The sequence below is a fragment of the Lepisma saccharinum genome, chromosome 3 (genome assembly GCF_977018435.1).
Source record: "Lepisma saccharinum chromosome 3, izLepSacc3.1, whole genome shotgun sequence".
NCBI classification, from domain to species: Eukaryota; Metazoa; Arthropoda; class Insecta; order Zygentoma; family Lepismatidae; genus Lepisma; species Lepisma saccharinum.
In genome coordinates this window covers 54,249,819-54,393,997 of record NC_139231.1, presented here as the reverse complement: position 1 = coordinate 54,393,997, position 144,179 = coordinate 54,249,819, and the positions used below count along the sequence as shown (strand labels likewise).

At 38.1% G+C, this 144,179-nt stretch overlaps 2 protein-coding genes and 2 long non-coding RNA genes across 11 annotated transcripts in view; 2 read left to right on the top strand and 2 right to left on the bottom strand.

Moving 5' to 3' along the window:
• The window catches only part of LOC145985048 (protein mono-ADP-ribosyltransferase PARP12-like), a 29,746-nt gene extending 8,052 nt beyond the window's left edge, over nt 1-21,694 (bottom strand). Inside the window, exons 1-2 of one of the 2 annotated variants that reach the window (XM_083118567.1) lie at nt 21,548-21,693; nt 12,167-12,261 (exon numbers count right to left, since the gene is read on the bottom strand). The gene's annotated coding sequence lies outside the window, so the exon portion shown is untranslated. Of the gene's footprint in view, nt 1-12,166; nt 12,262-21,547 lie in introns of both variants that reach the window. The other variant, XM_083118566.1, reaches the window with a different exon arrangement.
• Nucleotides 21,695-23,595: 1,901 nt separating this feature from the next.
• On the top strand, nt 23,596-42,583 carry LOC145985046 (uncharacterized). Of its 3 annotated transcripts, none has more exons than XR_014441389.1 (3): nt 23,596-23,874; nt 41,490-41,657; nt 42,453-42,583. It is a non-coding gene; the product is annotated as an uncharacterized LOC145985046 (long non-coding RNA). The 3 variants fall into 3 exon arrangements; XR_014441388.1 differs by lacking the exon at nt 23,596-23,874 and adding an exon at nt 24,249-24,544; XR_014441387.1 differs by lacking the exon at nt 23,596-23,874 and having other exon boundaries at nt 41,311-41,657.
• A 2,031-nt stretch (nt 42,584-44,614) lies between these two features.
• LOC145985047 (uncharacterized) lies at nt 44,615-51,521 on the top strand. Its single transcript, XR_014441390.1, has 2 exons — nt 44,615-49,726; nt 50,553-51,521. It is a non-coding gene; the product is annotated as an uncharacterized LOC145985047 (long non-coding RNA).
• Nucleotides 51,522-61,811: 10,290 nt separating this feature from the next.
• LOC145985045 (polyadenylate-binding protein 4-like) lies at nt 61,812-122,711 on the bottom strand. Of its 5 annotated transcripts, none has more exons than XM_083118562.1 (12): nt 122,657-122,711; nt 118,612-118,764; nt 104,756-104,869; nt 103,828-103,998; nt 96,366-96,479; nt 94,561-94,749; nt 90,877-90,990; nt 89,836-90,030; nt 88,407-88,625; nt 83,459-83,606; nt 77,371-77,481; nt 61,812-63,652 (listed from the first exon to the last, which is right to left on the bottom strand). In XM_083118562.1, exons 2-12 carry the CDS (start codon nt 118,720-118,722, stop codon nt 63,129-63,131), a joined length of 2,010 nt encoding a protein of 669 aa, XP_082974688.1. In that variant the 5' UTR covers nt 118,723-118,764; nt 122,657-122,711; the 3' UTR covers nt 61,812-63,128. The 5 variants fall into 5 exon arrangements, with proteins under 5 accessions (XP_082974688.1, XP_082974687.1, XP_082974690.1 ...); XM_083118561.1 differs by lacking the exon at nt 122,657-122,711 and adding an exon at nt 122,503-122,636; XM_083118564.1 differs by lacking the exon at nt 122,657-122,711 and adding an exon at nt 122,068-122,400.
• Between the last annotated feature and the right edge of the window lie 21,468 nt (nt 122,712-144,179).

Genomic DNA, 144,179 nt, shown 5'->3' with positions numbered 1-144,179 from the left:
AACTAGACAACGTTGGAACACGATTGAAACATACTCCTCAGAAATCTCTCCGACGCCTTGCACAAGAAACAGACACATTTCTAACGTCATCATGGCAAGCTAGAGTCCAACACAGATATTTCTGCCGTGCGATGCGCGACACAACTCAAGAAGCAGTGTTGCTAATGGAGCAGATAGAAAAATCGCTGCAGTGCACCGATGCACAGCTGTTACGTACAAGAAGAAAATTAGAGAATTCAGATCTATCTAACGTTGAGTTTTAAACGTCATGCATTATACCAGGACTAGGATTAATATGTATTAACAAGTGGCTTTGTATGTAGATACATACATATGGACTAAAAATTTGCAAAATATGAACTAACACATACGTAAAATTACCAAAAATGCTGCAAAGAAGACTTCTTCATACGATTCCTTATTTGAGTGATTTCAAACAAAAAAAATAAATTATTTTTCATTGCATTAATGCACTCGTGGCATTCTAACTGTTCACTCACAAAACCCGTATACACTGGTTGGTTGATTTGGTGTTTTAAGTCCACTTTATGCACAGTAAGGCTAATTGGGACTGGACCTACAGTTTAAAGTGGAATCCGAACCACTATGTGCCTCCACCGGGTATCGAACCCGGGACCCCTTGATTACAAGGCGACGATGCTACCACTGCACCATTGGGGAGGCCCCATATACACTGGTACGGAACTGCAACGGCAGATAATAGCATGCCAACATTATAAACCGCGACAATTGGACCACAACACTCCTCCTCAAGCAGTATTATTATTTCCTCTCTGTGATCGGCGATAGTCGGTTGCCTTTGTTGTACATTTACAAACGATGCCGGCTTCCACAACAAAAACAAGTACATATACTGCAGTGGCGTATGCTGGTTTTAACTAGTGGGTAATCTCCGACACTTGATTCATCCACCCACTACTGAAGTCTCCCTCCAAATTTACCTCAACATCCATACAGGATTTATGAATGTATGTGTTAAAAATGTTACCTTATTGTTGAGACCACTGTCGAATAATTGTTGTAATTGCACTTGCAGTTAATCTACGTTTAGAATTTCAAATAATAAAACAAGAAAATATAATAAATCTATAAGAAAAAAAACCTGTAACAAAGAATATGAAAGGAATGCGGTAGTGAAATAAAAACCCTCAATATTAATTGAAGTATAAAATTCAAGTTACCCCAGTACCCAGTTATTCGTGCATTCCCGATTTTTGTTTTTATACACGGAAATTTAAGTTCAAGACCTGTGGTACAAGAGATGCTACTGGCCTAACTACATTAACTATTTCCAATTTCTCCGGAAAAGATCCCGTTCCAAATATTTTCACACGCAAATATTGTATTATATCCATTGCCTTTAACTTCAGTAAACACAGCACTAGCACGAATACTAAACCACTAACAGCTAAACAAATATTAAATTCTCGAATTGCTACAACACGCATTCAATTCCCTGCGCCAATCTTCCATTGCGGTTCCTTCCTGCTTGACACAGAATTAAATTCCCTATGGATGCTGAAAAATTCCCTTTCCCAACTTTATATTTCCTGCGATGCGCGAGGTTCTATAAGTTGGAATCATTGCGTTTTTTGTTTATCTCGTATTTTACATTCAAACATCTTTTATCATTATGATCATTATTAATCTAAAGAGGGGGGAAAAGCAACTTAAATTACCTAATATAAGTGTACGTATATATATATAATTTATTTGATAGCTTTCCCTTTTAAAATTATTCATTTCTGTGAAAGAAGTACTCTCACTGGTTTTGTAGGCTACAAAGAAAGTAACCACGCATTTTAAAATACAAATATGAAAAAAAAATAAGCATATAAATAGTTTATTTTACTTCATTAATCGATTGATTAAATTGTTATTTGACGTCGCTTTTGACTAATCACTACGAATGATGATATGACATTGATGAAGAGACATTTACAAAGAACACCCATGCCCTGACCGGTATTCGAACCCTGGAGCTCTGGCGTCGATGGGAGCTGTGCTAACACTCCGAAACGGAGGTCGGTGTAATTTCTTGAATTTGTAGTTCAAATTTTAATTTATTTAATTACTTTCATATTCAATATTAAAGGTTTTTTTCTTTGACAATATCTGTTGAAATAGCAGAGATCAGGAAGACAGAAGCAAATGTAAAATTGGTAAAATTGGTTCGCAAATGTTGTGCAGATTTCCTGTTTCTCGCGCATTTTCAGATGTATTTTCTCTACTTTCCTTTTCAGTACGTAATTTGTGAACCCAGAATTCTGTTTCCTGTGAAATTTCCCTGTCGTAAACAACACAGCTTCTACGATACAAAGGCCATCGGGGAAGAATGGCAGAAGACAAGGGCAGAAGAGGGTGCCAGCCAAGGGAACGGCAGAGGCTCTGGGGTAGAGTGTGCGACCGATGGACTCTCTCGAGAAGGAGGTTACCCTTGCCACGGAATCACCGCGCCTGAGAAGCAGTGTTTCCTGCCCCTCCCTCCCGTCAAGGGATTTTAAATGGAGCCGGTGGAATCTCAACCTGACGTCACCAGATTCCACCAGCTGGAGAAAAAGCCTCACGGATATTCCGCGGTAAACGGTTGGTTGAACACATTCGCGGGCTGGAAGCAAAGAAATATGTGAATCAAAGATTGGTTCGGAAGAATATTGCGAAGAAATAAAAACAACTTTTTAAAAAATTATAGCCGGGTCATCTCCGATTACCTAGGTGACCCAGAGTATACGCCGCTGATATACTGCCACTAGACGATAAGCTGCGCAGCTTTTTCTTTTGCTATGAACCAGGGCCGGCGCAAGTCATTTTTCCTCCCTCCCTGGTCAGTGGCGGCAATTGCCGCTCCATTTCGAACCCCCCCCTCCCCCGGTCATTACGCAGCAACGGGAAATTGAAAATCAATATATTCCTAAGTAAAACATCAAAATATAAAATAAATAATGAGACTTCTTATGCTATTTCATTACTATTAAGCGCAAAAGAATATCTAGCTCGACCACAGTTTTCAATAGGCTTATTTTTTTCTTCTCTTCAAATTTTGCCGCCCTGAAAATTTGCCCCTCTGGGCGGTGGCACGGTTCACCCTCCCCTTCCGCCGGTCCTGCTATGAACTTGGTCACCCATCAAAGCATGGCAATTTTAACACAGAAAACAATATGCATCGCATTAAGCAGCAAAAATGACAGCTTCCTCTATGCAATTTCTACAAGAACACGTGCCGGAGCCAAGAGTTGAAATGCTGTTGGAGCCACATAATTTATTTATTTTGAACAATTCCAAAATTATGAAATATGAACAATTTGTGAATTAAACCTGTTGAAATATGTAAAATTAAGTATATTTTCCTTAAATATGTAAAAGTAAGTATTTATTAAAGTTAGAAATATGGAAAAATATTGACAATAAAATGTACCTTAAATCACTACAAACATTACTATTCGCAAAGATATCACAAAATTTCAGCGATATTTCGTCAAACTTAAAGTATGTATTTACCTATAAATCCTAGCCCTGATTATAAGCAGTAGATAACATTGAACACAGCTATGGGTTCGGTAAATTGTCTACAGTTCAGAAGCACTCGCACACAACGTCAAACCGGTCAAATACCTAGTATAAAATAAAAATATGGTGCTTCCAATCCAACAAAACTCACAGTCACTTTACCTAACTTTCCCCTTCCATGACAGAAATAGTGTTTCATTATTACAGTTGGAAACACTAGTTACTAGCTAGCCAATGAACATGCACTGCATAAAAGAAGCAACCACCACGCCATGCTATATTGCCACATTACCGTCCCTGCCGAACGGTGTGAACCGCGAGCTGGAGAGCTATTCAATTGTTTTCAATGATGTTTGCGCGAGTGTGTCCAGGAATGGAATGACAATGAGCAGCGTAGAACACGTGATGCTAAGAGAGAGGGAGACGAAACGAAAATTGGTATCTACGCAACGGCAAAGACATGTGTGTTGTACTCTACCAAGCTTTTATACCGGAAGCCATATATCAGAAGAATTGAAAGAAAATATGAAGAAATAAATTGAAAGAGGAACTGATACGTGTTAGTGAAAATTTCTTATAAATATGTGGATGCAGGAGGACATCATTTCAGAAACAAGTTTTAGATCCGCCTATGTGTATGGCGACAACCTGTATATTTATGTCTAACACAAACTACTAGCAAAAAATTACAGCTAAATTATTCTCCTTATTTTCTTAAGTTCATATAAGGCTGCGTATTTTAAAAAATAAAACACGTTGTTTGTTAAAAACCCTTCATGCACAATCTACATTTGTGACAAAAATTCTAGAAACCCTTCTGGTGTGACTGGCAGAATTGATATCAGTTACAGATAAACCCTGATGTTTGTGAGAGACGATGTTTTGAAGGCTTCTGTCCAGTGGCTGTCACAAGGCGTCTGCTGTGTGGAGGTGGGCGGGGGGAGGTAAAGCAAAGGGGCCCTCAGTCGGTTTGTACCATAGTCATAAAGGAACATTTCTTCCACATCCACAATATAACGAGCATACAACTATCCCGTCTATGAAGTTAAAAGCAGCTTGCTAGAAAGCAGAAGGAAACATGACACTTCGCATTGTTTACGATTCCATTGTTTGAGCTTTGGGGCAAGAATCAGGTGCTAATAATAATATTGTTTTGATGTCAGAAGGTGCCCGTGCAGCCCGAAGAAATTATCGAATCAATGAAAATACCGCTCTTGCACAACAACCATGGTAAAAAAAAAGGTAAAGTGTTCCCCTGTGCATAGCACCACGCCATGAAGGCGTATAGGGGGTGTGGGGGTAACGCCCCACACTTTCTTGATCCGGTCGTGAGTGAGTGTGATGTGATCAGCATCACGCCCCTGACCGCCTTTACCCCCCAGGGTTTCCCCCAGGTACCCATTTTATTCGACGCTGGGTAGGCGCCAGGGCCGCTTCCACCGTTAGAAAAGTTCCCGGATTTGAACCGGCCGGGGATCGAACCCGGGACCTTTAACCATGGCTGATAAGAAATCTAAAAAACAAGATTGACCAATGTAGGCATGTTTGGTCGAAACAAAGAAGAGCTGTAGCTTCATGGTGCTATTATCATAACACTAAATCCTATTCATGAAGCGAATCAAGATATAAATTTCACCTGGGCGAGTTGAAGTTTTAGCGCCGCTCTACTTTCCACCCTCTTACTCACCCCCATTTTTTACTCTGCTCCTCCTACTTTCTGCCTTCCTCCAATAATAATAAAACATGACTGCATTATAAAATAACAGTTTTAATGACAAAAAAATAGCGATGTTTTTGGTGTCGATGTTTTTGCCATCGATGTTTTTAGCATCGATGATTTTGCCTTCGATGTTTTTGGTGTCGATGTTTTTGCCGTCAATTCTTTTGCTGTCGATTTTTTTGGTGTCGATGTTTTTGCCGTCGATGTTTTTGCCGTCGATGCTTTTGCCATCGATGTTTTTGGTGTCGATGTTTTTGCTGTCGATGTTTTTACCGTCGATGTTCTTGCCATCGATGTTTTTGATGTCGATGTTTTTGCCATCGATGTTTTTGGTGTCGATGTTTTTGCTGTCGATGTTTTTGCTGTTGATGTTTTTGGTGTCGGTGTTTTTGCCCTCGATGTTTTTGGTGTCGATGTTTTTGCCGTCTATGTTTTTGTCATCGATGTTTTTACCATCGATGTTTTTGTTGTCGATGTTTTGTACTGTCGATGTTTTGTGCTGTCGATGTTTTGTGTTGTCGATGAAATGTAGGCGATGTTTTTGTTGTCGATGTTTTTGCGTCGATGTTTTGAGTATAACCGACTGAGGCTAATGTGGTCTCGTTATATAAATGTGGCGAGGCAAGGATGCTGCTGCTTCTTACAGACCCATTTCCCTTTATCACCACTCTCTCGTTTGTAAGAAGATAATAAATTGCTGACTTTACAATTTACCTCTCTCATACATAAATGCAGTTCAGCATGTCTTCTTACCAGGCATCCCATGTTTAACTAACTTCAGCATTTTATTATCTGATGCCATAAATTCTTATACAGCGTAAGTCAAAATGATATTCCTGATTTCAGTGTCTATTTATTTCATTGTAATGATACATAAGTGACTAACATTACACACACAGATTAAAAAACTAACTAAATAGAAAAACATAAACAATGGACAGAGTACATGAGATCCTGTACAAAGAATGCCAGCAGAACAGCTGTTTATTCGTGACAAGGTTTCTAAATGGTTACTGGTTCACTACCATTGTCAGACCATGCCACCCGTCACATGTAACGACAGTGTACTGAACGTCCGGGTGAGAGGTTTGCGGTTTTGCATTAGTACATGCCTCTGTGAGTGTACAACATGCAGTGAGTAGAACTTCAGGTCCATTGTGTACGAGTAGGAATAAAGCATAAGCCCATGTGTTGGGTAGGCTGCAGTACACAACACAGCATGCTGGGCCAGTCGACAAATTACAAAGTATGCCAATTGCCGGTGCGTCCAGTCCCACTGCCCGGTTCAACAAACGCAATTTACATTTTTCACGGTTTTCACGTTTGCGAAAAATCAAGGTCCCTACTAATGGACATTTCCACTCAATTTTTTTTACAACAATTTTAAAAACTACACCCTGGAAAATGACCCCTGCAAGTTCTCGCATTTCTGTCCGTCCAGTTTAAGGCAGAAACGAGACTTCCAAAGTTGCGAGTCTAACGTTGCGCTGAAAACACGCTGCCGCCATGTTACTACGTCACTCCTTAGGGAGAGCTCGTTTGTCGTCTGCTTCGAGCGTCCATTTCCAGATGGATAGCCCATGGTGAGCGAACACGTGCAGCAGTTTTACAAATCTGTACCGATTTAAATAATGGAAGAAGGAGCGATAGGAGAAAGGAAAGCTATGCTTTGTAATGATCATTCTTCTATGAAATATCTGTGCTGCTCACGTGCAAGATAAATGAAAGGGTTCAGCTGTGTGTGTGTTCTCAGGCCATGCGAAAAATATTGCTTACAAAATTGGTTGCTGACCAGACACTCAAAAATATTTTTTAAACTTATATTTACCGTAACCTATGTAGTGTAAAATAGGAATTTTCACATTCTTCACTTTATTTATAAAGCCTATTTAACTTTCTTTTCCATAAAGCAATTTCAGTTTGTGTTCCATTTCTGTTGCGCAAATTATGATCAAATATTTTTGTGCAGATAAGAGAAAATACTGAGAAGATTACATTAGGTGCACAGTACATATCTATACTTAGTTTATGTATAATTATTACAAGGAAATAATGTGTATAACCATGGGCGTATTTAAGGGGGATTCAACGGGTCCGACCCCCTATTTTTTTTGGTTCACTACAATTACCAGTTTCCTTGTTCTATCTGCTTGTTCATAAAAAATTCCTTCGGACTTATTTCATTCTCTTAAATTAGAGACGTATAGGACGGGATACGGATGGGAAGGAAATTTCGTAATTCCACACACCAGATGGGACTGCAGACCAATATCTGCAATTTCCTGATAGTTTCGAAATTTCTGCGATAAGAAACTGCATTGAGAGTCAAATCAGTTATTTTTTCCCCCTCGAATCATATTAAAGAAATTTGGTTCTTAACACATTGGGGTCTCACGATGGGCGTAGCCCGCAGTGCACTTAAAGTCAATGTGAACGAACAACGAGCATAGCCTGTCCTGCGGTATGCAATCGCTTTGCCGATTGAACGACGGGCTATGCTCGTACTTTGTCTCATGCGTGTGTTCATTCAAGCTCCTCTGCTGAAATTCCGACCGCTAGGTGGCTCATGTGCTGTTTTTATCTCGCACCTGTGACTGTTTGTTGTCGGGTTGATGTACTGTGCATTGTTTAGAATGGCATCGTTAGATCCAGACTGCATAGAGGATTCCGCCTCAGAATTTGAAGTTAGCAATGAATTTGATGATGCAGATGAATTTGAAGATTTGGAAGGTAGGTTATATTCATAATAATTATTGTCGACAATATAAACAGTGTTGCAAACTCTAGTATTTTATGAATGAAGTGAGAAGAGGTAATTTTTTTGGGTCTATTCATCTTGCCTCTTGCTTGATTCTCCTACATGCACTGATGTATTTTTAGTTTTTCCATTTATTATTTTATATAGTTTATGTAAAATGAAAATTTATTTTATTTATTTAGTTTATTTATTTATTTGTTTAATTTTTACAGATGACGCAGAACCAACTGATATATAGTCTGATCCTGTCCTGCAGCCACTTTTTCATACAAAAGATAATTACTTGTAATTTGTAATTATTTTTTGTTATGTGCACATAAGAAGTATTCTTATGCAAGATTCAAAAGATGTATTGATAGTTTATGTAGTTAATTATTGAAATTTCCAGATTACGAACTTAAAATATCTCTATATTAACATTTGTTACAATGTTGTACTTTTTTTCTTCTTCACAAAACATTGCTGAAAAAAATATTAAACAATGTCTGAAAATGAAAAGAAAATTTAACAAATTTTTGTTCATTGAAAAGAGGAAGTTTTGTAGATTTAAGAAATATGTGGCAAATAAAAACAAATTAAAAATATTTTTTCTATGATTTTTTGAAAAACAACCAAAAACCGCAGACCAGAGGTAAAAATGCTGTATTATGAGGCTAGACCCGAATGTGTTAAAAACGTAGTGATACAAGATGTAGTCAATACTTCGTGACTACAAACACACAACTTTGTCGGGTCCAACACCCCCTGCTCCCCAACAAGCTTCCGACCAGCAGTGTCCTGGATTTTCACTTACGAAATAAAGCAACCCTAATCATACCAAAAGTTGATCCATCCCTCCCCCCCTTATGCCCATGTGTATAACAATATCCCATACTGAAATGGTACGATATGATTATTTTGAATTTTGTACTGCGAAAAAAGCTGCCTCATCTCGTTACCCCGAACGCATTAATTGGTTGGTTCACAACTTCACCACTAAGGATCCTATCAAGACGAGACATGGCAGCCTTGGTCTCTTTCTCGTTGAGAGTTGTAAATGTCTGTCTCGTGTTTATTTGTAAATGTCTCATTGACAGTCTCGTCTCAATTTATAAACATCCGTCTCGGTTTGGGAGGGCAATTCTCGTTCTCGTCTCAAGTCTAGAAAAATATAGAATTAACAACGTATGCAAAGGCTTATCATTATAAATACAAAAAAAAAACTTTCTTAATATATTTATTTATTTATTTATTTTTTACACTCCTCGTTTCGACGGTAGAGCCCTTGAAAACTAAATATTATCCTGCTTATATAATGCAAACCAAACTGCAGATTCAGAATTACCAGGAATGAACTGGCGTTGTAATTATTATACACAAAATTCATGATTTATCTGAGGAAGTTGCATGTTCCAGGTTTGACTCGACCTGGGCATGACTGTTTCCTTGTGAGTGACATTTCATTGAACTGGAAATTGTTACATGGGAGTATGTTTGCTCGAGACTTTGGGGACAGCTAGGGGGATGCTTCTATTGTTAATGTTAGTATTGCTCACGAGACAAGGCATGTTCCGTCTCGTCTCAAAAGGAGATGGGACACGTGATGATTTCGAAATGAGATGGGACAGAAGAAAAAGTTCATCTCTTATCATGGCAGGTTGGGTGATACTTAGATTGTGCAGTTGGTGGTAGTGTGTGTGGGGGAGGGGGGGGGGTACTCCTGTGGCGATGTGGCAAAAGTGGGAAGAAATGTGATGTTAGAGATGATACATAATAAATTAATCATGCGTTCTCATCGTTGCGGTTAAACAAAGTGAATGGAAAAGCGACGTAAAATTAGGACAAATACAAAAATTTGCAATATATATATTAACTGAAGAAAACTGTCATTTACTGCAGGAAATTTTAAAAACTCCCCGTACCTTTTTATACCGTATCACCTCTTATATTGCAGAAATTGGCGTGTAAACCAGTGTGTTCTAAAAGTATTATCTTAAAATGTGTGAAGAAAATATTATGACAAAAATAATTGTAATTCCAGAAAAGGCATTCCTATAACATTAAGTTCTTGCCAGTCAGAACTAACCTATGTATTCGCAATGATAAAGGCTGCTCACGTGTTCAGCCATTGACTGTTACAAGGTTTGCTTTGTCACCCTAATGGGAAAACCCTCTACCAAGTAGCTGAATTATAGTAAATACTACTATACTGCTAGTGCATAATTCATCTCCAAGAAATGGAGCACAGATTTTTGCACTGGAAGTTGTAAGATACTTGTTTTACACAGTAACAAGTGAATTTTCTGTCGCTTCCGCAGCTCATGCTAAGTTGACGGGACGAGCAGAAGCCCCACCTGCATGCATTTCTAAGTGATGACGTCAGAGAACCTCCTGTCTGTGGAGAGGACGTTTTCAAATCCGTGACGTAGTAGGTGAATTTCAGCGGTGTTTGAAAGCATGTTTCTTGAGAACCGAAACAAATATCGCCGAGATATTTTGCACATCTCATGTTTGTGTCATTATCTGTAAAATGAATGGATTTAAAGCGTTTTTCATGTCAAAGTGGAAATGTCCATTGGAAATTACTTTCTGGGCACACCTCGTATAAATCAGTAAATGGAAAGTGAAAATTTAGCAGGGCTACCAGAGAAAAGTCAAATATTTACGTATTTATTATTAGTATTTTATTTCATAATGATGGACATTAACTCAACTCAGTGAAAGATTCATGACCATCTCTCACGAGTTTAAAACTCTTGTTTATGCATGTGATTTTTGTTGGATGTTGCAGTCCGAAAACATCCAACAAAAATCAATTCCATAAGAGTGCCATGCATGTAATTTCTGTTGCATGTTGTAGTGAGATACTTTGTTGGGTGGCGATATTCGACAAAAATCGTATGTATCAAATGGAGCCTATTTGTTTCCATGTTCCTTCAGTTTGTTCAACAAAATTACTTACTACGGCGTAGACCAACTATCGCATGGCGCCACCTGCTCCCATCCCCTACATCTGTTGACAGTTCTGTCTCCTTACTACTTCCATACGGACAAGAAAAAAGGACTTTGGTGACTGGTGACTATATTCTTGTCCATCTAGCCTTTGTCTATACATTAGTCTCTTACAACGAACCAAGAACTTTATTTAGTTAATTCTCATTGTTCACCATTTTTGTCCTTGAATACAATTTTAATAGACTGAAAAGCTCCAAAAATATGAAATATTTTATTATGCATCCTGCCCTCCAAAACAAAGCCATGTGCTATCCACATTTACTATTCCAGCCCCTCCTGAAAAAAGAATCCTGCATACACCAGTGTATTGAACATTGTTGCAACTGAGATACAAAACATTTTTTTCTCCTTTAAATCATAGTTACCCTCATATTTTCAAGGACACGTGTTTATTTTCAAGGCATTACTCTGAAAGACACGCGTGTTTGGAATGCTGTGCTTTTCTCCATGCTGCATGGAAATAATAATTCAAATTATTATTATTATTATTATTCAAATTATTATTATTATTAGTAGTAGTAGTAGTAGTAGTAGAAGTAGTAATAGTATTGTCCCAGATCTTTGACTGTGATAAATTGGCCATTTAATTTTTTTTCCACAACATTTTTCATAATATTTTCACAAGCTCAAGGGGGCAGGGGTTAAACCCTTAACTTTTCGATTAAAAAGTAAATGTGTTGTTAAAGAGTTTACAGCTTGGCTATACTAAATATTTTTGTGTCTTGTTCAAATGGACAACATGGACTACATTAAGAATGACCAAAGCATTAATTACATACGCCTGAACAGAAAGAGATTGTACACCCCTCACTAGTCAACTCATATATGGTTCTTCTTCCTCCACTTCATATCAAGTTAGAGCATTTCAAAAACTTCGTTAAGACGATAGACAAAAAATGGTGCTGGGCTTCATTATTTGAAGAAAAATTATCCTCGTATAAGGATGGTGAAATCAAGGAAAGAATTTTTGTGTGCTCTCCAACTAGATCGTTGATAAAAAATTTGAAGGTCTTCTAAGCCAAGTTTGGAAGATCAGCATGGGGTTAATTTAAAAGCGCTGTGTATAAACGTTTAAGGAAATCGTAAAGCTCGAAACTAAAATCTGTAAAACTCCGATTGTGGTTGAACTTTTACAGTCATGCTAAGATATGGTGTGTAATATATACCTCAAAATAAATTTCTTGGACACTCTCATGGATTTCTTCCCCTACAATCTTGGTGTCGCCAGTGACAAACACGGGGAACGCTTCCACCGAGAAATCTGTCATGGAAAAGAGCTACATGTTAAAAAAGCTTGCTGATTACCCTTGGATGCTGAAGAATGTAAATTCCAGATGCAAAGTACAGAAAGAAATCAACAACTCTCACATTTTAGCAGTGATCAGAACGCTACATTTTAAAAGTAGCTTCGCTACAACTACAGCTACTCTCCCAAAATGTAGCTTCGCTACAGCTACAGCTACATTTACGAAAAAGTAGCTCGCTACGCTACTCGCTACTTCGCTACTTTTTGCGCTACTTCTGCATAAAAAAACTTAAAAACAACGATATGGGTATTAAAAAAATCCCCTACTCCTGGTAAATAGATTGTGTTATTCATTATAATGATTCCAGTCATTTGATAATTTTGATAGCAATGTTACTTCAGTTACTTATTTTTACTATAGTTTTTGAGAATACCATACCTATGCAAGTGGCATATCAATTCAAATTTGATATATGAATATTGCAATTAGGGTGTTACCCAAATTACATAATTATTACAATTATACACAAATAACATTTGGTAGAATTAAGTATTTATGTTCACATCAACATATTTTTCTTGAGAATAAATATTTCATTATCATTCTTCCTCGTTCTCACAATTAGCCGAAAGTGGTAGAAAGCAACTATAGATAAGAGAATAATTAAATAAACCATTTATCCTCATTGTTATGATTGAGAGAAGTGGAAGAATAGATGAGGAGGTAAACAAAGGAGGACAAATGAATGGTGGTGGACTATATCAAAGCGTTCGAAGATTAATATGGAATAGGGATGTACCTATGAAATGCAAAAAGGTAATATGTAACACGTACTATGTGCCAATAATTACGTATGGAGCAGAGACTTGGACAATGACATAGAGAGACAAAGAAAAGATGCAGGCAGTGGAGATTAATTTTTTAAGGAGTCTTGTGAGGAAGACTAGAAGGTATAGAATGAGAAATGAGGAGATTTGACAGACAGTGGGTGTAGTGAAGCTTCAGGACAGAATAGATCAGGCACAGATAAGGTGGTTCGGACACATGAAGAGGATGGATGCAGAAAGACTACCAGTAAGAGCTTACAATGCACAAGGAGTGGGAATAAAACCAAGGGGGAGATTGATGTCGGTGGAAAGAGAAGATAGTGGAGAGTGTTAGGAGACAAGATTGGAACACCTTGGAAAGAGAAGAGTTGTGAAAGACCTGGGAAAAATGGAGAGGCTTGACTTCTATGCCGACCCAGCCAGAGGCAGGAAACAGCGAAGGATGATGATGATGTCATGATTAGCAAAAGTTACAGAAAAGTGACGCAAATGTCGGAGAAATACATAAATTTGAAAACTATGTATATTAACTAAAGAAAATTGTCGTTTCTGCAGGAAAGTCAATAACTTGTACATACTTTTTGCAATGTGATAAAATTATTGAGGAAACTGTCGTGTAAACCTGAGTGTTCTAAACGTATTGTAATTTTAAAATTTGTGAACAAATACTATCTCGAAAATAACTCTAATTCCAGAAACTCAATCATTCTTGTAACAATAATTTCTTGCTGGTGAGATCTTATATACTGACGATGATCAATGCTGTTAACGTACTTAGCCATTTATTGCTGGCACTATTCCCTTGTCAGTGCAGTGGAAATTCCATCGCTCGTTTTTGCACTGCAAGTTGTGTCTTACACAGCAATTAATGACATTTTGGTGTCTCTTACACCATGAATATCCATGGGATTTGTTCCGGGGGTGACGCAAACGAGGCACTTTTTTCCAGTGGTGCAGCAAACGAGGCATGTTTCTCCCCAAAATAGCGATGCAGCTAAAAAAACGTAGCTGTTAGCAGGAATATAATCATATATGTCACTTAGTTATCTGGATATCTGAATTCTTCAGATACTAATTAAATAAATTACGCAGATATCTATAATCTACAATCTAGATAATCTGTATCTCCATGTAATAGACTGTCTTTATGAACCTCCTGCAACATTAAGGGTTATTGTCGATTTTTTCTGACACTGTTGCCACATTCAAAATTCACCTCAAAATGCCAAGAAAAAATGTAGCTGTAGCGAAATTTTCGCTACAACTACAGGAATTTTGTAGCTTCGCTACCGCTACAACTACAATTTTCAAAATGTAGCATCGCTACAGCTACAGCTACAAATTTTGTAGCTAGCTACAGTAGCGACGCTACAAGTAGCTCGCTACTTCTGACCACTGCATTTTAGTTATAGTGTCATGCATGTAAAGACACGCAGCAATATTTCACACTTAACCCACACAAAAAAACATAAAAAAACTGTGGGTGATGGAGAAAAACTACTTACATATTTGAATTCAGTGCAAAAAGAGTATAATTACAGAATACCGGGAGTATCTCCGATTGCTGTCAAATTTGGTATAATCAATCATTTTGACCTCAAAATCACGAATCTGCAGTTAAAAATTTGTGGTCACGTCTAGAAAATGTGAAATATCGTGCATACATTACCGCTATGATTGTCGATACAATGGTCGCCATGTTTGATGATGTGAACAAGTGAAGTTCTCTATCTGTTCCATGGAGCATTGCTCAATGTGACAATATGGCATCTCCAGTAAATGTGGAAAACATTTTTGCCCCATGAACCATTGACGTTAAGGGTAGGTTAGGTTAGGCAAGCATAGTTAAAATTCAGGGTATTCATGAATATAGTTTTTGAACGCTAATCATTGCAAAAAATTGTTGTTTCCTTCATAAATCACCGGTGTTTACTTCGTTCACAGACCCCCTTATTTCTACTTATTTCGCATTTTCTAGACGTGACAGCCAATTTTTAACTGCAGATTCGTGATTAGGATGCCAAAATTAGTGAGTATGCAGAATTTGAAAGCAATCGGAGATACTCCAGGTATTCTGTAATTGCTCCTCAAAAGTTCTATTAGGATCAGCTTTTTTCTTTCGTGTGCCATAAAAAAGTTCAATTTTGTTCTCCAGTGTGGTCTTTCTGCTAGGAGAATTTGAAAAAATTATAAAACAATCTGAACCGTTGCCAACTTCCTTACTTCATTCATCATTCGGAACTGTTACCAAAAAGGATGCAAGAAATTATCATTTTCCCTTTTTTGCACGAGGAGTACTTTTGTCCATTGGACTCACTGTACTCACAGGAGGTTATACACATAGTGCGAGAAAAAAAACATTGAATACAACACAATTCCATGCCTGCTTCCAAACTGTGAGATAATAAGAAAAAATAGCTATATATGTAGAAAAATAAAATCATGAAGGTGTGTAGAACGAAATTATACTTATGGAAGGATGTTCAGTTAAGGCACAAAATGGGTAACAGTATGGAAGCTCGTGGAAGTGTTTTCCACAAGTAAATCATGTATTTTTCGACATTAATGTATCTCCGATACACGATAGCTGTTGCCACCATTATTGTTGACTACGTGAATCAAATGTTCCATGCGTTCGATTATGTAACCCCCCCGTTAGTGTAGCAACCACGCAGTAGTTTTACAAGATGACGTGTGAGCTGGTTTTTTTTTGTTTTTTTTTTCAATTTCATTTTCTATGTTTGCCTAACCTTCTGTGAATGGTTTGTGGATCAATTTTCACTTAAAAACCTTCTGTGAATAGTTTGTGCGGCATTTTTCGGTTAATAAATGCTAGTGTAGGAACCACGCGGCAATTTTACAATATGACGAGTGAGCGTTTTTTTTTCCAATCTCATTTTCTGTTTGACTAACCTAACTGAACCTAACCTAACCTTCCGTGAATGGTTTGTGGATCAATTTTCACTTAAAAACCGTCTGTGAATAGTTTGTGTGGCATTTTTCGGTTAATAAATTTGGAAACACTGCATATCAGATGATGATAGAGAACGTGAGTCAAGATTTGCCTGCCATATTGTGTGTAACGAAAGCCAATTGAGCAACGAACAATAAATACTTGTAATGTGAAAAATTACGCTTTTTAAGTGAAAAAAACATAATCCCACGTTTAGAAATGTTTTGCTATGCATAACAGTTAAGTACAAATGTAAATAATTAGGAAATAAACGAGTGAAATGTGTTTTCACTATACCATACTGTTACCACAACATGTATTAATTCGTGTAATAATTAACACTTAGCTTCTGTATTTTTGGAACGACTGAAGATGACCAGACCCCTCTCAGATTTTCTTCATATTTGGCATACTCACTAATTGAGGCCTCCTAATCATGAATCTGCAGTTAAAAGTTGTCGGAATCGTCTAGAAATTGCAAAATTACCCGAAACTAAGGTGTTAGTTTTCGGAATGGAAACCGTCGATTTTTGCGAGACTTTTTGTTTCACAAGCAAATACAGTGATGGACAAAAGTAATCATACAGTGGAACTAAAAGGAAGAAAGGACGAATTGCAGCAGCTACAAGACAATAAGGAAGTCAAAACTGTTAATGCTGTACCATGTATGCACCAAACGATATATTGACAACAAAAATAAATATCAGATGCTGCTTGTAGAAAAATAAAATACAATACATTTTCAATACCCGCTTCTTTGGCTGGACAAAAGTATTCATACACAAACATAAAAGTTCACTTTGAAGAAAAGAAAGAAACAAATACCATGTCGTCAGAATTTAGTATGCATTCCTCTGTCATGGAGAACAGCTGTCAGTCTCTTTTGCATAAAATGAACAAGAGGCGTGGTTATTTCAGATGTAATATTGTGCTACTCATGCAAAATGACCTCTTTCAGTCTATTCTTGCTTGTTATTTTATGTTTGCGGAGTCTGTTTTCCAAATGGCTCCAAAGATGTTCAATGGGGTTAAGGTCGGGGGACTGAGGTGGAGTTTTGAGTGTGTGGGGAGTATTATATAACAACCAGAGGCGGACAATCTCAGCTGTATGTTTAGGGTCGTTGTCCTGCTGGAAGTAAAAATTATTCCCAAGACCCAAATGATCGATACTGTGCTGCAAATTGTTATTCAGAATATCCAAATAGACAAATCTGTCCATAGTTCCTTCGATAAAGACGAGTTCTCCAATACCTGAGGCTGACATACAGCCCCAAATTATAACGCCACCATCTCCATGTTTAACTGTAGCCAAGAAATTTCGAGGCTCAAGCTCAGTATTGGGCTTTCTCCACACCAAAATTCTACCATCACTATGGATAATATTAAATTTACTCTCGTCCGTAAAGAACACTTTATCCCAGAAGTCCAAACTTTTACTCACATACTATTTGGAAATGTTAATCTGGCCTTCTTGTTCCTCTTACTGATGTATGGCTTCCTTGTAGGTACCCTAGCTCTGTACCCTGCTCGGTTGAAAAGTCTTCTAATATTTCGTGAGGACACTTGTTTTCCCAGGTGTTTGTGAACATGTGCCGACACTGCTGACAATGTTAATTTTGGGTTTTCCTTGATCATTCTCAACAGTCCTTGTTTCTCTCTCGAAGTAAGTTTCTGAGGACAACCTTCCTCTATTTATCACCACTTATGTGTCTTTATATCGTTTGAGGACACTTTGCACAGTCGCACGACTTCTCCCAACTATGTCTGCGATATCAGAATATGATTTCTTATTGTGGTATAATGATATCATAATTCTCCTCTCTTCCATCGTGGTTTCCTTCCCTTTGTGGCCCATTTGACTTCCTGCAGCACGCCAACACCAAACCAACCACTTCCTTACACAGGTGCAAGTGCAGTAAACAAATATCTGGTACTGAATGCTGGAAACTGTTGTTTGATGACCTTTTTTTGAGTTTATAACCTGGAGTATGAATACTTATGACCATCCAGAAAGCAGTTTATCTAAGGATTACCCACATTTCTCATTACAATTTCAATTGTATGCACACAATTGCTTTGCGTTTCTATTCTTGCCATTCCAATGGAGCATATGGGCTACAGACTTGACTTGCCTATACGGTCTTCTTTGTATAATAACATGTTTCATTCAGACAATGCCTTTGTATGAATACTTATGTCCATGACTGTATATATATTCCTGATACTACCACGACACCAAATTTGGTAAATATGCAATATCGCCCGAACGGATTTCTTCAAATTTACAGGAGAAACTACGAACTGAAATCAGTTTCTATAGCATTGTGGAAGTTCTTCAAGGTGTCTTCTTTCGCAGAAACTGAAAACTTTATCATAGAATGCTGTGGAACAAGAAATGATCACTTTTTATGTAAGGAACTTGCATTTTCTGTAAAGCGAGATTATGCCGTTGTTTCCCTTATGTACCCTGCAGATGGCGCGAGTCACGCAGTCTCGCCAGTGTTTCCAAATGTGTCTTTTTTTATCAGATTTTTTTTTTTTTTGACTATGCTTACCTAACCTAACCTTGCTGGAAATGGTCCGTGCAGTTATCGTGAATGGTTTTTGGGTCTATCATGAATAATTTTTGGGGCTATCCGTCAATGGATTGTGGGACTATCGTGAATGTTTTTTGTGGGCTATCCATCAATGGTTTGTGATGACATAATGAACACGAAAGTAGGTATTTTTCGGTGAAGAAGCTTGAAGCACTGCGGGGCCTCCCCCATGGCGCAGTGGTAGCGTCATTGCCTTGTAATCAAGGGGACCCGGGTTCGATACCCGGTGGAGGCACAAGTGGTTCGGATCCCACTTTAAAACTGTAGGTCCAGTCCCGATTAGCCTTACTGTGCATAAAGTGGACTTAAAACACCAACTCAAACTCAAGCTTGAAGCACTGCATACCCACTCCAAATCGACAAAACACAAGCCTGACGCTCGATGATCCATGACGAGTGCACACCATATTGTCTGTTAGCCAAGCGAAACAAGGAAGACAAATAATGACTCGTAATATGAAAAGTTGACACTATATTATGGAAAGACATAACTTTACCTTAAAGAATCTTCCGTGGTAATTATGTGATATACCCCAACACCTCTCTCGTTTATTTCGTTCATTTTAGCATTGATACTTACATATTCTGCATTGCGGAAGATTCTTTGAGGTGAAGTTATGTCTTTTTCCATAAAATAGTGTCAACTTTTCGTAAAATTTCAGTAACCACCAAACGTCTCTAATTCCCTTATTTTTCACAATGATACTTACGTATTCTGCATTCCTAAGGATTCTTCTATTTCGCGTTTCGTTTTTTGCACGCAAATAATCTCAATTTTAGACATATCGACATTATTTTCACTCCGATGCACAAAAGCTGTTCCCTTGCTGTCCGTCTACTACGTGAACCAAATATTTGCGAGCGTTTCATGACGTCACAACCGGTCAGTGTTTCCAAATACGCGGTTTTGTAACTGTGTAACAGTTGTAGGTAGTAGAACGTAAATAAAAGTGTGTTACTGTTCATCATTTGTCATTACGAAATTGCGACATGACGTGCACAGGATGCGTGGTGAAATTGCACGGCGTTGAAGATCCTGTACAATTTGTAATTCACCATGGAATTTTGAAGGAATTAGAATGGTTTGTGGGGCTATTTATGAATGGTTCGTGGGGCTATCCGTGAATGGTTCGTGGGGCTATCCATGAATGGTTCGTGGGGCTATCCGTGAATGGTTTGTGGGGCTATTTATGAATGGTTCATGGGGCTATCCGTGGATGGTTCGTGGGGCTATTTATGAATGGTTCGTGGGGCTATTTATGAATGGTTCGTGGGGCAATCCGTGGATGGTTCGTGGGGCTATTTATGAATGGTTCGTGGGGCTATTTATGAATGGTTCGTGGGGTTTTCGAACCCAAAAAAATATTTTCCTAATTTTAAAAACAAATTTAACTATTGTAACCTACGTGACACTACCTAACCTAACCTTGCCACGCATGGTTCATGAGGCTATCCGTGAATGGTTCGTGGGGCTATTTATGAATGGTTCGTGGGGTTTTCGAACCCGAAAAAAATATTTCTCTACTTTTAAAAACAAATTTAACTATTGTAACCTACGTGACCCTACCTAACCTAATCTTGCCGTGCATGGTTCGTGGGGCTATTTATCAATCGTTCGTGGGGTTATCCGTGCATGGTTCCTGCGTTTTTCGAATCTGGAAAGAAATACAAAATCAGTAACACCAAAGTAGGTATTTTTCTATGAAGAAGGTTGGAACACTGCATAACCACGGATCATGGACAACGCTAGTCAAGATTTCTCCGCCATATCGCATGTAACGCAAGCGAGAGCGAACAATATAAAAATACTCTATATTTCTAAATTTGACAATATTTGCGTCGAAAAAACGAAACGCGAAATAGAAGAATCCTTAGGAATGCAGAATACGTAAGTATTAATGTGAAAAATACGAGAATACGGGAATTTGAGACGTTTGGTGGTTACTGAAATTTTAATCAACTTTTCATATTACGAGTCATTATTTGTCTTCCTTGTTCCGCTTGGGTAACAGACAATATGGCATGCACTCGTCATGGATCATCGCACGTCGTGCTTGTGGTTTGTCGATTTGGAGTGGGTATGCAGTGTTTCAACCTTCTTCACCGAAAAATACCTACTTTCGTGTTCATTATGTCATCACAAACCATTCACGATAGCCCCACAAACCATTCACGGATAGCCCCAAAAACCATTTCTGGCAAGGTTAGGTTAGGTTGGGTTAGGTAAGCAGTTAAAAAAATTCTCGTAAAAAAAAGGCACGTTTGGAAACACTGATCAAAGACTGTGTGACTTACGACGCTCGCGCCATCTGCAGGCACATAATGGAAACAACGGCAAAATGTTGTCGCTTTACAAAAAATGCAAATTCCTTACATAAAAAGTGATTATTTCTTGTTCTGCAGCATTCTATGGTGAAGTTTTCAGTTTCCGCGAAAGAAAATACCTCGAAGAACTTCGACAATGCTACAGAAACTAATTTCTGTAAGTAGTTTCTCCTGTAAATTTGAAGAACTCTGTTCGGGCTATATCGCACATTTACCACCGCATAATTACATTTCGCAATTTCTAGATCCTGATACTACCACGACACGAAATTTTAACTATGTTTGCCTAACCTAACCGAAACTAACCTATCCACACGTCAATGGTTCGCAATTATTTTGCCATTTCTAAACGTTTCCGACAAATTTTAACTTCAGATTCGTCATTAACAGGCCTCAATTAGTAAGTACGTCAAATATGAAGAAAATCGGACAGGGGTTTGGTCATATTCAGACATACCGTATTTTTGTTTACGTTGATGATATGGGAAAAACTTTCATTGCAATATTTCGATTCACGAAAATAATAATATTAACGTAAATAATAACTAAAAGAATAGAAACTAAACAATTTTCGCAAAGAAAATTCATTAAACCATACCTGGTATGTACTCAAAGTTTTCCTTCTTCTCATTTAACCCAACTTCAACGTTATGAATGCAATATATCCTCACTTCTATGTTTACTGTGAACACCAAAAAATACTACAAAAGATCTCAGTAATTTATTCTACTGCGTCACGCGAAACGGGAAAGTCCATTCTGCAACGTTGCCAGGTTCCGAGTTTTGGTAAGACTGCAGAATATGGGCTGCTTAGGAGGAACGCGGTTCATAATTTTTTGGTAACGTTTTGTAGTTAGTAATTGGGAAAAGTAAGTTTTAAAGTGCGGAATTTTTTTTTCTTATTAACATTTCGGTAACCACCAAACGTCTCTAATTCCCTTATTTTCTTATTTTTCACATTGAAACTTACATATTCTGCATTCGTAAGGGTTCTTCTATTTCGCGTTTCGTTTTTTGCAGGCAAATAATCTCAATTTTCGAAATATGGAGTATTTTTATTTTCTTCGCTTTTGCTTGCGTTACACGCGATATGGCGGAGAAATCTTGACTAGCGTAGTCCATGATCAGTGGTTATGCAGTGTTGCGACCTTCTTCATAGCAAAATATCTAGGTACTAGTATGGAGAATACGTAAGTATGAATGTGGAAAATACGAAAATAAGGGAATTAGAGACGTTTGGTGGTTACTGAAATTTTAATGATATGGATAACAACATAGGCCTTTAGCCTAAAAATAAACTTCAGTCTGCTGACGTCAGAACGCAAGGTAGCAAGAGTGTTGTGCGATAAGTGATTGAAATAAAACAAAGCAACTGAAACCATTGGCGCGTGGATAGGTTAGTAGGGCCACGCAAAGGTTTCAATAGTGAAAAAGATAGCCCCACGAACCATTGGCGCGTGGATAGGTTAGTAGGGCCACGCAAAGGTTTCAATAGTGAAAAAGATAGCCCCACGAACCATTGGCGCTAGTCCCACGAACCATTGGCGCGTGGATAGGTTAGTAGGGCCACGCAAAGGTTTCAATAGTTAAAAATATAGTCCCACGAACCATTGGCGCGTGGATAGGTTAGTAGGGCCACGCAAAGGTTTCAATAGTGAAAAAGATAGCCCCACGAATCATTGGCGCTAGTCCCACGAACCATTGGCGCGTGGATAGGTTAGTAGGGCCACGCAAAGGTTTCAATAGTTAAAAATATAGCCCCACGAACCATTGGCGCGTGGATAGGTTAGTAGGGCCACGCAAAGGTTTCAATAGTTAAAAATATAGCCCCACGAACGATTGGCGCGTGGATAGGTTAGTAGGGCCACGCAAAGGTTTCAATAGTGAAAAAGATAGCCGCACGAACCATTCGCGCTAGCCCCACGAACCATTGGCGTTAGCCCCACGAACGATTGGCGCGTGGATAGGTTAGTAGGGCCACGCAAAGGTTTCAATAGTGAAAAAGATAGCCGCACGAACCATTCGCGCTAGCCCCACGAACCATTGGCGCTAGCCCCACGAACGATTGGCGCGTGGATAGGTTAGTAGGGCCACGCAAAGGTTTCAATAGTTAAAAATATAGCCCCACGAACCATTGGCGCGTGGATAGGTTAGTAGGGCCACGCAAAGGTTTCAATAGTGAAAAAGATAGCCGCACGAACCATTGGCGCTAGCCCCACGAACCATTGGCGCGTGGATAGGTTAGTAGGGCCACGCAAAGGTTTCAATAGTTAAAAATATAGCCCCACGAACCATTGGCGCTAGCCCCACGAACCATTGGCGCGTGGATAGGTTAGTAGGGCTACGCAAAGGTTTCAATAGTGAAAAAGATAGCCGCACGAACCATTGGCGCTAGCCCCACGAACGATTGGCGCGTGGATAGGTTAGTAGGGCCACGCAAAGGTTTCAATAGTGAAAAAGAGCCCCATGAACCATTCACAGATAGCCCCACGAACCATTCACGGATAGCCCCACGAACCATACATAAATAGCCCACGAACCATTCATAAATAGCCTTAGAGATACTGGGCGAAAGGGGGGGGGTTATCACCCCCATCAACCTCACATTGAGCACGCCACTGATCCTGTGCACGTTATGTTGTCGCAAGTTCGTAATCAGAAATGATGAACAGTAACTCGCGTTTATTTACGTTCTAGAACTGTTACACAGTTACAAAACCGCGCGTTTGGAAACACTGACCGGTTGTTACGTCATGAGACGCTCGCAAATATTTGGTTCACGTAGTAGACGGACATCAAGGGAACAGCTTTCATGCATCGGAGCGACATTAATGTCGAAAATTACATGATTTATCGGCAAAAAAAATTCAACGAGTTGAAAGCAAACTTCCAAGACCTTCCTAAAGTATAAATAAACGCATTTCGGTAAGTAATTTCTCCTGTAAAATTGAAAAAAGACGTTTTGGGGAAACGTAAATTTTACCTTTTTCTTTAAAAAAAACAACAGAAAAACGTGTCCAGGTTGGGCGGTATTGAAATCGTAGCAGCGAAGGAAAAGGCATATTCCTGCACAAATCTAGTGAAAGAAAAAAATGCCTGTGTTGTTAGGTACCTAGGTTTAGTTCACTTAGCCTAAATAATAATTAGTCATTGTATTTATGCTAATGAAATCTAACCTAACAGGCCTAACCTAACGTTGTAGGCATTCCTCGAAGAAATAATGAAAGGAACTGTGCGTGAACAATATGGACACGAACGAATGGAGAAATGCATTGCTTTTAGTAGCAGGAAAAACATTTTTCATTGTATTTATGCTATTGGAACCCAACCTAACAGGCCTAACCTAACCTTGTAAGCATTCCTCGTCTGAAATAATGAAAGAAACTGTGCGTCTGTGGGTGGAATCCGGAGCGACAAATCAACTCGAATTCCGCGAAATAAAGGGTCTCACTTATCGCACAACACTTGAGTGCGTAAACAATATGGATGCGAACAAATGGAGAAATGCATTGCTTTTAGTAGCAGGAAAAACATTTTTTACGGGCAATAATATAATAGTAATCGTAAAAGGAACACCAGAAAATGGAAGTAGAAGGTACGTACTTTCAGGGGATATAAATTTCGTTCGTCTATTTAGAGGGAAAAAGCAGCCCATGTTCTGCAGTGAGACCAAAAAGAATTGTAGGATCCCTCCCCCCATTTTGCTCATTTTGATGCTGCGAATCATCGAGAAACAATGTATACAACCACGTGACACGGATTCACAGTTGCCATTGGCATTTGTAATTTCTGTAGATAAGCGACAAAATTTGTAGTACAAGTGATGAACTATCAGTGGCGGTGATTGGGTTCCAAAACTGGGAAGGGGGGGCTGGACAAGGACACTTTACTTTGCCTTGGTAGATAAGATTTAGCATAGTGCGGAGGCAAAAGTGGCAAAAAGTGGGGTGGGGGGCAACTGCATCCCCTAATCGCCTTCACTGTGAACTATGCATCCCCTGGGGTGTAAATATCTCTTTCATAGGGTACAAATTCTTTCCTTTATGCAAACACATCAAATACAATAAACCAATGTATGTGCGACGATATATGCTTTATCTGAAGGAAATGGGTAAGATAAATCACTTCATCCTGACAACTCCTTTGCTGGCATGATTTTATTTACATACGATCGCTTCTAGAATCTTATCTAAAAGTAAAAAAAAAATGATCATACAAGCAACTATGAAGCTATCCATTGGATTGCATCCATTCAGGATAGAAAATTCCATTTTTTGTTTGCTCGTAGCACTAGTGTATGCAGATTTTTTTCTCTCCCCGGGGGAACTGTTACTGCAAAGGTGGTGGTACATAACTGCGTTCTAGGGAAGGGGAGATAGCCTACATTATAAAATATTTCGTAATTACTACTTACCATTTTATTAACCCTTGATTTAAAAAAATGGTTGTTCAACGGCAAAAATGGTAAGTTGGGGTCATTTTAAGTAGAGTTTGCATTTACAAACTTAGGTTCTTCCCGAGTTCATTATTTTGATTTTCTCAAAATTTCTGGATGAGGTCCCTCTGCGTTCGCCAGTGCCATCGAAGCGAGGCCTTGACGAACTTAAAGCAAGGAACGTTGGTCTCTTTCATTGACGTGCGGTGACGTCGACACTTGGGGTAGCAATCAGTGGCGTGATCAAGGGGGGGTTGGTGTGGGTCATACCCCCTCCCCTTTAGGCCCAGTATTCCTAAAAATAGAACGTCAATAACAGGAAAAGATTGCAAAATGATGAATGAGTACTAAAAAAAAGTACACGTAACCCCCACCCCCATTCGAAAATAAAAAAGATTTGATTTGACTACTAAGCCAGAGATCCTGGGTTCGAATCTTGGCTTGGCCATGGGTATTCTTTGAGTGTGTCCCTTCATAATTTATATTGTATCATCTTCGCGATTAGCCAGAAGTGGCGGAAAAGCGAAGTAAAATAAACCAAATCAAGCAATCAATCAATGATTTGACTTGAATTTTGTTACTTAGCATCGCTTTTTAGTCACATTTGGTTAATTGCGAAGATGATACGATAAATTAATGAAGGGACAAACACAAAGAACACCCATGCCCAGGTCGGGGTTTGAACCCGGAACTACTGGTGTCGTAGCGTGTTGTGATAACCATTCCCCAACGGTTGGTTGATTTGGTATTTTAAGTCCACTTTATGCACAGAAACAAAACAGGTAACAAAACACACCTTTTGTAGTTTCTTCAATAATATTCATTTGGCTTTTCGAGTTCTGAGATACATTTTTCATTTCAAATTATTTCATTATTCACTGCAGAGTACAACACAGGAACAAGAATGCACGCTCATCACGGGTTCGAATCCTGGCCACGATTGTTTGAGGTCCCTTCACCAGTTTCATCACATCATCACATATCCTCATTTTCGCGATAACCAAATGTGGCAGAAAAGCGAAGTAAAATAAACGAAACCAACAACAATATGAACGTGCGTTCTCTTGCCCAAATAAATACATCTGTTGGAGGCCAAGAGATTAGTATATTTAAATAAAACACTACTAAAACGAGAGTGAGAGAGAGCCTGAGCACATATTTGTAATGTAATCATTATATATCCCATATTTGAAAATAAAAAAATAAATAAAGATAGCATAACATTATTTATTGTCTGCACATAACACGTTCCCATTTCATAAATAAGAAAACTACATCCCATATTATACATAATGTGTAAAAGATTCTGTAAATACAGAGAACATAAGTAAGTACTGCAGAAAATTTTCCTTGAGTTCTTTAGAGGATTTACAAAGAAATCGAAGGGAAACCAATCCCCTATCTGTCCTATAGGAGATAGACTGGGGGACCTGAAAGCGTGGGCTTTCAACCATTGTAGCGGGGGGCGAGGGGGCAAGGGAGGTAGAGGTAGAAATATTCCTTATCCTCCGGCCGGCCGTCTCTACCTGGAAACTGGTCAGGCTGAAGAAGAGCGAGCTAGGGTATCCAGCCAGCTTGCTTTGCCCGCGGATCACACCGATGGACGAGAAGCGCGTGGAAAAGAAAGTGTTGCATATGAACTGTGGCTTTAACAAGACAATAAATATTGGGATTTGAAAATAATTAGAGATGTGAGATTGATTAATCTATCTCTGCTAGACTAGCTACTCCTCAGTGCACGTCACTGGTCTCTTTTATGCAGAACTCGAAATGGAAAGAGAAAGTGAAATCAAGGCCGCCCATAGCATTTTCTCTCGGGGGGGCAGCAGTGCTCGAAGCGGGACAAACTTGGAGTGATTTCTCATAATACAGTGGCGGCGATTGGAGTCCAAAACTGAGGGGGGTAGGTCAACGACAGTTTACTATCCCTTTGTAGATAAGGTTTAGAATATTGCAGAGGCAAAAAGTGGAAGCGGGCGGGGGGGGCAACTTCCCCTTCTAATCGCCGTCACTGTTGATATAGCATAATTTATCCTATAGGATAATTTGCATAGGCACTTAATCTGTTGCCTTTCATGGCACACCTTGACCATGTTTTAAGCTACAATTTCACCATTCAAATTATACGAAGTCTTTCCAGATACCTCAGGGGCATAGGCGTAGCTAGAACTTTTTATTTGGGTGAGCACAAAGAAACATAAAAGGGTTCTTGTACCTTTTTAATAGCATATTTTGCAACACAATCACTTGGCTCTTTAACTACACTGATGTTTGTAAAGGAATATGAATTCACTAAATGAGTGTTGAAAATTTCTGAATGTATGTAGTAGAAAAAAATCGAATTGCATAGAAATTACACACACACAAAATGTTCATAAATGTTACAAACAAATACATCAAAATACACGTTATCTATAACAAGAGACGTCTGTTAAAAGGTACAATGTTCTTAAACTTCATTTACATCAATAGACTAAGCCTTTTCCTGTTCCACAAATAGCAAGAGCAGGGCTTCCAATCTATCCTGCTTCTGAGTTGCTCTTAATTTAGTTTTAACTTGGGTAAGCTTGGAGAAAGTTCTCTCACGTGCAGCTTGTGACAGGTATAAAAGAAAAGCGCTGCAGTACAGAGTAGAATGCAGTAAATATCTTATTTCTCCAATGACATCGAAAAATCGAAAATCTATAGACACCCGTTTCATCAGCGATAATGCACACGTTTGTACCAAGTAATGACATTTTCAACTTCATACAAACTGCCGCTTATTTTCTCTCTTATTGAAATATCTGTCTTTAATTCTCTTTGATAAAGCAGCCCATTAGGGTGTGCCTATGCTCAGGGGCAGTGGCGTGCCCAAGGAGTTGGGTTGAAATTAGTTCAGCTAATTTGACTTTTTTTTAAATATAGCCATTTTCAAATTGTTCTTTATGCAGAAATTCAGATCAGAGTGACGAGGAATTTGAATAAAGGGACTATATTGATGACATAATTTTTCCCAAATGATTACAACCACTCTTAATCTTGATAACAGGTGAGATGATTAATTTTCAAAAGACAATGCAGAAGTCAGGGCCGGTTGCACCATCTCCACTTAACGTCTTATCCCCCACTTAACACCGTTTTGCGGTTGTTCAATGTCCGCCTAACGTTACCTAGCACTTAAAGTCCCGTGTAACGTAAGTGGCGGTCGGGGCTCCGCCTAACGCGTTAAGTGCCAGGTAAACATGGAAAAGCAGTACACTGTGCAGCCAACAGATGCATGCAGCACCTAGTATAATCTGTGTTTACACTTTTATAGTTGATAAAATGGCAAAGTCTCGATCAGCTGTTGCAAATTGCGAAAGTTTGCTGCATGTTTTGCATTACCAAATAACAGCAAAAAAAGGCGGATTTGTTAATTATCCCAGGAACGGCAATAAATAAAGCAACGTTTGTAAATATATGTGTAGAAATGAATATTAGATGGTCATTTTCGTGTGTGTTCCGAAAATGTTGTATATTGATATTAGCATTAGCAGTTTCACTGTAATTTCGTATGTAGGATTTGAGTGCATGAGGGTACAGAAAATAAAACCAGGTTAAAGTAATGCGTTTGATGCTTGCAAAATTGTATTAAAATGCCGTTCCAAATAAATGAATGTGTGTTTGCTGTAACCAATTTTTTTCAACCAAACGCAATACACGAAATGTACACCATGCATCAGTTGCTTTTTCGCAATCCTGGTAATTTGTAATCTTTAAGATTGAAACACGTGTAATATTATTAGAGTCACTTCCGTCGCCATTGGTGTGAACGTAACATTGCAAATAAACAAGTAATGTGTTGTTTCCGAATAACAACTGGCAAAGAATGCACGTATAATATTTAGCAGTAGCTACTCTTACCGTCCAGTTCATACATATGTACGTACAAGGAACAATTTCCGAATGGTGGTGTGTTTTTTACGAACACACACATTTACAATAATAACCTTGCAAGAAACTACATACCTAGTAGTACATAAGACGTAATACCAATGTTTTAAGAAACGTATACATTGTATATGTGGGATTTTGTATGTTAACTTCCAAAATTGGCAAAGAAAAAAGTTTACTGTTAACAAGCATCCTTGCGATGTTGACATGCATGTACAAGGAACAATTTCCTACTGGTTTTGTACCTAACCTAACCAACCCCTCCCGTAATATTCATGGGAGAGCATAAGACGTAAATGCCAAAGTTTTTTTCGGTATTTACTACTTAGAGGAAACGTTTTATGCGAAGTAACATATTTTTCATTACATTGTGCGAGATTTTGTACTTTAACTTTAAAACTGGCAATAATAGAGACAGGTACAGCAGTATCTTTACGGCGTTGATACGTATATACAAGGAACAATTTCCGAATGGTGTTACGTTTCGTAGATACAAAGAAAATGCACCATTGTAATAAACCTTGCACGAATCTACATGCCTGAAGATGCATAAAACGTGCACTCAAGTTTTTTTTTTTTAACATTCATATGCAATACACATGATCTTGTATTTGATTTTTCAAAATAACTGGCCTAAAAAGACGAGCGGCCAGGGGCATCATTAGCACCTTGGGAAATACATGCTAACAACGCCAAACCTGGCCTGCCTAACCTATCCACGTAGGCATATAATAGCATAAATAAGCATGTAAATAGGTTTGGCAAATTATAATTTGTTTATTTAAGCTATTATATACATACGTGGATAGGTTAGGCAGGCCATGTTTGGTGTTGTTAGCATGTATTACCCAAGGTGCTAATACTGTCCCTATCCGCTCGTCTAAAAAGGACCACAGCTTGTACGTATGTATAGTGTATATTTTCCTGGTGAATATTACTGTTTTTTGTAAAGAAATATATACGTTCTTGCATTGCACTAGCATATAACGTTGCACGAAACTACCTATCTGAAAGTATATACAGCCTGGAGTTTCTTCTTTTTTCTTAATAAGAATAAAACATGCGTACATACAGTACTACGGTACTTTACATTACTATTTGATTCTTCCTTTTGTGCTAAGATGATAGTAATTCCAAAAATGTACCTTGTACATGGAACCGTTGATGAACGATTTTTTTTTGTGCTATTCGAATTTGTTTTGAATACAAAAATTTAATTTTCATCTGCATCGTTAACCAACTTTCACAAATGCTGCATTATAAATAAAGAAGAAATCTATAAGTTAGTCAACGTTGATAATACTAATACTCGCTATTCGCTAAAGAAGGGGTTACGGATTGATAAATTATTAACAGAAACGAATGATAAATTAGTAAGAGCAGAATAGAAGATTGCTCTTCTCATTCCGTATATTTACCAAACTCAGATATGTCAGCCTTGCACTAAAAATTGAATAAATGTAACTTGCATTTGTTACGACTTCGTAAAATTTTGGTCACTGTTTAGTAGTGTTTAATATTTTTAAAAAGTTGACCGTATGTCTTACTGAAAGATAAGACGAGGAATATTCTTTTTTGCATTATGTTAATTGGAGTACGTGAAAAATAAATTGAAAATTTTGTAAGCATCCCACTACTTCGAAAGATTACGGGTTATATTGTATCATATAACATACATTTGATATTATATGAGAGTAAGACACATGCATTACCTACTTCTATCAGCTGTTTCATTTTATTGCAATAAATATTTAGTTTTTTTAAACATATTTCAGTTGAAAAAGCATGCATTTGGAATGACAAGCAGATATTAGCACGTAATAAACAAACAAAACACAATCGAAAACACAACTTTCTCCAGTTTCTGTTGCCAGGTCGTACGACAAGCAGGAGAAAGTTCCACCTTACAAGGCCGAGGATAAAAATGCTTGGTGCAACCCACCGCCGCCTAAATCTCCCGCCTGTCGTTATCCAGCACTTTGTAAAGTGGCAGATTAAGTGGCGATGGTGCAACCGGCCCTAAATGTTATTACTAATTTACTATAGTAGTTATAATAATAGTAATGATAATGATAATAATAATGATGAATATTTCACTTGTTATTTATTAACAGAAATGCCTATGGAAAAATCTGATAAACGAACTCTAAATCAGGATATGGACAGTATTTTATGTGCAGAACATCCATGGATTTCGGATGTCATGTATAGTCTCTGACACATTTTCCAGCAAAACACCTGTATAGACTGGGACAATTTTCGAATATTCTGACTGTAGGAAGCATTTTTGAGGAAAAGTGGGCAAACAACATTTTCTGAATGTATTTGATGTGCTGATTACGAATATTTTGTTTGCCACTCTCGATTTTGGTGTTATATGCTTCAAATCGCTAAAAAAACAAAATGGCGGCCATACGAAATGAGGTCCTAATAACTTTTCAAGGAGCAGAAAGAAAATAGTGATCTTGGTGTCAAACATTATGTTTTTGGGTATGCTGAATCCAAATATTATGTTTTCTAATCTGAAATTTTAAGCTGTTTGTTCCAAATCGCTAAAAAAACAAAATGGCAGCTACGTGCCAATGATGAATATTTCACTTGTTATTTATTAACAGAAATGCCTATGGAAAAATCTGATAAACGAACTCTAAATCAGGATATGGACAGTATTTTATGTGCAGAACATCCATGGATTTCGGATGTCATGTATAGTCTCTGACACATTTTCCAGCAAAACACCTGTATAGACTGGGACAATTTTCGAATATTCTGACTGTAGGAAGCATTTTTGAGGAAAAGTGGGCAAACAACATTTTCTGAATGTATTTGATGTGCTGATTACGAATATTTTGTTTGCCACTCTCGATTTTGGTGTTATATGCTTCAAATCGCTAAAAAAACAAAATGGCGGCCATACGAAATGAGGTCCTAATAACTTTTCAAGGAGCAGAAAGAAAATAGTGATCTTGGTGTCAAACATTATGTTTTTGGGTATGCTGAATCCAAATATTATGTTTTCTAATCTGAAATTTTAAGCTGTTTGTTCCAAATCGCTAAAAAAACAAAATGGCAGCTACGTGCATCCATGCAATGTTTCGTAGCCATACTTTTGAACCTGGAATAAAACAGTGTAACAGTAGGTTTTTAATACAGAAAAAAGTATAGAACATTTCTGAAGTAAAGATGCAAAATAATAATATTATTCAAAGCATAAGACCATATTGAATTGTTAACATTACCAGGGTATGATAAATCCGCACGTTAACCTTATTCAACCTTATTTTGCCTACAAAAATAGTATAACATTTTTCTAGTCACGGATGTTCATGCACTCCTTAGTGTCAGTATCTGCACATTTGCAAGCTGCAGTACATACAAGCTGACCTTTCCTGTAGGAACATGTAGCGGATATACAACCACCCAAACATCCACAGGTGACAATGTCGTAGCAGGGTTGTGGAATTGGTGGCAGTGATTGAAGTTTTAGAACGAGCTGTCCATCAACAATTTTTCATCCCAAGATAGTAGGTGGTGGTAACACAGGTTTTGGTATGACTGACTGCCTCCACACCATGGCTTGATAGTGGACCCGTTATACATGTAAGCGTAGAGCATCGGTAGTTGAGGGAGGGGGGGCAGTGCTTGTAGTGTTTTTACTTTGCTGAACAGCTTTACTCTGGCTTCATCACAGCTGCTTGCATCCGGTACACCATACAACTTGCATATGAACTTCTTTGCCTTGTGTGCTGTTTCTTCTTTCAATTCGTCAACACAAAGATTTAGTAGATCATTATTATTAGTGTTAAATATTTTCCATGCTGTCTTCTTACTGATCCCAGCAATGTAGGATACTGTGTCGCATCCTGTTATGGCGTGGAATGGGATGAGAGTTTCGAAGACAGAATCCGTAAATGAAAGCTTCTGACTGACTTCATGTACTGGATGATTTTTTTTTTGTTTCTGCTCGCAATCACAATTTTGTACATCTATTCTTGTGAAATTACGCTACCAATTGCACTAATACATCTGCATCACGTGCTGAGACAGCAATGTTGTCAGCACCAGAATTAAGACAGTGAACTACAATGTGCGTGTCCGCCTATTCGTGGTTTGCCTGCAATCCTTCAATAGACAAATCACGATTGTTTGTTCGTACGCCATGCTCCTTGTGAAATCCACCGGAAACCACAAATATTTTGTCTTCAGGAGCATTGTTGATCAAATTATTAGAGAGAAAACAGGCCAAATCATTTTTATTCTCCAAGTTAGCAAGAAAGTCACTGAATTTGTTGGGGATTGATTGGCACGGATCCATTTTCTATTAGGGTCAAGTGCCCATATTTCGGATAGGTTCCTAATTTCGGATACCAAGAAATTTCCACCTTAGAACAGCAGCGCCGAAGTGCAGATAGTGCCAACTAACACGCTACTTTGTCCCAAAGTTTCACCATTGTGCGTGACCTTGAGCAATGTTTCTTTAGTGTATGGCTGATATTTCTGACTTTTCCGGAGTTTTGGTGTAATATTTCACCATCCAAACTTAAGGCCTACAACTGGAAGGTTAGTATTTACTCACTTCTGTCTAAATTTTATATAATCTTGAGAGATTCAGCAAACATTATTACGTAGTTTCAGTCACATTATTTTAGAGGGGGAACGCACAGAATCGCCATATTGAATATGCGACTGGGTTTCCTAATTTCGGATGCTACACGGGTACCTAATTTCGACTATCCGAAATTGTGCACCCTTTCCAAATACTCATTAGTAACCCTATCCGAAATTAGGAAATACCCTATCCGACATTAGGCAACCTTTTTATCAGACTAAAAATATGCATACAATTCTTTGTTTCATAAAATATACCAAGTATTTCTTATACATGTTAATATAACTTTCAGAAACATTAATAAATATATGTTCAATGTTTATCAACACATTTATGGCTTATTTTGTTTACATTTAGGTACTGAAAATCTAATTTGAAATTAAGTATCCGAAATATGGGCACTTGACCCTACTCTCCTTACTAAATGAGCGTGTTTCAAGCGCCTATCCCTTGTTCCAGCCTTGATTGAAGTTGCGTTATACCGATCACAAGTGACATCAATCCTCTTAAAGCTTCTTCCCATATAAAGAACAAAGTTAAGAAATACATCTGCCAGTTGACTCAAGTTTAAAACCTCCTGCAGGCTTTCCAAGTGCAACAACTAATGCTTGACCATCTTATGTATTATAACGCATGACGCAGACGGAATTGATATATCAGGTGGACAAATTACAACCTTGGTCATCACATCAGCTAGAATGGCTTTGTTTCCTGTTCTCAGACTTCCGTTTGTGTTGGCAAGGGAGATTGCAATTGGCATTAGTTCATGACAACATGCGATTTAGATCCACATTACGACCTGCATCATAGGCAGTTACGAGACGCTGGAGAATATTCCTGTCAGTTTTCAAAATTGTTTCCTTGCCACTTACTACCAATTTAATTTCATAGAGGGACTTAAAGGTCTTTGCATTTGATTTATGTAGAGGATCACTTAACTTGACTTGTGTGTGACTTTTACCAGGGGCCATCATCATTTCCTTCACGAAGGTGTCTAGCTTTACCTGGCCCAGTGTTTCAGCTTTGAGGAGAGTATCTTGAATATCTGAAGTAGCTAAATCCTTTGTTCGTGGCAATGTTCTGGAGGAACTGATAATAAACATCTTCAGATGATGGCTCACAGGTGCAGGTCTTTTCAAATTTATAAGTGGATCAATCCTTCTATGTTTCTATCATTCTGAAATAAAGTAAAAAAATTAAAAAAATGTATCATAGGTTTAGTCATTTTTGTGGTTCTTTTGTTTAAAAAAGAGGAAAGAAACTAGAACAATTTTCAAACATGTCAGATTAGAAAACATAATATTCGGATTCAGCATACCCAAAAGCATAATGTTTGACAAGAAGATCACTATTTTCTTTCTGCTCCTTCAAAAGTTATTTGGAGCTCATTTCGTATTGCCGCCATTTTGTTTTTTAGCGATTTGGAGCACATAGCTTAAAATTTCAGATTAGAAAACATAATATTTGGATTCAGGATGCCCAAAAAGATAATGTTTGACACCAAGATCACTATTTTTTCTGCTCCTTCAAAAGTTATTAGGACCTCATTTCGTATTGCCGCCATTTGGTTTTTTAGCGATTTGGAGCAAATAGCTTCAACTTTCAGATTACAAAACATAATATTCGGATTCAGCTTACCCAAAAACATAATGTTTGATACGAAGATCACTATTTTGTGGCGCAGGAACGTTTTTCATTTGGGGGGTACAAAATTCAGCCTCCCATATACAGGGTGTTTCTAAAGGTCGTTTACAACGCTTGGGAGGTGATTCCTCACACGAAAACAAGCAAGAAGTCTAAGTTCTATTTTTACGACTGATGGCCGCGTGCACCAACGCCGATTATTTCGAAGTTCAGATGAACGAGCTCAATTTTAATCCGCTCTAAATGAACTTGGTTTAAAGATTTGCATTGCACCAACGAAAAACGACGTTCACGAGATTCCGTTCAAATGATCCGAGATTAATTTGTAAGGCTATACCTGATTGGTTGGCTAAAACAAATGACAATCAAGAACCCCACAGAGTAGTGTGATGTGTTAAAGTATCAACGTGTCGGAGAAGAAAGTAATTCGGGCCGCAAACTTATCTGAATTTGAGAAATGTACTGATCAACCTTGTGGACGAGTACAAGGATGTAGTAGGGTGTAAATAAATAATAATCTTAAAAAAGAACTGACGGCGCAAGACAAAAGGATAAGGAGAAAGCATGGAACCTTCTTCTACGGGACTTCAATGCCTTACGAAATGCATTCGCGAGAGAACAGCGTACGCTCACATGGTATGGTACGCTCGCCCGCTCAATAAAGATATTTTATTATTATTATTACTGTATTGTGGTAAGTATTTGAATTTTTCATTTCTTAATTCTTATATATTTATATTGTCGTGTCGTGTAAATAGCCAGTAACATGTATTTTCGTAAATTTATACAATCATATTTCCTCTGTTGTAATTTACCTTGCACATGCATATGTTTTGTGTTCTGGGATAGAAAGTACAGTATTTAGAAACATTTCGACTTTGTGCCACAGAACCACAAATTATTATTATTATTTTGGCAGTTTTTAGTTTACTTTACACATTTCTCGAATTATCGGTATTGTACATCCAACATCTCTAGCGTTTGCACGCCCTCGATATCACTTTCCGCTCTTTTCATATTAAAAAACAACTGCCTGCAGTCGAAGCGTCAGTATCGTGAACCAGGATCAGACACCAAAACGGTGGCGAATGGCCGATCAGAAGATAAACTCGTTTTGATGTTCCTAGATCGCGATCAAGTGTTGAACCGTCTTGGTGCAATGGAATTTTCCAGTGATCCTTTCCCGATCCGAGTTTAAAATTTGATCTTCGTTCGTGCACACGGCCATGAGGCTTCGTTTCCGAGATAGGAGCCTCGCAAAAGGTGAAAAAGTGAAATTCACACCTGACTGGGACGAATACTATAACAGATAGAGAGGCGGTTCCAAGGGAATCATAAAGGAATCGTATGTGCTCAGTCTGGAAGTCACTATGAAAAGTTCACTGCACGCATGCGCAATGGAGTCCTCAAAGGAATTGGGGATTTCCAGCAACAACAATGCATGGAAAAGGTATGTAACGCAGCAAGAAGGACCGTGACAATGAGAAATGCGTTAAAGACAACACATCCCGACCTTAAACATCAAAACATGAGCACCGAACACAAAATCCGAAAAGTTGAGCACGGTTGCATACCCCAGTTACACGCGAGGAATGAACGAATCATGTCATGTGGCATACGAGAGACACATTACTCCACCAGGAGGAGGGAAAGGAAAACACAATATCAGATGATTGCGACAACGTGTATTTTTACACGCGACAACTACGTAATATCCCCCCCCACACACACACACAACAAACAACAAATGCTACAATATCTTACGCACAGACAGTCCGTGTCACTGTACACCAACTGAAGATGTCACTTTCACCACAAAAAGGGGGTGGGGAGCAATACCAAAAGTGTTCGCACGCGATCATTGTGACGTAAAAGAGACCAGTTTTGGAAGCGCTGCACAGGCAAGTCTGGCTCTCGTAGTCTACGTTTGACCTTCATGACTGCTGTTCCCGCGAGAGGAGCTCGAAGGGTTGGTTCTCTCCGGCAGTCGTTCCAGTCGTGTTGCAGGTGCTGGGATATGATCAGCAGTTCGCTCGAGGTTGTCATACGCATTGAAGAGTACTAGTATGTTGTATTGAAAGAAGTTGACGTGGTGGAGTGGGCAAGTCAAGTATCGCAACAATTGGTCTGTGGTGTTCGTACGATGATACGGCCAATTTGTGCAGTGTGCCAGTGTTAAACAAAAACAATACTTTGCAGTTCCAGCTCCCTATTACACAGATGGCTGCGTATACGACCCAGCAGCTAGCAGACATGCATCTCATGTATGGGGAGGCACGTGGTAATAGCCGTGAGGCAAGGCGTCTTTATGGAGAACGCTTTCCACATAGACGTTTACCGTCTCACACCTTCTTTCAGGTAGTGGACAGTCGACTGCGTGAAACAGGGTCAGTGTTACCACCGCGGCAAGAAGTTGGAAGACCCCGAAGTGTACGCACATATCAGTTTGCAGAAGATGTGTTGACAGCGGTAGCAGAACATCCTGGCACCAGTACGCGAGTGCTCGCTCGGGCACGAAACACGTCTCATGTGAATGTTTGGCGAGTGTTGTCAGAGGAAGAAATGCACCCTTTTAAACTGCAGAAAGTACAAGAACTGTTACCTCGTGACTTTCGCCCTCGTATGGAGTTTTGCCAATGGTTGTTGCATCAGCTGGACACAAACCCTCACTTCGGGGCAAACGTATTGTGGACAGATGAAGCCATTTTCACCAGGATGGATGTCTTCAATAGTAGAAACAGTCATGTATGGGACTTTGACAACCCACAAGCACTTTTTGTGGCCCATCACCAACACAGGTTTTCAGTGAATGTGTGGTGCGGGATAGTACATGATCATTTAATTGGACCATACATTCTCCCTGTTCGCCTGAATGGTCGCACGTATCATGCATGTCTTAGTGAGGTTCTGCCTGAACTGTTGGAGACCGTATCTTTGGCACTGCGGCAAGGAATGTGGTACCAACACGATGGTTCACCAGCTCATTTCGATTGTAATGTACGACATTTCCTGCATGACGTGTTTCGCAATAGGTTCATTGGTAGGGATGAGCCTGTGCCTTGGCCACCGAGGTCGCCAGATCTCAACCCTCTCGATTTTTTCTTCTGGGTAGAAATGAAAACCCTCGTATACGACACACCTGTCACATCAGCTGAGGACCTCGTTGCTCGCATCAACGTCGCCGCCGCGACGGTAGCAGATACACCTGGCTTGTTTGCTCGTACTCGACAATCCTTGATTCGTCGCTGTCATCTCTGCGTAGAAGTAAACGGCAGACATTTTGAAAACCGTCTGTGATTATTGCCCTCGGCAAATACCAGTGAGAACACTCTTGGTATTGCTCCCCACCCCCTTTGTGTGGTGAAAGTGACATCTTCAGTTGGTGTACAGTGACACGGACTGTCTGTGCGTAAGATATTGTAGCATTTGTTGTTTGTTGTGTGTGTGTGTGGGGGGGGGGATATTACGCAGTTGTCGCGTGTAAAAATACACGTTGTCGCAATCATCTGATATTGTGTTTTCCTTTCCCTCCTCCTGGTGGAGTAATGTGTCTCTCGTATGCCACATGACATGATTCGTTCATTCCTCGCGTGTAACTGGGGTATGCAACCGTGCTCAACTTTTCGGATTTTGTGTTCGGTGGTCATGTTTTGATGTTTGAGGTCGGGATGTGTTGTCTTGAACGCATTTCTCATTGTCACGGTCCTTCTTGCTGCGTTACATACCTTTTCCATGCATTGTTGTTGCTGGAAATCCCCAATTCCTTTGAGGACTCCATTGCGCATGCGTGCAGTGAACTTTTCATAGTGACTTCCGGACTGAGCACATACGATTCCTTTATGATTCCCTTGGAACCGCCTCTCTATCTGTGATAGTATTCGTCCCAGTTAGGTGTGACGTTCACTTTGTCACCTTTTGCGAGGCTCCTATCTCGGAAACGAAGCCTCAGTCGTAAAAATGGAACTTAGACTTTTTGCTTGTTTTCGTGTGAGGAATCACCTCCCAATCGTTGTAAACGACCTTTAGAAACACCCTGTATATATATACAGGGTGTCATTTTAATGGCGCCCACGGACCACAGATTCGTATAGAGGACATCAAAACAAACAACTTTTCTCAGTAACATTTTTCTCATTGGTGCGTCTATTCGACGCTACAGCCGTTCAAAAAAGACCGTTTTGCCGCCTGGATGCTGGCAACCCAACACAACATTTGATCGTATCTGTGACGTAATTTTCTGAGGCGAAACGGCGCACGGCAGGGTTGCAAGGAACACACAAATTTTGTGAAAATGACAAACTACCAACCATATCCTTAGCTGAAAACCGAAGCGAGAAACGCGTCCAGTAGACCGAACATCATAGCGTACCAGCTAGATGATGAGCAGGCATCTCACGGGAAGGGGGAAGTGAACCAACGATATGAGAAATGGTAAAAAAGTATTCAAAATGAAGTGTCAATATCGGATTTTGTCTCAGCCTACATGTCAAATATCAACAACAATAAATTTTATTGGCCTTGCAGCTTACATGTGGCTGTTTACGCCCAAATACATGTCAAATATTTGCAAATTTGATATCTACAGATTTGTGTCCAGATGCCTTGTGGTACTTTTGTGCTGATAACGGAAGTATCCGAGGTTCACGTTGTTACATTACGGCTAAAACACGTACAACCACAGAAGCTACGTAATGATGAATCAGTAACGAATATACTGCCTTGTTCGCAGTTGCAAACTAATTATTGCATGTGTATCCGGTGCATAGATAAACACAGTTGTCGGAGAGCTTTTATTACTACTACTTATATCCCTGTCTTTTCAACCAATTTTGCCACTTGCGTCAAAATGCCCTGAATATAAATTATATTACGTGTTGCTTACCTTTGGAATTTTGAGTTCTTTCATTTCTATTTTGTCATCTGTTCAGTGTGTCACAGACAACTAGTATCAGAAGGACGAAGTGGATAGACTAAATTGTAGATGCCAACTTGGTAACTAGATTTGCAAATATTTGACATGTAAGCTGAGACAAAATTCGATTTGACCACTTCCACTTGAATTCTATTTTCTTTATAACATTTTTCGTATCGTTTGTCTACTTTCTGTTAGGTTACAGAACGTGTTCTCTCATTTTGTTTTACGGTACATAATGTGGCTGATTGTAGCTATGTCATTTTTCATAGAATATGTGTGTTCCTGGTAACCCTGTAACGCATCGCTTCACGACGGGATATGACGTCACAAATGCAATCAAATGTTGTGTGTGGTTGCCAGCATTCAGGCGGCAAAACTAGCTTTTTTGAACGACTGTAGCGCCGAAACTACGCACCAACGAGAGAAATGTTACTGAGAAAAGTTGTTTGTTTTGATGTCCTCTATACGAATCTGTGGTCCGTGGGCGCCATTAAAATGACACCCTGTATAGGGGAAAGTGGGGCAAAGCGAAATAAGGGGCAAAGTGAAATGATCGAATTGCCAAGCACACACGCAGCGCCATCTTTTGGTTTGCCGATGTATTGTCACCATCACGTACAGGTGCATCTCCCTCATAGGTGGCAGCACGCGACAACTTTTCCTCCGGCTTCAGTAACAAAGAAAGTGTTTGGAGCACATGGTCTTGTAACATTGGCGCCCTGCTTCGTTGCACACTGAGAGGTATGTATTTTGTTAACATTATTCTCTTGATATTTTTATCATTACTTATAAAGTCATGCATCATGTGGCAATGGCAAAATGTGTAAAGACGAAATAAATTAAATGCAAATAATTTATAAACCTGTACTGTGTGCCAGGGGCAAAATGAAAGGGGCAAAGAGAAATGTTATTCCACTTTGCCCCGGGCTACAGTTTCTCGAAGTATCTAAATAGTAATGGTTAGATTTTAATACAATTCCAATAAAATTGTGTATTATTTATGTTACATCTTCTTGTTTCAGGCAAGATGGTACGTAATTACAAACACACAACTAATCAGCAATCCTGGACAGAGGAGTCTATGGCTCTAGCTGTAACAGCTGTAAAAGATAATATTATGAGTTTCCAGAAGGCTGCTGACTCATTCGCCGTTCCTGTTGCCACGCTGTACCGTCGAGTAAAACGAGATGGTAAGAGTTTCAATTTGTATTATTTAATACATTTTATTTTTGTAGAACTGCAGCTTATGGATATAGCCTAGTGCATTTTAGTGTGTAGGCTAATAAGTTTCTCATTGTTTAATTTAAATCAAATCTTATTGTGAATGAGCAGAAGGCCTAAGTAGGCTTAAGCAATTATGAAGACATTTATCCTCACTGTGATACCAACTTGAAAACATTAAAGATGTGACCTAATTTGAAACAGTATTGGATTGAAAAAAGAAATAATGAATATATTAACTTTATTTTTATTACTTTATCTGCTATTAATTAACATTATTAAACAAATTATTGATAAAAGGCCTACATGTGATGAATAATGTAGCTAATAAAACTTATATTTCCCCCCCATTTTTGACATCAGAAACCCACCGTGGGGACCGCACCCAAGACTGTCGGATTTATAGACTAGTTTCCTAACCACTGTGCCATGAAGCCTGCTGTCCAGCTCATAAATACCAGTTGATTGGACTGTTAGTTTTTGATTAAAAATTAGCTCTTAACATTGTATAAATTGATTCATGAATGGTCAGTAGGCTATAAACATTCCATCCGTATTTGAAAGGACCTAGACGTGTGGACCTACACTGTAACACAGGATAATGTTTGGAAACTTTTCAGTTTTGTTGTGAAAATTGAATTGTTATGAGTATAAAGAGAACTAAAGTAAACCAAAATAGACATATTTGAAGGTTTGAGTGACAAACGTAATTACCTACAATAGGCTGATACTAATTGTATTAACACTTTTTTTCTTTATTGCAGTGGACGTTGACCAGTCATGTGAGGAAGATTCAGGACGATTTTCACAGAATCTCAGGAGGCAGAATTAGAGGAACATGTCATTCTTATGGAATCACGACTATTCGGACTCACGACGAAGGATCTTCGCTGCCTGGCGTTTCAGTATGCTGAGTGTAATAATATTACACATCCATTCTCTAAGCAGTCTGGAATGGCTGGTGTAGACTGGCTGTATGGATTTTTGAAACGTCATCCTGCTTTAACACTTCGAACTCCAGAGTCTACTTCTCAAGCTAGAGCCTCATCTTTCAACAAGGTAACTGTAGCTAAATTTTTCGATCTCCTTACAGCACTGATGGACAGCCACAAGTTTTCTCCTAGTCGCATTTATAATGTCGACGAGACAGGTATGAGTACTGTTCCCAATAAAACTTCCAAGGTTATCAGTTTAAAGGGTAGGAGACAAGTTGGGCAAATTTCATCAGCAGAAAGAGGAACAACAACAACTGCTGTGATCTGCTTTAGTGCAGCAGGATACTACATTCCACCTCTTCTTATTTTTCCACGTGTTAGAAATAATCCAGCCTTTTCCCATGGAACACCTCCAGATACGATTGTTCATTGCCACCCTTCAGGCTGGATGCAGACAGATATTTTTACAAAGTGGTTTGATCATTTTATCCATTGTACCAAACCTTCCGTTCATGATCCTGCACTCCTTATTCTCGATGGCCACGCGACCCACACAAAGAACCTTCAATTGGTCCTAAAGGCACGCGACAACCACGTGCATATCCTGTGTATCCCTCCTCACACGAGTCATAAACTCCAACCTCTAGATGTTGCCTTCATGGGCCCATTAAGCACATTTTATTCTCAGGAATGTGCTACGTGGCTACGTAATCACCCAGGAAAGGTAGTCTCTATAACTGAAGTTGGTGAACTTTTTGGGAAAGCGTACATGAAGGCAGCCACCACAGTGACCGCAGTAAATGGATTCAGGTCAACTGGAATCTGTCCTTGTGACCCCAACATCTTTCCGGAAGAGGCTTTTGTAGCTGCAGAAACGACGAACAGACCACCTCCAGGTGAGGACGATGTAATTCCAAACCAATCGGCAGTTCCAGGAGAGGCATCAGCTGGTTCATCAGGAGTAGGAGTACAAATAGTTCGCGATGAGCCAAAAGTTCGTCCATTTGACGTCCTATCGGTACAGCCACAACCTAGCACTTCATCAAAAGTGTGTAAACAGGTGAGCCCTAAGGACATCTTGCCTTTGCCTGCAATGATAAGAGACAACAGTATCCGAAAAACATCGAGAAAGACAGGAGTGACAGCAGTTTTGACTTCTAGTCCTTACTTGACAGAGCTGAAGGTTCATAACTCTTCAGCTACAGGAAACAGCAAAGATTCATCATGTAAGAACAGGCCAGCGCGTAAACAATTGTTTGGGAGTCGAGCTCTAAGCAAGGGTAAGAACAAAAAACCAAAACTACCAGTAGGCCTAGATGATGAATCTTCTGATGAGAGTGACGAAGAAGAGTGCATGTTTTGTAGTGAGCCCTTTTCAAGATCGAAGCCAGGTGAGGGATGGATCACGTGCTCCAAGTGCAAGAAATGGGCTCATGAGGAATGCACAACATTTGATAATGAGATTGATGATGAAAACCATTACATTTGTGACAATTGTAACACATAATTAATTGTAATGTTTCATAATTGGTGTATTTCACTTTGCCCCAATTACTTTTTCACTTTGCCCCATATATGGGGCAAAGTGAAATTTTTGCAGTGTTTATAAATATTGTATGTCTTTCCTAAAGTAAAGATGGCTACATCTCATTGTTTTTATTATATGTAGCCAACATATGTAGGTATTACACTGTGTATTTAGATTTGTTATTTCTGTAATTACATGCGTTTCAAATATTATTATTTGTTAGCTATTTAACTTTGCCCCACCTTCCCCTATATATATAGGATATATATATATATATATATATATATATATATATATATATATGTGTGTGTGTGTGTGTGTGTCCAATCAAGTGTCGTAATAATAATAATTAGGATAATTATATTTAATTAAATTAATATATTAATTAATTAAATATGTACATTAATTAATATTGTATTGTTATTATTTCATGAATAGGTAAAAAATAGTAAAAGAATAGAAATATAGCAGCAAGTATTCATTATCTAGCGTACGTGTAGTTAAGATCGCCAAGATTTGCACAAAAAACAACTGCCCTGGCAACGAATTTAATGTCGGATAGAAAAAGAATTGAATATTTATTGAATAACAAAAAAAGGAGTTAGATCCAATTAACGAAAAGTAAAGTTCCTGATTAATATTTTATGGATATTATCATTAGTAGTGCATAAAACTTTGGAATCCTTCAAAGCCGTATGAGCCAAATTCCTTGCCTTCCAATAAGTTCAGCGGAGAAAACCATCGAGTATACAAATAACTCCCGGATTCCATTCGTGAATAACAAAGCAACGATAGATGTTATGCAAAATTTTATTTCACAGTTGGAAAGAACAAGGATTACCATTTTGTTTCCCATATGTACCGAGACAACTCCAAGAACGCCCCTACTTTTTTGAGGAAGACGGCACGCAGTTAATGTAACGTCTGACCGTTATGTATGGATGTTACGCAACTTCCTGCAACCGAAATCGAACGAACGTGGCAAATTGGCTGTGTGGTTCCAACAGGATGGTGCCACAGCACGCATATCGATGAACGTGCTACGTGAAATGTTTCCAGGGCGTCTGATCTCACTTCGAAGTCACCTTCCATGGCCAACTCGTTCCCCCGAGCTCGCACCCTGCGACTTCTTTCTGTGGGAGTACCTGCAGGCTAAAGTTTACCAAGGAAGGCCGAGGACAGCCAATGATCTGAAAGATGGTATCAGACAGGAAAGAGCGGCAATACCGACCAGACATGACTAGGAGGGTAATGCAGAACTTCAGGGCGAGACTTCAGAAATGCGTACACTGTGCAGATTGGCATTTGGACGATATCATTTTAAAACAAAGTCAACTATGTCACACAAAATGGTGACTTGTGGCAATTTTGACAAAAAATAATTGGAACATTTTGTTATTTGTAAATATGCAATAAAATGGTAAACCTTGTTCTTTCCAACTGTGCAATAAAGTTTTGCATAACATCTATCGTTGCTTTGTTATTCACAAATGAAATCCGGGAGATATTTCTGCCGCACCCTAACTTTTAATTGTTACGCTGTTCAAGCATGGTATTGGCATTGATGGAAATTGAGTATAACAAATGCTAAACAATTATATTTTGATAAATTACTTTTACTACTTGGTAAGTCTTTCGGGGGGAAGGGGTCTGGACCCCCTGGACCCCCACAAAAACGTCCTTGATACCTAGGTATAATGTGAAGCCATGAGAAATATTCTCTTTTAGAACAGCACACACGAATGTCCTGTTATTTAATGCAAAATATGCATAAATATTTTTCATTGTTTTTGCTTGAATTTAAGTTTTCAAAAAAAAAAACAAAAAAAAAAACAACAGATTTTAAAATCAGATAACAATTCTGAAACATATAAGGCTAAGCTCTGGACCTCATTCTGGGCTTAGCCGAACCCTGTGGCCGAGTGGTTAGCACATCGCGCTGCGACGCCAAGGGCCCCGGGTTCGAATCTCGCTGGGGCTTGGTTGTTTGTGAATGTCCATTCACCAATTTCATCATTTCATCACTCATCCCCATCTTCGCAAATTAGCCAAGAGGCACCAAACGCGAAGTAAAATAAACTAAATCAATCAATCAATCATTCTGGGCTTATTTGGATTTCACGGAACGGAAAATCAGGGGGGATCTTGAGCCACACCAACCAGGAATAATCATCTCCGACCCACTGGATATAGAAACTACAGTATATAGAGTTCCACTTCAGTTCCGTTCATTCTAATTTTAAAAGTCCCATACCTACGCATAAAAATATCTTTAAACAATTTATGACAGATGTGTACCACATCCAATGCCTTTTAGAAGCCATGCATTTGGTATTTTCTCAGACATCTATAGGGTGTTGTATTAAGAAAGAAAAAAAAATGAGTTCAGATGGTTCCCAATCAACTCGTAAGAAGTCTAACTTTGAAATATTTGTGAAAAATTTGACAAATCATTTATTTGTAATATAATTAGCTGTACCTAATGCCGCTCTTCAAGTACTGAAAGTAATATCATTCGGTACATTTACAAAACCGAAATCCTTCAGCTCTCAGAAGTAGCAAGGAAAACAATACGCTCAAAAGTTTATTCTTTCTTTTCAATTTTTGGTGGACAATGTGAAGAGCCGGCCAAGGTTTATTTTCGTATGTAGTGGTATTAAATGCAGATACATGCGTGTGTTTTAGGATGACATGTCAATTTCTCGTTTATGTGAAAAGGTAAACTTTAATGTAAGCAGAAGCATGTGAGCGTCACAGTTAAAGATTTTCGCATCTACAAAGAAAATCCAAAACACATTCCCACCTCGCCGGACTCCGTGGCGGAGGGGTTAGCATAGCGCGCTATGACGCCTGAGGTTCGAATCCTGGCCTGCCCATGGGTGTTATTTTTGAGTGTCCATCAATTTCATCATATCATCATCACTCATCCTCATCTTCGCGATTAGCCAAAATTGGCAGAAATGCGAAGTAAAATAAACCAAATCAATCAATCAAATATTCCCATCTCATTCAAAGACCTTGTAAATCCAATCCAAAATCTACCAATAGAACCTGCAGTGAGTCTCATTTATCTCGTGCATTCATCTGACTAATGTAATTTTCTTACATATTGACTTTAGAGTTTAACATAAAATGGCGTTGTGTTTGTGTTGCATTCGATATCACAATTAAATTTTAAGCAATTAATGTCCAAATATAAGTATACCTTATACATAGGTAAAAAATAGTCCCCCTCTGATAAAATCGCAAATTGCAAATTGCACCCTGTTTAAATGTCTAGGAAAGATTTCATTTCACCTAGGAATGATATCGCGATGCGATGAGTCGAGAATTGTCACAGCCTCATCTCGTCTCCTGTGTGGTGAGGTCCTTCTCGTTCTTGTTTGTGCTTATTTTTCTTTCGGTTTCCACTCTGAAGTTATGAAAACTTATTCCAAATTCACCTCATTCTCAGATAGGCTAATCGGCACTCTATTTTTTAAAAAATATATATCTTAATATATAGGTTTAAGTATAGTTTTCTCAACACCCTCTCACAAATTTATGAAAAATATGGGTGAGGTACAGGAGTGCATTGTAACCCCCCCCCCCCCCAAAGTTGGTCTGTCGTGTCTCGTCTCGTTCGTGTAAGTGTTCCGTTTCGGAAAATTCCATTATAAATATTCAAAAGAAAATGGGGTCAGTCATATACTCTTCTGATGAAGATTTGTATCTTATCTTCGAATCGACGCGACCACTGCTTTAGAAATGTGTACCCCCCCTTGCGCAAAGCAGCAATCGTCTGCAGCGTAATTGTCTGAGAGTCAATCTGATTCCATCGTTCCACACACATTTTAAACAATCTTCATCTCCTTAAAGAGGTTTCCAAGAACTTAGGTCAATGAACTAACTAGTAGCAAGCACAATGTAGTATAATAAGTTTACAATTAAATGTTTTGAATTTCTGTGGTAAGGACTATAATGCTTAAAATTTATAAACAATAATACATTTTTTTTTTTACGAATTGATAATAGGTAAATTTAACAGTAGCACCTTCCATCTGCTGTCAAATTACCAAAGGGGGGTACGGGGGGTACAACTCGATTTACGGATTTAGGGGGTACAGTACCCCCTTCAAAAATTTGCGGGGGTACAATGTACCCCTGTAAACCCCCGTTCCTGCACCACTGTTAAGGAGATATGGTCGTTTTTGTTTGTTAATGTCTGTAGAGGCAGCCATCTTGGATGTATGACGTCACACAGACCATACGCCACAATAGTTGGCATGAACAAAATATCACAGACAGTAATTTTTACCCTTTATATGCCAGAATGTCAAGTAAAGTGTAAAATAAAGCTTAGAATCCTTGCAGAAAAGGGCACGAAATAATTTGACTGCATATATCTCCATAACATTGCAAGTCATAAAAAGAACTGTAAGAATCAATTTTGTTCCTATTTCAATTCTGAACAAAAAATGTCTCTATAAACAATTATCAAAATCCACACTTAAAGGAGTTCTGATCAATTTTCTTTGTTAGTGCATGAAGCGTCAGCCATCTTAGAGTTATGACGTCACACAGGCCATATGCCACAATTGCAGGCAAAAACACTTGGTAGTACATAATTGTGTACCACACTAGCAACGCATCCCTGGTAGTCATACATATTCGCTTCAATCAAAAACCCATGGGGTTACAAATGCACCTGGACTATTATGGATGTTGAGGTGATTCAGATTTAAGCACATTCTTGAAACTTAGGACGTGACAGGAAATTCGGAGGACAATCGCTGTAGAAAGGAAGGAATAACTGCTAAAATTATCCATGCCCTCCTTGAGCTGAAAACAATGGAAGCATTTAAATGTCTCACACCTTGCTCTGTGGCAGTTAGAGGTGATTTATTGCAAACATATTAAAATTGGGAGTGCAAGGTCAAGAGAAAGGAGAAAAGACAAGACAAAGTGATTTTTATTCAAGAAAATAATAAACGGATAAAAATGTGCAAGCAAGTTATTGTCGATTTTTGTGTAAATGTTTCATATGAGAAATACGACAATAATTTTTACTTGTTTCCGGGCCCCCTTAGGCTTAGGGCCGCCAGCCTGTAGGTTACACCTCTAATTTGATGTATTCATTCAAATTATAAAGTTAAACTAGAATTTAAAGCCAGATAAAAACAAAATGTTTCATTTTTATTGTTCATAAAAATTAGCCATTTCTATCTATTTCTCTCATATTGTATTTATTACATTTTTCGTGGACACGAGGCTCCTTCAAACGCGAGGTCCTGGACAGTCGTCCACTTTGCCCACCCCTTGCTGTGCCACTGCCCATAGACCCAGACCACCAGCAGCCTCTGATTGGAGGTACATGAAGAGGAAAATAAGCAGCTCATGCAGAAGCAGCAGCAGAAGATACAAGCAGAGCTGAAGAAGCAATTAGGTCTCATTGTAGACGAGCCAAGAAACGGGCGGAAGCAGGGTGTCCAACAACAGAAATACCATGAGTTGGCTCTTCCAGAATCCCAAGAAAGTGGTGAATGTAATGGAAATCAACCAAGACTTCCTGCTGTGCCATGCTATGATCCTACAGGTACTACCTTGAGATTGGACTTACATGTCCAGAATTTGAGATGTGCTGGGGGAGAGAGAGTGTATGACATATCAAAAGAGAGACAGGGAATAGAAGAAAGAAACAAATAGTTATGAGATATACTGAGAGACTGAGAAAGGCAGACTCAAAGAAAAGGGAAAAGATGGAACCTAAAGAAAATAAAGGGATAAAGGTCGAGGAGAGAGAAATAAAGAGGAACAGCAAAAAAGGGGATAGATTGGGATAAAAGAGAGTAGGAGAAATAGGAGAACATAACAAGAGACAGGAAAAAGAATAGGGAGATAGAGAAAGAGAACGTCTGGTAAATCTAGCTCTTATTTACATTAAGATTATTTTAAATCACTTTCTCTTCTCTAGATTAATTAAGATAAAGATAAATGATGAATCTATGTAATAAATGATGGGACAAACATCCCTCCATACTTTACTGAGGATTGTAATGTAGACCCCTGCTGTGACATGCTAACTACTCAATCATAGAAGTTGGCGAATTGCAGATTGTAACTACATTTTGTGTCATCTCTTTGCATATCTGCAATAGACAGAAACATACACATAATTGTGTTCCTATTTGGATTTCCCTTTACAAAGTTCATTAATTTCACTGGACAACAATGGATGTGGTTCCTAAATGAATGTAACGTCTTTTACCTAAATTCGGTATGCTGATTTTAAAATTACCAATAAAAATCTCTCATTGGTTCTGGTTTCTGAGATACCACGTTCGGTTAGGTTAGTTCATCTTATACCTAAAACTAACTAGGAAAATTTTTATATTGAGAACTAACTTCGAATTTTGTTTCAGGTTAAGCTCCTATCACACGGAACTGGATTTCTAGTAGGAGTGCCCTAGTTGGCACTGAACTAACTTTCTAGGTAGCAATCAAGGCCACCTGGCTGACTGCTTGACTGGTTTGGAGGAATAGGACATGTTCTAATTGCTACTTGCTTTCCTCGACTGGATTCTGTGGAACAGCCAATCAGAGCAAAGTTTGGGCCATGTGAAGATAATCTGTGAGTTTGCAAAGGAGCGTTTTTTTCTGTGGTTTCCGAGTGTTACTCCAGCAATGTATAACATATACAGCATGAAAGGCACGTTGAGTTTACATCATCTATGCTGAGTGCATGGTGTTTACATTTGAAACAACTAAAATATTCTTCCATTTGTGTACAGTAAACGTTGTAAAGTATGCATTTAAGCAGCGCCATTGTTTTGTACTTTATATTTACAGCATTTACACATTTTTGAAATTTTAAATCTGGGAACGCCGGGCGTACAGGCGTACTATAACGCTACGCCACTGGCAGTAGCGAAGCGTAGTCTTACGAAGGAGGCAAGCAATGTTTCAGTACAACAAAACATGTAGTACAACGACATGCCGAGGGGAAAGATTCAAGGTTTATAGCCTCATTTACCCAGTCGCTGGATTTGTCAAAATATCGTAATAAAGTGACTGTACTAAAAATAAACCATATGATCCGCAAACGTCACATTTACTTTTTTAAAAAAATCCAGGTAACGTTATTCATATGATATTAAACGTTTTGCATATGCGAACTTTCCGCATACAACTAAAGGGAGACGGAATTTCTTACTTACTTATTAGTACCTTTATTTGTTCATTATTATTTAATATGGTCAAACGGTGACCAAACCGATTTAGATAAAAAAAAATGGGAATCATTTGTTTATTTTACGCTGCATGATGTAATTTAGTATTTTTGGGCATCCTAAAAACCGCATTGGAGTAACTTAAACACTAAATAAAAAGTTAAACACAAACAATAAAAAATTCATTTCAAAGCAAAGAAACACATGCATAGACGATGTACTCACCACAATAAATTTCAAACTCTTGGTCCATTGGATGCCACCCTTAGTGACGATATTCATACTCCATTCTTCTTTTCTTCTCTAGAAAACGTTTAAGCACACAATCGTATAATTTAATTTCATCCATTTTGAGTTCCTTTAATAGTTCCTTCTCAATGGACAAATGAGCAAGGGCTGACAACCTTTCCTGACCCATGCTGTTCCTGGCGAATGTCTTGATACGTTTCAGCGTTGAAAACGATCTTTCAACTGACGCTGTTGTGGCTGGTATAGTCAGTACTAGCAGACACAGTTTGTGGAGTTCGGGCATCACTTGTTGTAATTCGTTGTTTACAATGTACTTCAAGATGTCCTTTACACTCTTATTGCGGAAACAATTCCGAGAATAGGCAATACTGAGCTCGGTGTGCAACAAGGTTTTGTCAAAATGCTGGATGTACAGTTGCATAAGCGATGAGAAGGCAGTTTCTGGAAATGTAGCAGCATACATGCGAAATTTCCCGCTATCGAGCAATTCAACAAATCGTAGGGCCTCAAGGTTTTCAAAACGTGAAGACAGTTGGCTTATGATGTTGTCTATAACTTCACAATATATACGTTGGTACTGAGATTTTGTGTCGCCTACATTGTTCCTCTTCCTTCTCGGCTGTGGTACTCCTGCAATATCTATTGTCCTTGTATAAATTATGTCAAATTGTTCTCGTTTCTTGGTAATGTCACTTTTGACACTTTCAATTTCTTTGAGGCAAAATCCAATATCCATAGTTTTTGTTTGCAGCACATTAAATAAATATCCCGTCAAGGAAAATATTTCCCCAAACAAGAGAAGAAAAAAGTTGGTTTCGAAACTATCCAGGAATGCCAAGAAACCACCCGCAGAAGAAATTGTTTCACTGTCCCAGTCTTGTGCATTGCCAATAATGTCCTCAAACATTTCAATTATCTTCACTCTATTTTCGGACGTTTTTTGTACAAGCCGTTCACTGTAGTTCCACCTGGTCTGAACCACTTCAGGTAACCTTGCTTTAACTATATCGTCGAGAGCAGCATTTCTTTTTGTCGAATGCGAAAAGAAAGAAGCAAGGCCACTTAGCGTCGAGAAAAACACTTTGCATTCACTAATGTTGCTCACTGTTTGAGAAAGTACTAAATTTAGGCAATGTGCAAAACAGTGAACAAATATTGCACTAGGGAAAATCTGTCTGACTCGTGCTTGTGTCCCCGAGAGATCCCCTGCCATTACGGCTGCCCCGTCGTATGTTTGACACACCAATTTTGATTCCCAGCCTAGTTTTCGAATTGTTTCAACAACGTGGGCAGCAATTACAGCTGCAGTTCGGTTCCTGCTGATATCCTCAAACCCCCAGAAACGCTCAACAATTTTTCCTGACTTCGTCACGTAACGAAACATCGTCGAAAGTTGCGATTTCCGTGATACGTCTGAGGATTCATCGATCATACATAATAGCTACGAACTTGGTTTCACTTACCTCGGCCTTAATTGCGTCCGTTATGACACCACTCGTGCTTTTAATAAGGTCATTCTGAATCTCACTTGACCAGCCAGTAAATGTTGTAGAATTCTCAAATGACTTGCCAGCAAAGTATCAAATTCTGCCAACATATTTACAAGTTCTACATAATTTCCACGGTTCAATGATGCCTCACTTTCATTGTGTCCCCGGAATGATAATTCTTGACTACCAAGAAAGGTTGTTACACTTGCAAGACGCTTTAAAATATCGCGATTTTGACGAACAACTTTGTTATGGCGCTTGATTGTTACTAGTCTGTGGTGATCCAGAGCAAAATCCACACGAGATTTTACGAATTCCTTCAGAGTTAAAAATGCCCTTATGTGAGATTCTGCTTTTTCATGTCTCTGTAATGCATTGTGCACGTTATTCAGATCATAGTATCCCTCACTTGACCACACGGAGTTCGTCTTGTGCACGGCGAACAATACGCATGGCCAACAGTACAACCTACTGCGTGCTTCACAACCTGCTAGCCAAATAAACTTGTGATACAAATTGCTTTGGAAATGTCGCACAAAGCCCCTTGGGCTAACTTGTTTTAAGTCCGGTAAATGCGGTGTTGGTCGACCCCCTTTCACGATTTTCATTTTAACACTTATCTCTCTCGAGCTAAACAAAGCAATTTTCAATTGCTCAATAATACACCCCCACTTCACATCAACCGTTCCTAAATACGCGTTCATTCCGATAAATTCACAGCACAAAACACGAAGCAACAAACACTCACACTATCCCACGCGCTTTCCACAACTGCAAATGCAAGCATCCACACAAGATCACTTTGAAAATCTCTGAAACAACAGAAAGTGATACCAACCTATTTCCTTAATTTTATCCGTCACAAAGGAAAGATATATCAGTTTGGAGATAAAAATTACATGGAGGAATCAGAATCATTTCAGCAGAATGAGTATGTACATTAATATTTAAGTAATAAAGTGTCATTCAATGGCATGCCCGGGGCGAAGGGGGGGGGGTGGATGGTAGACATAACCCCCTTTTGGCCCAGTATATCTAAGAAAAAACGTCAATGGAAGGAAAGATGACAAAATGGGGACCGTAAAAAGACCCTGGGAACACCACTTGCGTCATAATAATAGAACTTAAAACATATTCGGGCCTCCCCGATGGCGCAGTGGTAGTGTCGTCGCCTTGTAATCAAGGGGTTCCGGGTTCGATACCCGGTGGAGGCACAAGTGTTTCAGATCCCATTTTAAACTGTAGGTCCAGTCCCGATTAGCCTTACTGTGCATAAAGTGGACTTAAAACAACAAATCAATCAATCAATCATTAAAACATATTCTTGTGCTCATAATATGCAGAATGTATATGATTTACTTCTATGCCATGTACAAATATCAGTAGATAGTTCTTTCTCAGATAGCTTTATTTTCACCCCAAGTTTTATTCAAAAGCAGTCAATTTATTGATTGTAAAATTTGTGAAAGAGCTCACTTGAATTACTGCGTAAATAATTTGGCAGTTGCAAACACTGGTAGCGGTCAACACTTCTGGCGTAATTTGAGCTGGACCGACCAGGAAGCAGGGTGCAGGACCAAGGTCCGTCCAATCTTCCCTCCCTCCCTGAGAAAACTCTTCGCGGGGGTGCAGAAATTCCACTGCCCCAACTCCCAATGTCAACTTTTTTTACGCGTTTTACATTTCGCGAAATCTAAAATAATTTGTAATATAATATGATATATATGGAATTTAGAACAGTGATAATAACTTCTTTTAGTTATTTTATGACTAACAATTATTATTATATTTGCGATCTTGTTTACGTGTTCATGAAGACAAATATTCGTTACTAGTTTTTGCTGGCAACGTACCCATAGATGAATCCTTCTGCTTTCGGTTGAACTTGGCTATTTTCGGGAATCACGCAAGCTCGGAAAGCACAGCTTTTTGTAGAAGCTTTGTGGACGGGTTCCACCAGAATTTCACGCTTCGCCATGTGACTCCTTCGGAGGCCTTATTTTCCCGCAGAACGGCTGCAAGCATTGAGGCTGGTGCTTGCTACAGAGCTGCTGGGGGAGTTTGCGGCTGCATTTTTTCGCGAAATCGAGTGCGATGGAAACTAAATACGGTTAGAACATTAAGTACATTAAATGATATTTGAATTATACAAGTAGTGCTTGCATAAACCAAATCAATTAGTAGTTGGATCATCCACAACAATGACTTCTTTTACTGTTGTTCAGAGGTGCTTGTGATTCAGGTAGGTTTTCTAATGACTTGCATCATACCGAAAAGTATAAAACACCAGAGTTCGAAACATTTGTGGCATAGTGAGGCATCTCATTTTCTACCTAAAACATGCATAGATGATGTTTTATTGAAAACCCAGCTGACTTCAGGCAAGTAAACAATACCTGTGGCGACTAATTCCATAAGTAAATTATTAAACAAAAAAGGGCCGACCCTTCCTTCAGACTTGGCATTCCCACCCGAAATGCCCATGCTACGCCACTGGTCATTTCCTGTGAGCCATTGAGAAGTTTTGCAATAAAATGCCACACTCATGTGTGAACAAAAGTGACAACTTCTGCTACATTTGTGGTGAGTTTGTATTTACTGCATAGAAAAGGAAGCTCACACCTGTTGTCTGCAAGCCTTATGACCTGTACTTTGGTTGTAAGTTGGGTGACCAGGACAAAGCATGGTCTCCTCATATCTGCTGCAATACCTTAGCTGTGCATCTGAGAGAGTGGCTGAATGGGAAGGGAGCATTTATGTGATTTGCAGTGCGTATGGTTTGGCGAGAACCAAAGAACCATACTGAGAACTCTTACTTTTGTGCTACACAAATGTAAAAGCATGACGATGGCAAAGAAAAGGAGTATTGTGTATCCATCTGCACTTCGTCCTGTTCCCCACAGCCCAGAGTTGCCTGTACCTGAGCCCCCTGCACATTGGACAGTTGACGAAGAAGATGCATAATCTCCTGCTGAACCAGAGGTACAAGATGAGATTTTACAGTTTCCAACTCAGACGTCCATCATCCTACACATGAAGAACTTCACGACCTTGTTCACAATCTTGAACGTAGCAAGGCCAAAGCAGAACTTTTGGGCTCCGGCCTGAAAGAGTGGAATGTAATTCCTACTGATGTCAGTATCTCTTATCGTCAGCGACACAAGGCATTCGTAGACTTTTTTTCAATGGATGGAACCATTTGTTTCTGCAATTACATTGATGGGAATTGAACACGACTCACAGGAATGGAGGCTTTTCATAGATGCCTCAGAGGTGAGTCTGGAACGTGTGCTTCTCCACAATGGGAATGTTAAAAGCTCCATTCCTCTAGAGACATACAACACACTGAAGCATATTCTAAAATATCTAAAATACCCTACTTATAAGTGGAAAAAAATCTGTGCCGATCTAAAGGTTGTATCGCTCCTCCTAGGCATGCATTTAGGCTACACCAAGTTCTCATGTTTCATTTGCGAGTGGGACAGCCGTGCAAGCGACAAACATTACATTGTGAACAACTGGCCAAAGTGAAGCAACCTAGAACCAGGGAAGAAGAATGTACTGTATGATCCCCTGTCGATAGGGAACAGATCCTGCTGCCTCCACTCCATATTAAACTCGGTCTTATGAAGATTTTCGTAAAGGCCCTGGATAGGGAGGGTGTGAATAGCTTCAAGAAATGATTCCCCACATGACAGATGCGAAGCTCAAGGAAGGTGTATTGTTCAGTGCACTACTGGATGAAATGGAAAAAGCAGCATGATTATATTTTAAAGATGTGACTGTCAATTTCCTTGGAAACAAGAAAGCGGTGAATTATGTGGGAATAGTGGAGAACATGATGGCAGACTCACCTCTGAGGCATCTATGAAAAGCCTCCATTCCTGTGAGTCGTGTTCAATTCCCATCAATGTAATTGCAGAAACAAATGGTTCCATCCATTGAAAAAAAGTCTACGAATGCCTTGTGTCGCTGACGATAAGAGATACTGACATCAGTAGGAATTACATTCCACTTACACTCTCACTTGGACTTCTTCCCAGAGTCTCTCGGTGCTGTTAGTGATGAACATGGGGAGAGGTTCCATTAGCAGATAGCTACGACTCACACCGAAACTTGTGCTGCTGTGGCGGAATCAATTGAACAATTGCCGATGAAGTCAACCCATAAGCGGTCTGCAGAATTAGGCATCCCACGATTGACTATGCGAGACCACATGCGGAAAGACTTGAACGTTTCATGTTTTAGGCCATCCCCAGTGAATGAGTTGAGTAATCGTGACTTGGAGCAACATGTGCATGCATGTGAAATGCTGCTCGCACACTTCCTGCATGTACAAGGGTCGTTCAAGGTTGACCGGGACTTTAATTTCTGCAGAGGAAATAGGTAGCAGAAGAAACACCAAACTATGTCAGTTTTTCAAAGTATTCTCCGTGCGCGCCGAGGCACCATTGCCATCGTTCTGGCAGCTCCCGAATTCCTTTGGCGTAGAAAGAACTTGGTTGTTGTCGTAGCCACTGGAGGACATCGCTCCGCAGTGCTTCGTCTGTCGTGAATTTCTTCCCTCCCAGATGGTCTTTAAGGGGTGCAAACAAATGATAATCACTGGGGGCTAAATCCAGACTGTAGGGGGGATGGGGCAGAACTTCCCAGCGCATGTCGGCCAGAGTTGTTGTTGTCACATTGGCCGTGTGAGGGCGGGCATTGTCATGGAGAAGAATGACATTTCCAGACAACATCCCAGGTCTTTTCTTGCGAATGGACTTTCGTACAGCACCACTCAACAATGTGGAGTAATACGGGGCATTAATCGTGCTCCCTTTGTCCAGAAAATCCACATGGATAACGCCCTTCATGTCCCAGAAGACACTTGCCATGATCTTTCCAGCGGACGGCTACGTTTTGCTTTTCTTGGGGGGCGGGGAACCTTTATGACTGCACTCCATGCTGCGTCTTTTGGTCTCTGGGGTCGAATTGTGCAACCATGTTTCATCACACGTGATGATGGATTGCAACAATTCATCACCTTCTGCTCGAAAAGAATTCAGAAGCTGTTCACAGACCGTCCTGCGTGTCCACTTCTGATCGAATGTCAGCTGGCGGGGAACCCACCTTGCACAGATTTTGCGGAAGCGTAAGTGGTCGTGAATGATTGTCTCAACACTCCCGACACTGATATTCACCTCGGCAGCAATATCCCGCACTGTTACTCGCCGGTTCTCAAGAATCATTTGCTCAACACGTGCGATATTCACTGGTGTGACTGCAGTCGGGCGAATGTGTCCATGCGCTTCATTAGTCACCAGCTCCCGTCTTTCACGAAACTGCTCACACCATTCGTACACTCTTGTCCGCGACATTGTTTGTTCACCATACTGTGCTTGCAATCGTCTGAAAATCTCAGCTGCTTTCACTTTCTCCTTCACGAGAAATTTGATTACACACCGCTGCTCCACAGCCACAGACACACTGCTTGCCGCCATGTTCGCTGCAACTGCTGCGCATGCGCGAAATACGTCATGCCGGGTGCTAGTTACTCGCGTAGGAATACATTACATCACCCGCACGTTTCATCATGATCCGGCTATTCATCGATTTTTTACGTACGAAAATCCCGGTCAACCTTGAACGACCCTTGTAATTGATCAAAAAAAACGTTATGTTCTCTGACGAGTGTGCGATTTATCGTAGCTCACGAAATCGTAACGTCTTTTTTTGGGTAAAAGACAATCCGCACTTTTATGAGGAAATTGAGTGCAATCCACCGCATGTTATGATTTGGGCAGGGATAACGGCAGACCATCTGCTTGAACCATATTTCTTTGATGGTCCTGTGAACCAGCACAGCTATCTTCACATGATTAACACGTGGTTGGTTCCAGAATTAACAGCAAGAGGGATAGCCGACATCGTTACACTTCAACAAGACTGCGCTCCACCACATTTTGCTGTGAGTGTCCGCAAACGGCTAAATGAACTGTTTCCAGCACCGTTGCCATGGCCTCCATGAAGCCCAGTCCTCACCACACCGGACAATGAACTGTGGGTCATAATAAAAGAAGACATTCGTAATGAAGATCAACTGAAAGACTGAGTTTGCATGGCATTTGAAAGGATCACCCCTGATATGCTGCAGCAGATGCACACAAGAACATGGCGATGCATCAACCTTTGCATCGAACATGGAGGAGTGCACACTGACGTTGTTGAACAATGAACCTTGAACCTTTGTAACAATGTTAATATGTTATTCACAATAAATGTTAATGTTAACCAGACATTGTTTATTCAAAATAAATGTTGAAATTTAAAAATATATACTGTTTTGTATTCATAACAATGTTTATCTACATGTCTAACTGTACTATGCTATTAACATGTAAAGGGACTTTTTGCCCATCCTGTATTGTAAGAGGTGTGATTGGAAAGTTTTAAGACTGGGCTTTTAATTTCAAAACAGGAAATTGGATATATCACAAAAACAGGAACCAATCAAAATGTTGTATTGTTATTTCCGTAATTAGTAAAGCACAATGCATCGAATGCAGTTTGTTTCAATCAGGAACCTGACAAAAAGTATTATTTGTTGCCCAGTGATTATTAATAATTTTCATTACAGTTAGTTCAACCATTAGAGAACTGTATAGAACCAATTTCACTCGCTCATACTTGATCGAGTGCTACACACACTCGAACATTTACAATGGAAGATCATTTTAATGTGAAATAATCATAAACAGATATGTGTAAAATATCCATCCTGGCAGTTTCATTTTCGTATATATATGACTATATCGGTAAGAGAGACTACATTTTAACATATGAACTATTTGGTGCTCGAGCGAAATACTCTCGCTGCAGCACTCTAGTAACCATACCAAGAAGTTTTTACATGTGGTTGAACGTAGCTTTCATAACTAAAGTGGCATGTCCTTGCTTCATATCAGATCCTTCATATTTTTATTGAAGTTTGTAATCTTCACTTTGCTTATTTGTGCTCAATATGTAATTTGTATAGTACAATTAAACACTTTCTCATAATTGGTTCCAGGGGTGTGGCATGCATTAAACAATCATAAGCAATGCTTACAAATAAAAAATAATATTATATCCCACGCATACAGTCCCAATAATTCAAGGTAGACGAGACCAAGACTGCCTCGGATTACAAAATGATTGGACCAAGTATGTGTAATAACCTAGGGAAAATCAAATGTGAGAAAAAAGTATGTGAAAATGAGATATACAGTATTGTTTTGTATATTATACTCACATTCTTCAGTACAGTAGTAATGACGATGTTAGGAAAGAAAGAGTAGAATTTATACTTAAAAGAAATGGTCAAGCATCTTCTACTGCAGGACATTACATTGTTTCCAAGCAGTAACATTACACCATCTGAATACACGATTGTCAGTAGGTGTTACCCCTGGCTGTTGTTCTATGTAACACATTGCCACCTCCAATGAGGCAAAGTTTTGTATGTTTGTTTTGCCTCAGATTATATGGAACATCGGTTATTAAGACCCTACAGGGCTAAATTAAATGTATTCAAGACATGTAAGCAACACACTTGATGCTCCAGCCAGATATAATAGCAGCCATATACATTACTTTTTTCTTAGCTGTATATTTATAGAATGTTATACTGAGATAGTTATTTTATATCAAACTAGGTTCCGAGAAATTTGTTCTAAGTTGTGGAGAGCCACAAAATATTTAAACTAGAATTCAAAACTAACTAACTCGCTAGCCTTCTTAAACCGGAAGATTTATGAATGCAGCAACACAGGCTTTCCATCTGTCCCCATCCTAAGCAAGGTCTATCCACTCTTTTCCATGCCTACCGATATCCTTTAGGTCCATCTCAACATAATCTCTCCATCTTTGTCTTGGCCTTCCTACAGGCCCTTTCCCAACAAGAATTCTGTAAACTCTTCTTGTTCTCACATTCATGCCACATGGTCTGTCCACCTGTCTTCTTGATTTAATCATTCTAATATCTGAACATGAATATAAATTATGTAACCTTCTCCACTCACCTGTCTCTTTGTCCCTTTTAGGATTTTATTTTCAAATGCTTTTAATTTATGTCCCTCTTTCAATGTAAGGGACCAAGTTTCGCATCCATATAATACTACAGGCATATTTAAACTTTTAGTTTCTTAGATATTATACAAGAAGATAAAGGTTTATGAAGAGGAAAGTAACATTCATCTCCTGAATTAAGTCTGCTTTAATTTCCTCTTTAATATATGTTTCATTTGTTAGTATTAGTCCTAAGTACTTGATTTTGGAAACTTGTTCAAATGAGTTATCAATAATTATATTTTGATTATTACCTAACACTTGGTTTCGGCCTGTAAGCATGTATTTAGTTTTCTCCTTGCTAACTTCCAAACCTATATCTTTAGCTGCTTTGAAAAATACTTTAGCATTATTCTTAATTATATTCCTCATATTGCTGGTTCTCGACATATCTTCTTTACAGTGCAGAGTTGTCAGCTCTACGCCTAACCCCCAATATGAATGGAGGGCCGCACCTGAGTTCAAAAGAAAGACAATAATTTTTATAAATTAAATATTTTAAATATCTCCCTAAAAAAAATCAGAAATGAAACTTTGCATATCGTTGGGGACATATAATATTATGAAAATTATTGTGTCTATTTAAAAAAAAAACATTGAACACAATATAGCATTTTATTAAGAATTTAAGTGTAAATACATATATATTTAAAAAGATATAGTATACTTCTTTCATATTATTTGAATACAACATTGATTAACAATTGATTTAAAACATAAACATAATAGCCAGCCTTAATATTCAATTAAAAAATTCAACATATTAATAATAAAAAAAATATTTGAAATACAAATAAATCTGTTTTAAACATTTGAAATTAAGCAATTCATAAAGTAAAGAACATAGTTACCTGCATGTTACTTTCATTAATGCTATTTCACTTTTCTGCTTAAATGCACTTTCAAAGAAAGTGTAATATGTAATGCCACTTATATCACAGATATTAAGGAAGTCAGTATAGTTGGCATATCAGCTTTTACCACATACTTAGGACCCTAAAATTTTTAATGTTATATTTTCGTTTTTCATAAAGTATATATTCAGTTTAGAACAAGTCTATGCTGAAAAGTTATGTTTCCGTGCGTGCTTCAAACATTTTCTACTGATTACATAATATCCATAATGACTTCATATATTCTTTACAACGATAACAAAGTATGAACCTATCATCATCCCTTGACAAAGAGCAAACTCTCTGTACAATAATTATAGTAATATTTTTGGTAACATAAAGGTTACCAAATATAAATTGCTGAGAATCATAAAAAAAATATTAAAATGATCAATGTAAAAGTCTCTAGATAAGGAGTGCATCTAGGGAAAACAATATATTTAAAAAGGATATATTATTCTAGATCCACACATGAATTATATATATAAACTGAAATTCACAAATCGTACATAGTGCTATGCTTTCTATCACCAAAATACATATAAAATCAATATTGGCCTTGTAAAACGAAAATTAACACAGTTACTGTATTTTGAAACTTGATGGTGACAAAATAAATGTAATGGCTGTTCAAACTTGCACAAATATGCAATTTTCATTGCATTTTTGCTTGAAGTGCAAAATGTCTTGAAATTTACACAAATGTCTATTTTTTAAAGATGACCACCATTTTCAAATTCTAATGTATACCTTTGAGGATATTAGTTTAAAATATGTTATGTTTTATGGCAAATTTGCATTATGTATAAAAATGCAATTACGGTGCATCTCTTTTGGATATAATACTGTGCAAATATAAAATCTCTTTGGCAACAATTGTGCTAAAATAATTAACATTTCTCACATTATAATATTTGCAAAAATTCAACAGTCTTAATCATACCGAAGCCATCCTTTGGAAGGTCAAACTCATTTTTACTGAATAGTATATACTCATGTGAATAATTAATTTTCAACATAAGCAAGATTACATGAATGATTAGTAGCACCTACCAATAGACATCTTCGACTCGGTCTATTCTCATTCTACACAGGGGACACAGGCCAGTAGAACCTCTCACTTCCCGTGAGCAATCTCTACAGCACACAAAATGCTTGCAGGGAACAAATAAATGGCGTCGCTCCTCCTCCATGCATATAACACATATTACTCTTTCATTGACAATTTTTTCCTGTTCAAGAATATCATTTTCAGACTTTTCTAGCATCTCCTCTAACACCTGCATACATTCTTCTTTCACAGCCTGCGCCTCTGCTCTAGATTCAGACAGAACTTCATCTAGGATAGTGCCACAGTCATCTATCAGAGAGAGTAACTTCACGATCATTTCATCTTGGTTCTTTTGCACTTCCAGTGAAGCTTCACCATTTCCTTCAGAATTTCCCTCTGTTTGGGTCATGCTATTTTTTAGACTTCTTTCTTCTGAGCTCCTCTGTTGTCCAACAACTCTACCAGCATCATTGGTTGTACCAGTGGCTGTTGCTGGATTTCTATAAACGTATGGGCTCTTATCTACAAAAGAGATACATTTGGTTCAGTGCGTATGTACAACACATTTACATGTAAAATTTAGAACATGCAGAAGATATGTAAGGCCATTTGTACACAGGCAGGCAGTTGGCAGATGGTATGTACCAATCAAAGCTATAAATCCTTAATTATAATGGTCTGTCTGTACAGACAAGAGCAACTGTCACAGCAGCTTTCTTCTTTCCTCGGGTCAGGAAAAGCCACAAACAACAGCTTGCTTTGTTAGAAAGCAGAGATCATGTGATTTATGTACAGTGCCATGTGAGAGCATGGGTGAGATCCCTGTCAGATAACAAAACTCCAGTGTTGCAGATGTCTACAACTTATTATTTTTACAGCCCTGCGGTCGGGGCTGTAGCGAGAATGAAACAGTCTCAAGAGATTTCCAAGGAATTTCCATTTGGAAACATTGACCTTTGCATCAAGAGATAGTTAGTTGTCAGCTAATTTACTATCTCCTATGTGTACATGGTCTAAAGACCACGTTACAATGTGTAACTCATTTAATAGTCTATGGGCCAGTCAAGATGTTGGTATAATTTGGGGGTACTAATTTTCCTTTATACCGCAGTTACATGGTTTTCAATGGATGCCAAAAAAACCATGATTGCCATCTCAAAGTGGTAGCTAATAGAAATGGCTGCCAATCCAAGATGGCAGATGTTGACATTCGAAAGAATGACTATATCTCTGAAACCAACAGCCTGATCTCAACGAACTTTCTATTTCAATGAAAGCTTAATACAGAGTAAGTCAAAATGATGGACCCGATTTCAGACATTTATTCTGTGAAATATAATAAACAAATGTTATTGTGAGACATGTGCTAAGAAAGGTAAACTGTCAAAGTTTTTTTCAAACAAATCACAAGTGTTCTATGTGAGCACCTCGCGTAACACGGCACACATCAAGCTGATAATCTCCTGCCAAACCTTGTGTAGCATGTTGCAGTCAATATCAGCAATGGCTGCTGTGATGCGGGCATGCAGGTCATCCAGTGTTGTTGGAAGTGGTGGTACGTAAACATGATCCTTGACAAAACCCCACATGAAGAAATCACATGGGGTCAAGTCGGGGGAACGAGGTGGCCAATGAAGGAAAGGTCGATCCTCCGGAGATGCACGGCCCATCCAACGTTGTTCCAATGCAACATTGAGATGGCCCCGAACGCTGCCATGGTAATGCGCAGGGGCACCATCCAATTGGAGAATGAAATCTGTTCTATCCTCTGCAAGCTGTGGAAGGAGCCATAGTTGCAGCATATCAAGTAAACAAGTTCTGTCACAGTACGTTCATGGAAGAAAAAGGGCCCATAAATCTTTTCATGGGAAATGGCACAAAAGGCATTCACTTTGGAAGAATCGCGTTGGTGTTCCACAAATTCATGGGGGTTAGCAGTTCCCAAAATCCTTACGTTGTGTCTATTCACTTTCCCTGAACGTTGAAAAGTTCCTTCATCACTGTAAATTAACCTCTCAGAGAACCCATCCATTTCCATCAATGCGAGGAAATCAGCACAGAAGGACACGCGCAAAGCATAATCAGCGTCTTTTAAGGCTTGAACTAGTTGCAAGCGGCAGGGTTTCATTTGTAAACGTTTCCGCAGAACCCGCCAGACAGCTTTCTGTGGAAGTTGAAGTTCTCTCAATGCCCGGTAGGTAAACTTCTGTGGACTCCACACAAAACATGTGCGCACTCGTTCCACTGTCTCTTCCCCAGTCGACTGACGGCCATTTTACAGATTTTCGTTTATAGATGTAGGCTGATTCTCTGAAATGTTCATACCACTTACGAATGGCCTTCCCCATAGGTGGTTCTCTCCGATATTTGGTACGGAAATGCGTTGCACACTAATCACAGACTTGTTCACATAATAATCCAGCACACAGAAAGATCTCTGTTCTCCAGTCAATGCCATTTTCCTGCTCGCTGCTGACTCCTAGCGGTAGGAAATGGAAACACTGCGTGGAAACTAAACTTTGAAAGTTAACCTTTCGAAGCGCATGTCTTACAATAACATATGTTTATTAGATTTCACAGAATAAATTTCTGTAATCAGGTCCATCATTTTGACTTACCCTGTATATGTTCTATTTTTAATGTTATTTTTAGTTTTTCGATAGGAGCAACCGTTAAGTAGTTATTCACGGATTAGTAAAAAAGAATCATATTTCTTACTATTAATATCATATTTATCATTAATTTATTAATAATCTAGGCATTTGAGAAGAAAATGTTCCAAACAAACATTGTAGCATAAACGCTTACCTTTAATTTGACATTATTATACTTGTTCGTTTTCACCTTAGAATTCATATTAAACAAATGAATTATGTAGTGTGTGCATCGAATTCTTCTAGCAGCATGTGCCCTTTGTCCTATTTAATTAAACGTATTGTAACTGGTGGCCAGTCGGTAACGTGTCTGACTACCATGCTAAAGGTCCCGGGTTCGATCCCCGGCCGGAAACATTAAGTGAGGCTGGCACTTCCTATTGTGTCAATATAATTATTGCCAAATAATGTTGTCTACTTGCCACAAAGGTCTACTAGTACTACAGTTTTCCGGAGAAAGCAATATAGTATTGCAATTACAGTTTCGTGTATGCAAGATTACATACTTTGAAAAATTGTGGGCAAATTGTTCTATACACAATGCTGTATCTATTTCTGAAACTTTAGTATAGTTACATTTCTAGCTTAGGTAATTTAAAATTGCAACTATCTAAAAGGTTCCAGGCAATCTTGCTTGGAAGTATGACTACGTAATTCATGTAAAGCTCGTGAGATGATGATGGGTTTTTCTACACCTTTCGCATCTTGTTTAGCAGCTCCATGATGTGCTCTTCGCATCAGTGCTCAAAGTTAGGGGGGATGCTTGGGAATAGTATCCCCAAAGCTAGCAAAATTTTTGCAAATCATCTCTCCAGTTACCTCATTCTATAGAAGAATCCCCTCAGCTAACTCCAAGTCTCGAACACCCCCTCAGCTAACATTTTTCCATTTCAAGAGCTGCTTCTAATATGATTTACATCCTCAGATAGTTTACAAGTGGCAAATACTAAGTCACATTAGCTATCGTACCGTCAATGCTGGAATACATTAGTAGGAACCAAATTCTTGGTACAAGATATAACGGAAACTTTTCTCGGCAGACTCTTATATTTGATCATCATCCTTAATATTTTTGAAAGGAAGTAACTTTGAGGTTCAACCGTCAAATTTCTCAGATAAAATATATACCATAACTTTTTACATGCCGATTTTCTTGCTTAACTACTTTCACCAATATTTCCAGGTTTATCTGATCTGAATTTGGTGTAGGTAAAATAATAAGATTTATGATAACATTCTTCTGCAGCTAAGATCTCCCTTAATTTGATTGCGATGATTTTTTCACTAAATTGCAGTCACACACAATATCTTATCAATTCCCAGCTCAGGATCCTGAGTAAGTGTTTCCCTTGATCTTCACATTCTCTTGTATTTCCTTTCTTTGTCACACGAAACACAATTCTTGATATATACGATGTGTTCACATGTTAGTGTCCATTTCAACCATTTCTCGGCATGCTTTGATGAGCATGGACGACTCTCAGAAAATAAATGGGAAGGTGAAGCATCTTCTTCTAGTCTTGATATTAGTCAAATTGGCTCGACACATGCGATGAAATGTTTCAGCCGATAAATCATGCATCTTTATTCTCAATCAAAATTTCTGCTTATGGCAGCACTGTACAGAACTGTCTATGTCTTATGGTGAATGCATTTCCCCCACATATAATATAACTTCTCTGGTCCGTCTTCTGTTTTTACAGATTTTTACTTTCTTGAAAGCAGACATTACGGCTTTAATAACTAATAACGAGTATACACGTATGTTATGATGTTCTTCTGAACATTCCCAAATATTAACCTCATTTCCACGTACATCACCTCAGCAACTGTAGTCTTGGAGGCCAACGAGGCTCTGGTGTCTGAACTTACGGCCAGCTCAATCCTTTGTAATGTTCTTTGATTTGAGATTTTCTTTTTAAATACACTTTATGCACAGATAGGAAAATCCGGAGTGGACCTACAGTTTAAAGTGGGATCCGAACCACTTTGTGCCTCCACAGGGTATCAAACCTAGGCCTCCTTGATCACAAGGCGACGACGTTACACTAAGCCATCGCGGAGGCTACCTTTGTATGGTTGTATGTATGGTCTCCTGTGTATTGCTCATAGGAATATATGTGCAGAGTGCTCCAGTACCGCCTCAGTTTTTACCCTGGGTATACATTGTGAAACAATTTATACACGGGTGAAAATAGCCTGACGCATACAAAATTTTAATTTCAATCATTCAATAACATTCTTCCATGAAGATCGGTAACAATTAAACACAATTAATGGTTAGTTAATACTACAACAGCAAAAACAACTATTTTTATTATTAATAATAATAATAATAACAATACTAATATCAATTGTTATGATTGTTATTAAATGTGATTGTATGTATATAACAATAATATACTATTCAATAGTCAATGCCAGTTACAATACGTTTAATTAAATAGGACAAAGGACACATGCTGCTAGAAGAATTCGATGCACACACTACATAATTCATTTGTTTAATATGAATTTTAAGGTAAAAACGAACAAGTATAATATGTCAAATTAAAGATAAGCGTTTATGCTACAATGTTTGTTTGTAACATTTTCTTCTCAGATGCCTAGATTATTAATAAATTAATGATAAATATAAAATTAATAGTAAGAACTACGATTCCTTTTTACTAATATGTGATAAACTACTTATCGGTTGCTCCTATCGAAAACTAAAGATAACATTAAATATAGAACATATATTAAGCTTTCATTCAAATAGAAAGTTCATTGAGATCGGGCTGTTGGTTTCAGAGATATAGTCAATTTTTTTCGAATGTCAACATCTGCCATCTTGGATTGGCAGCCATTTCTATTGGCTACCACTTTGAGATGGCAATCATGGATTTTTGGCATCCATTCATAACCATGTAACTGTGGTATAAAGGAAAATTAGTACCCCCAAATTATACCGCATTCCTGATTTTGGTCACTTGGCCCATAGACTATAGCCCTTGCCACACGTTTCCAGCAGCATCTGGCATTACTGTCAATAGATAAAAGGAAGACAAAGTAAGTGAAAAGCACAAAATAACGAAAAAAATATTGAAAACTAGGACAGATACGCAGAAACTGCTAGGTTTGCATACAAGATTTGACCTTAAAGGCAATGGGTAGGGGGGTATAACTTCATATTTTAGTAGTTCGTGACATACTTTCCCAAATACAGCTTCTTGTTATGTTAACCACTACACCATGGATGGTGGATAAATACCTTTTAACTAGTATAAAAGTTCTGCATACTATACTTTAATCTTGCATTCATTCTCCCAGACATGATCTCTTTGTGATCTCAAATTTATGTCCTAGTGGGTTTTTAAAATCAATCTGAATGCCTAGACTGAATGTCTTGCACTGATTGCAAGAAGCAACTTATCCTTACAATTCCTTCAATTCAGGACCAGAATGATAATACATTAATTGTTCACTATTAAATAGTATGAGAAGGGAAGAATATTATTCATGACCAGGATGCATGTGGACTAACCACCAAGAAAAAATTTGCAAAGAGTTTTGATTTAAATGATGATATGATAAAATTGATGAATGGACACTCACAAACATCTATACCTATACCGCGTTTGCTACAACCTGTCCCGGTTCCCGCACTAGCTGATCGCTGGCTTTTCTCCGTGATGGGGAAAGTCAAAGCCAGGCAGCCAATTAAAATACGCAACGTCGCAACAGCGTCTACGTAAGCGCCTCTTTTCTGGCTTCCATTCGCTCCTCGCTGCCCAGCAGACGATTTTTTCCTCTTTTCTCATTGGCACCGAAACTGTCGAGCGATCGCTTGCGCGGGAAAGGGGACAGGTTCTAACAAATGCGGTATAGGCTGGGATTCAAACCCGGGACACCTGGTGTCGTACCATGATGTGCTAACCATGGGGCCGGCAGGAAAATTTGAAGCAGGGTCACTGCATGCATTTTGCAATGGTGGACGATTGATGCGGTAGCAGATGATTTTTGCCTCTAGGCTGCAGTCTTGCTCAAGATAGAGATGTTAAGGGAGGAGCAGTATGCAGCTTTGAAATTGTTGTTTTCATTGGAAGAAAGCAATTATGGTAGCTTACAAAGTGTTGCAGCACACTTACAGGAAAGATGCTGTCACAAGCAACCACATTTCACTGGTTCAAAGACTTTAAGAAAGGTTGTGAAGGTGGTCAGGATGCCCAGGCCAGGAATGCAAGAGGTAATGATCAACACAGCTGCTGGCACTGGGTAACTGTTGATGACCTGGCAGACACGTTCCACATCCTTTATTCATGACCACTTGCACATGGCATGTGTCTGTGCAAGATAGGTACAGAGTTTGCTTAGACCTGAGCAAAAGCAGGTGAATGGACATGTGTAAAGAACTTAAGCATATAGGTGAGGAGAATGTTGATCATAGGTTGAGGATCGATAGGCTCTGAAACTCTCAATAGGCAATCAAAAAGGCACCTAAAACAGGCACTACAATTGATGGATATCAGCAGTTTATTATTTTCTCATATTAGGCACTCAAAAAGTGATCACCTTTAAAATAGGCACTTATGAGTGATATAGGCAAAAACAGACACTGTAAAACTTCTGCATTTCCTTCAGAAATGGATATTAAACTCAATAGACTAAATTTTCTGGTGATCAAAAAAGGTATTTTAGGGCACACAGTGGGATCTCTTCACTACATACCCTTATAGCCAGAAACAATGCATTCTTCGCACACAATGTCTCTAACGAATTAGGGGTTAGTAGTTGCTCTTTCTTTCAGTGGATATGTAGACCAATGTGATGCAATCTGATTAGTTGTTGCAGATGCATTTTCCCTCAACTACAGTGCACTCTTATTGGCTATTAGCAACAGGTGCCCATTTTATGCACCATGAGTTACCACAAAATGATAAAATTGATGGACATGGTCAAAATAAAGAAATGGAACTCAAAATCCAACCTAAATATACAGATACTCAACTGATTTTTCATCTCCTTTTAGGCACTCAAGAAGGTAGTTTTTGAAATAGGCACTTATGACTAAAATAAGCAAAAACAGGCAGCGTAAAACTCACGTATTCCTCTCAGGAATGGCCTGAAACAGTCTTAAAACTTAAGAACCCGCATTTTCTGGCCAAGGAACAATAAAGGCATTTTAGGGCAAATCCTCAGCCTAGTAATGGTACACTTCTCGGTTGTAACAATTCTATTGAAAGTCAACGTATTCATTACAACCCAGAAGTGTCAATGACTGTACATCACCAAAGAAACCCTACCTACTACATCACCTCTTTCGCTGCAGGATTTTGGCATGCTGATATAGCTTTCACTGCGTAGAAATTTGAAGAAATATTCAGAATTGCATATTTGTAAAGAAAAGAAAAAGTATTCTAAAGTACTGATATGAATTCTTCCCCTATTCTTTGAAAACGGGCCATTGCTGGGAGTTACCCTTGGTGTTAGATTTTAATTGTTATTCAAGTGGATACAGTGGCGTGCCAAGGGAGAGGGGTTGGTAGGGCTCATAACCATTACTTTTGGTCCATCATTAAAAAAAATATAATGTTAAAAGCAGGAAAGATAGCAAAACGAGGGCTGACTACTAAAAAAAAGTATATGTATCCTTACCCCCTTTCAAAAATCTTGGGCATGCCACTGAGCAAATAAATTATCCTTGTTGCCATTGTTGTTTACATACACACGGCGGTACAAGTTTTTAATTTGTTCAGAACCAAAGGGACTTTTTTCATTTGAAAATAGTTCAAATGACAGAGACTAGATGGCAGCATGTTCTGGTAATCCTTCGCTCGACACCAGCAGCAGCAAGAATATTCAAAATCAACTGCAGTTGCTTTCTGTAAGTTACACATATTGAAGCAAATTGACTGAAGTCGCTTGCCCCAGTGGAACAGTTAAGCTGTAATTTGATCAGCAGGAAAAGCATAGACAATTTTGTCCTTTGACTGCAAAGAAATAGTTTATCAGCATGAAGTGCTACTAAATACCATGGTTACTGGGAAGTATTCAGTGACTGTTTTGAAGAGCCTGACCACCAATATCTACTGAAAATGTTCAGATCTGTACCCATGTGGTTGGAATCTCCATCATGACAATGCCAGAACACAATGTTGCCAATGTTGTTTCCCAATATTTGGCCATGAAAATTAATGAATGTGTGCCCCACACTCTTACATAGACAGGGTTGCTACAAGTTTTTGATTATGAAATTCCCTGACATTTCCAGGTTTTCCAGCACAAAAATGAAATTTTCACAGACATGTTTATCATCATGTTTTTTGCTTTTGAACCTTGTGTTTTTCAATTAAATACATAATTCGTTAGTTATTATGAATATTCACTTTCAGAACTTTTTTTTTTAGCAAATTTCATTCTACACACACAAGAACACGTGAAAATTTGAAGAGTAAATTGTAAAATTACAATCGGCATCAACTGTATTGGGTGCTACAATCATGTGCATCTAGCCTTCAGGATAAGGTAACACAGGTACATTATTTCACAATGACAGATCTCCACAATATAAAAACAAAAGAAAAAGTTCATAAACCATACACAATTTTTCGTTTTCTGGTGGATTTATGGTGCTTGTTTGCTTACATTTATAAGTACACAGCATCTGGAGAATTCTTTGTTGCATATAGGAATTCTATAGGAAATGCCAACAAGACTAAGATATATAAAATAATAGACGATAGAAAACCTCATCTTCTCCAACCTTTCCGATAATCAGCGGCGGCTCTAAGGGGAGAGCCGCCGTGCCATGGCTCTACCCTCAGAAAAAGAAAAAGCACTTGCTTTGCCAAAATATAGTTAAATTAATACATTTATGAACGAGGAGATTCAAATCTCATAAGTGTTCCAGCTTACGGCCGCCTCAATTCCTTCGCCGTATCCCCAGCTGTTCTCTCACTTGTTCTGGGCCAGCATAGTCTGGCCGGTGTGCAGAGGCATGAAAAAGTCTCCGCAGTCAACGAGCGAGGAGGTGGAGTGGTAGCCCAGTGGCAGCCATGAGACAATCAACCGAGCCAGGTCGCGTCGTGGCATGATGCGAGAGCTTTCACATTGTGTTGACATAGTTGCAAACTTCACAGAGAACTGACTAATCCTGACCGATTTGTAATACTCGTTGGAGAAGTAATTCGCGAGAAAGATACTTTCCTGCATACTTGGCAAGAATGAACGTAATATCTTCCCCAAATTTATATAACCATTTAGATAGATGCGTCTAAAGAGCCATCCAGACTTTTTTGTTATCGATTTCTTCCTTAAGAAAAGATATATCCCTTGCTCTCACGCACACAGACACTCATGTGTTGCAACTGACGTTGACAACATTGAAGACATTTACCGTAAGAGAATTGCCTAAATATCAAAGGGAATTCGCATCACCAGGGGATTTTTTACTTTAATATTCGTAAAAAATCACACGGAAAATCTATCAGTATAAGAATTTTACTTGGAGATATAATTCAATTTCTTGCATCGATTCTAAAAATTGTAGATCTACAGTTCATTTAGCAGAAAATCATATTTCAGTTGTTAGTAACACCGATCGTTGATGTACCGTCTGCTGTGCTGGGGTTGCAAATTATAAACAAAGCAAGGCGAGAATACCGTGATCGACTCGGTGTGTCTAATTGTTCAGTGTTTTTCTTTTTAGTGAAGTGAAAGTGTCCGATGGTGTGTGAAAGGAAGGGTAGTTAGTAAAGATGAGTCAGATTAGAGCACTATTACATACACTGTTTTCCAAGGAAGTATACAATATTAAATTAAAAGTTAAACAACTTGGCTGTCGCACGCCACATTTAAACATCAATTCTATTTAAAAATATCAAAAAAATGGTAAAGGTGACAGGCGTCAAAATAGTCGCATTTATTGCTTAGAAACTCTGGGCGACCTCCGTACAGCATGCTTCGACACCAGGGATTGCAGGTTCGAATCTCGGCCTGGGCATCGGTGTTTTTTGTGAGTGTTCACTCATCCTTATCTTCGTGATTAGCCAAAAGTAGTACAAATGTGAAGTAAAATAAACCAATTTTAGGAACTCTGAATTTTTGTCAACAATTTTAGTAAACAAAGTTCCATTAAAATTACCTCTTTCATTAGATTTCTATGACATATGCTAGCGAAAATTTTTCGATCACATTGGCACTATTCATCATACTAGCTGCCAGCCGCCACTGCCGATAATTATGATCATATTGTCAATGTACTTTAGTTAACAATCAGATATCTGGACTGCTAGTTTTACTTTGATATTCTTTATAATATCTAGTACTATAAAAGTGAAAATTTATTACCGAAAATCAAAGAAACCATAATTTTGCACAAGACTGAGAATCATAAGAACGAAAGAAACAAGTTTCTAAACTGAATCTTTTTTGGGAGTGGAACCACAAGAACAGAATCCAGAAGTGGAAGTCAACTACTTGCTCATTTTGCAACTTTTTCTCTTGCGGACTCCAAAATGCATGTAAATTCCAGACGATCTGCAAAATTGCCCGACATTTCCCTGACAAGTCAAATTCCCTGACATTTCTGTTTTCCAGGTTTTCCAGATGCATAGCAACCCTGATAGATCTGACCTCGTTACATGTGACCCTTTTTTTCACTTTTTTGTGTTGATACTTGTAAATTACAATATTCAAAGTAATTATATATATAAATTTCATTGGAACTATACCAAAGCAATCTACCAGAAATTTGCTTTAAAATATTCATAATTTCATGTAACATACAATTTATTTAATGACAAAATCCATTTCTCTCTGTAATGCTGCAAAAATAATGCAAACTATGCATTTTGAATATTTTCCAGGATATTTCAATTCCACAAGTGTTGTGTGGTATTTTTGCAGACTCTGCTATACACTTAAGACTCTTGAAAATGATTAGCTGGGATTAGTGATTTAATTTCAACTGCTACCAGTGATTCTGGTTTCTACTGATGCATTAGTATCTGTCCTGGCTCAGCGTTAATCATCAGTCAACAAAACTTGTTATATAAATGCAATGAATGTTAGTTATATTTACAAACAAACAAACAAACAAACAAACAAAAAAAAAAATGATTGCATGTGACCCAGTGGAATATTTAGAAAGAGGGTTATTGTAGTTTCATGTGTCCTCTTTTTTGCTTTTCAATATATGGTAACCCTGATGTTAAGTGTCAAATATCGTTATGCTTTTGTTTGAAATATGAAGGTATTCATTATTATAGCTGTAAGTTAAGCTGTTTGACAGTAAAATTACTATTACATGTTAATTACTGGTCTGTTCATGATTCAAGTTAAGGTATGGGTAAATTGCATGCATATTAGCCTGCGTGGATACATGACACCTGCATTATTACAATATGTAATATCAGACACAGCACAAAGCAATATCAATAAGAAAATAAGTTGTTCTGTTTCTGATACACAACTATTAAGTCAAGTTTCCAAGACTTTCTTCAAAATCAATTGTAATAATTTTTAACATTTTCTTATCATGAAACAGTTTTCTGGGTATGATGTAAATATTACGAGGGTTGCTCAGAAAGTAATGCCCCACAATTTTTTTCTCATCCCAGGATGAGGAGAGCAGTGTTTAAATGGCAGGGTAGCAACATGGAAATTTAGTGCCCACATGCGTTTAAGTCCGTGGTCGTCCGACAGCGCTGCAGTAATGGTCCGAGAAAATGGTATCTGTGAGTGACACACATTACAAACAACGATCTGTAATTGAATTCTCAGTGGTGTCTGCTTCATGCACAGTAAGGCTAATCCAGACTGGACCTACAGTTTAAAGTCGGATCCAAACCAACATGTACCTCCACCGGGTATCGAACCCGGGATCCCTTGATTACAAGGCAACGATGCAACCACTGCGCCATCGGGGAGGCTCCGAAAGTGTAGGAAACATTCACAAACGGTTGTATATGGAAGTTCTGCGGTCAATAGGAGCACCGTTGGATCCTGAGTGGAGAGAATTAAGGCTTCAGGAAGTGGACAAATGGAGTTGCATGATCAACCACAGTTTAGGCATCCTGCACAATCACCAGCTCAGACATATGTCAGAACACCAATGCCATTATTTGCGTGGATCGGTGCATCACAAGTCGGCAATTGGCCGAACAGCTTTCAGTCAGTAATGGTAGTACAATGGCAACTATTGATGCTTTGGGATATTCAAAGATATGCACAAGATGATATCCTTGAAGTCTCACAACTGATCATAAGCCTCTGAACCCAGGAGGCAATCACCAAATTTGGTTCGCACTGGAGTAGTTGATGGAGATTATGTTGAAAAATAACATGTGTAAAGAAAAAGATCATTCAGTGATACTGTGAGTGATTTTCATAGTTTCTGAGAAAAAGATTGTGGGGCATTAATTTCTGAGCAACCCTCGTATGTTCTCTCTTCAGTAAATTGCAGTAATTATGTCAATACTGTTTAGTGGCTAAAAATTCCTAGATATGATACGTTTGAGCTGATGACGACTCCTCAGCAACCTTTCTTGTTTTCTCTACCATCTCTACCACAACACACCCATCAAATCTATTCAAATAATTGATGGACTGTCCATCAGATTACAGCCTCATGCAGCATGATGATTTACCTCAGAAACAGCTCATATCAGAAAAATGGTGGTGTCAAGTTGTAAGCATACTTGCAATGTAGATGCAGAAAGTGAAATTGCAAAATAAACTATTATTTTGTAATTTAAATATATTTTTTTAAATTTAAAATTTTCAATGGAAAGAATTATACTGGGAGTTTCATAAATAATTAATGGGTTACAAAAATTTATTGCGAGTAAACAACTTACGTCAAGAACGAACGAGAAACTCAAAAGATTTTTTTTTTTTACACCTACAAATGTTCAATGTGTGCATCACAGGTGACATGGCACAAATCGACACGATAGCCTAGTTCTTGCCACACTCGTATCAACATAGGCCTGTCGATAGCGTCTATCGCTGCGATGATACACTCCCTTAGGGCAGCGATATCACGTGGCATCGGAGACGAATACCCTGGCTTCGATGAAACCCCACAATAAGAAGCCACATGGTTAAAGGTCCGGTGATCTTGGAGACCAAAACATTTGCACAAAACACTGTGAGCGATGTGGGTGATTTCAGTGTTGCCTAGCGGCTGGGATATCAACTTTCAGCTTAACAAAACATACACGCACAAACTGTTTCCGTTCGTCAATTGTTCTGGACTGGTTTCATTAACGCAAGTTCAAAAGTTTACTTGCAATAAATTTTTGTAACCCCTCAATTATTTACAAAACACCCGGTATACTGCAATAGCAAACTTTGTCTGGTGCTGTAGGAATTCCATGAACAATATCCGGGGGAGGTCACATTTGCTGGCTCAAAAATACTTGGTGTACAGGTTCAATTTATGTTGATGTTCAAAGCAACATGTGTTCTTTGTAGACATTCAAGAAATAAAAGTTATACATAAAGTAAAAACATATGCAACCAAAACACAATTTCCATTCTCATGCTGGTGACTATAAAGGAATAGTATTAAAACACACTGTATAATATGAGGGAACTTACGAAGTGATTGTCCAGTTAAAGGCACAGCTGGAACTACAATCTGCTTTGATCCTGGTTGATAAATGGCAGGTTGCTGATGTGTCATGTATGGCCATTGAGGTCCAGGGCAAACTACAAAATAAAAAACATTATAAATCCCTTCCCTAAATACAGGATTGATTGATTGATTTGATGTTTTAAGTCCACTTTATGCACAGTAAGGCTAATCGGGACTGAACCTACAGTTTAAAGTAGGATCCGAACCACTATGTGCCTCCACCGGGTCCTAAATACAGGAATACAATAAAACATCAGCTTGAATGCATCTCTAATACACCAAATCATAGGACGATTGCACTACTGGAACATGTGAATAAAAGTAAGCATCTACTTATTCTTAGCCTTTTGGAGCATACACTTTATTTTGTAGAAATGAAAAAAGGCTAAGAACTTGCTCACAAAATGAGTGCCTACTCCCTCAGGTGTACTCACATGGCCAACTTTCATAATAATATAATGACAACATAATGTGGTACAGGGTCTAGACTCTGTGATGGTTTCCCTCTTGAACCACTTGGCTACCCTCTGTCTCGTCAGCATTCTTGAACAAAACAAATTTTGAAAACTGTAATCACAGCTATCATATATTTAATAGCGAAGAAAAAGTGTCCATCTTCATCCTTCAATTTTAATCAATTAATCCTCAGCTACTCAGGTGGCTAAATGAGACTCTTGAGCCCTCTCAGGCTCAAGCAAAAGAAGAGAAATACATGTAAATTGATGCACCAACTATTCTGAAACTCTATAATCATTACATGTTGCAAGAAACGAATAATACCTGTTTCTGAAGAAAGGCTTGCATCTTCATTAGCTCCTTTAATGGCTTAATTTTCCCTGAAGATGGTTTATTCAAAGGTCTTTTAGAATTTACATAGATTCTTACATATTCTGAAAAATACTTGACTATTTCTATATGTCTGACCCCGTGGCTGTGCAGTCTAAGGCATCATGCTTTGGGCTCTGGCTACGGGACATATTGGTTCCATCTCCTGGGGGAAGCGTAACAAGTTTTCTCCTGAGCTTTCAGCCGGTGTACGAGACTGGTGGCCACCCACCATCGCGAGGTAATCGAGAAGCTACAAATCAGTAGCGTAATCAGGTCACGGAAAACTACAACAACGATGGGGGGTTTGTGGTGCTGACCACACATCACCTTATAACTGACTGGATGACCTGCCACTTCTACTGAGACATGTGGGAGTGAGGCCGGCAGTTGGTAGGCAGGCTTTGGCCCTCGCCGGCTGTTGCACCACGGGTTATTGTTATTTCTCAAATATATCTAAATTAACCATTCAATGCTGAGACTGGAATTCCTGTGTACCAACACGGAGCATGATTTCAGCAAGCAATTTAAAATTCTGCAAGATTATAAATAAAATGTTATATCTCGGAAACTACGAATGCTAAGAGTTATAAATTTTACCTCATTTTGTTCAGTACAGATGAGGCCATTGTCAAAAAAAAAATATTCATTTATCAAATAGAAAACAAGATGAAAGAAAGGAAATTTTTTTTTTACGAAATTGAACCCCCTCCCCCTCCAATATAGCCAGAATCAAATTAAACTTTACTAATTACTAATGAGATAGATACCTCAAGGGTCATGAAGCACTCAAAATACGTATCTCCAAACGTTACTTGTGTTATGGTTTGTTCCAAAAGTTGAAAATGATCTCTGTGCAGGGTGCCTACTATAGCACCACGATAAAATTCAAGTACAATTCCCGGTTTTCAAGGCAAATTTTCAAAAAATTCAAGGCCTCAAGCTGATGTTTTCTCTATTTCAACCTTGCTTAATACCACCTCTCAACAGTCACACACATGCACCACAGGCACAACCACGAACTTTTGTCTGGGAGGGGGCAAGTACCAGGATAAATGTACCAATAATAATAATGACATTAATGACTATTATTATTATTAGTAGTTGTAGTGGTAGTGTAAAAGACGTTATAATCCTCGTAAATTACACAAAAAGGGGGTACAAGTCGGTGTTAAAGCATTTGTGTTGGAACAAACCCTTTTAAACAAAAATGTTCAATTTCACATTAATTAATAATGGAAAACAAGTACACAAACTGTATTTTTGAATGGTAGAAAATGCATGATAAATGCATTCCGAATATTATTCTTTTTATACATATAAAATGTATAACTTTTATGTACAACATATGTTTTACACATATTTAAAATGGAGTGATGTAAAATAAGAAAATTCATGCCAACACTAAATTGTGTACGTATTCAAAGTTTCTTTAATACATATACGTATATATATAAAATTTTCGCTAGCTTAGTAGCATCATTGGTGTAAGACGAAAGAGACTGAACCGGAAATTGGGGCCCTGCAGAGTTGCCAGGTCACCATCGAAGAAGAAGCGATGCGTAGAACAAAACAAAAAACAGTTTCATCACCAGGCTCGTCAAAAACTGTGAGTGGGTGGGATGGGTTGGTTTGGGAGGGAAGGTGGGAGAAATGGGATGGGATGGCTTGGGAGGGAGGGTGGGGTGAGGTGGGGACGTTACTGGGTGGCCTTGTTCAGGCCAGGTGCAGTGGCTGCACTCATGGCCCATATATAGGCCCTATCCTATCTGCGAACAGAGATGTTGGCTGGTTGGGGTAGGAGATGGATGATCGCTACCTGGAAGCAGTCGTTGAAATGGATGTTGTGGTGGTTGGTGTGGACGGCGACAGTGAAGTCCAGGTTGTGGGTGGAGGAGCGGTGGATATTGATGTGGAGGTTGAGGGCCGTTGATGTTTCCCCCAGGTAAAAATCACCACAGATGTTGCAGGTGAGGATGTAGATCAGGTTTGAGGCATGGCAGGTCCCTTTGGGATGGAGGGTAAATTTACCAGTGGCCGTGTGCACCTGGAGGGTGTGAGAGGTAATGAGGATGGAGCAGGTTTTCCACCATTTTGATATTGGGTGATGAGTGCAGGTGGGCTGGTGGCAGCAGGTTTCTTGATGGTAGTGGTGTGTGAGGCAGCTCGCGATATTTGTTTCGTGACCAGGATGGAGGGATATCCATGGTTGACCAGGGCAGGGCTTGGTGTAGGCGAAGGTTATAATTCTGGCGGGAGGTGGGTGAAGTGTTCAGGCGTTGTTCCTTGAGGGCCAGAGAGAATGGGATGGCTTTTTTGGTGTGGAATGGGTGGGAGCTGGAGAAGTGTAGGTATTGCATGTGGTTGGTGGGTTTTATGTGGATAGAGGTAGTCAGGTGTCCTCCCTCGATGTGCACATCCATATTCAGGAAGGGGATCTGGTTGGGGGAGTGCGTCCAGATGAATTTTATGGAACGGAAGTGATTAAGTTGGTCCAGGAAAGCTGATAAGGAACAACCATAGCATCAAAACCCTCCCAGCTGACAAGGGGGGCCTACCGACTAAGCCATCGTGGCTCCAGAAAACATTTAGATGTAGAAATTTCTCGTCCTCTTGGCACCATTGAAAGTTACAGAGAAAGATAAATATTTTAAATAATAAATGTATTTTAACACTTTCTGTGTTTTATTTATGTTCACAGATACTACAAAAAAAAATTGGTCACAAAAGAATTGAGTTTCTTGAGTACTTTTTAAGTCCACTTTATGCACAGAAAGGCTTCTGAATCTACAGTATAATGTGGGAGCTATGAACCACTATGTGCTATCACTGGGTACCAAACCCTGGACCCCTTGATTACAAGGCAATGATATTACCAATGCGCCATTTTATTAACAAAACACAACCTAGAAAAATGTTGCAGGAGGGAAAATACATCACTTCAGTGTTTGAAACTGAATAAGTAAATCTATTACATTTTGTATTATTAAGATACAAAATTTTTTTTTTGTCACCACCATCTCCATCAAATCAGACCTTTCGTTAAATTAAATAATTCAGAAAACACTCCTTTGTGCACATTGCACTGGACCATGAAGCCTGCCAAACATTCTCAATCTCAACCATTTTTGGGAGTTATGTGGTCAGCACGAGCAGCCTTTGCATGGACAAGGTTGGAAAAATTCCAACCTTACATCACCCACCCTGGGAACCGAACCCAGGTCTCCCACGTGGCAGTCATATGGCCTACCGGCCAAGCCAAAGTGGCTCCAGAAAACATTTAGATGTAGAAATTTCTCATCCTCTTGGCCGGCATTGCTAGCATATATACAGGGTGGGTGAAAAGTCCCTTTACATGTTAATAGCATAGTACAGTTAGACATGTAGATAAACATTGTTAAGAATACAAAAACAGTATATTTTTTACTGTTGTTGAGCAGATTGACTCTTTATTATTATTTACTATTAACATTATTGTTGTTCTGTTACAGATTGTCGAGATAAGAATTTCCCGCCATAAGCTGAGTCCTGCGCATGTCACGTTCACTTTGGTTAGTGTGGGAAGGACGTGGCAGAAGAACGTGGTCCACTGCATTCAGTCGAGAGAGTGAAACCATGGCGGATACAAGTGCTTTCACTGTTGAGGAGCGTTTGGTGGCTTTTGTGTGGGTTCACGAATGTCAGAACACAAAGACAATGAAAGACATTTTGAGGGACTTCGCTGTGCAGTTTGGAAAACCGCCGCCATCACAACCAACGTTATTCGCATGGGAGAAGAAAATCTTTGCAACGGGAAGTGCTCTCAATGCATCACGTAGCGGAAGGCCAACGACTTGCACCGAAACTTGTGCTGCCATGGTGGAATCAATTGAACGATCGCCAATGAAGTCAACCCGTAAGCAGTCTGCAGAATTAGGTATCCCACGATGGACTATGCGAGACCACATGCGGAAAGACTTGAACGTTTCATGTTTTTGGCCATCCTCAGTGAATGAGTTGAGTGATCGTGACTTGGAGCAACGTGTGCATGCCTGTGAAATGCTGCTTGCACACTCACGCATGCAAATGATCAAAAAAACATTATGTTCTCTGACGAGTGTGCATTTCATCGTAGCTCACGAAATCATAACGTCTTTTTTTGGGTAAAAGACAATGAGGAAATCGAGTGAAATTTTCCGCATGTTATGATTTGGGCAGGGATAATGGCAGACCATCTGCTTGGACCATATTTCTTTGCTCCTGTGAACCAGCACAGCTATCTTCACATGATTAACACGTGGTTGCTTCCAGAATTAACGGCAAGAGGAATAGCTGACATCGTTACACTTCAACAAGACGGCGCTCCACCACATTTTGCTGTGAGTGTCCGCAAACAGCTAAATGAACTGTTTACAAACTGCTGGATTGGACGTGGATCACGAGACCTTCCAGCACCGTTGCCATGGACTCCATGAAGCACAGACCTCACTACACCGGACAATGCACTATGGGGCATAATAAAAGAAGACGTTCGTAAACGACGATCAACTGAAAGACGGAGCTCGCATGGCATTTGAAAGGATCACCCCTGATATGCTGCAGCGGATGCAAACAAGAAAATGGCGATGCATCAACCTTTGCATGGAACAAGGAGGAGTGCACACTGTCGTTGTTGATCAATGAACCTTGAACCTTTGTAACAATGTTAATATGTTATTCACAATAAATGTCAATGTTAACCAGACATTGTTTATTCAAAATAAATGCTGAAATTTAAAAATAATATACTGTTTTGTATTCATAACAATGTTTATCTACATGTCTAACTGTACTATGCTATTAACATGTAAAGGGACTTTTCGCCCACCCTGTAGGTGAACTTTCATTTTCTCCAAGGTGTAGCATGTAGTGCACAGTGGAGTGTTTCTGTGCACTGGAAGAATGTTGTTGTTCACAAGAAACAGTTTGAGTATTTCATAAGGCACTAATTGCAATTCCCCAGGTTTGAAAAGCATATCTTAATTAAAATATATTCCTTCTTAAGATTAAAAACCTTCCTCTTATAAAACGGTTAATTGTTATTTCCGAGGAAACTTGATATTATGTTTTTCAGAGGACCCAGCTGAATAAACTTAAAATGCAGGAAAATGTACAACCCAAGAAAATTCTATACATCTTCATTAGGACCATGAAAATTTATTATAGTGCAAGAAAATGTATAAACTCCTGGAACAGACTTCAAATTACCTGCTACTGCTGCTGTCCGACCATACAGAACTCCTTGTAGCTGACTTGGAGATTGGGGACTTCTCAGTTGTGGCACATGCATTGGACCAGAAAACCTTTGTGCGAATGATACTGGTACTGCTGGTGAAGGATAACTTAACACACCAGACTGAAATGCCAAAAACAAGTTAAAGTATAGAATATAGTCCAGTTCATTTCCTTAATATGTTTTTCAGTATATGATAAACAACAGTGTTTAACCTTTAGTGAATGGTAGCCTCACATGGCTGTAAGTAGGTTTTTAAGCACACACTAAAAAAAATTATGCAAGAAAAATAACTTATGGTAGACAGTTGGGGTTGGTTTTGCTCCACCCAAAACAAACTTACTCTTGTGGGAAGGCAAATTTTGGTATCCTATTCTCAACAACACAGAGAAACAAGAAGAAGTGAATAAAAAATCCTAAAGTATAAAGAATTGCTATTAGAGTCCTAAAACAGTGCAAAGTTGTGCTGAGAGTTGTATAGTTTGTTGAAATAAAATTTTATTGAATTATGCAATACTAAAAAGAAAAAGCATGATAGGTGCCAATAACAAGGTGGCCACTCTAGGACCATGATAAAATTCAAGTATAATTCCCGATTATCAAGACAAAATTTACAAAAATTCAAGGGTAGAAGCACATGTTTTCTCTATTTCAACATTACGTATTACCGCCTCTCACCCCCGTCCCCATGCACACACACAAAAATATAATAACAATATAAAGGATCTGTGCAAATCCAATGTAAACAAAAATTCTAATTCAATTCAATTGAATCGTATATATATTTAATTTAAGGTGCAGAGTTTACATTTGCCATTTTGCATACTCAGACTAGGAATACATCTACAAACTCAAGTCGCAAATGTTACGGGATTTAGTAATCTACGAAAAATTGTTAATTTTATAAGAATTTCAAATTTACCTAATCAACTTCAAGATATCTTATCTTGCAATAATGTTTCATATGTCAGATAGATTGTTCTGCAAAGGACACTAACAAAGCAAACAGATTGAGATAATTATGCTTTATTTTCCATGCAGCTTTCTTTTCTTTTCCTCCCTCGATAAAAATGAAAACTAAACTGTGAAAAACTTGCCTCAGGGCATTAATAAATATGTAATAAATTAAATGAGATTTAGATTAATAAAAGTTGCAATTTTTCACATCCATGGGGAAAAATTCTAAGCAGAATTCAAGGAATTCCCGGTGAGTAGCCACCCTGAATAAGTATTAGTCTAGCAGTAAGCTGCTGGGTAAATATTGTTTAATAGTAGGAACCATATGTAGATATGTCCTACTGTTGCACACAATTTTTCTCACTATACCCGACGTAGAGTTCAAACAGAGGTGTGGGGTGGGGGTGGACAAAAGTTTTAAAAAATACAAGGGAAAGCCATTATACAGGGTGACTGGTAATTAGATGTATTCTCTGAAAGGGGTTAAAGTAGAGGCATTCGTAACGGAGGTGTCCACTTTGAGCAAGACATATAATGTTCTTTAATTGTATTGTTCATTGATTCCATTCACATGAAGATGAAGGAAGTATTATTTCTTGTACACAAATGTGAATGTTAGCAAAATTTGTACCTTGTTGGATAGCAGATGATTCAAGGAAGTAATTAAAGTAATTTGTACGCTTCCTGTCATACCATTTTTGTTATTAATACGTTGCCAAGTAAACTAAGAGTGCAATTTTTTATCATCACTTGTAAGTTTAGACCCACCCGTTACTTACATGTGATTCTTATTTGGGAAAAACTTTTTTTTCAACGAACCACTTATTTGTTAGCTATCAGAAAACACTGAAATAAGTTCCATACAATGAGCGTTTTTCTCAATTCATCTTTTTAAGTGGAAAATTGTCATTTTTAAAAAAAAAAACAATTGAAATTCGATTATCTCGAAAACTACTAATTTTCGGACGGGGTATGATATGGTCAAATTTATTGCAAATTTTCTCTACTTTAACCCCTTTCAGGGAATACATCTAATTACCAGTCACCCTGTATAAGTTGCAAATTCACAGTGTGAAAAACCATTTGAAATTCATGGTGCATATTTTGTTGGTACATGGCAGCATCACGGAGTGTGAAAGCAGGATGAATGAGAGATTGCTGCTTGCCAAGGTTAGTGGAGCCAGTTGAATATGGCGGTTGTGTTATGTGAGTGTACACGAAAAGAACAGTGCACTGTTTCTGTAGGCAACCTAGGCCAAAGGATTGGCTACAGAAGAAGTGCATGAATACCGCATTTACTCATGTATAATGTGCACTCTTTTCCAAAATTTTTCCTCCCATAAACTGTGGTGCGTATTATGCACAGAATATTTCAGACAGCCAACATGAAACCATACATGTTTTCACTATGTCACTGCATATAATACATATATATCAACAGGCACAAATACACATTACAAGGTTGGATGTCTTCAGTAATAATATTTAAAAAAAAAAAAAAACACTATAAAAGTGAAATGGCTATTTCCCATGATTTTTAACTTGGCAAGATAACATTTTGCAACACCAAGAAAAATGGCACCATTCTTGCAGAATACAAGCATGCACCTCCTGTTACATGGAATGTGAATCAGCAGTATTTGTTGTGCGAGAAATAATAGAAAATAGCTTCCTGAGCACTGCAAATCCATAACATAATCTTTATTTGCTTTCATCTACTACAGAATAAACAAGGTGGTTACAGAAGTGAAAGTTTTGGGATGCTAAACACAGTGGATGGAGAGGGGGGACGTGGCATGGGTTGGTGACTCATTGTATTCACAAGACAATCTTCTCCTCTTGGTGACTCATTGAACAGATATGATGTCATTCACTCTTGATCGGCATAGTAACCTACAAGAAACCATTTCTTGAACCTGAATTGTACTGTGCATTATACACGAGATATACCGGTAATTGTTACTCACTTTTCCCCATCAAAAACCACGGCGTGCATTATACATGCATAAATACGGTAAATGCATGCAGTGTATGGTGATAAGTGTCTGACATGAAAAGTCATGTACCAGTGGATCCAGCACTTCAACAATGAACAAATGAGCATCGTTAACAAGGAGCATCCAGATCATCATGCGGAGATTGCAACTGAGGTCACAGTTCAGTGTGTGGAGGAGATAGTGAAATGCTAAACAACAGACCAAGTTTCAATAGAAGATTTAGCCAATGCAGTGAGTTGATTCCATGGAACCATCTACATCATGCAGGAATGACTATGCTTCCATGATGTGTGCACATAACGGGCCCCACATAAGTTGTCTGATGACAACAAATGCAACAGAAGGGGCTTATCCCTGAAGAACCTTGTGCAGTATCATGGACAGGGAAAGGACTTCATCAAATTAATTGTTATGGGGGACAAATCATGGGTCCACCACATTCAACCAAAAAGTTCCCACGATAGAAATGATACAGGATAGTTACTTTATGACCCAGATAAAGTTCAACTATAGTTTCAGGAATTTGTTTTTCACTAAGCATTTACAATTAGTTGTTCCTTATACATCTTACTAAGTATGTGAATAATATATGCAACACCAAGATATAGAAAACAAACACTTAATGTTACAGAAAATGACAATCGTTGACTTCCTACCTGGGACATCTAAAAAGATATCTCCTTTACCTAAAAAAGGTAAAGTGTTCCCCTGTGCATAGCACCACGCCATGAAGGCGTATAGGGGGTGTGGGGGTAACGCCCCACACTTTCTTGATCCGGTCGTGAGTGGGGGTGATGTGATCAGCATCACGCCCCTGACCGCCTTTACCCCCCAGGGTTTCCCCCAGGTACCCATGTTATTCGACGCTGGGTAGGCGCCAGGGCCGCTTCCACCGTTAGAAAAGTTCCCGGATTTGCCTACAAAGTATCTAATTTTAACCTCACCTGGGTCATCTAAAACTAACAATGGCCAATTACTGTATGTATTAATGTCAAATGTTGGTTTTAAAGTTTTAAAAGTCAACCTCAAATTAATGATTAACCTTGGGAATCCAAGAAATAATAAATAATCATTAAAGGAAGAGTAAACAGCAATTGCACCCCAATCCCTCACACATATTTTGTTTTCTATTTCCCAAAGTAACAATAGAAACCTTCATTGAAGCTAAAGGATGACAGCTAAAAAAAGTGCATTCTGAATTAAATGCGGCCACTTTTCACGTCTATAAAGAAAAGTGATGCAGAATTTATGGTACCAAGAACTCAAGGAATTCACAGTCATTTGACACCTTGTGATCTTCAGGAGTAACGAAAAATACAATGGTATGTGTAACTTTTAATGTTTCTTTACAATATTGAGAATGACTGGCTATTATAATTTTAATATTTTTTAATTGATTCAACTGCACATGGAATTTACCCCTACAGAGTATCAAATGCAATATCAGATCAGTCCATAGTTTATAACCTTTAACCCAAAATGTTGAATGTATGGCAGTTAGAGTGCACATAATTGAGGAAAAAACAGGTATAAAGTCTGCCTTAGAAAAACAAATTGATCAACAGTACTCAAAATGCAAATCTGAACTGGTGCTTCAAGGTATCCAGTTGATGGATAAAAATTCAGCTCTAAATTTACAGTAGGTGACTTGCTTTTCCTCTCAACTATATTTTTATATATATTTTATTTTAAAATTGTCACTCAAGTGACCTAAATATCAAAATTATATACCTTGTTAATGAGAACATTTTGAACAGCATGTATTCATGTTCTACACCTTGAGAATGGTACATATCATATGTTCTTTGGGTCAAATTTCCTATTTTTCTTTGGAAAGTATATAATGCACTAAAGCATTAACAGGGTAAAGCATACAATTGGATACCTGAGTTCCCAGATTATGTATTTCATGTACAAAACCTACAAATATTTTCAACACAGAGCGTGTTTCTGATTATAAACTACATACCAGCTGCTGCCTATAGGTATTGGCCAACTGACGCATTGCAACCATTTTCTGAAGGCACTTAATGGAGTTTCTTTCATCTTTACTCTGTGAAAGAGACACATACAACTCCTTATTTTCAAGTGTTTTTCCATTCATTTTACAGAGGGCCCTTGCTGCTTCGGCTGGAGATGAGAAACAAACAAAGCCAAATCCTTTGCTTCGACCACCTTCAAGCATAACCTGAGAAAACAATAGTAGAAGCATAAATGTTAAGTTATTACGTACGCTAAAGTGTGTATAAATAATTTATTCAGTAATAAAATGATCGCTACATATATAACTTTAATTTTTGGAATTACATAGCACGTTAAATAATAAAATCTGTTTTCACACCCAGAAGGGCAGTAACAAATTAGTAAACCATTCTCGGAAATATTGAATGTGATCAATACAGGCATGCATATTTCGTTTTTGGAGAAAACACGAAATGTGAAATAACACATAAACTAACTAACTCTCTCGCCTTCTTAAACCCGAAGGTTTATGGCTGCAGAAATACAGGCCTTCCATCTGTCTCTATCTTGAGCAAGATCTATATACTCTTTTCCATCCCTACTGATTTCTTTTAGGTCCATCTCAACGTTATCCCTCCATCTTCGTCTTGGCCTTCCTACAGGTCTCTTACCATCAGGTTTCCCAACAAGAATCCTGTAAACTCTTCTTTCTTCTCCCATTCGTGCCACATGGCCCGCCCACCTAAGTCTTCTTGATTTACAAATAATAAATAACACATTGTAATCTTAATTTTTCATGTTTTTGAAAGGTGTGAGGTGAATTTTCCTACCCTGTTTTGTCACGAAATGAACTGCAAAATGCGAAATAGACTCTTAAACACGAAATTTAGAGTTTATTTACCGACACGACACTTTCTGAAATCAGAATTATCCTGTGAGTTATGCAATTCACGGAAAATTGATTAATTCTGCTGTAAATATTTGAGAAGCAAAAGTGGACTCCTTTATACAGGAATAAACTTAATATTCTGGTAATTATTTAATGTGCTATTAGAAGAGATATGTTTATTTCGTGTAATAGTGCAGTCACTACTGTAATTATTTCACACGAAAACCAATAATTTCATGACATATATTCCAATTTAATTCCTTTATTTTTATCAGTTCAATTCATAGATCTTATTTATTCTCAATCTTTAGAGTATCAAAAAAAAGCCTTTCTCTAAAGCTAAACAAAGGAGAATATGGTTAAAAAGCTGGAAACTAAAATAAACAAGACTATGCAAGAATAAGAATCATAACTCAAATATCTCATGCTTAAAAATATTTAGCTCCACTAGTATCAATGCTGCTACTATGTAATAAATGACAATTCAAATGATGTATTTACTTCACAAAGAAAGAGTAATATATTAAGCTCAAATGCATGGACTTACCTTAGCACTTGTTATAGTACCAAATGACGAGAACTCTTTCTTTAGTCTCTCGTCATCAATTTTCTCACTCAGATTTCCAATGTACAGGTTCTTTCCCAAGTGCCCACTAATATGCTTATTTTCCAACTCCTTAAACCTGTGTTTCAACTCCTGCTGTCGTTCAGCTTTTTTCTGGGCCCTTCCCACATACAGAACCTGAAAGAGAAGAAACACTTTGCACCCTTCTGAAACGAAATTTGAAAAAAGGAAAGTTATTTAATCAAAATTACGGCTGAAATGATAGCATTATTAACCAATGGCAACTCTGAAGCTCTTAAAAATTCCTCTCCGAGGAGGATGATATCAATACTTAATTATTTTAATTACTTAAACAACAATGGGTTTGCATGATTGCTTTATTATATATCCACTTGAATGCTATGGGGTTTTCTTGAAAGTAATTCCAATTTGATATTAAAAGAATGCTGAGGGCACCATCGCCTGATATGAAAGCTATATCACAATAAGAATTACAACACAGCTATCCTCTCCAGAAACAGTACTAATGAAACAATGTAACAGGAAAAGGCAATTTAAATATCGTATTTCATTTGTTTGTTACTTTACACCACTTTTGACTATTGCAATGATCAGGATGGGTGATAATTAGATGAAATAGATGAACGAACACTCATAAATAACACCCATTCCCAGGTTGGGACTTGAACCATGGAACTTTGGTATCTTTGATTTGATTTAGTTTATTTTACTTCGCGTTTTGTGCCTCTTGGCTAATTTGCGAAGATGGGGATGAGTGATGAAATTATGAAATTGATGAATAGACATTCACAAACAACCAAGCCCGACCAGGATTCGAACCTGGGACCCTTGGCGTCGCAGCGCGATGTGCTAACCACTCGGTCACAGGGTCGGGCAGGAACTTTGGTATCAGTAAGAGTATCTTTTTAATGTGGTCTTGGGCCGTTCAGTCTGAATCCACAGTTGTTGCTACCACACTGATTACTATTCCCAACACTTACTGGTTAATTTTCAAATACTAACCTTGCCACACAGTTCTTTGCTGTTCATTTCTTGTATAGCCTTTTCAGCACATTTTGGATCCTTGTAAGCCACAAAACCAAACCCTTTGGATTTTCCATCATCTGTCAACATAACCTGTACGAAATAAGTGTGTGATAGAGTAAAACACACAACTAAAGTATATTGTTCATATTTTTGAGAAACTGTAAATGCAATGAAGTATTGATACATGTGTAACATACAAGGTGGGGCAGAATTAAGTAAACAGTCTTTGGATGCCATAAGTTTTTAATAAATGATCTAAAAGACATACCGTTTATTTAGTAATGAACAATAACTAAAAAAAAAAATTGTTAGTCCACTTTAGTCCCAAGCTGCTCAACAGTTTGAGTAAAGTATGTGCTCGAAATATGGACTTCTCCTTTCCATACACTTCCCAATATGCACTATGGCATTTAGTGCTGAGAAAACATCGACAAGTATATTGTTCATGATGTCGGTTATCTGGGCATTCGGTTCCAGGACACTCTGCAGCTGTCTTCTAAGAATATCTTCCTTACTGAAACCCCATAAGAAGAAGTCAAGTGGAGTAAGGTCAGGGAACCTTGGAAGCCATTTGATGTCTTCTTTAAGGGGAGATTAGCTTCCCTGGAAATGTATTGGCAGTTCCGTGGTTATGGAAGCTGTGTGGACAGTGGTCATGTCCTGCTGGAACCAGATCGTGCATATATCCATGTTCTGCTGGATTGTTGGGATGACAGTCTTGCAGTATGGTCAGATATCGCTGTGATGCGACAGTGACACAAGTCTCTATCTTCGTTCTTAGAGAAGTAAGGACCAACAAGCATGTCAGTGCAAAATCGACACCAAGAGCCTTTGATCATTGGAATGAGATCTCAAAATGGCCATCTGGCCTCTCCCCCCCACCCCCGTCCCCAAAAATACTCCAAATAATTTTCCACAATGATCACATGACACTCCCTTTTGAACTTGGTTGCCATCTTGAATTGACATCTTGCCAACACGTGTTTATGAGGTTACCTTATAGAAAACAAAACTTTTTGAGTTATTGTTAATTATTGTTAATTACTTATCAAACAATATGTCTTTAAGATCATTTATCAAAAACTTATAGCATCCCATGGTTTTCCCTAATTCTGCCCGAGCCTGTATACGTACACTATCTGTGAATCTGTTTTTTCCATCAATCTTGGTGCTTACTGCAACAAAAACATAAGACATTTACTGCTTGGCAAGCTTCTGGTTTGAAGATTTGTAAATAATGTATGCATGTATGTATTATAGATACATGAATAAAATATGCTGCATGTAACAATGCATCTTAGGAAAGCTTACAAATGAATGAAGATTAAACTATGAAACATATAAAGCATAAAATAGTTCTTGAAGATGTCCTAGTGGCAAATGATGAAGAGATTCTCCAGAGATACCAGCTAGGTTAATTCAGGATAGACTTTTGAGAGCCTATGTCACTCTCATCTTCAGGGATTGGAGATTATACATATTTAATGGAAATAATGTAATACACTATTTCTTTATTTTAGATTAGGGAAATTATGCTAAATGAAAATAAAAGGCATATGACAAAGGCATGGGAGGGATTTTGAGTTATAATTTTTATAAATGTATGTGTGGGTGTGTAAAATAGTAATAATATTGTTATTCTATTAGCATAGACTATTCCCAACATATAATTGTATAGGGTTATTCCATGCCAAATCATCACAGCTTCCAACCCGATCATCCCACATTTTAATGATATTTGGGAAGATAATAGATGACGTGAAGTAACTTTCATGCGTAAAATTTTAGCCCTCAATGATAAAAAGGGTTGCCAAATTTATTTAAACGGTCAAATTTATGCTTACAAGGTGAACAAAAAAAATCATAAACTTTCTTCTTCCGGGTTCGATATCGGTGGATACACAAGTGGTTCGGATCCCACTTTAAACTGTAGGTCCAGTCTCGATTAGCCTTACTGTGCATAGAGTGGACTTAAAACAACAAATCAATCGATCAATCAAATCAAAACTTTCTTCTTGGGCTTGTCTTGAAGCTAATGGGCACAGCTTTCACAAAAAATAGTCTTACATGAAAATATTGGAATTTTAATTTCAAGGTCACATAATGAGAGGGTTAAACTTGAATACCTAAAAAAATATATCTTCAATTTTGGTGTAAGGTATGCTATACAGTTAAATGTAATCTTTGTTTGAGTTTGGTTTGGGAACAGAAATAAAAGAAAAATCTGACAGTAGTATATGCTACATTGAGTGAAACACCTTATAGTCTAGTAAAGTAATGTCGTCTGGGGAACTAATTGCAACAGAAATGAAACTAACTGTCTGCAAAGTAAAAAAATGTGACTAATACAATTTTGAAGAGTTTACCAGTCTCTGACCTGTAGGTTTGTCGCCATTTTGAAAAAATGGTGCCAAAAATCACATTGTAAATTTAAAAAAATAGTATCTAAAAAATGGTGAATTGTACACTAAAAGTGAAGATGACCAAAATGAAAAAGCAGAAAATTTGATAAATTATGGTTTCTGTTTGATGAAGCTACCTTAAATCTTAATTGAATTAGAAAGCTCCAATTATTTACTTTAATTTTGGAATTAGCGTAAAAGTTGGTTTCTGACACAAATAACAGCAAACATGTAACAAACTACAAGGCTCATTCAATATATAACTGAAAATATGTTGTAACACGTTATTACAAGCACCAAAAGAACCACAGTACTATGTTTCAACATAGTTTCCCATAGTTCAATGCACCTACGCCAGCGCTTGAAAAGGACACTGAATCCACAGGAAAAAAAAAATATTTTGGACACGTGTGTAACCACTCATACACCGCTGACTGGACATTGTCATCATTCTGTAACCTCGATCAACTTAATCCAGCTTTCAGTGGGCCAAAGGTGTGGAAATCGGAAGGTGCAAGATCGGGTGAATATGGAGGGTGGGGTAAGCACTCAAACTCTAGGTCCTCGATGGTAGACAATGTAACACTGGCAGTGTGTGGTCTCGCATTGTCATGGAGCAAAGCTCACCAGTGGACACCAGACCACGTCGTTTCTGCAGAATGGCTGGTTTCAGTTTTTCGTGCAAATGGTTGGAGTAGGTTGTACTGTTTACATTTTGCTTCCATCTGGGTAGGAATTTCACTGACAGTAATATGCCGGTTCTCCCGTTTCAAGTCCTCCACTTGAGCAATGTTGCTTTCCGTGACAGCAGTGACAGAACAACCTGGACGCGGAAAATCTTCAACACTGGTTATGCCTTGTTTGAACTTCTCAGCCCACTTGTACACTTGTGATTGACTCATACAATTGTCACCATACTGAACTGTCATGCGGCGATGAATTTCTATTGGTTTCATGCCTTCACTCAACAAAATTTCACCACACTTCGATGCTCCAACTTGGAGCATTCCTGTAAGAGTGCCGCCATCTTGTGTAACTGTTTCCCAGCATCCCGTGCACGAGGCAGGCATGCCAGCCCCAGCTATGAATAGCTTATAGATGCCTTCACAAAATAACAAACATTTAATAATCACGATCGTATATTAGATTTTTTATACTCCTTTTTCGGTTATTTATTGAATGCACCTTGTATATGTAATTTACATCCTAAAGACACTGAACCAAATTCACAGCTCATGATTTCCTCTACCACACATACCTTTGCACTGGTTATTTCTCCGAATGGTGAGAATTCTTCATGCAAGCGATCATCATCGATGGCTTCATCCAGATTCTGAACAATCAAGTTGGAACCTAGGCCTCTACTTCCATTAGTTAACTGCTCAAATCTCCTTTTCAATTCCTGTTCCCTTTCAGCCCTCCTCTGTGCTTTCCCCACAAACAAATTCTAAAAACAAAAAAATCATGAAAATTTCCTCATACAGTACAACCAACATAGATGCTTATTTCATTTTACTCCTAGGTGGTGTGGAGATAGGATCACATGCAATTTTCATCTCGGCCATAGTGGAAGTGATGCAATTAGCACATGCTCAAACTGCCTTTACCAACCAGGGCTGCCCACAGGTACCCATTGATTGAAGACTGGGTGATGCACAGAGATGCTTTATGCATGGTTATTGCCCACAAAATTTCCAACTGAGATCACTCCATCCTAAATTCTGCCACATGACAATCAGACCCTTCCCAACTGGACCACTGAGGTTCCAAAAGAGAAAAGATATCTTCAAACTTGTATGACGAGAATAAATTATAGCTTACCAAAAACTTATGGCTAAAATGGGGATTTAAACTGTGACATATGCCTCCATTCATGTAGGCCTCTTAGCTCTACAATGCCCAACATTGTTGTCAAAGTTCAACAGCTCATTCATGAGGATTGATGGTGAACCATCCTCACATTGCTAATGAGGTAGGGATTGGTTATGGGACAGCAGATTCTGCTTAATTGGACATGCATTGTGTCTGAGCGAAATTTGTTCCAAGGATCCTGACAGCTGATCAGAAGCAGCACCATGTTAATGTCCGTATGGTTCATTGACAGGTTGACTCGGAAGATGCTATCTTCTTGTTCAGGGTTATTGCTGGTACTGAGGGCTGTTTTACGGTTACAAAGCAACCATCCTCATGATGTAAAAGTCCAAACTCATGAAGACCCAAAAAAAAAAACAAGATGGGTGACAAGAAAGTCGAGGATCCTCATCACTTTCTGTGACATCAGGAGTATTGTGCACAAAGAATTTGTTCCAGCAGGCCAAATACTCAATTCCACCTACTACTGTGACATTTTGCAGTGGCTGCATGAAAATGTGCAGACGAACTTTGGTGACAAAAGAACTGACTTTTGCATCACAATGCACTTCCTTCTTCACCATGGATTTTTTGATGAAAAATAACATTACTGTCACCCCCCCACCATGCTATTTGCCTACCTTGGGTCCATGTGACTTTTTCTGTTCCTTGCCTGAATACGAAGTTGAAAGGCTGTCAGTTTGACATAACCCAGATGATCCAAGCAGAAATGCAGGCAGTGCTGGACACCCTTACAAACCACAACCTTCTAAGATGCATTTTAAAAATGGCAGAATGGCTGAGACTAGTATGTACAATGTTAGAGGGACTACCGCATTGCCTCCATGTTGATCCACACAAGCATCCCCTTCCTATCCCTAAACTGAATCAAGCACCCCCCCCCCCCCCTGGATTTTCATTTTGAGCACTGGATGTCTTTGACTCATGAATGTAAACAAAGAGCTGAAAGTTTTGCTTTTATTCTTGTGTAATTTTTTTACATTTGTTGTCTATTTTTGCCTCGAATTTATATTGACTTAAAAATTAGATAACATTGGACCTCATTTTATTTTATAAAATTTGAATGTAAAATTATGAGGGTACAAAATATTTGAGCATTTGCAATAATGGTTACTTGGAGGAAAACATCACCAACCATAATGATACAAAATGCTTAAACACAGTTTGTCTAACAAGATTGAAAAACCTTACCTTCCCAAATATTTCCTTTCCGTTCATTTCCTTGATGGCATTCTCAGCAGACTGTAGATTCTCATAAGCTACAAAACCAAACCCTTTAGATTTTCCATTACTTTCGGTCATAACCTGCAAGAAATAACATGTTATAGTGCTAAATAATAAGATCTGATTTTAACTTGATCTGACAACAAAAGTTAATTCCAGAATACACAAGGGATTGACAAGATGTGGCAGCAGAGAAAAATGGGATCCACACAAACTGTTTGTTTGGGACCCTCTTCACTCATCTTGCACCAAATGTAATCTCTACTTGGGGGAGAGGGTAGCGAGGGGTTTAAAAGTACAAACTACAATATTTAAAAAAAAAAATCCACATTGTAAAAATTAATCTCATTTTTAAACTTTGCATACCATTCCATAAATAAAGGAGAATGGTTGTCCATTTGATGCACATAAATGTAAAATTTTAAGGATTGTTTGTATGAGAATAAAATAGATATTTAGTAGGTGACTATGCTTTTGGAATGTACCACTTCAGTGTGTGTTGTGCTTTGTTAATGTTACTTCTAAATGCAGTAGTTTTTTCTCCAATAAACATAAATATCAAATCTGAAATACCAACAACTTTTTCAGAAAATGTTTACCTTGCCCTGTTTCATTAACACTCCACTTGAAATTAACTTACCTTTCAGTACATATCATAACATCACTACCAATACTCTAAAACTAGCACATTTCTTTCCTCTTTGCTAGTACTGAGACAATACCAATGCCACTTTTGCAGAGTCTAAATGTCTGGAAATTATGCAAAATTCGAAGTTATACTAGCCACTCTCCCACAGAGGGTAGCAGGTTAATCTTGCTACAACCCAGCAATGTCATCATGAAGATGGAAATTTATCTGATTATGCAATATACAGTGTGCGTAAGGTATTTGAGAATATGTGATTATGCGCCTGCATTTTTGTGTGAACACATTGTGGTACTTTTATTTTTCTGAGCAACAATGACGCACTATCAGTTAACGCAAGAGATGAAGAAGTATGCTGTGATTGTTGCGATATAAACACAGCACAGCGGTGTTCAGTTTGCACTGTCTTTTGAAAAATTTCAAAGTTGCCAGGATATATTTGCACAAAGTTTGGAATGAGTTGGAAGCTTCCGGCAGGAATGCATTGCTATATCCATGCCCAAAAAGCATTCACAGCATTTGGACAGTATGCAAACACCACAGTTCATACAGCAGGTGTAGGACGTCATCGTTGCGAACCCCAGAACATAGATGAGTGTCACTGGCAGATATCTCCAGGTGTCCAAGGGCACAATACTGCACTGTGGTGCATTAGGACATGTGATGGGAAGAGGGCAATTCATGTCAGTCCACGACATGAATTATTTATAAAATAATTAACATTAATGCACATTGTAAATTATTGTATGTCTTAATAGTCATTGTTATTGTACAGTTAAGAGCTATTATTTTGAAATTCAAAGGGAAATAGTTGTATTTTCTTATTGGCTTCATGTTTTTATATGTTGAAGTAGGTCATGAGAAATGAATATTGTGCAATTTTGAGACCTTGAAAAATGTTTTCCTACCCTGTAGAAAATGTCAAAGTTCAAGATCAGACTGCCCATTTTTCATGAAAAGTGAAACGGGTAAGTTTGGAGTGCTGTATCTTTGGATATCAACATCCCAAACTTTTGTTCTGATATACTGTTAATATAAGACAAAGTAGGAGAAAGGCCTGTTCCACTTTCTGATAGGGGAGGTACATTGACATTTCCTAATATTTTAAAAATTATTTTCTTGAAAATGGGACGAGGCCCCAAAGTTTTTCATTTCCTGGTGTAAGTACATATATTCACCTACAAGTTGGCATACTTAGTGTATTTTTACCTTGATGCTGTTTTGAGATAGGCCTAATTCTAGTGATGCGGACTTCGCAAATTTTGAGTATTCAAAGGGTTATCTGCTAACAGCATCAATATCCCAGTAATGTGCTATATCAGGTAGCTTGTTATAGTGAGCTTCAATGCCCAGTAAACAAATCTTGGCATACTGTTGCTTAACTCTTTCGCTGCGGAATTCTCTGGCACACAATATCCCTTGGCTGCGTAATTAAATTTGAAAATATATTTTTTTTATAAAAAAAATAGTTTTCACAATTACATTGCATTATATATGAGAGAGAACTTACAAAAGTCATTCCTTGAACTGGAAAACCATTCTGTACTCCCTGGTGGTATGATATTTTGAAAAATTTTGAAATTTTGAAAGAAAAAAAAATTTTTTTAGAAACAATAATTTTACAAACATTTTTTTAGAAACAATAATTTTACACAATTAAATTGCAAAATATGTTATAGAGAACTTACAAAAGTCAATCCTTGCACTGGAAAACCATTCTGTAGTCCCTGGTGGTAAGATATTTTGAAAAATTTTGAAATTTTGAAAAAAAAAAAATATTTTTTTTTTTTATAAAGTATAATTTTACAAAATTACATTGCAAAATATGTTATAGAGAACTTGCAAAAGTCATTCATTGCACTGGCAAACCATTCTGTAGTCCCTGGTGGTATGATATTTTGAAAAATTTTGAAATTCCCGCACATTGATCAATGCTGTTTTGCACTCTGCTCCATGATGTTACGGACGGCGGCACAAATTCTTCATCAGGCACTACACAATCACTGTCACCACTTGAAGTCTCATAAAAACTGTCGCTATTATCATCACAACTTAATTCACCTTCTGATTCTGAGTCAGCAAATAACAGTTGAGTAACATCATTATCAGACAAGTGTTGACGACTTGACGAAGCCATGTTATTTACATTCGAACATGCATTTGAAACTGACAAGTCAGAGCACTCTACGCTCGTATGTCAAAGAATTCTAAACGGAGGCGTAATTAGTGACATCATACGGATAACAACAAAACTACAAGTTCAAATAGTTCAAAATACTATCAACAGATGTCAGAAGGCTACTAAAAGCGACGTACTTCGGAAATGCGACACCCACAGCGAGTGGAAGTATGAACTCGCAATAATGCGACTTCCGTGGAGAAAGGCACCTGGCGTGCTGTGCATAAAAGCGACGACCGCAGCGAAAGAGTTAACCAAGATATTAAGGGCCAAAAACAGGTAAAAACTGCATTTTGGACCCTCTTTGTTGCTGCATAACAATGGAAAGCAATAATGTCCCATTAAAACAATTGAATGTATACAAGAAACCAGTCTTATATTAACAGTATATCAACACAAAAGTTTGGGATGTTGTTGATTTCCAAACATACAGCACTCCGAACTTACCCATGTTTCACTTTTCATGACCTTGAACTTTGACATTTTCTACAGGGGAGGAAACATTTCTTCAAGGTCTCAAAATTGCACAATACAGTGAAATCTCAGTTATACGTTTCATGGGGAACAGAAGGGTAAAAATGTATAACTGAGAAAAACGTATTATTGAAATATAATTAGAATGGTAAAATTAGGTACACTAAAAAAAGAAAAAAGAAAGGAATACTACATATACACCAAAGTTTGCTGTATTGCACTAATCTGTTCTAAATAGTTATTGTAAATTCACAAATTCACGAGAAAGAGACATTGAAGGTGCCGGGGGTGAAAGGGGTACAAGCAAGGTTTATCCGCTTGATCCATTCAGCCAATTCCCTGCAAAAAACTATGCTGAACATTAGGACGTTTATCTCGATCTTATGTTTACTGTAACTCTCGTTTCCCCACTTTATACGTTTTCCAAACCCCGCCGATGACAGAATTTGCCAGAATCCTGTCACGTATGCCGGTAGATTTCTCCCTCCCCTCTTCCTTGCTTTTGTAGCAACCTATTCATTCACCATGCGACCTTGAACTCCTGCCTTACGATCGGGGAACAAGCGAATTATTGCCAAAACGACAGTCATCAAATGCTGCTTTCTCTAGCATTTTAACACACTCTAAAAGCATGACTCGGGTGTCTTTGTTGTGCCTCCCCTCAAAAAAAAAAAAGTGTACACATGGAGAACATGGCTCAATCACTATTCCCATTTCTTTATAATCGTTCCTAGTAGGAGGAGGAAGGAGAGAGGGAGTGTGGGGGTAGGAGGGAACTTGCTTGGAAAACTTACCTTTCTTGTTTGCCGGGAGAAAAGTAAGAATAACTTGCCAATCCCAGTTATCCCGATATTGGTTTAGGAACTAGTGAAAAAGTTGCTAATCTCCTCTCACAAGAGATAATTAATCTGCAACTGAATGCCCAGAATTTTTGAAAGGTAGGGGTTTAAGTATACTTTTTTTTTTTAGTAGTTAGCCCTAATTTTGCCATCTTTTCCTGCCTACAACGTTCTTTATTTTAGGAAAACTGGGCCAAGGGGTAGAGGGGTATGATCTCCACCAACCCCTCCCCCCTCCCTTTGGGCACACCACTGTGCAGGGGTATTCACGAAGCAGCCTTTTGTTTAATGCAGCTATCTGCATACAAAATATTGCTCTTGCTTGTGTGTCCCTTACAATACAATAATCCTTCCCCCTATCTGTAACTTGATTCAAGAATAAGCAAGCTGCTGACTAACAAAAAAACATGGCTTTTCTTCATCTTCAACAAGTGCTTTATCTTTAAAATGCACAGAACATTCTATTCCGCCACCTGTGCGTTGGTGCTAGTCTGTCTGGAGGGAGGCTGCTACCGGCGTCAGTGTTATGTCTAGCTCTTCCAAAGCAGTCCCTTTCCAATATCGCTTCTGACAGCAATGACTCATCCAACATAAAGGATGCAATTTTTCCTTCTTTTTGTCTTGCCTTCTGATAAACAAAACCGTAACTCTTATCTGGCAGATAACACAAGATTAATCCTTTTCAACACTAGTCAGTGACGTGCCCAGGATTTTCGAGGGGGGTACCTATACATTTCCTTTTTGCCTCCCCGTTGGCGTCGTGGTAACATCATCATTTTGTAATCAAGGGGTTCTGGGTTAGATACAGGGTGGAGGCACTTTAAACTGTAGGTTCAGTCCCAAGTAGCTTAATGTGCATAAAGTGGACTTAAAATGTTTAGCGGACAGAGCCTTGCGTGCCTGTATACCGGCACCTTTGTAAGTGTGTGCTTTTCAAACTTGCCGCTAGTACAAAAAAAGTGTAGCTCGAGAACTAATTGTCGTAGAGAAAAGGAAATTGGTTTTGTTTTCTTCTTAAACATTTGGATTTTAGCGGAGGTAAAATTTACATATTGTGCCTCCCAATAATTTGGGTTAACCAAATTTTGAGGGAAGCACGATAAAAGACCACTCTATGAGGATATGTAAAGCTTGTGCCGCAACTTTGAAAATAAATAACAAAACTGAAATTACGGCATTCGGAAATTTTGCATAATTACGGAATTGTGCTTCTAGCGTCGGCCCTATGGACACTGGATGGACCAAATTTTGAGGGAAGCTCAACAAATGACCACTCTATGAGCATATAATGATCCCGCCTCAAATTTGAAAAAAAAAATATGGAAATTATGGCGTTCAAAAATTTTGTGTAATTATGGAAAATTTGAATTTTGGGATTTTACCCCCACTTCCCCCTGGACTCTTAATTGTCGGAAGTTACTTAAAATGTTGATTTTTGTTCATTCTTACATTTAGAATTTATTTTTTTAAAAAAATATGCAGTGGTTGAGCAGTTATAGCTTTTTATCTTCAATTTATCCCATAATAACAAAAGGGAAATAGTGCTAATTTCAAATGGCGCTTGCAGAAAGAAAAAGGCACACAGTGTATGATCGCTGCTTTACTTCAAAAACATTCACACGTTAAAAATAAGTCATAGTGTTCAATAATTCGTATATCTGAGATTTCGTTTTACATAATAAAAAGTACTGTAACGTCTCTTTCTTCAACAACCGTATTATCTTTTAATATGACTGTAATAAAACCCAGATGAACTGCTTCCCCCCACCTGTGCAGGCCTCTGTTGACTCCCCCTCCCTTTCTTCAGCTTGTTTGTAATGTTTATGACAGGCTGGGAAGTGTTGCACGAGTGACTTGTCTGACAACTTGAAAGATATCAATCTCCGATCTGCTTCAGGCAAATACGACTTGCGGAAGGCAAAGCAAAGAACTAAAGCAGGATTACTTAGCACAGGCCAATCTTGTTCAAGGGTGCAATAGCCCCACCCCTTCTCTCCGATGCAAGGGAAAAAAATAGAATTCCAAGTCGAGAGTCTGGTCCCATGGTTGCAGCTGATAAGAAAATGTATATGAGAATGGGTGGAAGATGTTATCATCACGGAAATCTTGAACTCCCAAGAGCAGCATTCTTACAAACAAGCAGTGTTAAAAACATATAACTGAAGTCTTTTCCTTGTTGGGACTGAACTCATCGAACATATAACTGGAAATATCGTATATCTGAAAATCGTATAACTGAAATATAATAGCATGCAGCCTTATGGGAATTGGCAGGGACCGCCAGAAAAAAACGTACTAACGAAAAAAAAGGATAATTGCAATTTCACTGTATTCATTTCTCATGGCCAACTTCAACACATAAAAAAATGAAGCCAATCAAAAAATACAACTATCCAAATATCCCTTTTTTGTTCGAATTTCAAAATAATGGCTCTTAATGATTTAGCACATATACAGATATTGATAAGTGTAGAGAGTACAGTAATGTGCCAGTAGAGGTATGGTGTGTGCCACACTTTGTTGGTTGCACCCAACAGATATGGACTAGGTTGCAGAATGCTCTATGTTCTGCTTTCCATCCACTGCCAACTCTAGTTGATTGTGTGGCCTCCCTAATGGCGCAGTGGTAGCGTTGTCGCCTTGTAATCAAGGGGTTCCGGGTTCGATTCCCGGTGGAGGCACATAGTGGTTCGGATCCCACTTTAAACTGTAGGTCCAGTCCCAATTAGCCTTACTGTGCATAAAGTGGACTTAAAACAACAAATCAATCAATCCAATCTAGTTGATTGTTCGATTGATTTAATTTACTTCACATTTCTGCAACTTTTGGCTAATTGCAAAGATGAGGATGAGTGATGATATGATGGACGCACAAAGACCAACCATGCTCAGGCTGGGATTCAAACCTGTGACCTCTGGCATCATAGTGTTGTGTGCTAACCACTCTGCCATGGAGGCTGGCAACTAGTGCAGCAAGGTGAGAAGGAACACACAATACAGTACACATAGAAAATATTAGCGACATGCACACAACTTGCAGCCAAGCAAACAAACACACACAAAGTTGCCACTGTGACATGCAACTTCCCCTACAGAACATTTCTATGGTTATATTCAATTCCCAATGATTATTTTTTGGAGGCCATTTATTAATACAAAGGAATATGTAACATGGGTACTTACAAATAATTTTAGTCATTTTTCTAAAGAACTGGCAACTGATGAAGAGAGATGAACTTTGTAATTCAGACATAAATGAGGAAGTAAGGGAGCTTTTGGTGTAAAACTTACCTTTGCACTGGTGACTTTGCCAAATGGAGCAAAAATCTTCCTCAGACACTCATCATTAATATTCGCTACGAGATTTTGAATGATCAAGTTGCCTCCTGTGGTCTGTTCAAACTTTTGTTTCAATTCCTGCTCTCTTTCTGATTTCTTCTTCGCCACGCCAACATACAATTTCTGAATAGTGAACAGAAAATAATAATAACATCTCTATGACAAAATCATATTCATATATACTTCTAAGTTAATACAAAATAATAGAGATCAAAGCAAAAAATTGGCAGGTAGTGAATAGGCATATAGAACATTTTAATAAAAAAAAATTAACAGTTTTTATCTACAAATATAATCCATAAAATGTATGTATATAAATAAAACAAAGGTACAATGGAGTCCAATAGTGTGACGTCGCAGCAGACGATGTGCTGGGACCAAGTCTAAACAAATAAACACGTGCTTTTCTTCCTATCCAATTCAATGCTATTTTCCTTTGGAAGGGATTGCTTTAATTATTGTGACAGCAGTTACGAAAGAAAATTGTGATGTGCATCGTACATCAATGTAAAGATGAGATTTCGAAGAATACGTCTATATATAACACATAACTTACAGATGAGAATGTAAAGAATAAATGGAGTAGGAAATCGAGTAAAGCGAATGCTCCAAAAGAAATCTCAGCCAATGGGCGCCGTCGGTTCAATCGCCTGAGGCTGCTGGATTCCCATCATCCATAGTGGCAGCGTGGCCGACTTGAGATCGGGTGAGCTTCGGGTCAGCTTCGGCTGTGCTCGGAACTGGAATGTTATGAAAATACATGATTTTCTTACTCCGGTTATTTTTTACCTTATTCTCTGTAAGGTATGTGCTGTTACAGCACTAATTTGACATGATGTAATTAGGAATTAACTCCATATGCATGCACCTCTATCCATACCTTGCCAAGGAATTGTTTCCCATCCATTTCTTTAATTGCTTTCTGCCCACAATCTTGATCTGCAAAGAACACAAAACCAAATCCCCTCGATTTCCCATCTGGCGTGGTCATCACCTAGAAACAAATATTACTATTATTATTATAACTAGAAACCAGAAGATCAAGTGAAAATATGAAGGCATAAGGTATTTACAACATGAAAAATAGGCACTGAAACAAGAGTTGGAAAAAATGCACTTTTGACTGCATGTTTTTTCAATAAATATGCATGGATTTTTTACCGCTGAGTAATCTGCCTGTGGCAAACAAAACCAGTGTATTAATTAAATGATCTTTCAGCTTAAATATGCATTTTTGTATGGTATTTTGGCCTTGTGACTGCCCCCTTTGAAAGTATTTCCACCCCTGTTCTCTCTCCACATCTCCAATAATTTTTTCTGGCATCCTTGCTGCACATAATATGAAAAAAGATGTCAATATCAACATTTTAGATTACTCAGAAGAATTTAAAATGTTTCTATTCACAATAAGTATGCTTGGATCATTCAGTAATTTAATGATGTTTCACTGCCACTTCTGGCTAATGATGACAATGCACAACAAGTATGCACACATCAGGGAGGCTATAGATAACCAGAAATGAAATTGCCTGACTTTTCCAGGTTCTCCAGCACAAAATTTAGATTTTCCCTGAAAATTATAAACTAAATTCATGTTTTTGGAAATGGAAATAAGAATGTCATACAGATCCAGGTATATTAAGATCGTATATTAGATTCCATGATATTGACTTCATTTCTCTATGATTTGCATTCAAACTGCAAAATAGTGAATTTGGAAAATTATTACTATTCACAAGCTAGGGAGAAATTGGAATGTTCTGAGCCTTTACCGGCCTGGGGCATTTCAGTGTACAGTTAATGAGATAGTCAAGTATAAATTAGATGTAGTAGCTGTCCAGGAAGTTAGGTGGCCAGGAGAAGGGAATTGTAAAACTAAAAATTATACTTTTTTCTATGGTGGTACTGAAAATCATAATTTTGGAACAGGCTTTTTCATAAATAATAGAATTATCTCGGCTCTTAAAACAGTAGAATTTATTAATGATAGGATATCATATGCAGTTTTACAGGGTAGGTGGTGTAAAATTATTTTAATAAACATACATGCACCAACGGAAGATAAAGATGATAATACTAAAGATGATTTTTATACAGAGTTAGAACAGGTCTTTGATAAATTTTCTCAGTATGATATGAAAATTCTGTTAGGTGACTGTAATGCACAGATTGGCAAAGAAGAGACATTTAAACCCACGATTGGTAAAGAAAGTCTTCATGAATTAAGTAATGATAATGGTATAAGATTGATTACTTTTGCAACCTCAAAGAATTTAATTGTGAAAAGTACCACTTTTAAACATAAAGATATCCATAAATATACCTGGTCTTCTCCAGATGGTAAAACTCATAATCAGATAGATCATATTCTTATTGATAAGAGAAGGCATACTAGTATAATTGACGTTCGTACACATAGAGGTGCTGACTGTGCCAGTGACCATTATTTAGTAATTGCTAAATTAAGAGAAAGACTCTCAGTGATAAATCATAAGCAACAAAATCTAAAAGTTATAAAATTTGATACAGGAAAGTTTGCTGATGAAAGAATTAAGAAAGATTACCAAATTAAATTGTCAAATAGATTTGATGTTTTGCAGGATTTAAATGATGATGAAAATATAAATGAAACAGACGTAAATAAGAATTGGGAGCACATACGTAATGCAATAGAATCAGCAGCTAAAGAAAGTATAGGATACCATAAACCAAGAAAAAGTAAGCCATGGTTTGATAATGAATGTCATAATCTAATAGAAATAAGAAATCAGGCTAGACTTAGGTGGTTAAATAACTCTGATGATACAAATCTAAACAATTATAATAGAATAAAGCGAGAAGTTAACCGCACGTTTAGAAGTAAAAAAAGAGATTACTTGAAAAGCAAAATTAACGAAATTGAAACAAACAGCAAAAATAAAAATATTCGAGATTTATATAAAGGTGTAAATGAATTTAGAAAGGGGTGGCAACCTAAAGTAAACTTGATAAAAGATAAAGACGGTGATTTTCTAGCTGACCCAAGCGATATTCTAAATAGATGGAAGAACTACTTTAATGACCTTTTAAATGTCCATGTAGGAGATAAATCAGAAGTAAATGAAGTCCACACAGCAGAACCTTTAGTTCCAGAACCTAACTTGACTGAAGTTAAAGATGCTATTAAAAGGCTTAAGAATAACAAAGCACCTGGCATTGATTTAATACCAGCTGAGTTAATTAAATATGGTGGAAATTCATTAATATGTCAAATTCATAAATTAATTTGTTTAATATGGAATAAAGAAGAAATCCCTCAACAGTGGAAAGAATCCATAATTGTTCCTGTGTTTAAAAAAGGTGATAAAATGAACTGCAATAATTACCGTGGAATTTCTCTACTCTCAACAACATACAAAATATTGTCTAACATTCTTTTAACAAGACTAACCCCATATGCTAATGAAATTATAGGTGATTATCAATGTGGATTTAAACGTAACAGATCAACTACAGATCAAATTTTTCACATCAGACAGACACTTGAAAAAAGGTGGGAATATAATCAAAATGTCCATCAGCTATTCATTGATTTCAAAAAAGCATATGATTCGGTCAAAAGAGATAAATTATATAATATATTAGTAGAGTTTGGAATACCTAAGAAGCTTGTTAGTATGATAAAAATATGCACCAGTGAAACAGAAAGTAAAATTCGTGTGGGTAATAATATGTCTGACAAATTTATAATTCATGATGGGTTAAAACAAGGAGATGCATTATCTCCATTGCTCTTTAATTTTGCCTTAGAATATGCTGTAAGGAAGGTAAAAGAAACTAAAGAAGGACTAAAATTAAATGGTGTGACTCAGCTGTTAGCATATGCAGATGATGTAGACTTACTGGGGGATGATATAAATACGATTAAGAATAATGCTAAAATATTTTTCAAAACTGCTAAAGAGATAGGTTTGGAAGTTAACAAAGAGAAAACTAAATATATGCTTACAGGCCGAAACCAAGTGTTAGGTAATAATCAAAATCTAATTATTGATAACAACTCGTTTGAACCAGTTTCCAAATTCAAATACTTAGGAGTAATATTAACAAATGAAAATTATATTAAAGAGGAAATAAAAAGTAGGCTTAATTCAGGAAATGCATGTTACTTCTCTCTTCATAAACTTTTGTCTTCTCGTTTAATATCTAAGAAACTAAAAGTTAAAATATACAAAACAGTAATTTTGCCTGTAGTATTATATGGGTGTGAAACTTGGTCCCTTACATTAAAAGAGGAACGTAAATTGAGAGTATTTGAAAATAAGATCCTTAGGAAAATCTTTGGACCTAAAAGGGATGCGGAGACAGGTGAGTGGAGAAGGTTACATAATTTAGAACTACATAATTTGTATTCATGTCCAGATATTATTAGAATAATTAAATCAAGAAGACTTAAATGGGCAGGCCATGTGGCACGAATGGGAGAGGAAAGAGGAGTTTACAAGGTTCTTGTTGGGAAACCTGATGGTAAGAGACCTGTTGGAAGGCCAAGACGAAGATGGAGGGACAACGTTGAGATGGACCTAAAGGAAATCGGTAGGGATGGAAAAGAGTATATAGATCTTGCTCAAGATAGGGACAGATGGAAGGCCTGTGTTGCTGCAGCCATGAACCTTCGGGTTTAAGAAGGCTAGAGAGTTAGTTAGTTAGTTAAGCTAGGGAGAAATTATGGTATTTTTTCATATGCAGCCAGTTTTTCAATAAAATATTTGATCATTTTTAAAGTTATGACTAAATGAGATTAGAGTGAAGTGATTGATACAAAAAGGAATTTTGTAATTTTTCAATCTCTAGCCTTTCTCGTTATTATACGTTGATATTTCACGGAGGTTTGGAACCCTCTGCTTGCAAGAACCACGAGTACAGACTCATTTTTCAATGTACAAACCTACATCTCTTTTCTATGTAAAACAAACAACTTAACCTTTGCACACAAGTGAAACAATTGAATAATACAAAACAAAGTGTCATATTTCCTACTGTGAAACTGACAACATGCAGTTATCTATGATCAATCAAGGATTGGGCAAACATCCCCAAATACTAACAAAACACCTCACTACTCCACTCAAGTGTCAGGCTCATTGCTACCATGGCCAAAATGCCATGGTAAGCCATTTTGATTACTAGTGATACTAGCGGAAATTAAGATTAGTGCCCAAAAACCATAAGAAACAGCCTAAAATCAGGTAAAAGCTGCAGTTCATGGCAAAATAAGTTAGTATCAACATGCCAAAGCCATTTTTCATGGATGAGCACCATGGGCTATAATTTACTTATTAGACGGAATTTCTATTTATTTACGTATTTTCAAGATAACATTTATGTAGGTGCAGAATAACCCCCTTATCTTGAAAATACCATCCACGTAACTCAGTTAGCATAAATATGCATAAAAAATTGATGTTTTTTGATAAAAACATTCGAGAGCTTAAAAAGCTCCCATCCTAGTCTGACACCTGGTGGCCAGACTTGGAACTACTTGATCCAAGCCAAAGAGCGTATATAATAAGTGTCCTCATTTGTCGAAACACCCATATATCAAAGCGTATCACGTGCGCGGTCCTGCCACCTTTGGTAAAGTGCCGAACTACTTCCAGTAGTATGCAGGAGGTTGCTTTTGATTGGCTCTAAACTTTCAAATGTGATTGGCTGATATTTATTTCTTCAAAATGGCACCTGGCGTAGAATCGGGTCACAATCAGCGGCAGATGGTGGTTCTGAATTAGGTAAAGGGCTAGTAGGAAGATTGGGCAATAGAGAAAAATTAGATCAATAGTTATACATAGTACTTAATAGAAAATTGTTATAGTGGTTTATTTTGCTAGAACCCCCATTTTCTAATACATATGTATAACTATTGCTTTAATTTTCCCGATTATCCCAACTTACTCCTACTAGCCCTTCATCTAATTCAGAACCACCAACGGCCAGTGGTCACAATTGTCGCTACCGCAAAAGGACAGCTGCACTTGCGTCATTTATTAGCTGACGCGGCAGATTGACAATTTACGTTTTTTGTGCTCAAAACTTGTTTCAAAACAGCTCGAAACATGTATCGCACTCATATACCCGACGATAAATGAAGCAGTAGGCGAATTCAATCACTATTTTTATTCCCATTGTTCTCCACACCACGGCGATAATGAATTGAAATCCAAACATCAATAATTAGTGTTTACCAACTCCTTCAAATCAACACAACAGAATTCCATTCCTTTAAACAATACACAACATTAGAAAATTCATAACCTACATTCACTCTTGCTTGAATTTACGAATTAATTGAAAAAAAGCAATGTAGATAAAATTTGAAAATTACTCTAAATTCGTAAAGAATTACCATCATTCGTATATAATTGCTATTTAATTGCTGTATAATAACAATTTATGGTCCGAGATCCATATGCAAAGTAATTTTTAAATGTTTACTTGCAGAAGGATGAGGAAAGAGCTTTTAACATGGCCGTATATAAGGGAAGGGTTTAATAGATCCAAACACCTCCCATAGCTTTAATAAACATTTTGCTTTAATTGCATAATTGTATCAACAGTTGATCAAATCAATTTAACATCTGAAATCATTTTGAAAATATAACTTTGAATGGTGTACAATAATTTTATTTTATTCATATCTTCAGAATAACTAGCAGTATACATTACATACAAAATAAACTGTAAAATAGCAAAATTTTCGAAAAACTATTGAAAACGCACATAGATATTTTGAATTTCATTTTAGAATTTTGGGTGCGTCAGCACTTAGGCTCAGTGGCGGCCGGCGGGTACCTACTATGATGGGTAGTGCCAACATGATCAAGAAATCGAGAAAAAAAAAAAACACCCTCCGCAATGCACCTTCCCCCCTTTCCATGTGGTTGCGCCACAGGCCAAGATGTTTAACTTTTAATTTATCCTCGTTTGGAAAACAGTGTGTGTGATAAGTAACAATGCACTAATCCGATTAATCTTCACTCACTAATCTATATTTTATACACTACAGGACACTTCCCTAAAAACACAACAATTACAGGAGGAAGGGAAAAACAAATCTTCTCACCTTCTCCTCCCCCCATGCACACGTATTCCAACTGGACATCGAAAATATTCTAGACATTTGTTGTAAAGAAATGTGAAAGGAAACTCGCATCACCATAGGATTTTTTTTTACTTTATAAAAAATATAAAAGTCTGGATGGCCCTTTGGATGCATCGCATCTATCTTATATCTAAATGTTCATTTAACTTTGGATAAATACTATGTTCAGCGAGGTATGAGTTTCTTCTGAGGGTAGTGCCATGGAATGGCGACTCTGCCCTTCGAGCTGCCGCTGCTTAGGCTATTTTGCACCTGTAACATTATATGGGTCCAGTCCCTTACCGTTACAAATAACAACTCTAACGTAGCATAAGTAAAATCTTAAAATATTCTGACTTTTGTTAAATGCTGAGGCTGTAAACAGGCACTCAGCACACATAGGGACAAAATACAGGACAACACACAGAATTATACTGGCCATAGAGCCAGTCGCCAGAGCCTCATTTGTTTGCAGAATGCAGTCCAGGGTGTACTACGTGGAAGACCACCCCTTACACCCCAGATATTTAGATATACAATTTGAAAATTTTGTAAACAAAAATCTCAATGTACATAATAAAAAATATTGTAAATGTTAATATAATTAATGCACATCTATATGTACAGTGAGACGTTTAGAAATATTGATTGAAAACTGTTTAAATTCAATAATAATGTAATTATTAACCAGTTTACAATTAGTGAATAAGATCCATGATCAATAGTTATTAGTTATAATTCAGAAATTTCAATTTTACTATCCTCGAACTACTGAAAACTGTACTCTTCCCATTATTTTCCCATAAACATGGCAGTGGCTTGTAAGATTGGACTCTCGTATTATACCGTATTCTCATCTATAAGCTGCACTTTCCCCCCCCCCCTTAAAAGTGGACCAAAAAATGGGGTGTGGCTTATACACGCGAATGATAAGAAAGCATGTGCGGCTTATACACAAGAATGAGAAAACATTTGCAGCTTATACACACGAATGATAAGAAAAGCATGTGCGGCTTATACACACGAATGAGAAAACATTTGCGGCTTATACACGCGAATGAAAGAAAGTGCAGCTACTGCTAGGATACGAAAATACGTACATTGATTTGTTATCTTTTTCACATCACATAATGGATTCATTAACAGCAAATCCAACAACAATGCATCTATAGCAGGCTTTGCAACAATATGATATCTTATCTTTAAACTATTTTTGTGCAACAATATGATAATATCTTATCTTTGAACACGAATCATCCTTACTGTCATATTGATCTGGAAACCATTCAGTAAAGTGAAGTTGTTAAAGAAGCTTGTGGGCCTGAGGTCAAGGTTAGTACTATCAAAGAGAGGATGTCTGGCAGAAGAATCAGCTACGATGCTCATTTTAAACTTCAAGCGATGCGATACGATATGCTGAAGGAAACAGCAACAGATCTGCAGCGCGATATTACGATGTGGACGAGTCTAACATTCGTCGATGGAGAAATCAGAAGGAACAACTTGCAGCAACAAGTGGCAAGAGAAAGACATTTCGTGGAAAAAGAGCCAAATTTCCACAGGTAGAAGTAGTAGTTTTGGCCTTGTAAATGAGAAAAGAAGTGCTGGCTATGCTGTAACTGTAGACATGATACGTTTTCAAGCTTGTGAAGTAGCTTCAAAGTTAGACATCAGTCGTCAAGCTTTCTGAGCTAGTGCGGGATGGTGTTCATATTTTATGCGTAGGAAAAGTTTATCACTTCACCGTAGGACAACAATTGCACAACGTTTCCTTGCAGACTTTGATCAGAAAATTGTTAAATTTCACAAATATGTGATTCGAATGCGAAAGTCCAATGATTATAGCTTGTCTCAGATCAGCAACGTGGATGAAACACCTATTTACTGGGACATGCCTACGTCCAGCACAGTTGCACCGAGAGGCTTACACACCCTATCGATCAAGACCATGGGTGGAGAGAAACAACGATGCACTGTAATGTTGGGTGTTCTTGCGGATGGAAGGAAACTGCCACCGCATGTTGTGCTGAAGCGTAAGAATGTGCACAAAGGAGGCATTTCCACTGGGTATTATCATACGTGCCCAGCAGAAAGGATGGATGGAAGAAGAACTCGTATTGGACTGGATAGACAAAGTGTGGAATAGGTCTGGTGCATTGCTGAAGCAAAAGAGTTTGCTGGTGTGGGACAGCTTTCGTGGTCACCTAACAGACAGAATACAGACAAAATTCCAACAGTTGAAAACGGATGTAGCTGTGATTCCTGGGGGTCTAACGTCTGTACTGCAGCCCCTAGACGTTTGTGTAATTCGCTCGTTTAAAGCTGCATTCCTGCGTCTGTATAATGACTGGATTAGTGCAGGAAACCACGAGCTTACAGCAACAGGAAAGATCAAAAGTCCGACTGTCAAGCAAGTGTGTGAATGGATTCTGGCAGCATGGGAAAGTGTAAAGTCGGAGACAATTGTGAAGGGTTTTCTGAAGTGCGGCATATCCAATGCCCTAGATGGTACCCAGGATGAAATGTTGTGAGATGATAATGCTAGTGATGAAGATGACAATACCTCTTGTGCAGAAAATATTTCAACGACTAGCAGCAATGACACTGAATAAGGACTTTGAGGACTCAAACTGAATGATACGGTATTATACCGCGTTTGGTAGAACCTGTCCCGCTTCCCGCGCTAGGGAGCGCTCAACAGTTTCGGTGCCAATGAGAAACGAGGAAAAAATCGTCTGCTGGGCAGCGAGGAGCGAATGAAAGCCAGAAGAGAGGCGCTTACGTAGACGCTGTTGCGACGTTGCGTATTTTAATTGGCTGCCTGGCTTTGACTTTCCCCAGCACCGAGAAAAGACAGGGAGCAACTAGCACGGGAACCGGGACAGGTTGTAACAAACGCGGTATAATATGTAGATCATTGCGCTAAAATAAAGGTTAAAATACTTTTAAAATACTTACTTGAAATTAGCTACCTACTCAAAAAAAAAAGTCAATCGTACGGCTTATACACGAGAAATTTTATTTTCCTGAAATCTAAGGCCAAAAAAGGGGGTGCGGCTTATAGACGTGAGAACACAGTATAAACTTTTCAACTTTGGAAATGCAATACCCGTGTGTGCTTTGAATTAATTTTCAATTTTCTAGAAATCTGGTATACACACATGTGAGAACGAAGAGAGAAAGTGTACAATTACTAATGCAACAAATGTAACAAACAAGCATAAACTGTTCGAAATACCTGGATGCTAAGAACACCAAACTTGAATGACCTAACCGACTAATTCAAACCTATGAGAAGGAATGTATGACCCCACAGAAAATGAAACATGCTGAGAATATTATTGAAAGTAAGTTACTTTATTTACGAAATCCAAAGCCAAAAGCAAGAGAATACAGTAGGTCTCATGTACTATCTGGAGAATATTGTTAGAGGAATATCTTATCCTAAAATCCTTATAATTTATATTCCTTTCCGGTAGACAAGCTAAATAATGGTAAAAATCAAGAGTCAATACGTGATGTAAGTTATTTTTCAGGAATCAGGATAGATTGTAAGTTTTAGGAAGTACAATTTGCTTCTAACTGTACATGTATCCATGCAAAATAGGTGTGTGTATAATGAATCTAAACTTAGGCCAGATTACGAATTCGAGAGTACATAGATATAAATTTAAATTCACTAATATAAGTTGATAATTATATTTTCCCCTTGTACTTGTGACATTTAGAACAGGTTCACTCTCCTACTCTTTCATATGGAACATAAATAAAAATAATGCAAATAAGTTACTAAGTTACCATACAAAGCATACATATTAGGTAAGTTTCTTGTTTTCATAACGATATAGTTTATTAGTGTTATGTAGACACCATTATCTGCAATTGGTGAAAGTTTCATGCAGATCTGACTTCCAGTTACCAAGATATTCGATTTTGAAATCCATACTGCAAACTAAAATTCCGCTCTTCAGATTTAAATGATAATTCACAGACACAGCATGGGCATTTAAATGGTAAGCGGATGGGTTAAGCCTAAAAAAGACTAGAATGTTGGATTTCGAGGTATTTTTTGTTGTTTGAGAACATTTTTAAAATTTGCGAAAAATGCAAACAATTCACATTTTATGCCAAACTCTCATTATTGCTCTATTTCGAATGGTTGCAAAATGTGTCCACACATCACTGGACATTTATACACACTACTTCACAGCAATTGACATTTTTCACTATTATCGAGTTTGCGAAAAATCAAGGTCCCTACTAATTGGAACTTACTTGGATTCTTCTTGACATGGAATCACAGTTCCATGTCATTGTAAACGAATGTTAACCTGTGCAAAACCAGTATTACACCTGGATGATAAAAGAAAACGTTTGTACGTTTTTCTACAGAGAATAAGATTACGTGAGCCAGCAGCATATTTGCAGTTGACTAAGGCTCCATTTTTGTTGGATGTTGAATCCGACAAACGTCAAAAACAACAAAAGATGTCATACTGGAACATCCAAGAATCATCGGATTCATGAGGGAGTAATGCATGTGATTTTTGTCGGATGTTGCAGAATGACAAGTATCGAACTGCTACGTTCGACAAAAATCGCATGCATATAAGGAGCCAAAAAGTTTGTTCAATGAAATGTACCACACCAGACAAACTCGGATGTAGTACAAAGCTCTGTTTATGCATGGAATTGTTGTCAGATGTTACAGTCCAAAGACATCCAACAAAAATCAATTCCATAATGTCATGAATGCAATTTTTGTCGCACGTTGAAGTGAACATTTTGTTGAAGTTCAACATTAGACAGGCAGCGATATCCGATAAAAATTGCATGCATCAATGGAGCCTAAATGTTTATCCGACAAATGCTGTACAAAGACATTCAACAAATTACAGGATTGCATAGCGCACTTTTTGTTTCCATGTTTCTTCAGAATGTCTGACAAAATGCCATGCTAAGACGTCCAGCAACTATCGGACAGTGTCACAGTGGTAATGCCCCCCCCCACACCCCCAACTGTTCTGTCTCCTTACTACTTCCATACAGACAAGAAAAATGATAATTCAATGAATTTTCCACGTGATATTTAGAGGCTTATCAAAATTTTCTGCCTCTCCAGAAATTTCTCTCTCTCTCTCCCTCCCCTCATCACTGGTTTCTGTTCTGGCACTGTGGTTGTGTTGTGCATAAAAGGGGCCTAAAAGTTGAGGCCAAGATTTAGCAACAAGATTTCCTGTTCCCATGCAGCGCTATATAACGACATCTTTCAAAGCAAACACCTGGCACATTCATTCCATCGCATAAAAAAAGGAAGTCAATAAAGACAAAATTCCCTGACTTTTTATTTACCTCTCAAATTCCCTGACTTTTCCCCGTTTTCCAGTTCTGTCGCCACCCTGCACATGTGAATGTATATGTGCGATCTGTAGATATATATATATTTAAAAAGCACACTGTAATATAAAGATAACAGTATGGTTATTTAAAGATCAGTTTGCATATTTATGAGTAATTAAGACTTGACTTAGCATGTACAGTGCAAAAAAAAAAATCATAATGAGAAAACCATTGTTCGATGGAAAGAAGGAAACAGGAGAATGACTGTGATTTTGATTTTATTTGGCAACGTTTTTCTGCCATCTTTGTCTAATTGCAACAATGAGTGTTGTAGCATGCAGTGCTAACCACTCTATCATGAAGGTCTGCAGGAAACAGAAGAAGTATGGGAATGCTGCAGGGAAAGCTACTTGTTCCTCTCCACAAATGCATGTATTATTCATCGATAGCTTTATGGAAGATGCCTCAATGGCTGAGCCTATTGGGTGGTTAACTCACACCTCACCATTGAAGATTGTAAATCCAAGTCCTAGGTGTTCCCTGTACCTTAAGCAAATGTGCTGTGTAAGGTGTCTGCAAGTGTAGAAACACTCACATAAAACACAGATGGTGAAACACTCATCAAACGTAATACAAGAAAAGGGGAGAAGGTGAACATTCTAGGATATGTTAACAACATGGTGGTCATCTTGAAGTCAACTACATTTTCTTAAATGGAAGGAAGGTGGGTCACGTGGCACACCAAAATGAGCTAGATTTCAAGAAACACGAGGATGTGCCTCATTAATTTGATTGTGTTGTATTATTGTAAAAGATTTCAACGAACATCAATCACTCTTTAACAATTTTCACCTCGAAAAACATTCCTCTGTAATGAGACGAAGGGTTGCAAATACTCACAAATTTAATTTCACCTTCTTCTAGTAAATTTATTGATCTTCCAATGGCAATTAGAGGAACTTTGTATAATAAGCAGGGCTCGGAAGTTGAGGATTTTTTTTTTCCTAGTGTCCGAAGACGAGGCTCAACATAATATATGTTCATTTTGGGTCATTGTAGGACAGAAAAAAGGAGGGGGGGTTATTTGTCCTTTTTCGGCATTTTTTGGCGTATTGGTCCTTTTTTAGTCTTAACGGCTTTTTTTTTTTTTGCAACTTCACCTTTGGACTACGTTTTTACTGCCCATTCTCAATTCGAATCATCATCAGATCATCACCTCTTAAACATCCTTCTGCAGTAAAGGAATAAAATAAATAAATATATATATTTGAACCATCCCTGAAATGAGAGAAAAACAATTTCGGACAACTGAAGCAGGTATGGTACAAGGTCCTTTAATCGTAACTTGTCTGGAAGGTCGCGCTGTTAAGTGGCAACTTTATCTTGTTTTGAAGCTTTCAGCACGGTGTATATGACCATATACATTAAATATGTAATTAAAACTGAAGTTATTAATTCATTTGGATCACATTTATACGTCCTTTATTTATATTTTTAGGTCTTTTTATAGGTCTTTTTTTGGCAATTTATAGGTCTTAAACTTCCGAGCCCTAATAATAAGTACAGTAGAGCGTCGATTATCCGAAGTAATTGGGGGACATGGGTGTTCGGAAAACTGGTTTGTTCGGATAATCGAACTGTACATGTTTATTTGCCAAAAAGAAGTACTGTACAGTAAATTTATTCATAAAAACAGGCATCTCTTTAAGTATTACAAAGTAACGTACAAAGGCAACTTTAGTAGGAATATATAGTATGTGGTACAGTTTATTAAACAAAAATATGTACATATTACATACGCATTTTGCATGAACAATACATACACCGACAGAAGTGTGCTGATTGTTGAAACACAGCGACTGGCGGCTTGGCCGGTCAGCAGCGCCTTATGAAGGCCCCATTAGAAGCAATGTTCCGCCAGCGGTGGCTCAGTGCGGCGACTACTGTGGGAAACTTGGTTTGGGAGTGAGGGGGATGATGGACGGTAGGGTGGGAGAGTAACAGGTGCGAGCGAGTACACAGTTCGGTTAAGTGGTCGTTCGGTTGACCGACGTTCGGATAATCGACGCTCTACTGTAATAGGAAAAAGTTATGGGAGCCATGTTTGGATTTTTAAAAACCCTCTTCTTCAAATTCTAACACAAACTGCAAGCATTTGAATACATTATATTTTATGTGTGATATTTGAAATCTTCATTCAATTGTGAATAAGTATGGTGACTTTTAAAAAATATATATGTTAATAATTGCTCATGAAAAATTTAACATTCAACACCTACCTTTGCACTGACTACGATGCCAAATGCATCAAACAGCTTCCCCAAACTGGAATCACTGATTGTATTGTGCAGGTTCTGGACAATTACATTTATCCCCTTCTGAGAACTCATCTTGTCCACATTAGTTATGTTCAATCTCCTTGGAATTTACACCTGTGCAAACAAAATAAGCATGCATCAGTTAAAAATACACTGGCATGTAGTATGACATAACATAATCTTCTTATGTGGTGCAGCTAGAAGGAAAAAAAGAACATACTGTAGTTATCCAAAAGAATAAGGCATATTCAAATTGTTGGGTGTGTGTAAAAATGCCCTTGGTGTTCATCAGTCAGAATGAAAAAAAATAAGCTATAAGCAAATTGTTCTTGGCATCTTGGAACCATGTACAGTGAAGCACTTTTGCGAAGATGGATTTAATCTTCATAAAGAATGAAGTCAAGTGCATTCAGCTTGATCAACAATTGCAATGTGTGAAGAACTGTCTCATGGTTTATGGGGCAAGGATGTTAGGCCTTCAAATTTGCTGGACTTGAATGCCATGAATTATTTACCCCATGTGGTCGATTTTAGAGGATTTTTAACTTTACGACATGCACGGGATGAAATTACTGCCCGACAGTGTGCGACCATTGTCGATAATTTTCTGAGATAACTTCAAAATGTATTGAGGCGAAATGAAACAACTTTCATGACTTATTGTAATTTTTTGTTGTTCTTCTTATTAAGAGTCTCATAAAAGTTTTTCAAAAGTTAGTTATTTAGATTTATATAGCAGTTTTATGGTGTTGAATTTTTTTTTTAAAGTATTTGAACTTTTTGCCACCCTGTATTGTAAAGGGCAAAAAAAAGATCATTTTCTCTACCATTTGTACAATTGATTGTTGAATACATATACAACTGTTCCACACCATGGCCATGGGGTCAAAGGCATCAGGCTTTGAGCTATAGGGCACATGCTGGTTCAAGTCTCCTGTGGGAAGCGTAACAACTTTTCCTGAGACTTTGGACAGTGGATGGGACCGGTGGCCATCCACCATCATGAGAAAATTGGGGAAATAGGAATGAGTACCGCAATTTGATCATGGAAACCAATAGCAACGACTGGGGGTTCGTCATTTGACCACACTTCATCCCGCAACTGCCTCTGCTGAGGCAGGTTGGAATGAGGACAGCAGTCGGTAGGTAGACCCTGACCCTCAAGGACTGTTTCGCCATGGATTATTTGCATTTTACATATGCAACATTAAATTATGTTCAGTTTTCCTTCTAAAAGAAATATGTATTTATTTCCTCTTGCAATAATGTGGGTTTCTTTCCCTACAAAATTCATAAATTTCTGATAAACAATACTGGGGGCAATTTTTTTGGCATCTAACTAGCATAATGTGCATTAACTAGATTTTTCATGAAATTTCATCTGCAAAAATAATCTGCATACAATTTCAGCTCAAGAGAATATGTGTGACCTTTTGGGGGTCGAACTTTGGGGGTAGGGGGTGAGCATTCCTGATGATAAGTAGTGTGGCTCTATCTAAATAATAATAGGTATAAATTTACAATACTGGAAGTATCTCCGATTGCTTTGAAATTACGCATACTCACTAATTTCGGCCTCGTAATCAAGAATCTGCAGCTAAAAATTGGCGGTCACTTCCAGAAATTGCAAAATTATGTGCACATATTAACGCTATAATTGTCGATACACTATTATGGTAGCCATGTTTGATGATGTGAACAAGTGAAGTTCGCTATTCATTACGGATTTGCATTTGAGAAAATGGCATCTTGCATAAGATGGAAAAAATGTTTGCCCCACAAACCATTCACGGTAAAATTAGGTTAGGTTAGGCAAACATAGTAAAAATTAAGGGTCATCATCAACATAGTTTTGAAACGCTAATCATTGCAAAAAAATAGTTGTTTTCTTCATACATCAAGGGTGTTTACTCTAGATGTGACCGCCAAATTTCAACTGCAGATTCGTGATTAGGAGGCCAAAATTAATGAGTATGCCAAATTTCAAACAGTAATTATGCGATATAGCCCGATCACCTCTCACTCGTTTATTTTGTTAATTTTAGCATTGATACTTACCTATTCTGCATTGCGGAAAATTCTTTAAGGTGAAGTTATGTCTTTTTCCATAAAATAGTGTCAACTTTTCATATTACGAGTCATTATTTGTCTTCCTTGTTCCGCTTGGGTAACAGATAATATGGCGTGCACGTATCATGGATCATAGCACGTCATGCTTGTGTTTTGTCGATTTGGAGTGGGTATGCAGTGTTTCAACCTTCTTCATCAAAAAATACCTACTTTCGTGTTCATTATGTCATCACAAACAATTGATGGATAGCCCCACAAACCATTGACGGATAGCCCTAAAAATTATTCACAATAGCCCCACAGACCATTTCTGGCAAGGTTAGGTTAGGTAAGCTTAGTTAAAAAAAAAAAATCTCGTAAAAAAAAAGGCACATTTCAGAACACTGGCGATACCGGGTGACTTTCGACACTCGCGTCATCTGTAGATACATAATGGAAACAACGGCAAAATGTTGTCGCTTCACAGAAAATGCAAGTTCCTTACATAAAAAGTGATTGTTTCTTGTTCTACAGCATTCTATGGTGAAGTTTTCAGTTTCCGCGAAAGAAAATACTTCAAAGAACTTCGACAATGCTACACAAACTGATTTCAGTAAGTAGTTTCTCCTGTAAATTTGAAGAAATCCGTTCGAGCGATATCGCATATTTACCTTCCAAACAAATTGGAGATACTTCCGGTATTGTAAATTCGCTCCTAATAATATTTATTTTCCACTGATTAATATGATTGGTGCTGTGTATGTAATTTTTAATACTAATCAGATATAGGTCATTGTTTGAAATACCATTAGGTAACACTTTACTATACCAGACACGGATTTCTTCAAATTTACAGGAGAAAGTACTTACGCAAATCATTTTCTGTAGCATTGTTGATGTTCGGGAATGTAGTTTTGATCCATTTTAATGCGAATGCATGTGGTTTTCTACGAAAATCTATTTCCGACGCACTATTGCTGCTGCCGCCATTTGCTCTCTGCAGGAGAGCACAATACGCACTTTGCTGCTGCTACAACAAGATGTGTCGAGGATGCGTCGTGAAGTTGTTGCCAGGTGTGGAAGATGCCGTGGTATTTGTAATTCCGATGTTTTCCGTATATGCTAAATTGAACGAAAGGAGTGCTAATGGAACCTAACCTAACAGGCCTAACCTAACCTAGTAGGCATACCTCGTCCCCGTGATGGTTCGTGGTGCTATCGCATGTAAGAAATAGACATTATTTTCGTTAGAAATCCATTGTTTCACGTAAAGAAATGTTCTGCAACGCAGAATAGTACGTTATCAATGTAAAAAATTGCGAAATAAATCATTGATAGGTGTCTCCGGTATAGTAGAGTAGTACCTACCATTTAGATAACGGGAAAATATCGAAAGTAAAGTTCTGCAGTATGAAAAACGTAATGCTTCAGAATACTTTCCATGCTCATAGCTCCGTAACACAAGTTTCTGCGCTCTAAAAACTTTCATTATCGCCTTAGAAACGGGAGACTTTTGAGAAAAAATATAAAAAATTCCCAAAATTCGAAAAGGACTATTGTATACTGCAACCATCGTAGATATTCTAGATTTAGAGGTCCGGTTACAGTACGAAATTTTGAAGATATTCCCTGTCAAATCACAATAACTATTCATTTCAGTAGATACTACTGCTACACTCAAGCCTAAAATAAAATAATCTCATACATAAATAAACAGTTAATAATCTAAATTACAGTCAATAATTATTAACATTCCGACGTCAACAATTTGACATGGAATACAAAGTGAGACATATAATTTACTTTCGGCATTTTTCAAACTGTTCCCTTCTCTTTGATTTCACCATAGACAAACCAGACAAACCACTATCATCATTCTAGACACAGATAATCTAGCCAAAAAAAAAGGGCCAGAAAAGTGCAAGTGTTGCAAACTATATAGATCAAAACGGAGTACCCAAAACGGAATGCCTAGGGCTGTGCGCACGACTTGTAATCAAGGGGTCCACGGCAGTTATGCCAAAAGCAGGGAAATTTCCCTCGGCACAGGGAAATTTGAGGGTGAAAAAGGAAAAGGGAAATTTAATGAAAAATAGCTAAAAAAACAGGGAAATTTAAACTCCCATTTTCGTTTAATTCTTTTAAAAAGTTCGAAAATATTTTTTTCAGCGTGTACTTTTTCCAAATGAATAGTTAGCAACAGTGACACTTTTCAGTAAGCTTTCTTTCTCCCTGTTATAGATGATGACTTGTCGCGTTTCCTAGAAAGGCCTCGAGGCACGAGTCGCGCTGCACCTGGAAATAATTTGGGACGCTATTTTGAATTTCTTTCCTTGTTCCCCATCCATCATTTCAGAACGTGTCGTGTGTGTGACTTTGTGTGTCCTGTGTCGTTGCAAGGATAACGGAAGAGGTGACTGATAGCAAAGCTACCTGTGCAACTCCCAAAAAGGCTAGAAAACGTCGTGGGGATTTATCTGCGGATGAAAAGATATCTGGGAAACATGTGAAAAAATTTCGTATTGAGTGGCTGCCCATTACTTCAAACTTTTATGATTTTCATAAATATTTAATAATAATAATAAAGTTTGTTCCTCAGGCAAAACAGGCGTCAAAAGAAAAATTTTAACAGCAGGCCCCTAGCTAAGCTTTGACAATGGGTGGGTTTTAAATTCCGCCAATCATTGCGACGCAGGCGAATTTTTTTTTGTTTGGGGATTTTTTCAATACATTAGTGTTTTATTTTAAAATTCAAATGTTTATTTTAGGATAATTACATTATGAAACTCTGATCAGTTTCTAGTATTTTATTCAATGGTGGGTTTGAACCCACTAAACCACCTTATATAAGGTCCTGATTAACAGTTATAGCATAGAGGAGTTAGGGAGTAGAGGATTACCCCACATTTAAACCTCGCTGCGCTTTGAAATTGCATTTCCATCGGTGGCCAGTAGATGGCGCGGCCGTCTTCTTTTGCTGCTCGCAGTAAATAGGGGGAGAGATTCATTGTCCCACTGGAGTGTCCTTCACCACAGAAAGGACAGGGGTGGGTTGTGAAACAGGTTTTCTCAAAACGAGGGGGGAATATATGTCTTTTTCTGATTTCATGCAGTTCGTGAATTTACGGAATGAGGACTTTGCCAGGCAGCTACATACCCTACCAGGGCGCGAAATCATTGAAGATTGATTTTTTTTTTTTGGGGGGGGGAAGAAGATTGTGGTCTACACAGACATACACAAACTATACATATATATTATGTATGTGCATGAAACTTTTCAAATTTTCTACCAAGCAACTGATAAGAAAGAGCCTATATGATTAATATTTATAATGTTATTAAATATAAAAGTAAATTACTAAACATGTAAAAATACATTAGTATTTAATACATATAAGGGAATTTATTTGATATTTTTTATGTATCAGATATTTATAACTGCCCTTCTCGATTGCGCCGTGAATAAGTTTTCGCCTTGCAATCAAGAAGTCCCGGGTTCGATACCTGGTGGAGGCACATAGTGGTTCGGATCCCACTTTAAACTATCGTTTGATTGACTTGTTATTGATTTTTAGTTTTGGTTATTATGTATAGGTTTTCTACCTACCTGTGGGTGATCGCGGTGATAGGGTTGAAGTAAAACATTATCTCTTATGCCTTTAGAATCGGTTTGGATGGAAGGGGGAAGGGTGCGTGGTATTCGCATTAACACAAGGTTAGTCGAGCAACTGTGCAGATTAAGGTTGACTAACAATGGCAGTGAGCCTAAAGTATCCAAAGTAAACATATATTGCTTAAATACAGGGTGCTCGGAAATTCCCCTTACAAACTCCTAGGGCTAGTAGAGGGGACTGAGTAGACAATATTTGGAATGGGAACCCAGGTCCAGAAACGTACCGTTTCTGTGCTACAACCATGACAATGTAGACAATGAGGTCTACAAATTGTTGCGTTCCACTGTCGACACAGGTGTTGATTAATGAATAGTAAGTTTCTTTTTTGTTCCCTTGGCATTGTTACCAAATAAATTTGTTTGTATTATGGACTGAGTCACACGTCATTCACTTCTGTACCTTACGTAACACCTCATTTGACATGGTTGTAATAAATGATTACACTTTAGGTCATCAGGTGATCTTCTGACGTCATATACTGCCTACCCGGTTGCATACCAACACAGTCACATCCGACACATTGTCATGGTTGTAGCACGGAAACGGTACGTTTCCGGACATGGGTTCCTATTCCAAATATTGTCTACTCAGTCCCCTCTACTTGCCCTAGGAGTTTGTAAGGGGAATTTCCGAGCACCCTGTATGTCTGCATTATACAGTGACTCAACTACAGGGGGGACAGGGGCTAATGCGAGCAATTACCCCTTCGATTTCAAATTTTATGCAAATAAAAATTCATTTTGTAAAATTTTATTGCTTGTTTCGCTCGCATTATCTGCTATTCTTTTTTTCATCAAGTTCAGAGGGGCGGCGGGAGCCAGCTATTGGGCACGAATGATCTAAAAAAAAGTTGTAAAAGAGAGAATGCCATGGCGTCCAGGGAAATTAATTGCGCACTAATAAATCAATATTGTTTTCAATTGCACAAATTGGATCTAAAAATTTTTGAGGTATCTATTTGCATTTTTCCGGACCTTCTCATCGGACTAAAATGTATGATATAAAGTAATCCCCTCACATTAGCCTTCTAATACTAATAGTAACTAATGTATTCAACAATGTGCTCATTTCTGTTTTGGGGGTTGAACTGGACCTCTAGATTTCCAGTGTTAACCCAGCATCACAAGTTCAATTGAAATCTAGTAGAAGGAAATATGGGGGAACTCCAGCCTTGAAAGACGGGTAATAGGGCGGTGATGGGACTTCATTCACTGAAAATTCGTCACTCAATGAACGTCGATCGGAAAGACTGAATTCCGAAAAGGATTTCAATTTTAATAATAGTGGACATTATTAATAATAATTTCAACAATAGAATTTCTTTTCGATATATTTCATGAAACAAGACCTTTTTATATTAATAATAGATCATCAGTGCTGGAGTTGTGGGTGTGGAGAAGGAGTGCAGAGGGGTGCTTTTCCCCCAGTTATGTACATTTCCATTAACCATCCCCTCCTGTTAGGATAATTTGCGTAAGCATCCCCCACTTCTTCATTGTCTCCATGCTGATCTACACAAAGACCCTCCTCGACCAAGAGGCCTCCCCGATGGCGCAGTGGTAGCGTCGTCGCCTTGTAATCAAGGGGTCCCGGTTTCGATACCCGGTGGAGGCACAAGTGGTTCGGATCCCACTTTAAACTGTAGGTCCAGTCCCGATTAGCCTTACTGTGCATAAAGTGGACTTAAAACACCAAATCAATCCAATCCTCCTCGACCAAGCATACGAGCTATAGGAGTATCCACTTCGAGCACTGTAGATCATAAAATAAAAACACACTGGAAAGAAGGAAATGTCCACAGAATTTCAATATGGAAGGAAAATGAACTTCACAAAATGCCCCCAAATAATGGTAACATTTAACCCATACGCTGTGAACCCTTAGGGCAAAGGGATAATTCGACTCCACATCAAACTGAGTTTTGGGACCACTTTGAAGTAACATGGAACAGGTGTAAACTATTTTAGAGTTTTTTTCAGCTCTTATTTGAATATAAAAAGGCTTAGAGCCATCTGGATAATATTTGATGTGAAGTTACATTCAAATACCACACGTAAAATTAAAATTAGTGATAAAAGTTCATGATTTATCAAATTTAATTCTTTATATTGTGCAGCAACAAAGCAACGACTGGTTGAGTAACTGGATCTTTCTATACTGGATTAATGCAAGAAATAATAAGTTATGTCAGCGTTTCGTTAAAAAACGCAACAAAAGTTTTTTAGTGCCTAAAAACCTATTTTGCTTGTTAGAACCTATTTTAGGTTCCACTGTTACCTGTGCAATACAAAGTGGTCTGATCTGTGTGGTCTTGCTCACTTTCGCGTCACTTCCATGCTTTGTGGCATTCACGCCTTGCAAACGAACATTTCAGCATTGAAGTTTGCACCACTCACTATATTTTTGTTGTAAGATTTTCAGAATATAAGATGATCCTCACAGACAAAATTGCGGAGTTTTACTGTGGATAACGTGAAAACAGATTGGTGCCTAAACTATACGGCGATGAGTGGAATTTAATAGCAAATTTCCAATGTTGAGTTCTGCCATCGCCGTAGGGTTAGGCAACACACATAACGTTATGCAAGATAGTGCATATTTCAGGATATATGTGTCTCATTTTCATTGCCGGTGACTATACCTAATCAGCAGTATTCAGAAATTTTGAACTATTTTAAGTTTTTTTTAACCTACTTCAGGATTTTTCGAGTCTAACTTAAGATTTTTAGGACCTATTTCAGGATTTTTCGAACCTATTTTAGGGTTTTTCGAACCTATTTTAGGATTTTTCGAGCCTAACTTAAGATTTTTAGGACCTATTTCAGGATTTTTAGCATCTAAAAATCCGAGGTCTAGTTATGAGATATGGGATTTTTCCTATAGATGTCCACCTGCGAGCAAGGAAGTTAATTCTGCATTTCGGAGGGGACACATATGTTAAGTTAGCCGGGCCCCTCTGGCCGAACCAGAACGCCCCTGCTTATTATCGAAGATGTCGTATCATATGTTACTGGAAACCAGATTTCTGTCTTGTAAATTAAATTATTTCATAAGCGACACTTCCTGTTGAATTTCTAAGCTATATAAAATTTCAGAAGCAGAGAGAGAGAAAGAATATTGCGGGGCTGGTTCTACACCTCGCCACACCCTGCATTGCCGGGCGGCCACTACGCCACTGTCTCTAATTATCATGATCAATTGAGCTTTCTTGGCTCCCTTCAGTAGCTGTTATGTCAATCTTCGCAGGTTTCAGATCAGGCCCGTAGCCAGGATTTCTTACTAGGGGGGGCAAAGTCTATCCTAGAGGGGGCAAATTTTTAATATATTGTGTTGCATTGGCAGATATAGCAGGGTACAGAGGGGCGCTTGCCCCCCTCCTCCAAAAGTGATAAGTAACAGCATAGACTAGTTAGGTTAGGTTAGGTTAGGTTCTAACTATTCTATGGTAACAGGAAAGGGATGATATCTTGAAAATCCAACGAACAAAAAAAGTTCAAGCAACATCAAATAACAATATTTCGATAATGACCTTTCGGACTAACAAAGAATACAAAGATGAAGTTTAACATATATAGGCTAATTGGGATTTTATCTACTTTATATTTACATGTCAATAATGTTAATAGACGATTAATATGTAACTTTGGGCTTCTCTGCAGAACTGATTAAGGAAGTCCTTTATAAATTGTGCTTCATAATGTACTCTAATTTCCAGTATGCAATATTTTTACACACAAAGGAATATAACGAGAATCCAACACCACCATTATGTTGTGTTATGCAAGAAAAATCGAATTAATTAAATAATAATGGTTACATGTTATCTACACTTTGATGAATTGTGTAAAAATTTGTATAATTTTTTGTAGGCCTAATTGCTAAAACATGGCTCCTATTTGCTTCAAAGGGGAGAGACTTGCTTCACTACAGACAATGTTTGCCTACTTGTTACGTTAACCATTTTGCAAAATATTGTGTCATTGAAATACATGTGTTTGACACCCGACAAACAAATAAGAATCCTTTGATTGATCAATGACTTCTTGGATTACAGTGTCATCATTCATATTTCATATCAAGTTTTATAGAGGGAAATGTTGTATCCTCTTTACGTTATAAAAAAATACCTTCCTTAATGACTATGCTACGAAACCAAATAATCTAAGGAGCCTCCTTCGCCTTCCCCCATTTCCGAAAAAGCGAGGTCTCTGGGCCACTTATCGCCACCACTTTTTGAGCAGAAGTGTACAAACCCAAAATATCAGGGTTGTTTATGCTGATACTGATTTCTGCCAGTCACAGAATGGCTTAATATATATGAACAAAATTAGGAGAATCCACTCCATAGCAGAAGAGTTGACATAATTATTTGTCAAAAAATTAGGTTGTGCATGAGGTACTTTAACAGACAACGTCTGCTACAGACACAATGAAATATTATAAATATAAGAAAATAAATAGAAAATAATTTGAGAGATTTTCAATCGTATTTATTTCACTGCAGCTTTTTTCTACTTGTCATTTTCTTGAACCTATATTCATAGGGTGCCGCCTGATAACATCGAAAATTTTCACAGTGCGTACAGGACATCAAGGAAGGCAACTTTTATCAATGACTATTTACTCGTCTAATTCTTCTTTCGATGTTACAAGCAATCGAAATATGGCATCTTATGACCTTAATGTATGTAATCTCATTGTAAGCTTCGCAGTTGCAAATATAATTTATTTTTACTGCCGTTTAAAATTCTTGAGAGCAGTATATATAACATGCTATGGAAACGATATCATGCAAACAGTCAGGGTTAAAACTTAACTTTCCCTTTATAAAATGGATATCATGACACACACCTATGTTGCTTATCATATTTAATGCGTTTGCATAGAGAAATGATTCATGAGATTTGAAATTCACATTTATATTTCATAAGATGCTTAGTGTAACCCGTCTCATACTACAAATTTTATCGCTTTCTAACCAAAATAATAAATATGAAACACTATCACATTTTCATTGTGTTTGATAATAATTTGAGCCAGTAAGCTGTCCTACATCTTCCACTAGCCGACCTCCATGGTGGGATGGTTTATAACACACTATGAAGCCAGGGGTTCCAGGTTAGAGCCTGGGCATGAATGTTCTTTGTGAGCAGAGGCGAAACCACAAATCTTTATATGGAGAGGGGTCAAGTACCAGGACAAACATGCCAATTATAATAACACAGGCCTGCGAAATTGAAGTTGTTGAAAAACACAAGAGACGTGTACGCTGAGTATTATGTTATTGGGTGTGCTGATTTCGAAAATGACCTCCATTTTTTTCCATCACGTCAGGATTTTTTGTACAATCGATATCGATATTTTTGCTAAAATCCTATGTAAAAAGGAATTTTCGCGAACAATTTTGCATGCACTATCTGGCAACAGTGGTTTTGATCCATTTAAATCTATGTAAAATTGATGCTTGGTGATGCAAATTGATTTATTAGCCATTGATTTTATTTTGTATAGGTTTAAATGGAAGAAAACCACTGTTGCCAGATCGCACGAGCCACCTCTGGTCGAGAGAAAACCACAAAGTTTTCTTGCGTTTACACTTTTAACATCCCATTATGGTGAAGTTTCTAGAAAAAAAAGCACCAACGTATTATGTTCATTTGTGTTTATTAAGGTAACGTACATAAAATAGACGATTGACCTCGAGGAGCAATGTATGTGTACATGAACGTTTGACACAAAGTGTAAACTGAACAAACAACAAAACCAAACACAAACAAAGTTTATATGTACGTACGTACCCTTTTGCCTTTGAAACTTCTTTTTGACGTTCTTCTTTTATGTGCAATCTCAGGCCTCTCTCGTGTTAAAATCCAATAGTAGTCGGCGAGCATGTTCTTGTTCCGTTGTCCTTGATATTTGCACTCCATATATTTAATATCTTGGTGGAACCTTTCACCCTGTTCTTCGCTGACTGCTCCTAAATTTTCGGGGAAATAGTCCACATGTGAGTGAAGGAAATGTAGTTTGACACTCATGGAGCAACCCAACGCTTGAAATTTGTCCAGCATATTCATAACAATTGCTTTATAGTCAGGATCCTTGTAATTTCCCAGAAATTTACTGACCACATCTTTGAAGGCAACCCAAGCTTCTTTCTCCGTTGTTGTCATGCTAGTCTCAAAGTCTTTATCCTTCATGAGCTTGCGGATATCTGGACCAACAAAGATTCCCTCTGTCAACTTGGTTGCAGATAAACCTGGAAACTTTTTGCACAGGTATTTGAAACAATCGCCATCTTTTGGAATAGCCTTGACAAATTGCTTCATTACACCTAATTTGATATGCAACGGGGGTAACAATACTTTTTTTGGGTCAACTAAGCTGTTCCGAATCACATTCTTGGTGCCTGGTTCAAGATTTTGTCTTTTAGCCATTCTTTCTTGACCCAATGTTGAGTCTTTGCACGGCAGTCCCACTCACAAATGAAACATGGGAACTTTGTATATTCGTCTTGTTGACCAAGAAGCATGGAGATAACTTTCAAATCACCGCAAATGGTCCAACCGTGGTCGGCATATTTTATTTTGTTGAGGACGAGAGCCAGGTTTTCATAGCGTTCTTGTAAATGTACCGAGTGTGCAACTGGTACAGATGCATACTGGCTTCCGTGATGAAGAAGGACAGCTTTCAGGCTCCTTGTCGATGAATCTATAAACAGCCTCCATTCATCTTTATCGTAGGTGATATTAAATTTGCTCATCAATCCGGGAACATCAGAACAATAGACCAGGTTCTCCGCTTTCTCAAAGTACTGAACAAAGTCCTTTTCTCGATTCCTGTACCAATAAAACGTGGTTCCTTTGACCAATAAATGTTTTTCTTTCAATCCGGAGCCCAACAATTCAGCTGCCTCTTTCGAAAGGGCCAGATCTCTAGTCAGATCATTAAGTTCAACCTGAGAGAAGGGCTGAGGTGAATCGTCTCCAGAGGGCTTATATTCGGTATCGGAGCCTTGACCGTCTGGATGTTCCGAGTCTGGAGACTCTGAAGAAATGACTGGTAATTCAGTTGGAGGCAAAGGCACTGGCACATCAGGTACATGAGGATATCCATGGCCGATATAATGTTCTCAGGATAAGAGATTAGCTTGTGATTTTTTCGGTTATACCCACAGACATGGCAAGCACAAAAGAAACAATAATCACAGTGGTTTCTCGGCTAACTCCATGTCATAGGAATTCCAAAGCGTAAAGCAGTCTTCTTTCCGTTGAGCCATAAGCGTAGATCATTGAGACACTGCACACACACTTTATGAGGAGCCCACAATTTGTCCTGGTCTCAAAGTTTCATGCCAAAATACGCAAGATAAAGTTTTCTTGCATAGTTTGTAATGGTCAGGCAGGGAGGAAAGCTATTCCATGCCGAAACAACATATTTATGGTAAATGTTCATACAAATCCACGTACAATTAAATTTTTCAAGAAAACGTGACGTGATAGACAGTTTTCTTTATTTTTTTTTAACTCAGCACGACAAAATACATAAAGTTCACCTATCACTTCCCTTGTATTTTTTTCATCGCAGGCCTGTGTAATAGTAATATAGTGGTGGTAGTGGTAGTAACAATAGTAGCATTAAAAGGACGTTATTATTGTCGTAAATCATGCAAAAGGGGGTACAAGTCGATGCTAAAGCATTTGTGTTTGAACAAATAATTTGAAATATTAACTAATAATGGAAAACAAGCACACAAACTGTATTTTTGAAAGACAGAATATACATGACGAACATTATTCTTTTTGCACATATGACACGTATAACTTTCATGTACAACATATTTTTTACACATATGCAACATGGAGCGACATAAAATAAGAAAATACTTATGCAACATGTTAACTCTAAATTGTGTACGTATTCAAAGTTTCTTTAATATATGTATATATATATATATATATATATATATATATATATATATATATATATATATTATTTAAATACATTACATGATCAATTCATCCGCCAAATTGTCTCTCAAATGTGCGACAACAATCTGAAGTATATATCTGGCCTTATTTCTCTCTCAGGTAATTTACAATGTATTACAGAAAATAATCATATTGGGATCAAAGCAAGCAGGAAAATCTTTAGATCCAAATATTTGCAAAGTGAAAACAATATTGATTTAATTGGGCGCAAATAATTTCACTGGGCGCCATGGGAATCTCTTTAACATTTTTTTTTCTCATTTAGATCGTTTTGGCCCAGGGTTGACTCCCGCTGACCCCTAGCTGCGGCTCTGCACTACAGACTATAAGAATAGTAGATATCATGCTCGCGAGCGAAGCGAGCAAGAAAATTTTACGAAATGTACTTTTATTTGTATAAAATTTGAAATCGGGTGGGGGCAATTGCCACTCTGTGCCCCCTGTAAATGCCCTTAGCCATCTGGAAGAAAAATGCAAGAAACACTTAAAAACTTATTCCATCTTGAGTATCCATTTGTCCTGTTATTCTTAGATTCTGCTAGTCATGTTTCTTTACTTCAATGTTTGCCCCCCTAGATTGAACTTCCATCCAAGATTGGGGGGGACGACAATGCCCCTGCCCCCTTGTGGTTGCAGCACTGTTTGTGAGTGTCTCTTCATCAATTTCACGTCATCACTCATCTCCACGATTAGCTGGATGTGGCAGAAAAGCAATGCTAAGTAACAAAATTCAAATATCCACTCCCTCTCTCTCGCTATTACCAAAAGATAGACTTGGGAAACAAAAAGTTATGAAATTATGCAGTTCAAACTTCATAGCAACACATTCGAGAAAAAAAAAACATCCAAATACATTAGACACTTTTAATACAAGACTACTCTAAGTGTCACAACTGTTCTAGATACTGAAAATTGCGAAATCATTTTCCGAAATCTGAATCTGGATCCCCCCAATCCTGATACAACATTATACGGAATCCGACACACCTTCGTGTTGCTAGAGTAGTACAAGATATAATTGTAGAGATTAGTGAGAATTCCAGGTAGGAATGTGTTCTGTATTTTTCACAGGGGGGGCAAAGCATGCTCTCAGGGGGGGCAGTTGCCCCCCCTGCCCCCCTCTAGCTACGGGCCTGTTTCAGATTCAAATCTTCTGTGGAAAAATAGCGACGCATTGGCTTCGAGGAGGAGGGGGGGGGGATAACCTTGAGTTAGGACTCACTCACTGTCGTAATGTTCCCAAGTTTACGACCGCAACCATTACCCCGATGCCCAAACTGCTCGCGGATCTGATTCAGGTTTGGCCCGCTTTTGAAGGTCCTACAGGCATTTTCTTCCCCCAACTCTCGTGTTTACAATCCCGCCAGAGCCAGTTTCTCTGTGACGCAGGCCCGTAGCCAGAATTTTTAGTAGGGGGGCGAAGTCAATCCTAGAGGGGGCAAATTTTTAATATATTGTGTTGCATTGGAAGATGCCCCCTCCCCCTCCTCCAAAAGTGATAAGTAACAGGAAAGGGATGATATCTTGAAACTCCAACGAACAAAAAAAGTTCGAGCAACATCAAATAACAATATTTCGATAATGACATTTTCGGACTACCAAAGAATACAAAGATAAAGTTTAACATAAATAGGCTAATCGGGACTGTATCTACGTTATATTTACAGGTCAATAATGTTAATAGACGATTAATATGTACCAACAGCTTTGAGCTTCTCTGCAGAACTGATTAAGGAAGACGTTTATAAATCGTGCTTCATAATGTTTTCCTCTAGTTTCCAGTATGCAAGATTTTTACGCACAAAGGAATCTAACGAGAATCCAAGAACACCATTGTGTTGTGTTAGGCAAGAAAAATAGAATTAATTAAATAACAATGGTTACATATTATCTACACTTTGATGAATTGTGTAAACATTTACATTTTTTTAGGCCTACTTGCTAAAACATTAAAATGGGTCCCTTACTCCACCATGGATTCTATTTGCTTCAAATGAAAGACTCTTGCATCACTTCAGACAATCTTTGCCTACGTTAACCATTTTGCAAAATATTGTGTTGACACCTTACAAACAAATAGGAATCCCTTGATTGATCAGCGACTTCTTGGATTACACTGTCATCATTAATATTTCATGTCTTATCAAGTTTTATCGAGGGAAATGCTGTATCCTCTTCACATTTTGAAAAATACCTTCCTTAATGACTATGGTACGAAACCGAAAGATATAAGGGGCCACCTTCGCTTTACCCCATTTCCGCGGCACGAAGTCTCTGAGCAGCTTATCGTCACCACTTTTTGAGCAGAAGAGTACAAACCCCAAATATCAGGGATTTTTATTCTGATACTAATTTTTACCAGTCACACAAAGGCTTAAGATATATGAATAAAATTAGGAGAATCCACTACATAGCAGAAGAGTTGACATAATTATTTGTCAAAAAATTAGGTTGTGCCTGAGGTAGGTTTAACAGACAACTTCTGCTACAGACACAATTTATTATTATAAATATAAGAAAATAAATAGAATGTAATTTGAGAGATTTTCAATCGTATTTATTTCACTGCAGCTTTTTTCTACTTGTCATTTTCTTGAACCTATATTCATAAGGTGCGCCTGATAACATTGACAACTTTCACAATGTGTGCAGGACATCAAGGCAAGCAACTTTTCTCAGTCACTATTTGCGCCTCTAATTCATCTTTCGATGCTACAAGCAATCAAAATAGGCATCTTCTGTCCTTAATGGATGCAATCCCATTGTAAGCTTCGTAGTTGCAAATGTCATTTATTTTTACTGCCGATTAAAATTCTGAGAGCAATATATAACATGCTATTGAAACGATATCATGCAAACAGTCAGGGTTAAAACTTAACTTTTCCTTTATAAAATGGATATCATAACACACACCTATGTTGCTTACCATAGCTATTTGATGCGTTTGCATAGAGAAATGATTCATAAGATTTGAAATTGATATTTACACTCCATAAGATGCTTAGTGTAACCCTATCGAACTACAAATTTTATCGCTTTCTAACCGAAATAATAATTGTGAAACACTATCACATTTTCATCGTGTTTGATATTTGAGCCAGTAAGCTGTCCTACATCTTTCACTAGCCGACCTACATGGTAGGATGGTTACATAACACACTGCGAAGCCAGGGGTTCCAGGTTCGAGCCTGGGCATGAGTCTTCTTTGTGAGCAGAGGCGAAACCACAATTTTTTATCTGGAGAGGGGGTCAAAGTACCAGAACAAACGTGCCAATAATAATAATAGTAATATAGTGCTGGTAATGGTAGTAATAATAGTAGCATTACACGACGTTATTATCGTCGTAAATCATGCAAAAGGGGATAGAAGTCGGTGCTAAAGCATTTGTGTTTGAACAAATTATTTGAAATATTTTTCCAACACGTTCAATTTCATATTAGCTAATAATGGAAAACAAGCACACAAACCGTATTTTTCAAGGACAGAATAATGACGAACATTATTATTTTGTACATATGACAAGTATAACTTTCATGTAGGTATACAACATATATTTTAAACATATGTAACATAGAGCGACATAAAATAAGAAAACACATATGCAACATGTTAACGCTAAATTGTGTACGTATTCAAAGTTTCTTTAATATATATATATATATATATATATATATATAATTTAAATACATTACATGGTCAATTCATCCGCCAAATTGTCTCTCAAATGTGAACGCTCCATTTCCTCAAAAGAATTGTTCATGCATTTAAGCAGCAACAGTCTGAAGTATTTATACATCTGGCCTTACCTCTCTCTCGGGTAATTTAGAATGCATTACAGAAATAATCATATTGGGATCGAAGCGAGCAGGAAAATCTTTAGTATCAAATGTTTGCAAACTGAAAACAATATTTATTTAATAGGGCGCAACAAATTTCACGGGGAACATGGCATTCTCTTTAACATTTTTTTTATTTAGATCGTTTTGGCTCCCAGGGCTGACTCCCGCCGCCCCCTAGCTATAGCTCTGAACGTGGGACTATAAGAATATCAAATTTTACGAAATGTACTTTTATTTGTAAAAAAAATTGAAATCGAGGGAGCAATTGCCCCTCTTTGTCCCCTGCAAGTGCCCTTAGCCGTCTGGAGGAAAATAGCAAGAAACACTTGAAAACTAATTCCAACTTGAGTAACCATTTTGTTCTACTATTCTTAGATTCTGCTAGTCATGTTTCTTTACTTCAATGTTTGCCCCCTCCCAGATTGGACTTCCGTTCAAGATTGGGGGGGGGGGACAATGCCCCTACCCCCTGTGGTTGCAGCACTGTTTGTGATTGTCTCTTCATCAATTTCACGTCACTCCCTCTCTCTATCACATGAATCGCTATTACCAAAAGGTAGACTTGGGAAACAAAAAATTATGCTGTTCAAACTTCTTAGCAACACATCCAAGGACCCATGTTTTAGCAAGTAGAAAAAATATTACAAAGTTTTACATAATTTATCATCAAAGTGTAGATAATATGTAACCATTATTATTTAATTAATTCGATTTTTCTTGCATAACACAACACAATGGTGTTGTTGGTTTCTCGTTAGATTCCTTTGTGAGTAAAAATCTTGCATACTGGAAACTGGTGGGAAACATTATGAAGCACGATTTATAAAGAACTCCGTTAATCAGCTCTACAGAGAGGCCCAAAGCTGGTGTTTTTCTGGCTTTGATTCTCGGGATGGGTTATCTAAGGTTGGTACTTTTCCGGCCTTGTGCCTCCAAGGTTCACCCACCCTTATATCAATGGGTACCCGAGAGTAAATCAACGTGGTAAAGGCTGCCGGAGCGTAGTGATCACATCACCTCCAAAATGGTCGAGATCGAGAATGTGTGGGCCCCACCCTTGCATATGCCATCATGGCACGGTCATAGAAGCCGACTCAATGGGGCTTGGGGGGCTCGAGCCCCCCCCCCCCCCCAATGTTAATGATATGGGAGAAGAGACCCTCAAATAATTTTGCTTAAGAGAATCTAATGTATTATTTTGCTTCTCTTGTAAAGTTTACTCTGAATTGTATAACGGTCAAATATTGAGTGACAAGTAATTAATCTAATTGCCCGTTAGTAGGAATTAATTGCAATTGGTAATATTAAAATCCGTCGCGAATACAGGTGTCTAGCGAACTGTCTTAGCCAGCACTAGCTTGCTCAACCACCGTTTTTCGCCCGAATTCGGATTTACATGCATTCTTATGGGAATATCAAGAAAAATGCAACTTCTAAACCAATGGACCGAATGGGATGAGATTTTAACCAGCGGAAGACCACATCATGAAAGTACTGATTCCAAGATTTGAGCCTAATCAGAACAGAACTACGGGAGTTATGAATTATTAAAGATTCATCGCTGAATTGAAAGGGAGAAGCTACCCTACTGAGATGCCTTTGCTTTTCGTGACTGACTACAATGGAGGAAGAGTTAGCCTAATCTCTGCGCGAGGGGCTGATACCAGAGGTTAAGGACCGGAGTGAGCATTGACCAGGATAGGAGGACAACGGTCAAAGCACCAGAAACAATAAACAAGCACCTGATCATAGAGGGTACAGCGTCACTACGTTCAAATCTGGAATAAAAGGGATGGTTTGGAATAGCGAGAGACAGTTTTGCACAGTTTTGCCTACAATCGCCACCGGAGTGTGAGCTACGCGCGACCAAGCTGCGAGTTGCAAGCAGACTCGAGGTCTGGATTTGTTTTTCCTCGAGTGAGTGTTTCAGAGCCATGGAGTAGAGCAGAATAGAACCAGGGGATCCTTCTCCCCCTCGCCGTCAACGCATCCGTGCACATACGTGTGGTTATGTGAGAATAACGCCAGACACGTCCACCCGTGTCAATCGTCCGAAACAACGTCCAAAGTAGTGAAAGTTAATAACATTTGATATCCATGTGAAACCGCGAATGGCTCATCGCGTATGTTCGTCTCATCGCCCAAGTCACGTATCTGTACTTACGAGTGACCGCGAAGAACTGACCTATTATTGCGCAAGTTGTCGTATGGAGTCGACAGTGAACGAGTGAAGCCAGGATCTGATGAGGCCAGATGGAGCTGCCGACTGATCCACTTTCGCCAACCAGGATAACCGCGAGGTGCAACAATGGAGCGTGGAGGCCTTCCAAAACTGTAGGACCACTTTCACCCAACCCAGGTCAGAGGGAATGCAGCGAAGGTAAGATCCAACCATGTGCGTGTGTGAGAGAGATGACGACAATCTACCGCGAATCTGCGTAAATCAAATCATTGCTTAACTTAAATCAGTGCTATGGCATCCCTAGACATCTGTTTTCCGGCGGAGTAATCAAATGTTAAAGATGAGAGTTAATGTTAGCCGCAAACGATAGTTCATGAAATATATTTATACCTTCGGAAAAGATAGAAGGAGTTCGCACAAGGAACAATTATTCAATTTATACTTAAAATCCTAAACGATAAATTGTAAAAGGCAATGTAGCCAGACATAACAAGAGTATGGTCAAAGTAGTAATTAATCTAACCTTTGTAATTGTCATATTGTCGCCATATGCCATGGAATGAGAGAATGAATGTGAGATCGAGTGAAAGAGGGCAAGATGTAATGTGTATTTATCTGTGCTTTAATATATGTGTATATTCAGAAACACCGTAGTATTATGTAACGTCATTTCAGGTATTTAAAATCAAATCCTCCTAGGTTTATTCTCGGTAACTCCGACTGTTAGGCACTTATCCTGACCGTATTATATTTCATGTAATGTTTAATTCGCCCAGCAGGTGAGGCGAGAGATTCTACGTTGTTGCGTTGCTAAGCTCAGCTCAGTTGAGTTAGTTGAGTTAATTAGTTTATTTATTAAATTAGCAGCCCGTAACAATTGTGCAACATGAACTTAACTTAAAATACACATTTGAAATGTTCTAGACCATCAAATTTGGGGGCTGAGACCGCTAAACCATCAACTTTTTGGGGGGGGGGGGTGAGCTATTAGCGGAGACAGCAAAACACGTGACTTATTACTATATACTAAGTATATAATTATGAGTATTGATAATATTTTTACTAAAAAGAGTTTCAAAATAACGAGGTGATATGACAATTATACCAGTATGTTGTTTAGTTAAATCGGAACAATTTGAGGTCGTAAACACGACTTTCAGGCAATATTGATATGTAGGATATTTAGTTATCCTCGAAATCTCTTCCTCTAGTCCAAAGAATAAGGGGAAAATAATTCTAAAGTCTTTGAGTTTATTTAACACTGGCTTGCAGTAAAGTACGCAAGGAAAGCTTATGAAAAGTTTGTATTGGGAAAGCGGAAACGGCTATGATCAAAGGCATTATTGCTAAAGCACGGCGTGCTATGTGTTTATTTATTATTGCAAAATTAAATTTAAAAAGTAAAATATTGTAGCAAGAACAAAAAAGTAAAACTATTTGCCTGCGATTTGTGTTAGCATTTATGTAAATAATTAAATAAAACTGTTAAATATTGTAAATATTCGCTATTTTTATGGGTACGTCAACACTAAGGTTCTTTGCACCCGTCACATGTCCTTTCTTTACAAATCTGTTGCGGACATTAAAACACACCCATGCCCTCGCCGGGACTCGAATCCGACACCTCCGGATCAAAACGAGTTGAGCCGACCACCCAACACGCTCGGCTACCGAGGCCGGCATAAAACTGTTATGTTGGCCCCTTAATGTAAATACATAGCCTACTTTTAAATAAAAATGTTAATTGTTATCTAAAAAACAAATGAGCAGACACACGTTTTTCATGTTACATTTCATTTGCATGAGGAATATAATAGCTGCTTAAATCTGCTATACGAAGACGTAATTTTTATTTTTAAAAAAGGGAGGGAGTGAGTCATTCATTCATTTATTTCAGTGATCAGAGCCACCCCAATAATTTTGACAAGTCGGCGCCCCTGGGCACGGTGTTATATGCACGGGAAAATTTACATTACCTTTACCTATGGAACTCACCAGAATACATGTTGCTAAATTCCACTGAGTCTATTTTTGCGTTCAAAAGTAAATTTTAAAAAATTGCAACGCATTAATCACTTCTAGGCTATTCAGAAAGCACTTCATCAACATTATTTACTGATGTAGATGTAGGTTCAGTACCACTTGAGAGTTCACAAGGGGATACGAAATCAATACCGGGAAGAAGGTTCGCAATAACGACGACCCAATGCGACGAGGAAAGGAATTTTCACAATTCTGGCAAGAGTCACCGCGTGACTTTTTTTGGGCGGCGGGGAGCGGGAATGCAAAATTGAATTTTGCGGTGGCGGTAGCTTACATGGTTTAGACATATCGAAAGTTCTCAAACGACACTGTAAAGATTCGTGATAAACCTCCAATACCGCTCTCCAAATTTTCCATTATATAATCAAAGCTCAAGAATGGGTTTAAACTCGGTACACTCAGTACACTCCACTGATGTTCACTCCACGTGAACACATCACAGGAAGGCAAGTTCTTCGAGCCGATGTGACGATGACGTCACAGAATTTTCAGACCGCGAAGGTTGACAAAATCCCATTCATTCTCTTTGCAAAAGGGGACCTTCAGGCAGTGGGCAGAGAACACAACGTAACTTGACTGCGGGACAGAAGGGATGCCTTCTTGCGAGGCATAGAGGACCAGTCGTCCTTGAGCGAGGGAAGGTTGGGGGAGAGACGAATCCATTGACCATAGTTTGATGTCGTGCGTAAACGATTTCTTTAAAAACAACCCGCAAACTCCGTGCTGTGACTTCCTGCGTGATGTAGGCTTTGTCTTGGTTGGGACCAGAGGCGCAAACACGAATTTTTGTCTGGGGGGGGGGGAGGCAAGTACCAGGATAATCGTACCAATAATAATAATAATAATGTTAATAATAATGTTGCTAATAATGTTATTGTAACATTTTTATTATTATTGTTATTATTGATTTACTTTATTTTACTTCTCTTCTTGTGCCGATCACCACTACTAATTAGCAGTCTTAAAAATATTCCCGAATCAAACGATAGTATTATATATATTGTAATATTGGGCAATGTTTGTTAGAAGTTTTAATTTAAATTTTAGATTAACTGAATACTTAAGAAGAAATGATGCCTCTCGCTCGAGCGCGTTCGTCTCCCGAGTTTTTCCCATTTACTTCTGAAAGAAGTAATCAATTCCACTTCTGCGTAACTATTGGACTTACGACCTTTAAATTTTTATAGGACACTTTTCAAAGGTTTATTTCATAATCTATTCATTCAAATTTTCATTCTCACAAATGGTTTGATATTTGGTTTTATTTACATTAAATTTGGCAATGTTCATTCCAAATGCCATAAACAGGCGAAGTCAAAATCGACCCTTTACACGGAACGGGGTCTTTCCCGGCGGTTGGAGTTTCCCCCCCTCATTTCGGCAGGACCGCGAAGGAAGGGAGGGGTGCTGCTAATGGCCCGCCTGCTTTTGACCACGGAATGCTTGAACCTCCTTTCAGTGTGTTTTACGAAGCAACGGGAGTTTGTGTTATTTGTAACAAGTGCCAAACCTTCGTTGGAAGAGTAAACCTTCAAGAAATGGAAGATTGAAGAGAGAAAAGGCGCAGAACACCATATTCAAAGGTTCCAAAGAATAAATCTCGGCAGGGTGCTCTTCTTCGGAATTAATGGAAAAACCACCATTCATCTCTTTTCATTTAGATCGTTCGGCGCCCAAGGCAGACTCTCGCCACCCCCAGCTACGGTTCGGAACTTGATAATACTAAGAAAATCAGGTACTGCTAGCGAAGCGAGGAAGAAAATTTTACGAAAAGTATTTTTATTTACATAAAATTTCACAATATTTTTTATTAGCTTTATTTTTGCTTCAACTTTTGTTCACTTTTTGGCTAATTTGCGAAGACGGGGATGAGTGATTATATGATGAAATTGATGAATGGACACTCACAAACATCCATGCCCAGGCCGGGAACCCGAGACCCCTGGCGTTGGAGCGCAATGTGCTAACCACTCCGCCACGGGAGCCGGCTGAGTTCACAATGAAAATTGTTTGCATGTCCGGGTAGAAACAAATATTTAATTTCGATTTTGTGGTTTGATTGAATTGGTTTATTTTATTTGCTTTTCTGCCACTTTTAGCTAATCGTGAAGATGAGGATGATTGATGTTCTGATGAACCGACACTCACAAAGAACAACCATGCAAAGCCCTGGCTTCGAACCTTGCATCCCTGGCATTGTTGCGCACAGTGCTAACCACAGCGTCATGTAGGTCGGCGATTTGGTGTATTAAAAATAAACAGAGAATCCTTGTGTATTAAATCATTCTTAAGCGAAGTGATAGCAAGGGACACCAGATCATCAAAAATAAAAAAAAATAAAGACAAAATGAAATAAAAATAAAGAATACTGCTTCGGTAGTCTACTCGGTAGGGCGTCTGACTGCCACGTGGGAGACACAGTTTCGATTCTGGAGGTGGGCCTTGTCCCCTCATAAAGCGGCTCTGAGGCTCACCTAGCCTCTAATCAATGTGTATCTGGGGGCAACCCTTGGGATAAAGGCGGCCGGATCGTGGTGCTGATCACATGACCGAAACCGAGAATGTGTGGGGCCCTACCTCACATCCCCTAAATGTGTGTTATGGCACGGTGAACTTTGCTTTACCTTACCTGTGAAAGTAATGACGTCCTATACAGAAATTTATCCACGCACCCCTAACGACTACAAAATTTCTCAACTCTCACCAAAAGTTTTTCACTGAAGTCAAATTTATGATTATTTCGGCTCTAAATTTACCCTTACACTTCTGTAAAATTCTAGGTTGACCCCTGGTCATATAAAATCAGTATCGTTCGGCTTGCAATTGCAAAACAGTGATAGACTTTTTGCTAGCTTCCTAGTAATACAAACTTTCTAGTAGAACCATATCAAATTCTTACTTATTATACTTGAAAAATATTTCTACTTAGTAACAACTTTTCTCCCGAAAATTTTGGCCAGGGTATGAGGTCGGAGGCCACTCACCATCTTGAGCAAATTGGGGAGCAAGGAACGATTAGTGTAATCAGGTCGTGGAAACCTATAACAACAACTGAGGGTTCGTCGTGCTAATCACACGTCATCCCGTAACTGGTAGCATGACAGAGGCGGAACCACGAATTTTTAAAATTTTTGTCTGGGGGGGGGCAAGTACCATAATAAACGTACCAATAATAATAATGTTATTATTATTGATTTTCTTTATTTTACTTTGCTTCTTGTGCCACTTTTGACTTATTTGCGAAGATGGGGATGAATGATATGATGAAATTGATGAATTGACACTCAAGCCGGGATTCGAACCCGGGACCAACATTATTATTATTATTATTATTATTATTGGTAGTAGTAGTAGTAGCGGTAGTAGTAGTAGTATCAAAGACGTTATTACCCTCGTAAATTATGCAAAAAGGGGTAGAAGTTGGTGCTAAAGTATTTGTTTTCGATCAAACGATCTAAATTATTTTTCAACACGTTCAATTTCACATTAATAATGGAAAACAAGTACTCAAACTATTTTTGAAAGATAGTAATGCTTGATAAATGCATTGCAAATATAATTCCCTTTTACATTAACATGTATAACTCATGCACGATATATGTTTCGCACATATGCAACACTAAATTGTGTACGTATTCAAAGTTTCTTTAATGCATATTATATACACTATAATATATTATTTAAATACATTACACAATAAATTCATCCATCTCACAATTAACCAACAGCAAAAATTACATAAATTGTGCACG

Excerpts from the sequence above, each read along its gene's own strand:
- LOC145985045 (XM_083118562.1), bottom strand. The coding sequence starts at position 118,722 with ATGAGTTCTCAGAAGGGGATAAATGTAATTGTCCAGAACCTGCACAAT. Across the intron at positions 104,870-118,611 it reads GCATCGTAGTCAGTGCAAAG|GTGATGACCACGCCAGATGG; the intron begins GTAGGTGTTGAA and ends ATTTGTTTCTAG. Across the intron at positions 77,482-83,458 it reads TCGGACAGCAGCAGTAGCAG|TTTGCCCTGGACCTCAATGG; the intron begins GTAATTTGAAGT and ends TTTATTTTGTAG.